At 38.8% G+C, this 114,374-nt stretch overlaps 7 protein-coding genes and 1 pseudogene across 9 annotated transcripts in view; 1 reads left to right on the top strand and 7 right to left on the bottom strand.

Moving 5' to 3' along the window:
• The window catches only part of LOC111340940 (heat shock protein HSP 90-alpha), a 5,859-nt gene extending 1,781 nt beyond the window's left edge, over positions 1 to 4,078 (top strand). Inside the window, exons 3-6 of the mRNA XM_088724898.1 lie at positions 3 to 203; positions 787 to 1,839; positions 1,965 to 2,355; positions 3,244 to 4,078. Of these exons, the coding sequence (XP_088581024.1) occupies positions 3 to 203; positions 787 to 1,839; positions 1,965 to 2,355; positions 3,244 to 3,341 (1,743 nt within the window). The 3' untranslated portion in view covers positions 3,342 to 4,078. The remainder of the gene's footprint in view (positions 1 to 2; positions 204 to 786; positions 1,840 to 1,964; positions 2,356 to 3,243) is intronic.
• A 1,276-nt stretch (positions 4,079 to 5,354) lies between these two features.
• Positions 5,355 to 15,052, bottom strand: LOC111340941 (RNA-binding protein Nova-1-like). Of its 2 annotated transcripts, XM_022947866.2 has the most exons (3): positions 14,810 to 15,052; positions 14,226 to 14,418; positions 5,355 to 10,253 (listed from the first exon to the last, which is right to left on the bottom strand). In XM_022947866.2, the coding sequence occupies exons 2-3, from the start codon at positions 14,359 to 14,361 to the stop codon at positions 9,187 to 9,189; spliced, it is 1,203 nt and encodes a 400-aa protein (XP_022803601.2). In that variant the 5' UTR covers positions 14,362 to 14,418; positions 14,810 to 15,052; the 3' UTR covers positions 5,355 to 9,186. The 2 variants fall into 2 exon arrangements, with proteins under 2 accessions (XP_022803601.2, XP_022803603.2); XM_022947868.2 differs by lacking the exons at positions 14,226 to 14,418; positions 14,810 to 15,052 and adding an exon at positions 12,585 to 12,999.
• Positions 15,053 to 18,234: 3,182 nt separating this feature from the next.
• Positions 18,235 to 36,797, bottom strand: LOC111340947 (poly [ADP-ribose] polymerase 1). Its single transcript, XM_088763227.1, is given in 29 exon segments — positions 18,235 to 18,873; positions 19,647 to 19,764; positions 20,355 to 20,416; positions 20,500 to 20,576; positions 21,186 to 21,199; positions 21,533 to 21,569; positions 21,684 to 21,836; positions 22,236 to 22,334; positions 22,942 to 23,070; positions 23,652 to 23,774; positions 24,307 to 24,390; positions 24,583 to 24,708; positions 24,807 to 24,883; positions 24,978 to 25,038; positions 25,708 to 25,768; positions 27,417 to 27,549; positions 27,967 to 28,032; positions 28,351 to 28,423; positions 29,015 to 29,163; positions 30,122 to 30,209; positions 30,596 to 30,677; positions 31,596 to 31,703; positions 31,846 to 31,968; positions 33,383 to 33,465; positions 33,543 to 33,659; positions 34,382 to 34,708; positions 35,428 to 35,673; positions 36,459 to 36,479; positions 36,652 to 36,797. Coding segments are annotated over 29 exon segments (3,030 nt in total). The 5' UTR covers positions 36,766 to 36,797; the 3' UTR covers positions 18,235 to 18,794.
• A 695-nt stretch (positions 36,798 to 37,492) lies between these two features.
• Positions 37,493 to 40,214, bottom strand: LOC111340943 (uncharacterized). The gene has a single exon (XM_022947870.2). It carries the CDS (start codon positions 40,150 to 40,152, stop codon positions 39,211 to 39,213), a length of 942 nt encoding a protein of 313 aa, XP_022803605.2. The 5' UTR covers positions 40,153 to 40,214; the 3' UTR covers positions 37,493 to 39,210.
• Positions 40,215 to 40,844: 630 nt separating this feature from the next.
• Positions 40,845 to 63,340, bottom strand: LOC111340942 (uncharacterized). Of its 2 annotated transcripts, XM_088763226.1 has the most exons (23): positions 63,039 to 63,340; positions 62,654 to 62,684; positions 56,090 to 56,338; positions 55,780 to 55,995; positions 54,205 to 55,611; positions 53,174 to 53,223; positions 52,773 to 52,949; positions 51,834 to 51,908; positions 51,031 to 51,151; positions 50,037 to 50,150; positions 49,861 to 49,933; positions 47,466 to 47,580; positions 47,302 to 47,348; positions 47,011 to 47,149; positions 46,270 to 46,379; positions 45,679 to 45,802; positions 45,271 to 45,421; positions 44,334 to 44,400; positions 43,849 to 43,909; positions 43,188 to 43,285; positions 42,872 to 42,998; positions 42,308 to 42,349; positions 40,845 to 41,562 (listed from the first exon to the last, which is right to left on the bottom strand). In XM_088763226.1, exons 1-23 carry the CDS (start codon positions 63,090 to 63,092, stop codon positions 41,107 to 41,109), a joined length of 4,104 nt encoding a protein of 1,367 aa, XP_088619352.1. In that variant the 5' UTR covers positions 63,093 to 63,340; the 3' UTR covers positions 40,845 to 41,106. The 2 variants fall into 2 exon arrangements, with proteins under 2 accessions (XP_088619352.1, XP_088619351.1); XM_088763225.1 differs by lacking the exons at positions 62,654 to 62,684; positions 63,039 to 63,340 and adding an exon at positions 57,700 to 57,923.
• Positions 63,341 to 70,704: 7,364 nt separating this feature from the next.
• LOC111340944 (uncharacterized) lies at positions 70,705 to 98,674 on the bottom strand. Its single transcript, XM_088724897.1, has 46 exons — positions 98,589 to 98,674; positions 98,183 to 98,481; positions 97,713 to 97,848; positions 96,692 to 96,979; positions 95,972 to 96,082; positions 95,690 to 95,803; positions 95,220 to 95,324; positions 94,938 to 95,051; positions 94,468 to 94,572; positions 94,155 to 94,299; positions 93,918 to 94,033; positions 93,690 to 93,794; positions 93,408 to 93,521; positions 91,230 to 91,334; positions 90,948 to 91,061; positions 90,478 to 90,582; positions 90,196 to 90,309; positions 89,726 to 89,830; positions 89,443 to 89,556; positions 88,964 to 89,068; positions 88,681 to 88,794; positions 88,275 to 88,573; positions 87,814 to 87,949; positions 86,776 to 87,069; positions 85,666 to 85,779; positions 85,152 to 85,265; positions 84,345 to 84,470; positions 83,676 to 83,824; positions 82,755 to 83,147; positions 82,278 to 82,378; positions 81,881 to 81,979; positions 80,820 to 81,373; positions 79,698 to 79,919; positions 78,942 to 79,274; positions 78,243 to 78,497; positions 77,858 to 78,054; positions 77,314 to 77,650; positions 76,880 to 77,005; positions 76,418 to 76,540; positions 76,042 to 76,161; positions 75,412 to 75,534; positions 74,414 to 74,542; positions 73,848 to 73,963; positions 73,305 to 73,411; positions 72,637 to 73,044; positions 70,705 to 71,742 (listed from the first exon to the last, which is right to left on the bottom strand). The coding sequence occupies exons 1-46, from the start codon at positions 98,620 to 98,622 to the stop codon at positions 71,607 to 71,609; spliced, it is 7,773 nt and encodes a 2,590-aa protein (XP_088581023.1). The 5' UTR covers positions 98,623 to 98,674; the 3' UTR covers positions 70,705 to 71,606.
• LOC148727963 (uncharacterized) lies at positions 89,740 to 94,135 on the bottom strand. Its single transcript, XM_088724464.1, has 8 exons — positions 93,690 to 94,135; positions 92,912 to 93,521; positions 92,630 to 92,743; positions 92,160 to 92,264; positions 91,230 to 91,839; positions 90,948 to 91,061; positions 90,196 to 90,582; positions 89,740 to 89,830 (listed from the first exon to the last, which is right to left on the bottom strand). The coding sequence occupies exons 2-5, from the start codon at positions 93,186 to 93,188 to the stop codon at positions 91,691 to 91,693; spliced, it is 645 nt and encodes a 214-aa protein (XP_088580590.1). The 5' UTR covers positions 93,189 to 93,521; positions 93,690 to 94,135; the 3' UTR covers positions 89,740 to 89,830; positions 90,196 to 90,582; positions 90,948 to 91,061; positions 91,230 to 91,690.
• An 11,218-nt stretch (positions 98,675 to 109,892) lies between the features above and the next one.
• On the bottom strand, positions 109,893 to 112,030 carry LOC148727962 (uncharacterized; annotated as a pseudogene).
• Between the last annotated feature and the right edge of the window lie 2,344 nt (positions 112,031 to 114,374).

The raw sequence follows: 114,374 nt of genomic DNA, 5'->3' as shown, positions 1-114,374 counted from the left end.
ACAATGACGATGAACAGTACATCTGGGAATCTTCTGCTGGTGGTTCCTTCACTGTTCGCCGTGTGTCAGAGGAAGTGCTGCCCCGGGGAACCAGAGTTATTCTTCATCTCAAGGAAGACCAGATGGAATACTTGGAAGAGAAGCGCATCAAGGAGATTGTGAAGAAGCACAGTCAGTTTATTGGATATCCCATTTCTCTGCAGGTAAAATTTTTCTCTTAACTTAAGCCCAGAATTTGAATAAACTGTAATGAAGAAAGGATAAACTTCAGGATTTCCCATTTTACATATAGCAACCAGCACTTGCACCCTAAGATAGACTAGCATTCAATTTCTCCTTACAATGGTACTGTGGGATCGTTCATTAAGATCATGAGAGTGAAGAAATGATTGATAACCCTAGAAACTTTGATTATTCATGAAATTGTCCTTGTCAGTATCAAAGGAAATGTATGGAAAAGTGGGTGGAGAATATGGATGCTTATGTTCTCTAGATTGTGAAGGGTTTACTGGCAAAAAAGTGTCTGCTATCAAATTGAATTTAAAAACAATCTGTGTTTTTGTTAAAATTCACAATTGAAGAACTTTTGAAACCACATCTGCAACATTTGAGTTATCAAGTTGTGTTTGAGTTCAATTTAAATTTGGTGGTTGTACTTTGAAACTAGGAAGAGAGGGCAATGTTCTCTTGGTTGTTTTATGAAAGGAGGCCCTGGCAGTAATAGCCAACACGTGTAGGCTTGAAAGACAAGGGTTTAAAGGCTCCCTTTTATCTCATTTGCCCCAGGTACAAAAAGAGCGAGAGAAAGAGGTCAGCGATGACGAAGATGAGGAGGATGAAGATAAGAAAGAGAATGAAGAAGATGAAAAGAAGGAAGATGGGGAAGATGATAAACCAAAGGTAGAAGACTTGGATGAGGAAGATGAAGAGAAGAAAGGAGAAAAGAAGAAGAAAAAGATCAAGGAGAAGTACACTGAACTTGAGGAACTCAACAAGACCAAGCCATTGTGGATGAGGAACACTGATGAAATTACAGCTGAGGAATATGCGGAGTTCTACAAGAGTTTGACAAATGACTGGGAGGAGCATATGGCGGTCAAACACTTTTCAGTTGAAGGACAATTGGAATTCCGGGCTCTTCTGTTTCTTCCACGGCGGGCACCTTTTGATTTGTTTGAAAACAGGAAAAAGCGTAACAACATCAAGCTTTATGTGCGTCGTGTATTTATTATGGACAATTGCGAGGATATCATCCCAGAGTATCTGAACTTCATTAAGGGTGTTGTGGATTCTGAAGATTTGCCGCTGAACATTTCCCGTGAGATGCTGCAGCAGAACAAGATCTTGAAGGTGATCAGGAAAAATATTGTCAAGAAGTGTTTGGAGCTGTTTGCTGAAGTGACAGAAGACAAAGACAACTACAAGAAGTTCTATGAGCAGTTTGGAAAAAACATTAAGCTTGGTATCCACGAAGACAGCGTCAACCGTACCAAACTGGCAGATCTCCTCAGGTATCACTCCTCCGCTGCCGGAGACGAGATGACATCACTCAAGGATTACGTTACAAGAATGAAGGAGAATCAGAAAGACATCTACTACATAACTGGAGAGAGCAAGGATCAAGTTGCACACTCTGCTTTCGTTGAGAGGGTCAAGAGCCGTGGATTTGAAGTGTTGTACATGACGGAACCAATTGATGAGTATGCTGTGCAGCAGCTGAAGGAATATGATGGGAAGAAACTGGTCAGTGTCACCAAGGAAGGCCTTGAGCTACCAGAGGATGAAGATGACAAGAAGAAATGGGAAGAAAAGAAAGCTAAATTTGAGCCTCTATGCAAGGTATGGTACGGTGATGTAACTTTTGCAAATGGATTTTGCTATGACTAATCTTGCTTTTTTCATTTTAATGTTTGATCATTTACTCTGATGCCATCACTGGGATGTTAAATGTTGTCCTTTTTCAGACTGTCAAAGAAATCTTGGACAAAAAGGTGGAGAAGGTTGTTGTGTCTGGGCGACTGGTGTCATCTCCTTGTTGTATTGTGACAAGCCAGTTTGGCTGGACTGCCAACATGGAGAGAATCATGAAGGCTCAGGCTTTGCGTGATAACAGCACACTGGGATACATGGCAGCCAAGAAACACTTGGAGTTAAACCCTGACCACTCAATCGTTGAAACCCTCAGGCAGAAGGTGGAGACGGACAAAAATGACAAGTCTGTGAAAGATCTTGTTATGCTGCTGTACGAGACCTCTCTTCTGTCCTCTGGCTTCACGCTGGACGACCCTCAGGTTCATGCTGGCCGTATCTACAGGATGATTAGTCTGGGGCTTGGAATTGATGAGGAAATGGATGGTATGTAGGGATGTTGTTTTGTGAAAGTTTTGGGTGTTTTTCTTGGGTCTAGCCAAGGGTTTCTATAAAATCTGGTTACTGGTAGATTACTTTGGTCTACCATAAAAGCCCACGTACAAGCCACACTTTTTTTCCAAACATCGTCGCTAGAAATTGGAGTGCGGCTTATCTGCGAGAACAGTTGAAAAAGGTGTTGCAAATGTCAACGCCAATTTCCATTTTTGCATCTGATCTAATGACTGGTTACTAAGCTTCAAGTATTCTGCTCGCGCTCTTATTGTGATGCAAAAAATCTGTGGAGAAACTGTGTTGATTGAAGAAATTCTCATCAAAAAATACCAGAAAAAGGCCAATGATATGTCAAATTTGGTAGAAATGATGTTCATTGTATCAAAGTGCTAAAATTGTGGGTAAGACTTTGAAGTATTTTCCGTTGCAATATTAATATTGAGTTTACGTTTGATGAACAGTGGATGAAGAAGACTTCTCAAGACTCAACTTTAGTTTTCTTTTTATTTCTCTCAAAATACTTTTTTCCAAAATTTGAGCTGCTAAATTTGGGGTGTGGCTTATCTGCGGGTGCAGCTTACAGTATTTAGCCTGCAAACACACTATTTGTTGCTCAGAATAATGGCAAACATTTGCAAGCTTCTAGATGGGGAAACAGGGGACAGGTTGGTAAACATGAAAACCCAGTTGTGTTCTTTGTCAGTGTATGTCAGAACACAGCTGGGAAGGAGGGGGGAAAAAAGATTTCAGATAAGTCAATTACCGCTGCTTGTGGAGTTCCTCACATTTTGTCAAAATGGATGGTGTTGGCTTTGCTTGGCAGTTGAAAGGGTTACAAGAGGCTTATGAATTAATCAGAATTGTTTAATCATTCCACAGCAGGTGAAGAAGCAGCAGCCGAGGGAAACAGTGAAGATATGCCCCCTCTAGAAGGAGAGGATGGCGATGATCCTTCAAAGATGGAAGAAGTCGATTAAGCTTTGCTGATCCTGGTACAAACCCGCAACATTACTGGACTGGAAATCCTTGGCAGCTGTTGCCACCTGTCTTTCTAAAGTTACATTGTTATCATAGCAAAAATATTGCTGTTTATGCAAGAGTGAAATGATTCCTTAGAAAGCTTACTGGTCAGGTTTTAGAATGTAGGCTCCACTTCATTGGCTCTCAAATAATATAATTTGCTTTAGAGTTTGGGGTGCCAAGATTTGCAGCATCGACTTGTAGAACTTTGGTTTAAGAAATTATAGTGTTTATAGGTTTTGTTTGTGAGCTTTTTCATGCCAAGTATGTTACGTTTAGTAGTTAAGTGGTTATTCACAGTCGCAGGAACACTCTAGGACCTACTTCTTAAGGCTGTTGAGATTTAAAAGACAAAGTAACCATTCTACACTGTAGTGAGGTTTTTTGACATGTGATTGCAGATATGTAGGTTAAAAATCTGATTAAAAAGAGTGCAGTTTGTGATCAGTTAGTTGCTGTTAGCCCTGTCTGACTGAGCAGTGGAGATAAGGCATTTAATCAAGTATCTGGTGGTTCTTCTTTTCTTACCATTTTAAAATGTTTGTTTAGTCCATGAAATGATCTTCATTAGATCTCATGGAAACAGGCACAATAGCACCACTGCAGCAGTTCACTTTGCTAGTGAAAGTTTTGCCTACCCTAACATTGTAACTTAGGAGTGGGTTATGCTTAATAAAAAGGCTGTTCATTCTAAGCATCAATCTTTAGTCTGATTTCAGAATTTTCCATTTTGACCCTAACAGCGACTGTCATTTTTTTTCAAACCACCTGAATCTATTAAAGGCTGATAGTTTCTAAAGAAACTGTTTGGGGCTGCGTCGGTGGGGGTAACAAAATAATTTGGATATATCAACAAAGTTGAAGTGGTAAATTGGCCACCGTAACAATTACAAAAGCTGAAGTTTTGAGTGTTAGCCCTTCGCTCCGACGAAGGGCTAACGCTTGAAACCTCAGCTTTTGTAATCGTTACGGTGGCCAATTTACCATTTCAACTTTGTTGATATATCCAAATTATTCTGAATCTAATAGCTTAGGGTTAAGAAGGAAAGAAAAAGAAGAAAAGAAAATTTTCTTCCCTACCTTTAGTTTCTTGTGCTCCAGATTGACTGACTCCATTCAGGAGTAATGTATTTACAGAGCAAACCTTGTCATGATGGTTGTATGATTGATAGTTTGATATATGCATGCAAATTGACCTTGTTCGCATTGCATTGTTTTCTAACAATTACTACAAAAAACGAAAAGAACGGCAATCGAACTGGCCAGTCAAGATACATAGGATTAGTGGGTCTCATGGAAAGGAAAGAGAAAGAGGTGCAAAATTGCTCGCAAAGAAAACCAGAGTTGTCCAACTTCCTCATTCTGTGGTCTTCCAAGGTATGAAGGAAGGAATTCACTCATTACTCTGAATGGGTTATTATAATAGTATCAAAGTTCTTAAGACTACCACTGGACTGTTGAAAATTAAAGTTCTTCTATATTGCCTCTGACTTCAAATGGACTTTTTTCAGGGGGGGGGGGGGCACTGAGAAAAAACTGAACTACATGATTTGTACAACCTCTTTATTTAGTTCAAAAAGACCAGCAAAAATTCAAAACATCAGAAAAACCTACCTTACAAGGAAATTCAATTTGTGTACACACGTTTCTAACACCCACTCAGACCATGTACAGTACTTTTAAGAAAACCTTTTGAAGAGGAAAATGCAAACCATTAGGAACTTGTTGGTTGTGATGCGAAGAAAATAACAAACAAGAGTGGTAGTGACTCTATGTTGAAGATAAAGGCAGAGAAAGGAGTCAATCACTGAGAAATGAAACTGTCTGGAAGCAGTGATTGTTAAAAGGATTTGGTGATTAACATGTGACTTGTACATCAACAGACAAAACTGCCCCAGACAAGAAACGGTTTAAGGTTGTTTTCAATGAATGCAGAAATGAACATGTCGAGAATGAACTGAGACAAACAATGGATGTATCGGCAGTTTATTAAGTGGAGCGATACAAGCAGTGATGTTAAATGTACCCACAATATGATACAGGGAATTAAATACGCAAGTTGCAGTGTTCAGAAAAGAGACGTGTAATATGTGGAAATGTACCAGCAAGTCTTCAAATCAGTGTTCTCTTGTTAGACAGGGAATCCATGGATACTGATAGACACAATGGGCCAATAAGAGAAAACAGTTAACGAAACCAATAAAAATCAGTGTTCTCTTGTTAGACAGTGAATCCATGGATACTGATAGACACAATTAGCCAATAAGAGACAACAGTTAACTTAACCAATAATTAACTTAATATTAACAATAAATTGTTTGAACCCAAGTGCAAATTTATCATGTTGTCTGATTGTCTGAGTGAGGGTGAAGTTATTGGTGACCAAGACAGAACTTCACCTTACATTATCAACACAATACCTAGCAGACAAATGGTGAGGATAAAGTAAAAATATCAATTAGGGGATCATTAGTCGATCCAATACCAAATCCTCTGACCAGAAGAATTGTACAGCAGACCATGGGGAAAATTACTCATGAGATCTTGGAAGTGAAAGGTGAAGCAGAAATCCTCCTCAGATTTTGCCTGATGATGGATTTCTGCTCAGTTTACCACAATCTGTGAAAATCACCAGCAACTGATTTCAGACTTCTTACACCCAGGCATTCAGACTACATGATCAACTCCATGCTATGCAGAATGAAAAAAGTGCACTAAAAAGTAAAAAAAAAAAAACTATAGACAACTGATTACCAAAATGACTTATGAACACATATAGTCAATTTTGAGCTTCTCATTAAATAAAAGTCAGTTCTCAATAATGACAAGGGCAAAAAATAGAATAAAAGTGGAGTATAAAACTTTGTATAACTACTTGACATGAGAAAAATAGTTATTGAGGTTAGAAAGGATAGGAAAGAACTGGTACAATTGCTTTTGATCACTAGTTTTAGGGAAGTCATTATTCAGCAAAAAAGACATTGCAGAAAAAAAACAAAAAAAAAACCAAGAATGGTTGATGAAGTCTAACCCATAAATTAACTAATACTTGACTATAATAGTTAGAGTAAGAGGTAAAACATCTGACCGCAAGAATGTCATAAGTCAGTTTGAAACATTGGACAATGTCTCAAAATTAAGCGACTAGGTGTAATGGGGTGGTCAATCACATCAAGTTTCATGTCAAGACAACTGCCTCCACAGCAATAGCAGAGACAATTATATTATTAGAGAGAAAATGTATTGTCAGGCAAGGAAAGTTATACATGACATGAGTTAGATGGGGCATTTTACACATTTCTTCACTTGCACAAGAGTGCACAAACTCTCTCTACGAGACTTTCTTCTTCTTGCAGTACAGAGGTTTTAGTTATTGCCTAAAAATACTAGAACCTAATTTTTTATGCCTGCTAGTAGGGATATTGCATTGCATGGGTACTGCAATCTTAAAATTAACAAAACAATAAAGTGTATTTAAAAAATGGTTCCAAGGTGAAACAGATGGATTAAAAAATACCATACCTCTTCTCTAGATTTAATCAATACAGCTACTTAACATACAACAACTTCCACTTTCTTTTGGCTGTGGATGTTAAAATTAAACTAGTAATTTCAAAATTTCTTTAGTGGAGGCCAAGTGAGGGGTGGCCTCGGCTCTCAGCCAAGGGGTCCTTGTCTAAGCTCTAGTTGGGTGCTTGCATGGAGTTTCCAGGCAAGCCTCTTAACTGCCTCTATCTACCAAGTAAATGGGTATGGACAAACTATTTGGGAAAGAGGATGGAAAGCTGAGGGGGTCTAGCCTGTGATGGACTGGGGGAGGGGGGGGGGAGGGGAGAAGCAATACTCCCAGCTTCTTCATGCAACAGAAACTAAGAGAAGCTTGAGCTGTACAAGTCTCTAGGCTCCAGAGCAGAATTAGACTTTAAATTTTTCATTTTCTAGTCATGAATCAATGGCCAAATATCGGCGGTGTTAAGTAGCTGCATTATTAGATGAGTTTTTTTTTTTTTTTTTAACATAAGAGTGTCCTTCAGGTCAACAAAAACTTTCTACACAAAAAACACTGATCCCCAAGCACCATATACTAGTAATCAATGAGTACCTGCCTATTGGCTTGCTATCAATTGATTAATTAAAACTGAAAAGGTTGTGCAGCTCAAAACTGCTGATTAAGCCTCTACTGCAGAGTTTTCTGACAGACCCCAAGGAAAGCTGCATAGAAAAGTAAAGTTGCATGTAATTTTGTACCATGATGCAGCTCTTTTTCATTCATATCAATGATAAATGAATTGTGATGCTTCAGTTTGGATTCTAAAGTACTTAGGATGTCCAGAGTGGCCTCATCATGAAGCTGCAGTGACCAATCATTATCAACTATGACCACATCCACATGCATCTGCCTTTCTTCAAAAGATTTTTCTCCAGATTTTAACTCCAGACTACATTAAAGTAAAAAGCAATTTTCAGTGAATAGATCCTGAAATTGCTGTAATGCGGTGATTACTTGCTTGGAAGGGAAAAAATGCCCTTTTACAAATTGATGTGACACATTTTACAGAGTTTCATATCAAAATATCACTGAATCAGTGACTGGTAAATATCAGCTTTCAACAATATTAATTTTCCTTCACACATTTGCATTTATTTTTGAACACAGCAGTAAATTTTCAATGAAATTTTCAATGAACAATGGACATCAGCAGATGAGGTCTTAGTTTGTGAATTAAGTATCTAAATTCCATAATCAATAATCAATTGTGAATTTGTACCTGCTATACGTAACCAAGCAAGAAATTATCATGATAAAACCTACCATTCCTTTCTAATTTGGTTTAAATACCATTTCCTTTTCTTAATCTCGCCCCACAGGCAGTAAAAGGCACACTATTTCAAAACATCTCTTGCAAGCTAAGATTCAATCTCTACCGACTAGGACATAAATAATTCATTATTTTAATAATACATGTACCTTCAAAAATCACTAATTAGAGATTGACTTCTACCTATTGCAGTATGCGTGCTCCTGGGAACTCAATTTAGGGAATTTTCACTATTTTTTCCATAATCTGACAATAACTAATCTTCCACTTTCACTCTCCTGTGATTATCTACAATCAAACTACTGCAAATAGCATAAATTTGGAAATGTGTAATGAAGACTGTATAAGTTACAGAAAATATTCAATAATGATAACAATTAATAATCAACTCATCTAATTATTAAATAATGATACACTGCCTATCATTATTAATTTCTGTACAGAGTCTAGCCTGACCAGGCCACCGGAACCTTTTTCCAGTGATGGTTAGGCTTCAAATATTCACAACACAAAATGGTGTAGTAAAATGAATGAATGTGAATCGCACCTAAAATGAATTTAAAATGTATTGTACAGTGCATATATAAACAAATAAAGGCAGTTTCCTTGCAAAAAGTGGGTTCATCATACACATAATGACATTCCACAGAGAAAGTTAGGAAACATGTGTTTTAGGTTCCTAAAGTGGATAAATTCTTATGAATTCCACATCAATGAAACATGACAATTGGTTTTCCATGGCAGCGAATGATGTCTTTAATTGTTTCTTCATAGACCAGCTTAAAATTGCATACATGTTCATGTTGCTATTACATTATTATTAAAATGATACTAATTATAATAATAATAAAAAGAAAATTTAAAGATGTCACCAGTACAGACACCATGTCACCATGGGTCCACATTGCTGAACTATTAGTTAAAAACCAATCAGTGTGTGTGAGTGGCTAGAGATACAGAAGGCAAGATGAATTCATGGCGGTTATGAATGCTGTCCTAAAAGCCTCTCTGCTTCTACTTGTTGGAGTCGTTGCGTGATCAGAAAATGAGCAGTCTGTGCACAGTTGAAATCGCCAGTAATAACAACTTTTCTATTGTTAGTACCAGGAACAAACTCTCCTTTTTGTGATACCTGTATCTTGGCCCCACTGTATTGCATGATTTCGTTGATGGTTTTGCCTTGTTTCCCAAGGACTGCGCCAATCAGCTCATCTGGCACAGTCAGCTCCAAGGTCGCAGTTGATTGTATCTGTGAACCAGATGTTGATAGCCCCAAAGGTCCCAGACTTCCCATCGCGTTGAGAAGAGGGTTATTTCCTCCCAGCCCACCCCCACTTAGTAAAGCAGCATGGGCTAATATACTATTAGCTGCAGCATTATTACCTGTACCCGCTGAGTTGGCAAAACCCAGTCCACCCAACCCAGAACCTGAGAGCCCCCCACCACCAAAGGCATTGAAGCCAGTGGCATTTCCATTAGAGAGTTTGTGAGCATTGTTGGGTGAAAGACTAGAGTAGAAAATGTTGTTGTTCAATGCATGTTCTGGGTCTTCTTGTACTTTAGCAGCTATAACAGCGCAAGCCGCCTGCACTTGCTCTAGAGTTCCAGAGACACCGATAACCCTCTCGCCAGGCACCGAGTCGGCATTTTTCTGGCTGACTTGTATCCTAGCACCAGTTTGATCACTTATGTATTTGATAGTGGCACCACTCTTACCAATAATAAGTCCTGCTGTAGAGTTGGGTATCACAATTTTCATCTGTTTGGCACGCTCCTTATCATAAGTCATGGCTGGATTTAGTTTCATTGCTGGTGGCTCTTGCCTGATCTTTTCAATAACAAAATTCAACATTTTGCTAATTGTTTCCACTTCCCCCATTATAAGACCAACTCTCTCTTGTGTCCCAGGGTAGTAATCATTGTTAGGTGACAGTTTGATTCTAGCTCCTGTTTGCTGCTGAACTTCTGCGATGTTGGCACCTCCTTTACCAATAATTGAACCAGCCGCATAGTTAGGAATGAGAATTTTTACAATAGGTGTTTTGGCAGCTGCAAAAAGAGGGAGAAAGAAAGAGAAAAACATTATATTTTAAGGCTCTTTCCATTCTGGTTGCTTCTTGTAATTCCAGTCCAAAAAATACGAAACGAAACCCAAGGATATTTAATGGAAACATGATTGATAACACACACAGAGTGAACAGAGTACTACACAAGAAAAAACTTAAAATAGCAGTCACTGATTGTAGTTCTTCACCTACTGGAAGCCTGATGGCATGTAATGTGTCCTCACACATCATATACATAATCAAACAAGGACAAGAAGAGAATATTGAACAAACTCATTTGAGAGGGCTACCTTCTTGTCAGATGCTAAGTTTGTAAACTAATTCTTAAAAAAATATAATACAACAACAACCAAAAATTCCTTGATGGAATTTGCTTGTTTAAAGTTAAAATAAATTCTTTAAAAAAATAATAATAATAAGAATTTAAATCCTTTGTACAATAAGACAAAAAATATGTACAAGGCATTATATTTTTTAAAAAAGAAAAAATGTGCATTTGGAGAATTCATCAATAACTGGACAAAATACTGTAATTATCATGTTTTAAGTAGGAAGTAAATAGCTAAGGGTAATTCAATTGAGTCAAGAACACAACCTACCATCTACCATAAATTATTTTTAATCATCCTTCAAATTTAACTTGATTTTAAAAGTTACTCAGCTATCAGTCTGAGAAGTCACACCAAGATGTACCATAACAAATTCAACTGAGAGATCTTGAGGGAAAAGTGTACTTGTTAAAATGGATCAAAAGCATAATTTAATTCTAACATTGGACATGCGCGTCGAAGAATGGAAACCCTTATGGCAAAACAGTTGTTTGCTCAGAAATGATAAAGACAAATTTCCAAAAGATGACAATGAAAATTTTCTTTGAAGCTTGTAGTTGGAGAAATTGAATGAATTGACACGTGTTGCCACAGAGCAGATCAAATTCAACCAAAATTGAAAGCAACAATGTTCCCAATTTCCGCAACAAAGGGCAATGATGTCAGATAAGACCCCATGAAGTTTCCAGAACGTTCACTGGTTTGCAGATTGGGAGTACACTGTGCAATTCAAGGTAGAAACCTTTGTTGGCCAACATCACAGACAAACCAAGATTATAAAAATACTCACTGCAAACACTACATTTTAAGTTAAATGTTAGATTCTAGGCATAGGAACACAAATATTATTGACCACAACAATGCACTGTGTTAAGCTAAATATATTTCAAGCATCAAAGGTCATTCAACAAATATTTGAGATCATTGTATCTTAAAAGCACAAACAATTTGTACAAACATTAAAAACAGCAATAATTGCTCAAATCAAGTTTGAATGTATGTATAAGAAAAAACATTGTAACGATGATAGTGATGTACGTTCTTCTTTTCTCCTGCGAAAAAAATGAAATGTTCCCAGCATGTCATTATGCATGCTGGCAGGTCACACTAACAGAGGAAAAAAAATTAGATACTAGGCATTTCAGCCAGAATAGAGTATATACAGCTGCCTTAAAAGCCACAAACAGAGCAGTCATGTTTTCAAGTTTTGGTTCAGTTTAAGTTATCAATCAAAAAATCAGAAGAACAAAGAGGGAAGTTTGAAGTCAGAAGTAAATGTTTTCACTTACACCTCTTTGAAACTTGCACATTATTTAATCAAGGTGTTTTCTGGTGCCGCAATGCTTCGCAGGATCAAAACGAAAACAAAATTAATATCACATGGCTATATAGCCAGGAGTGGAACAATTGTCATTGTCTAAAATACTGTGAATCAATCGCACTGAATAGAGGATGAGGCTGTCTTTCCTAGTAAATAAATTCAAAACTGCAATGGAATTTACCTCGACAAAATTATAATTATGATGATTCAGTGCAAGACTGATGCTAAAATGAAATTACAATTTCTCCAGAAACCACTGACTTAAAGAAGAGGAACACAAAAAAACTACAGTGAATTAACAGTAGTAAGTGTTTGAAATTATTGTACTGATAAATAATTTTTAAAGATGAAGGGACACGACACAGAAAGTTAACTGTCTGACAAAACACTAATGGCACTTATTGTAAATCAAGGCACTCTGTGAGAGCTTACCAAAAGATCTGAACATGATTATGATGAAAAGCAAGGCTTTTGGAAATTAAACCCTCTTGATTTTAAGAACAGGGGATCAACTCAGATCTATTGATCACACAATCCTGTTCATTCCACTCAGTCAGTGGAACGGCAAAACAGTGGGTAAGTACTACAGCATTTTTCAGACTTCAATGAAAAATTAACAATCATCTCGATCAAAAAAATATAAAAATCCGAGAGCAATATTCACCTTTCAAACTCCAGCCCATGTGATACATCGTTGCAGTTAAGGAGATGGGAAATTCATGAAAAAAATGTCAACACACACGACGGTCAGTTGCACGACGAACACCGGGTGATGGCCAAATGAAATGCTTGACCTCGGGTTGAGTACCACACGACTAAACACAAGCAAATGACAGCCGCAGACAAAAAGAGCTTTTTATAATGACCACCTGTGTTTCATGATTAACAGAAGAAGAACATATTCGCTCATTTTACAACAATACCCGAGTTACTGTGCCCTTGTGAATGGTAGCAAACTTGCTTTCTGGCGGAAAAGTCGCGGTTTTTCAGAGGAAATTACGTCCAGACTTTGAAACTTTTTGCATGATCGACTCCGCATTAAAATTCTTAGCAAGTATCAAGTTATTCACTGCATACATTGAATTGTTTCGCTTTTTTTGTTTGATAAAACATTGTTCACTCCATTTCACAGGGATTAAATTACAAAAGAAACGATATTTCATTACCATGAACATTTTCAAGAGACAGCCAGTTTCGAGCGAACGAAAATTATTCGACCCGTTTCCCATCTCAAAGGCAAAACAATCTTATTATTTATACTATTGACAAAAAACACCGGTTATATTTGGTCCTTAATTTAAAATTCGATTGAACAAAAGACTTCGCTTTCAGTGTCTGAAATGAACTCTAGCAGAAATCAAAAATCAAGAAGATTAGGGGGAAAAGATTGTGATCGTAACCAGATGAGGTTGGCTAAGGCCGTATCTGTGCTCCAAAGCGTGAAACGTGTGTGCATACTTGTATATTCTTCAGTTGTTTCGCTTTAATCATATTAGCCGCAGAAAAATTTCATCTCCCAGCATAATTTTGAAGGAACCATGGAAAATGTGTTGCGGTTTTCAAATATGCAAACCGTGAATGCAAATGCGAAATTTTCGCGAAAAAAGAAAAGGAAAAAAAAAAAAAAAACTCGAGTATAGGTTGCGACATGGAACTACTTCCTTCTCTCAAATATCAACATATAAATGTCCACTTAGATATTCTATTATACAACCTGGCACAAAAAATATTTAGCTTTATATTTCGCCGACCGCCTTGGTAAATCAATTATTGATCGCCCGGTGTTATTATAAAGTTATATGTGGAAGAGTCAGTTGCTTACAATTGTGGTCAAATCGTATTAATACAAAGCTGAATTTCTGCGAACATCTGACAACAAAAGCGAACGCGCTGTCTTGAATTTCCGATTCTATGGCCCTTCAGCTTGATATCTGTGAAATGAAAATAGCTGATCGCGCCTTTGAAATAAAATGCATCCAGTTTGGACGATTCAACTCCGATCTAAAAGATTTGTTTACATCTCCCCACCCGTAGCCGCGAGCAAAACAGACCAATTTTACGAGTATAAAATCGCAATCTTTTCTTGATTTCTCAACATTCCTGGCGCTCATTGCATTTTACAAAGTCGCGACTATTTACAAGGCTATTCGCTTTTATTTCCCTGGTTCAAGAAGCTCGCCTGATAAATGACAGATGCTACGGCGCAAACATATGAGCGTTACCACGCACTAAGGCATAACAAAAAAAGCCGCCAAAAAAGTCTGAATCTCCACACACTGCCGAGCAAGGATAAACTGACACTTACCTCCAAGGTTTGACCTTTTAAAAGATGGTCTTCCCTCTCCAGCTCCATCCAGTGGCCTTTTTTTCGAGTCGCTCGTACTTAAATCTACTCCGCCATCGCCTGCGTTGTACTGATCCGCCATGTTGAAAAGTGCCATGTGGAAGAGACTCCCAGGGTACTTAGCGGTCGATATGCGTAAGTCCTCCAGGTTTATCTGATAAAGAAAAATTTTTGCAGCAGGTTTCGCATTGATCGCCAAGCGATTCTGAACACTGAAAAACCTGCACAAGACCAAATTATTCGCGTGGTCAAGCTTAAGTTATCTCTTCCCAAGCCAAGAAATAAATGCCATAAACGATTTTACATCTTTTTCATATGTTCTGACGTCAGAAAGAAAAACATTTATGTACATACCAAGGCTTAATGGAAATGAACATGAAAGAGTGTTTGCCTTTTGTGAACAGCAAAGTAAATATTAATTTCACTCCGTAGCTTAGAATTGTTTTCTTTCCCAAAGCCCTATGCTTGACCAAAGATATCTCAATGACAAAAGTTATTTTAGTGCATAATTGTTCTGCTGAAGTTGTAAAGTGGCAGATACGTACCTGGAATGCTCTTAATCGTGCGATTGAAAAGGCGGTGTGCGTAAATACAAACTCAACGCAAATGTCAAGTAATATCAAAAAGCAAACAAGCACCTCCAAGTTGAAATAAATACTTGGATTCCTAGAAGAATTTGTCACGGCTCTCAAATTCCAAGTCAAGATAGCGAAAAGGCGAGCGCAACCACCTTAAAAACCTGTGGTTGTTGACACTGAAAATGTATAGACAAGCCACATCGACAGTGTCAGAAACAGTGATTTGTGATTAAAAAAGATTGCTTGGGTTTCACTTGTGCGGCCCATAACTAATCCAGTAGACCCCTCCCATTTCCTTCTAGCCACTCTCATTGAATAAATATTTGACGAGTATGAGAAAGTAAATAGTTTTGGTATTGGACTTAGTGAATTTCGAAGCAGAATTTTTTCGGTTATCTGAGAGAACTTGTAACAGGTCAATTCGTTTGCCAATTCGTCTGTCAAGTGTAAGGCAAACACGTGTTGGGCTCAAATGTTTTACGACACGACGAGTAAACAAAGTGTGTTAAGAAAAGATTGCCACCTGAAGTGGCAGATGAATAAGTAAAGAAAAAGAGGCGGAATTGGATACACAGAGAGATCTATTATCTTTGAAGCACTTTATTTATTCATTTTTTCTCGCCACAAATGCAAATAGGACTTAAAGAAATCAGATCTTTCTGAATCACAATGAAAAGCAGGCTTCACATCTGGGGGAGAGATTTTTTTAAAAATCCTTTGAAACGAAGTATTAGCGGTCAGCAACGTAAACAAAATCGCTCGGATGAACATGTAAATAAAAGTCGAAATTTTAAATAAAAAATTATCAAAGTTATTTGTATTAGTGGAGTTTCTTAAAATAGCAAAGTTACGCTCTTAACAGATCTAGATTTCAGAATATATTGTTTAAAAGTTGATATTTTTAAAAGCGAAATTCAAATACTTGATGTCACTCATCTGACTTATACACAGCTGTTAGCTGTATTCAACTTTCCCTCGTTAACCGAAGAAACTGAAAAGAAAATTGATGAATTTAATTACATCGATTCATATCTAACCAATGAAAACCCTTCGACAAGAAATATGGATGTAATTATGATAATTCCTGCAAGGCCACAATTTAAAGATTTCACCTGCTTCCTCATAACCGCTGTTAAATCTCTCGCAGGAGAATCTTTAACGTCATATAACTATGCACAAAGCCTCTCTCCATAAATTAACCGGTGTCAACAAAATGTTTTCCTTCCAAAAAATCAAACTTAAAAAAAAAACAAAACTGTTTTATTCACCCCACTCGACTAAATTATAACAACAACTAATCAGTATATCAGTTTCCAACGCCACTAATAATTTACTTTGGACTGAACGTAAGTATTTGGAGCTCCCGCTGTGTCGGCAACAAATCAGAGAAGCGTTGCCTAAAACAACACTATTCCATCTTTATATATATATATATATATATATATATATATATATATATATTATATATATATATTATATATATATATATATACATATATATATATATCTAAACAATAATTTTTTTAAAAATAGTTTTGTCAATTTGATAAATTCAACGGCTTCAAGAATTGAAGTGCCTAACGATGTAACTGTATAGAGCGATACTCCTTTGGTGAGAAACTTGTATTATCCCGCGATGTCTTTGAAAACTGCAGTTTAAATACTTTTTGCTGCTTCTTACGCGCTGGTTTTTAATTGCTGAAATAAACATACAGCTAGTAGCATGTTCATGAGCGCTTCTTCGTCCAATGACTCAAGTCAAGTCAAATTGGAGCATCGAATATCGAATGAAAACGGATTGAAATTTGATTGCTGTTCTACTGTTACTGTTGCGGGGGAATGGAAACCAATAGTAAACACCATCAATTTTTTTTTTTTCGAATTTTCTCAGACAGGAGACAGACAAGTCAGACGATGCCTCAGGTGACACGTGCGCGACCATTAAAAACAAGGGAAATCGGATCTCAGCTAATGCTTCTCTTTCTGGCAATGTGATGCAAAGCAGAATAGCCGGCTGCCTTTAATTTGCACTTGCTCAAGTCCAAGTTCAAATCTGCAGTTTTTTTTTTTTTTTTTTTTTTTTTCTCTGTGAAACAAAATTAAACAAACCTGCTGAAAATCAGAACCACTAAACATTGAAAGAAAAGAAAGGAAAAAAAAAACAGGAAATTTCCGCCAGCGAAATCCTTTATTTGGTGATCTTACTTATTTTCCTGCTGCCAGATGATATTTCGCCTGTGGAAAATTTTTTTTAATTATGGAATAAATTACAGGCGTTTGTATGAATTAATACGAAGTAAAGGTGCTGTTCACAAACAAACAAAGGTCGGTAAATATAAACAATTTCAAATCGTAATTTTTCTGTACGTACGATTTGCAATGACCTTTAAATAAGTGCTATTAGGACTACGGTGCCTCTTGTCTTGGGGATGTCTCCGAGACACGAGGCGAAAAAAAAAGAAAAACTTTCCAGGAGACTCTTGCACAAACATTAAAAGGGGAAACAAAATTTCGCCTTAAGGGACCTTCACCTTGTAACAGTATCACCGAGAAAAATATTGACTGGCAAATGAATTTTCGCTTCCCTAAACCCTATCAGAAGAGATTAATACCTAATTTCTCCCTACAACATCCAGACGTCGTCCATGCACAGGTGATGAGAATACTTCAACTTATCAGGTAGCTAGAGGTTATCTTCAACTGACACAAAATTCTCGTAACCGATACATTTATTGAGTTTCTCTCGTGAAGAACAAGTTCTTACAAATTTGCAGTTTTGAAGCACTCTTTCAGTTCAAACGTTTATGTTCTATCAGGGCTTGAGATCACGTCACATCAGTGTTCCCGCGCGAAGCACAATGCAGCTATGCTCAATTTTCAATGACAATCCCAGTAGAAGAATGCAGCTAAGGTGAACGTTAGATCATCATACACAGGGTTGTTTAGATGTGCATTCAATAACCAATACTGCAGGAGATAACTTGATCAGTGAGTGTGTTGTTTTGAACTTTATGACGAGAAGGGCTTTGAGTTTTATGGTTTGACAGTTTCGGTCATTTTTTTTTTTTTTGGATCAGTTTTCGCTCTCTCCACAAAACCATTTTTTCAAATGTGGTTTCAACTTCTATTTTCAGTCTTCTCTTTTTAGACATGGCTCAGTCATTGCGGTTTTTTGGTTCAAGTCAATCGTCTGTCTGGCGCCACGAACTCACAATTTTCACTGACCCCGATCTGAATCATTATTCTCCGCGGTTTTTCGGTTTGGAGAGATTTGACTCTGTAGGAAACTTTTGCTAGTTTTCCAGTTTCTGATGCCCTTCACAGATAACCAGAGATAAGGAAAACAGATGTGTTAAAAGAAAACACACAACAACAGCAAACGATAACTGGACGATAGTATTTGTCGTGTTTTATTTTGAGGAATTGTATGCTTCTGAGAAGACGCCAGCTTCCTCTGTCTTAGTCACTCTCCTTGGGGGATTTTATGTAAATACCAGAGACAAAGACATCTCGCGTGAACAAAACACTTAAACTACAACGAGAATCTCATTCCCCTCACATGAAACCTAAGATATGACCACTGATGGCGATTTGCTAACCTTTTCACGCCCAAGATCTGATTGCTAATTCTCCCCTCTAGAGGCTACCCCTTTCCTTATAAATTAGTTCTGATAATTTGATGTTAGAACGAGATAACAACTTCTACCTGATAACTATAGATATCAAAAGGAGAACTTACATATTAATCACTTCGGGAAGATAAAGGTAAGAAACACTTACCTTAACAATAACTAACAACCTTTAGTTTTACAATTGAACAATAACTAAGCTACTCTTATTTCTCCAAATTCATTTAAAACCGGAACAAGTCTAGAGATTTAAAGTCTTTCTTCTTTCTTTTTCCTAAATCTTTTCTCTAGTATTAGGGGCAGGATAAACCAACACACCACATTCACCATCCGTATTTGAACTTGAAGTTTAACTTGAGTAAATATTTGATATTAATTTGACCAACATCGTACACGATATATCTAACCTTAGGTTAAGGATCGTAACACGGACATCGTAATAAAGAATGTGTACCGTCTTTCATCACGAAGAGGCTCGGGACAAGATGAACCACTTAGACTGTAATTGAAATTTTACTTTTCCCAAACTTCTTTTAAAGATGTAAATTTTCCCTGACTCAAAGTGAAATTCCTTGGCATTTCATTTGGATATATCAACAAAGTTGAAACGGTAAATTGGCCACCGTAACGATTACAAAAGCTGACGTTTCGAAAAGCTAACGCTAACGCTCGAAAAGCTAACGCTCGAAACGTCAGCTTTTGTAGTCGTTACGGTGGCCAATTTATCATTTCAACTTTGTTGATATATCCAAATTATTTCGTTACTCCCACCGATGCAGCCCCAAACAGTTTCTTTCGAAACTATCAGCCTTTATCCTTGACATTTCCCTGACCTTAAGAGTCTTACTTTCCCTGACTTTTTCCCGATTTATGGCAACCACGAGCTATTTTTAATCGAGTGTTAAAGGTAAACGTGGATTGCGTTGGTACAGATAACTTGTGCCATACCCTCAACCAATCACATGCAAATGTGAAAACCAAAGGCAACTCTTGGTCACCCACGTTTTCCCGCGCTTTAGGCAGTTTGTGTATTTTTCCGTTGGCTTCTCTTTGCCATGCGCGGCAATGTTTTTCTTTTGTTCTCATTGGCTGTTGTGATTATTTTGGTTTTGGCTTCACGTTACTCACTTCAAACAGCTCTCATTCAAATGCTCACCTTGGAAATAAAAGGATACTCATTATAGAGGAGGCTGGAATTGGTAGCATTTGTGTTACATCCCTGACCAACTGGAACAATCGTGCCATCCTCTAGGGTGACGTCCGCAGAGGGGTCTGGTCCAGTCTTACCGCACCCTGAAATTAAAAAGTTCCTGTATTTAGCAGTTAACAAGAAGCCTGCGTTATTACATTTGGTCGGAAAAAAGAGAAGCTTGAACCAAAATTGCTTCACCGCGTGGGAAGAGCAATGCGAATGTAACTGGTGCAAAGTGCTCGAGCAGTGTCAAACGTGGAATAAGATGCTCGCAATGTTAAGAGCGGGAAAAGAAGCAACCTGTGTCACTTGCGGAAAAGGATGAAAGTTGGGTTAAAGCGCGGGAAAAGACGGAACCGGCGCCAAGCGCGGAAAAGAATGCAGTTCGGGTTAAGCGCGGGAAAAGCCGGCACCGGCACCGGCACCAAGGGCGGGAAAAGATGCAAGTAGTGTCCAGCGCGGGAAAAGACAAAACTGGCGCCAAGGGCGGGAAAAGATGCGAGCAGCTTTTTAAGCGCGGGGAAAGATGCAGAACAGAACAAGTATGAGATTCAACCGTGCAGACACTGCGTTTCAACGAATGTATATGCAGCTAAACGTATTGTAGTCATGCAGTCAGTGGCAGGGAAATGTCCTAGTTGCCTGTCGTAATGCACTGTTAGGGCCAAATGTGTAGGTGGATTTCACGTACCTTTAACGCTGTGCTTCCCTTTGGGAGGTTTTGATATGCAGCTGGCCGCAGTCAATTCGTGCCTGTGAGCAAGAAGACAAAGTTTTATTCCAACAAAATGCTTAGATTCTCTCCTATACCCTTTTTAATACCACTGGAAACTTACATATTTCCTAAAGCGACCTCGCACAGCATCATCAGGCCAACGTTGTTAGAGGGTGTGGTTCGGCAGTAGTTTGCTGACTAGAGAAAGAAAGAAAGTAACAATACCAATATAACGTCAAGCCGGAAACGAGAGTAAAACTCGATAGTATCTTGTTTCAGTCGACCACCTTCTAGTATAACCCATGACTGTTTTATTATGCCACATCCACCTTAATTATATGACTCAATGCGCTTAAATCAAAACATGGTGGGTGTCTTTCACTCTCGAAGAACCGAAAACTGGTTTACCGCTCTGAAACTAGTTTTCCTTTCAAAACTAGACATAATAAAGTATTTTAACGTTACTTACGGGCCTCTACGCCTCTACATCTCTGCCACAAGTGACAGAAGGCCTGGCAATTATTTGATCGACTTCGTTCCAACCGAACGCTTTGAAATAGGACGTGGTATATAGTACCGTTTTTTTCAACAAAGTGGTCATTTGAATTTTTTGTCAATAATCGTCTCTGCAGTTTCCGAAGGAATCCGTATATCCTCGACTATTGCGTGATAAACCGACACGTCCTAGAGACTTACAACGCGAGTTTGAATAATTTATGATCTTGGGAGATCAATTTGGAATAGTCAAAAAGACAAAAAATTAAATGTGTATAGTTACTCAAGATTATTCCTCACAACTGTACTTACCTTAGACACCATATCTGTCAATAAAAAAAGAAACCCGAAAATAATTTGTTACTTTTTGAAACCTAGAAACAGTCGTTTATTAACTGTACTGCGAGCGTACATTAGAAAGAAAGAAAAAAATGAACGTGAACACAAAAAGCAAACTAAAAGGATACAGAAAAAGTTTTGCGGTTTATCCATAAATTTTAAAATTCTGTTTCGTAGTCATAATTGTTTGCTTATTCATCAAGGCCAAAATGTAGAGCATACTTTCCAAGAATCTGTCAAAACAACCAATTAAAACATACCGATGACGCAGATAGCTAAAATTTGCCTAAAACGACCACGATAACAAGTTTGACACATACCAGCAAAGTAAACGCCTTTTCCAAACATATAACCTGTCTAAAAAAGGGAAAATATGACAAATTAATACAAAGGTTTCAGTTGAAAAATCACTCTCAACATTTCTCAAATTTACGCCACCAGATAGGCGTAAGGAGCCTAAGCAAAACTCACCACAGGGGCCTCTGGTGGAGCGATCCTGAGCCCTTGAGATAAAATACCAGCGTAGTTTGTGTTGCGAGACCCGTGCCACAACAAGCGGCGATTGTGAAGTTCCTTGAAAGGCTGGAATCGTTCCTTCTCGCCATGACGATTCACCTTGAAAACCTGACAGAAAAACAAATTGTCTGCTTACATTTCACTTCAAAACAATTCAATGACTTTTTTTTTTTTGGTCCCATACTCGTGACAGACACCTTTTACATTTTTCTTTGAATTCTGAGTTTGAATGAGTTTTAACATGATTTGCATATGTAGAAAAACTCATCCCGTTGAAATTTGTTAGTTGCCATGCGTACACTAGATTATCCTTGCGTCACTTTGGGAAGGAGCGCCGTCTAAATTAAGCTTCTCTTCTCTCTTTCTTTGGTATTTATAGTAAGGGAATTCGTACAATTAAGACCTCTTTGAATGAAAGAAATAACAAACAAAAAGAACTTTATATCTAATCGGTTTTTAACTATTGCGCATGAAAATTGCATTAATACGAAGTGAACATTATCTTACTTCCAGTATTTCAAGCTCGTACTGTTGGTGTGTCTCAGCATGAGTATTTTTGACGTATTGGTCAATCAAAGAAAACTCCTTGCTATCTTTAGATAGAACCTGAAAAAAAAAAAAAAAAAAAAAAAAAATTCGATTTATCCTTTAAAATTAAACGACCCAGGGGAACAGATCTTTTGAATATAGTTTCAATGCCGGCGTAACCTTTCTTAAGTTACGCAACTAAATTGCTGCCCTGTCCAAACTAGCATTAGACACTAGCCTACAAAGTCGGCGGTTTTGAGCACGCTTTGAAGCATTTTTTGAAGGAGCCGCCAGCCGGATTGGAACTGAACATACTGACCTCCGCTGCCCGAGTTTGTGGCTCCGCTAACTACATTGTCTTCGAGCGCCCGAGTTAACCTCCCACACTAACTAACGGTGAATGGTAAAGTGATGAACCATTATTTGTTTATATAAAAAAACAAAGAGCTCAAGCCCTCGTGTTTCAGGGATACGAGCATCATGCTCAAGGCTTTGGTGGGAGTGTTGGTTTGGTGGATGGTCGAGGACCATGACACTCAGGGAAACCTTGCGCAAAAACGAGAAATAACTAAATTAAACCACAAGTTAAATCAGTATCGCGAGGAGAACCCCGGGGTTCACAGCGTTGTATGATTGCTCCCTGTTCCGCAAAATATACTCATGGTATTTTAATTAATTTTTTCACCTCCAAGTCAGTTTGTAATTTTTCGTAATTGACGTCCAAAGGATCCTTGGCCAAGTCACCATCGCCACTCTTTAACAGACTGTAAGCTACCTCAATATCGAGCAAGTTGTCTAACATTCCCACTTTAGCCTTCGGCAAAATTAAGGAAACAACAGTCAGAAGTAAGATGATGGAAAGTGAAAAGAAAGTTTTGCCTGTCGATTGGGAGGAAAAAGACTGCTTACGGGAACAGCTACTGACGTATCGAGCATTTGAACGGAAGTTATTGTTATTTGCCAGAGTCAAGTTAAGAATTGTTTCACAGTCGAATGTTCAAGACTGGTTCGGAGGAGCTGATTGGCCAGTTTTTTTAACGGCGATGGTGTTGGTTAGTTGTGAGTGGCGCCCCAAGCAACACCTTACCAATTCTGAGGAAAATTGTATCCTTTACCAATATCATTAGTGCGAGGTAAAAGCAAAATTTACAGACACCCTTCCCTTTATCAATGCCACCTCACAAGTTACCTCTCCTATTCCTTGCAACAAGGGGCTTTTGAATCAACGGCGAAATGAGATAGCAAGTGTGAGAAAGCTACGGGTTTGGGGATTCTCAAAAGTACGTTAGACTGTTTTTGATAAATGGCGTTTGCTTCATCTTTTCACATAGGCTTACGCATTCCGTCATTCTTCGGAGCGGAAGAAAAATCTCAAACAAGTGTACTAATTTTTACCTGAATTAGTTCCAAGTTGTCCAAGAGAGGGGGTTTCTTCATACCAAAGTCGTGCGGGATCAGGGTGTAAAATCTATTTGATGCATCCAGGAGAGAATTGCTGCTACCTCCATCTGAAATTAACTAACACGAGATAATCAAAAGATTTGTTAGTGCATGAAACCAACTACTCTATTGAAAACAACATGCCATAATTTGCACCGAGTGCAATCTGGAGAACAACCAGCTGAATCGTCAAATGTCGTTCAATCTTTTAAAACATTAAAGATCTCATCCCAGAATTTCTAAGGCAGAATTGAAATAAAGACGTTCTAAGCAACTGTAAGGGAGCCTTGTCAGGTCATAATGATTTGAGTTATGTTGTTGACGCTGAAATTGACTTCAATGGAAGGAAAAACTTGAAAGCCTGAGGGAAGTTATTCTCTAAGGAAGGCAAATTCCCTTGAAGAGAAACTGAACGGAAACTGGGTGACGATGTAAGGGTTGTAGAAGGTTTCAGTGGATTGTACATCGGGTGAACTTGAAGATTTAATTGAAATTTTCAAGTTAATCTAGGCATCTACATGGGCATCTGCATCTGAGCACTATCAGCGGGAATTAGTCAGTCTTTGATAGTATCTACTTTCACAATAACACTCTACAGTATATCACTTACTTTCTGCGCCTCTCCCAGAACAGAATACGCACTTTCAATCTGTCTCCTTGTTAGCTTTCCCAGTGGCATTTTCTTCAAATCGATCTGAATGAAAGATTTAAGATTAAAGAAAACTTAGATGTTACATTTGTTACTCGCTACTTTCCAACCTCCGCTAAGACAAATTGTTTGCTCACCGCATTTTACACACAACAATCGTTTTCATACATCTCAGTGCTTACAGTGGTTCCAAATGAAAAGAAAATAATTCCAAGCACAATTAAAATTCTCACTCACTTCAAACTCTACCAGCGTCTTCTTCATAGATTCAATATCGAATATCATTTTCATAAGCTCTTGGACAGGCATAGGTAACAACGATTTACTTCCGGCGGCAATGGTCGTCTTCAACTCCTCGTCATCCTGTACAAAAATGATAAATAAGTACACAAACTCGTCCCCAGGTCTCTCTCGTGGGCGAGACCGAAAAGAGAGATCTGGGTACAAGTTTACACACATACCTGTCCATAATCAATTTCCAATGGGTAAAACTTTTTTGGGCGTTTGACGAAATTCTTTCTATTTAGCCAACTGTTTCCTGCAGGTTAAACAGAAACAACAAGGCAGGGCAAATTTTCATGTTAATATCTAAATATGTACACATGTGGAGAAAAGTTCAGTGTGAAGTAAACCTGTTTTTTCAGCATAGAGTTCCATGAATTTGTCAATGGCTGATCTTGGCGATCCGCAAGGCTGAAAAACACCAATAATTTCAGTTGTCAGTAGAAGAAAGCACATCAGAAAATTTGGGTGACTCTGCGCGACATCCATTGTCCTGGAGATTGTGAAAGAATTACTCGATTAATTTTACAGCCATTCAGTGAGATTTCTGTGGGATACGGAGAACAATAAAGAAGAATTTATACGTTTGGGATCAAAAAACCGAGAAACAGGGCAGAAAACAAAAAAAAAGTTGTGATGGAAACGTTTAAACATAGTATATTGACTAGATCGCTAATAAGTTCTCCAACTCATTCCGGTGAGCATTACACCGCAAAAATCAGGGATTTTATTCATGGTGGGGAATCGACTTTTACTTAAGAAAGGAAAAAACCTAACTTGAAGGTTAAAGATCGAAGAGCAGCCCGGAAGTGTTCTAGATTTACTCACAAACATGTGAGTTACAGCAAGAAGTTTGCATGACCTACAACATCATTTCAACTGAGACAAACGACGTGTTCTGACTCGTAAGGAAAATTCAAAGAGTCCAGAGGCTTAGTAGCAAATCCTTGAGTTTCCAAGTGCGAACACTTCATGGAAAGGGCAAAACCGTAACCAAAGCCTCGCAGAAGAAAGCCGCATCTTCATTCCAAACTTGTTACAAATGTTACTCCTACTTCTTTCAGGTTTTGCCACAAGTACCTCTAATTTATTTCCTCCGATAGTTGTTCCAACTCTTCCCCATGACCGAAAAAGATGGCAACTGTAACGTTCAAAGAGATGAAAAGAAAAAAAGAAATTCCATTTAACAAACAGTTTGTTTCCATGTTGCTGAGCGCGCGTCTGTCCAGTAAGAGATCACAATTGTCGTCAAAATGTCTTGAGAACAAAAATATGGCACACGATGCGCGTTCGCAGCCGCGTGAGTCACTGATGTTCTAACCACATTGCCATGTCTTCTGTGCTCACCTACTGTTCAGACCCACGGTAAGATAGAGTCTATTTGTGTGATAAATAGCACATTACAACCTAACCAAAGTAAAGCGCGCGCTCTGCCGGATTGGTCAATTCAGCGTCCACCATGGGTGTACGCTGCTGACGTGAGCAAATGCAAAGACTAGTTTTCCGCGCTATGTATCAATGTTATGTTTTAAAACAAATGGTAAATGCCACAGTGTACACTATTGAGTTATGGATGCACTTGGGAGGTTTGCTAAGCACTCTAGAAGCTAGAGCCGCTCTCGGCTATCACCTCGCGCGACACTTACGCTTCTTTCGTGCTTACCAACCTCACGCGTCCATCCATAACTCAATAGTGTACGCTGTGGTGTTTACCATTTGTTAAATGTTGTTGATGGTTGTTCAAAAAGGATTTGTTCAAAGATTATTCGTTTACCCGCCCTTTTGTGGTTTTGCCGCTGGAGACCGCGGGCTTCGGTACTCTCTTTTTCCAGTTGCGGTCATTTTGGTTTTATTATGTTTTGAGCTCGAAATAAATGATTTTATTTGTGACTTCTTCCTGCTTGCTCAACTGTTCTGGTATCAAGAACAATGGTTACCTCATCGATACGTATGTCTTCCAATAGATCGTGAGTAACAACCAATCCAAATGAACGCAAACTTCAGCTCATTAAATATTGCATGACAGAAAATTAATCACTAATCTTCCTAAATTTCGTTAACTTTTAACATGAATCAAAAGGTGTCAAGTTAAGTAGCCGGTGGAATCAAAATTCAGTGGCACGTTATCTGTTCTAAACACATGTTAACGTTTCCTGTGATCTATTTGATCTATTACTAAACACACACACGGCAACATAAAATCTATTTGTTTGAGAGATAGCAAGGACCACTTGTGATAGAACGCTTACACGACTCGGGCAGTCAAAGGGCCAATAACTAAATTCAACCAATCAAAATGCTCTATTGCCGGTCAATATTCTCTAAGTATTGGACCGGGCACTGTCCCCAATGGTCCCGAATGATACCGCACTTGTGTCCCTTTGAACTTCAGTCGTATAATAAATCTCTTATTAACCAAGCTTGCTCGGGACCGTACTGGAAGAATATCGACCCTCGGTCTTTTTTGTACGGACCTCAGTGCGCTCGGTCCGTACTGTCAAGACCTCGGGCCGATCTTCTCCCAGTACGGCTCTCGCGCTTGGTTAATAAGATATATTTATAACAGAGGACTTTATCTTGATATAAAACCAAATTCTCCTGACGTGTTTTCGAGGAAATGTATAACACCTCGTAGGGAAAACTACCAATTAGATCCAGGTATATGTTCATAAAGTTCTTTACAATATCTTTGAAATTACTGTTGAGATGGTAACTTAAATCCCTATATTTTCCTTCCAAAAAATGAAAAGAATTTATTAACCCAAAGAAATCAAAAGAAGTATACTCACGCTTTGCCGTTATCAGCTTGTAGAATTTGCAATTTGTAGTAAGAGTTTGTTCCTCTGACAATGTCCACTAGGCCGAGGGTTGCACTGTAAACATTTCCTTTCTCTTCAAGCACATGGCACGTATCCTCCATTTCTAAAACACAGAAATCAGAACGTTTCCACAATGGATTCCCAACAATTTGAACACGAGATATCTCACATTTCTTGTTATCCTGAACTTGACGTCACCTTATCTGGGGGTGAATTGTCGATGATTCGGAAATTTTTATTGGGTGAGAATTAATTGATCTAACACCAAAATCTCGCAGCTAAAATGATAAGAAATGCGTGGTAAACAGCAAGGAGAATGGATACTGGGATCTCGCAGGGGGGAGGGGGAGGGGATTAAACCAAGTATTGAGAGAGGGATGTCTTAGGTGGCGTGAAGGAAGATAGTCTGAAACGGAGACAAGTGGTGAACTATTTCGCGCAACCCTTGAGGAAAGGACCTGCGAAAGATCAGCTTTAGAGAGACATCAAAGATGCTTTTGATCAGAGGGACGGTGAATACCTGACTCTGGGTCTACTGCTGCTCCACCTTTGACGGCAACCTTCATCTTTTTGGCAGCTCCACCACCTGATAAAATTATTTAAAATAACAAGCAATATGAAAGGGAGCCCAGGTCGAAATCGTACTAATGCTAGACAGGGTATCGTAAAGATGTGGGGAATATGGACACGATGGTGAAACGTCTACGCACGCGCGAACGTTGTAATGACGTTGTAATGTGCTTTCAGAATGCTTTCAAAACCAAGTTGTTTCACACGAGTTACGAACAACTGCACGTCAGCAAGTGACGAATCTTCTAATCTAACCCTACTAAATCACTCCTAGCCTTACAGAGAATCCTTCAAATAATAAAAAAGTCAATAAAAGTCATAAAAGGGTATGTACCTTCTGAAGCACTTTTCTTTAACTTTGATTTGGCTTCTGATGGAGGAAGAGAACCATCCACCATACTGTTACCCTTGAAAACAAATCAAATGAAAAATAAAAAAGATAAGTAAAAAATAATTAAACAAATAAAGAGGATTTTCATCAATGATGCATCAAAGTGGTGACTCCAATAACGGTTCACTGTTCTGGGCTCTAATGGGCCATTTTACAGTTGTGTACTTAGTTGCCAAGCCTTTGATTCAGAGTGAGGCTAAAGATGACCTTGTTGTGATAGAGACCTGTATCTAGTTAGCATGATAACAAAGTGATTTACATTTGAAAGGCAGCAAGGTTTGTATCATAACAAGGTCATCTCTGGCCTCACTCCCATTCAAAGGCTTGGCAACCAAGCACACAACTGTAGAATGGAATTTGGAGTGTTGAGTTTTGTGCAGGAAAGAAAATTTGAGAAACAAAAGAAAATATTAGCAAGGAATAAATGTGAACCAAAATTGGAGAACACATTTGGGCCAAGTGAAATCATAAGCAGAACAAAGACCTTTATACCAGCCAGTGATTTCCTAAACATTCACTAGTTTTTAGGCAGACAGATTTGACAAACTTTTTTAAGAAAAATGCCATTTACGAATTTTATCATATAAATTTCAGACAAACAGCAAACCTTTTTATTTCCCCAAGTTACAATACTGTGTTGAGTAATCATCAGCTTAGCTCCACCCTTTTTGACAGCATCCAAATATCCTTCCCTAACAACTGGCACATCATACTTCTCAGCATCTTTCATCTTTTTACTTTTCTTATCCACCTCAGCTGCAAGAATACAGAAAACATAAATAAACACCTCCAGTAGCCTTTGAGCAAGGCCTCATTGACCCTTCCACTCCCAAGATGTTGTTGGTAATTCTCTTTATTACACGACTCGGGCAGTCAGAGGGCCAATAACTAAAATCAACCAATCAAAATGCTCTATTGCCGGTCAATATTCTCTAAGTATTGGACCGGGCACTGTCCCGAATGGTCCTGAATGATACCGTACTTGTATCCCTTTGAACTTCAGTCGTATAATAAATCTCTTATTAACCAAGCTTGCTCGGGACCGTACTGGAAGAACATTGGCCCTCGGTCTTTTTTGTATGGACCTCACTGCACTCGATCCGTACTGTCAAGACATTGGGCCGATATTTTCCCAGTGCGGCCCTTGCGCTTGGTTAATAAGATATATTTATCGTCTCCAATACAATTCTGATGATGCTACATCAGAGAAGTTGCCATTTGATCAACTTATAATCCTTCAATTGATATTTTTCTTTATTCTCATCACTTGTCTGCTGGATATTGTATTGATATTGTAAGGAGAAGTTCTGTCTTGGTCACTCATGGGAGTTTAAGGGTTAATAGGATTGTGTGAGCCCTTGAGCAAAGTGAGCCAGGTCTGCAAGGGATTTACCACTCACTGGTAGTGCTACACTCCCAGCAAACTTCTCCCCAACTTGTCTTCGAATCTACCTGAGGGCACGGCAGAGGAATATGCCTCCTGCATCGCTAATAACAAGGGCCTTCTCGCTGGCTATGCCATCAATTACTAGAGTTACATGAACATAGTACACTGCACTGTAAAAATTTGCATTCTACAAGCAAGATAGTGCCTTAAGAAATAAATTTCTCTCTAACCTTGAAAATATCTTCTTTGTCTTAACAAAATGATGCAAGTAATTTTGCAAAGTCAAACTTTCAGTTCCAAACAGCACTGTATTTTTTATTGCTTTACCTTGAGTGCTAATACAGCAATCCACAAGGGCATTAACCTTCTCCAATACTGATCCTCCAAGGTCCCCTATTGCCTCGGTGATTTTCTCCTAAAAAGTTACAATTAAAACAAATAATTGTCAGTGCATTGATATTTACCTCTATACCTAATAATAATATCAATAATAACACCTTTCTTTAGACACAATAATGTTTAAAGCTGAACAGCTTGTGGGGTGGTGTGTAAATGCAAATAAACTCTAAATTAAATAAATTCAAATGATGATGGTTTTTGAGGAGAGGGGAAAGCTGGAGTACCCGGAGAGTAGAGAACCAACAAACTCAATCCACTTATGACGCCGGCTCCAGGAATCGAACCCGGGACACATTGGTGGAAAGCGAGCACTCTAACCCCTACGCCAACCTTGCTCCCTACCTACCTCAAGCATGAAACAAGTAATAACAAAAGTCAAACCATTAGACACTTGTCATGTACCTTGCTTTGTTGAAGTCTGCCTATTAAAACAAATTTCATGTTGGAAAGTGGCTTATCAGATGCTGCTGCTGAGGGTGAAGCCCTGTGATATGATAAAATGGCAACACAATATGAACATGAATATAGTTTATATCTGACCACTTGCAGCCCAGAGGCTGAATTACGGGTGCAGTGTAAGGCTGAGAACAGATGTCAGCATATCAGGTGCCTCTGGCAGCCGCTTCAGTCTATCGATCTCACCTTCCCACCCATCCCACCCCAGGGGAGGACATCCATCACACAGTAATCTTGTGTGTGGGAAATTAACGTCTCCTACCCCAACCCTGCAGGAGACGGGACCTTCATTTATTCATCCCTATCTGAGAAGACTAGAATATCTAACCATTTCTTGATGTTGTAGAAAGGTAGCAATTTCTTCTCAATTATTTTAAGACCTTGAGTGTTGGTCTGGCCGGGGCTCGAACCCTCAACCTCCCGCACAACAGTCCAGTGCTCTATCCATTGAGCTAACTGGGAAGTTAGATTTGCTCTTGGAAGCAGTTACCAATACTGAATTAACAGTTTATGCCCTCACATCAGTATGCATATCCTTCAAACTGCTCTTTATGCATTTCCTGGATGCCAACAAGGAGAATTTATTTAAAACTCAAGAGTTTCCTTAGATGGTGATCATTTCCTTTATTCTCCTGACCTTAATGTGTGATTCAGGGGTGATATTGTAAGGAGAAATTACATGCTGGTCAATCCTTAGGGTCAAATGGCTAAGTTACTACGGTAACTGTAGCTAGCTCATAAATGCTGGACGCTTATCCCAAGATGATTCCAGCTTTCCTTTACACCCCTGGATAATTAGCCAGGCTAAATTCATTAAGATGCACAAATTTTGACTCACACTTGGACCCTTTGAGAATTTTTAGGTGCAGCGATACAAGAGCTGAGTGACAAAAAGTTGTGAACACAAAGTAACACTGGAAAGAGTTGCTAAGATGTGGGGACTCACACTGAAGAAGACAACTCTGATTTGATAGCAGCTTTAGATGGTATAACAGCAGGAGCAGTGGGCACTTTTGGAAATACCCTATCTTTCTTTTTGAACTTGAAGTTCTTCCTGCAAAACACTCAAGTGTTAGAATTGACCTCAAGGCTGATAGTCAAATGTAGCATACCTGTGATCCTATAAAAGTTTCACTTAATACTGAAAGACAGGAATTGATTAAAAAAATTATATTAGCAAAAACCATTGCACTCACAAAAAGTCTGATTCTTCCTTCAATTCGTTTGAAATTTTCCACTTTTCTCACTTGGGTTGTTTTGTTACAAAGGTGCAATTGGTCCAACCAGTTAAATTGCCTGTACAACAATATCCTTCAGTCCTAAAACGACAAATAAAGAAAAAATTAAACAAACAAACAAACAAAACAAAAAATGCGAAAAAGACATAAGATGTGTTTTGCAAACTTTGGTAAAATTGAAGAACAGCTCCCCAAAATATCTGTCAGCTGACTGTCAGCGAACGAAACCCAGAAAACACAATGAAAACACAACAGAAACACAACCAAAACATGGGCTCATGCAATTTTGCGAGTCTTTGAAAAAATTTACTCTTATTAACTTATTGCTAAATCTAAGTAACTAAACTCTTCTAATTTCAGCAGAATGAAATGTGTCAGTCAAATACTACACATTAAGTTCATATAAATGAAGATCAATATGGCTAATAATGTCTCACACTCGAAATTTACCTCTGTCACGTGGTGTTCGTCGAAATTCATTTTGAGGTAATTGTGAAAGTTCAAACTTACCAAGATGACAGTCTATTTACTCGTTTCTGAATTTGTTTTCATTATGTCGGCCAACTGTTGGTGAACAGTCGGCCAACAGGTATTTTGGGGAGCTGTTCTTCAATTTTACCCCAATTTTTTTTAATCACAGAAAGTAGTTTATTTGTTACAACTGACATAAACTGTTTTTGCTGTATTACAACATATAAGCCAACCTCCACAAATCTAACAACTGGAAATGTTTCATTTTGGATCACATAAACCACCTAAGTCCCCTAAATTTATTCTTTGACTGCGTTATCCCACCAGCCTCTTTTGATGCTCAAACTACACAACAGAATCAAAAAAAAATTTTTCATTCATCTTAGAGATTTAGCACAACCGGTATGCAAGGAGAAGGGATTTTTTTTCTGTATGCAAGAGACTCCTTGAGAATTACAGATGGATGAAATTACAGTCTCAAAGTAGGCTTTCATGTAAAACAGATAGATAAACATGTGAGCAATAATGGCCATAAAAATACAGTGCATAAAAATCATATTTGAATATTTTTATAATGGTGATTCGCTCCTATGGTTGAAGGGCTACTTATTCTGAAGATTAGCCCACCAGGGATCAATGTTACCAGGTTTTATTTGTACTAGAGTGAGACACGGCTCGTTACATCCGTGGTTACGTCGTAGTCAACTGAAAATCAAATAATTTCGGGATACATTATTATCTACAATATTCTTAGTCGAACTGATAAATGGTTTCGTAACTTACAATTTGTGTTTCTGAGTAGTTGGAACCCTTGATGAGCAAACTCGATGCTTTATCTTGATGCTTGCGTTTACGACCGTTGATGACCAGCTTCGAATGTTGTTACAGCATAAATTGTTCCTTTTAAATTATAAGTCACATGACCTAATTTTCCCGCCGTGCGTAGTCGAGGCGAATTCGTAATTACGATAATTAATTCTAATTCTTTACTACGTGCTCCACTGAACATGCAAATCAAACAGACCTGTACACAAGTTCACCTCCTTTGCACTCCTCACATGGAAGTAGTCTTCCAAATGCCATTCCATCTGCACATCTGTCAAGAAGCTACAAAGGAAAAAAAATCAAACTGTTGAATGTAATGCGAGATAACAATCAGCCATATGTGCATACAGTAAACTTACAGAGCTTTCCCCTCCTTGAGAACCGAGTCCATTGTCTTCCAACATTTCCCTAAGCTCTGGTAAGGAGCAGTTCTTCTGCAAATCATCTCTTATTTTCCAAAGCAATTTGCTTTGTGCCTGGTGAAAGAAAAAGATGGCTTGTAAACAATTCAATTGCTGACAAACTGGAAAAGTTACTGCATCTTCGCCTTCTAAATGCTGATTGCAAAACTGTGACATTAAAGACACTTTCCCAAAATACAAAGTTTGTTGACAAAAACGCGTTCATGGGCAAATCTTGTGTGCCTATACTCTTCAATTTAAAACCTTAAACTCCAACAAGTGATTCATATAAACAGGTATAACTTCTCCGTGTGATTTCAGCATGTAAATAACAAACAGGTGAGAAAAGAGACTGGCTGACAACTGAAGGGGGTAATCCTGATACAACAACAAATTCTCCTATCTCATCGGTAAAACAAATTATTCCACGACTCGGGCAGTCAGAGGGCCAATAACTAAAATCAACCAATCAAAATGCTCTATTGCTGGTCCAATATTCTCTAAGTATTGGACCGGGCACTGTCCCGAATGGTCCCGAATGATACCGCACTTGTGTTCCTTTGAACTTCAGTCGTATAATAAATCTCTTATTAACCAAGCTTGCTCGGGACCGTACCAGTTGGAAGAATATCGGCCCTCGGTCTTTTTTGTACTGACCTCGCTGCACTCGGTCCGTACTGTCAAGACCTCGGGCCGATATTCTCCCAGTACGGCCCTCGCACTTGGTTAATAAGATATATTACATAGTAGTCGGAATCAAAAATTCCTTCAGGGTCAAAGATTCAAGGAGTACTGACCTTCAACTTTTTCTCAAATTCATCTTCCTCTGCCGTCTTTGTTCGTTTAGCATCTGTTTCATCAACTGCTTGTTGTGCTTTTCTCTTGCTCCCTTTTCCAGCCTTCTTTCCTTTCACTGTTCCCAGTTTGCTCTTTAACAAGTCTTTGTCTTCTTTATTCAAGTTAGTGAATCCAGTGAATGACTCAGCTGTTATAGAGGAATTGACCTCCAAAGATTCACGGTTTTCTATAAAGCAGTCAATATGATGCCACCAAGGAATAGCAACACCGGCTGGAGCACTTGATTCAACATCGGGCTCCTTCACTTTGGCTAGACGAACTTCTCCCTAAGTACAAGAGACTGTTTTATTTGAAAAAGCGCTTTCAGGAATGCAAACTCTAAACTACAACAGAAAAGAGATGTTTTCAAGTCAAGCTTTCAATGAGTTACAAGTCTCTTTTTCTGACATGACAAAAGGTAGGAAAGGTTTTCATCGTGGAATTTTTATCATAGCTGTCCAGTGCATACCATTCATGCGTTTGTGATCACATCCTATTTGGCATCAAAAATAATTTCAAAATTTTTGTGACTTGGTGGTCTGTTAGAATATGTGCTCCAATATCATGACCAATGTAACTGCACACTTATCGCAATGTTTATCGCAGTTGATCATGGCTTAGCTACGCATTAGTAGAAAACCGCTTTAGGAAATGCTGCAAAATTGTATAGGTGATACTATGCCAAGTATGTTAACTTAAATCAGAGCGACTTAGATGAATGATTGTATAAAAGTCAGTGAAATACGCAATAAAAATCAATTGTTACTCCTACTTGTGTGATGCGTATGTTCTAGTTACAACATGGCGACATCAGTAAACCTAACATGGTCACGTGATAAAATGCCCATTGACTAAGTTTGGGCAAGTTATAAGAGAAAATAATCAGTTTGAAATCACAATGAATAGAAGAGGCTCAGCTGACAAACAGTTTTCTCGTCTTAATCTCCCACATTCCAATGAATGTGGACATTATAATAAATGTAGCAAAATACAGGTCAAATCTCACCTTATCAATCTGTTCCTTGCAGTTTTTGCATTTACTGCGGCTGGATTTAGCATACTCTACCAAAAGGTCATCTGCAACACCACCAGCTGGTTGAGTTCCCTTATGCCCACCCTCTCCTCCCCCATTCAAATTGCCTCTGATCTTCTCCTGGTCACCCCATCTTAAGGAGTCAAAACCACTTATGTCACTGGAAGCATTTACTTTGATCTTTCTGAAGAAACAACTGTAGTGGAACCAATTGGGTATCTATAATACCAAGGACAATGAAATGTTGTATAAATAATTGCTTTTGTGCGATAACTGGGGTGGATCTTGAAATTTATCATGATGGGGAGGGGGTGTAAACCTAGATTCAAAAAACAAAAAATATTCCATTTTTCTAAGAGCCTAAAAAAGCAAATAAATATTTTAAGACGAGTAAATTCTAAGTACTTCAAGCTGAGAAGTAACATGATACTGTTATTCCAAGAATATTTATCTCAGAAAATTATCACAAAAAATCCAACTAGTCAGATGGGGTGGAGGTGTAGAACCCCTCTGACCCTTCCCCTGGGTCAGCCACTGGTTCAAAACTGCTAAAAATAGTTGTGCAGGTTCTAGATCTTTTGGGGTTCTTGCCAGTTGTTGCGTGTTAGGGTTCTATGTATACTACTATAGTGTAACGCATGCCCAAAACAAGTGCCATACAAAACTGCTTTATTAGAATTTTGATGAACTTAATATACAATGATAGATATATAGATAATCACGCGACTGCGGTTTAGGGTCTGTTAACCAATAGAAACAAGATTATGTAATAGCTCAGGCATGCATTTGTCCAATAGGAACAAACACTACACTTTAAGTTTTAATGCTCATTGATCCAAACGAAATGTGGTTCCAAAATTTCCCTTCCAAAGCGTACTTCTCAGAAAAATGTTCCTACCACAAATTATGTATATTACTTTCACCTAGCTACAAATGTAGGAAGTCTGTCAAACTCATTAAAAAATTCTTATATGACCTTACTTTCAAAAAGTTAAATTTCTCACCTTGCCGTCAAAGTGTGGAGACTGAAAAACAACGAGAAAAGAACGTTTCAGTAAAACCCTTTCAATACAATGGCGCTTAGTAATCACTTTGACTACAACGCACATGCCCATGGCAGAAAATTGCGCATACGTTAGGATGCCTTTTACTTCGTCCAGATCACGCGAAAAAAAGGTTTTTCACATATCTGCTTACCTGGACCATCTTTGCCAGCCTCAGACTCTCTTTTGAGATGTTGCCCTTGCATGCTTTGCATGATGAACGGTTTGACTTCGCGTATTCAGCCTTGTACGGGAAATCATCCGCCATTTTGTTGTGGGTTTAGGACACGGAAGGAGACTGGATCGGTATCATTCTTACTTTTGATTGGTTGAATCTTCGCGCCAATTCTTTCGGCAACACATGATCACAAATGCGAACGAGACGATTCGCGTGTAAAATGGTTAAGGAACCATTTGAAGCTTTCAATTCGTAGTGAACGCGTCGATAAAGATCCTTGGTTGCATGTACTTAGCCCTTGTTAATAGGAGACAAGTGTTTAAACATTTTTGGCTTAATGGTATTTCAAGGACGAGGTAATTCTGGAATCCAGGCTCTGCGCAGCCGAACGATGAGTTCATAAATTTATTCGAATGCGCCGACGAATCTCATCGAAGGTTTTGTTCGAAAATTGACGTTGCTGAATTCTAGGAAGCTCGAAGCATGTACACTGCCAAGGTATTTCATCATTAATTTGTATTAAAGAAAAATGGTTTGTAGACGAAAACGAAATCTATTTAAAAATTAATTCAAGATTGCCCTATTTTGGTGAGGTTGTAAATTTTTGAGCAATAGTGAGAAGGGTCTTCTGATCCGATTCACATATATTTGTTTACTCATGTTTTTAGTTATCTTATGTGACTTGAAAAGCACAACAACGCATAATATTTATTTCAAATATTTCATGTTTTTTTGCCTCAGGTTAAGCATTAAATATCAATTCCACAACACCCAAGTCCCTCAGTTAAAAATCTATGGTTTTGTTAGAGTGGAGAAATTTTCCTCTCTTCAACCCGTTTTTATTAAGAAAATTATAAATATAACAGAAAGGTTTTTGCTCAGGCATAAACAAAAATGCATTTACAAAAAATCTAACTGCTCATCAACCTCAACTTCTTGTGCTTACTGGAAACACAGATTTAACCCTTTTACTGTCAGGAGTGGCCAAGACAGAATTTCTCTTTACAATATCAATCCAGTATCAGGCAGACAAGTTCCCTAGTAGCAGAGGCCTCTTTTGCTTGTATTCATTGTGTAGGAGAATAGGGACATGATAAATACAAGGAAAAGAGACTTCTGCTAGCAAGAAAACAGACATAAGCGATGCAAGTAAGGAAGAATATCCATCAAGGGAGTAATTTTAGTTGATTCAATACCAAATTCTTTAAACTAACATCACAAGAATTGTGTGACAGACAGTAATACTAATGAGATCTAGGAGGTGAAAGGGTCTAGAAAAAAAGGTAGACCAGTCTAGAAAAAAAAGGTACAAAAAGGCATGTAAGACACAGCCATATAATAGACATCTTATTAACTGAGCAAGGTCGGTCTGTATGGGAGAATCTTGACCTTGGTCCCTGGTACAGACCTCATTGCGTTCGGTCTGTACTGGCGACCTCGGTCAAGATTTTCCCATACAGACCTCCCGCTCGGTTAATAAGAACTAAAGGATACCCACATTCCCATAATTAAGCCCCAAAATCTCAAATAATTGTAAATTATTTTTCTATTACACTAAAAATTGTTTCATCTTTAATTATAAATACAACAGGAAAAACAGGGAGTGAGGCACAATAATTGAACCATTTGAGAATCAATAACCAGATTAAAATCATGATCACATTTGTTTGCATCTGAAATCATTTTATCACACACAAAAATAACTGAATAATTGTTCAACTTAGTTTTTACCTTTGGGTGCTAAGAAATGACAAAGTGATCTTCACTGGTATAATGAAGTTGTAGAAATCGCAGAACTAGAAACCTGAAAAAAATCAGGTTTTGATAAGGTTCTAACTTGTGGCCTTCTACCAAGTGAGTTAGGAAGCTACAATGCAGATCAAAACTCCTTGGGATGGTTTTTGAAAATATAACCTATATTTAAATAGAGTGAAAAAGACAGCTTTTGACCAATTCATTCTTTTTGTACAGATCTTCCTCTTCCGACCCTCCCTCTTAACAATGTTGGTAAAACCAAACAATCCCATGACATAGTAAAGTTTACAAAGCACACAAAATTAACACTGTTTGGGGGGAGAGGGTAGGGAAGTGTCCCAAAAATTTTTAGCCTCCGTTATAGATCGACTATTAATATTTATAGGGATTTTAAGCAAACCACGACGGTTACGGCAACGAGAACGTGGAAAAACAATAGATCTAATTGGCAGAACAATAGCCCAGCACGTGCGTTTTAAAACTTTGTAAATTTCTTAGCCGTCCTTTGCAAAACAACAACGTGAAATCACCAAAATTTACGTCGTCTGCCAAGCTAAACCGCGGCGGCTTTTGGAACTCAACGCTACTTTTATGCGTTATGTTGAGTTTGAGGTCTGGCGCCCAGTGAGACGGTAAACACATGCGGCCATTTTCGAAATTCTAACTAAAAGTAGAAACTCATTTTTTAATCGACGTCTTCCGTGGCGTTGTTGTCCTGACTGCTTAAAGTCCCTGATAATTTGCGTGATCAAAGGATTGCATGACTCATATGCATATGAATCATATGCTGGTTGTGTAACGTGCACCATACGCCCCCTTATACTTTTTATCGGCATTTATTAGCATTTCTGTGGATGACGATCGATCAAGAAGCTCTCTCAGTCGTTCATCCCTCGGTCTCCAATTGTCGTTCCGGAAGTGCCCCTTAACCACTCCTCCATATCTAGGGTACAGCCTTTTTAGATATTCTGCCCCTCGACGAACTTGTTCCGAGACATCAGAGTTTTGTTCGTCGTGAATGAAAGTATTTGAGACTTCTTCGATAACTTCAAAAGCCTGAGCCTTCGCGAGGGTTTGTAACCGACCATTCCATAACTTTACCGCCTCCTGCGCTTCAATCTCGTCAAAATCAATTTCGCCTTGAAGTTTTGGGTCGACTTGAGCAAGAATTCTGCTGAGCGTGACACAAACTGTCACTGTCAACACCAATGTTATCAGAGTACACCAAGATATAATCGCCGAAATGCTTTTCGCTTGGGCAAACTTCTCTTGAACCTTTTCTCTTGAGCTTTCACTGGAGGCGTGATCGAGAGCGGGTTTAATAGGTCCAAGAGTTAAGCAAACGTAGAAATCGCCTTCCATGAAAGCGAAGACAAACCATATACACGGCGGGAGAAGCGACAAATACACACTCTTGCTTGATTTCCACCACACCAGTTTTCGCTTGCGCGACTGGAGACGGAAGCAGCCCGTGACAAGGGTCCAGAAAGACTCAGATATCAGCATGGAAAGGCAAAACAAAACGACAGCGGGACCACATATGAACAGGCAGCCATAGAGGATGTGGTAATCGCGTGGACAATTGAAGACAATTTCTTGAAGAAATGCTTTGAAGCCGTACAGAAGTGCCGTGATAACAGTTGTCTTCACAGGCATTTCTGATTTAGCTATGCAGTCTGTATAAGGTTGGAGAATCTCGAACAACGAACAACTCAACGCCATAATGTTAGCCCATAGCCGAATGTGTGCTTGATGGCATGAAGTGACATGTCTCAGGCAGGAGATTACACTTGCGTGATAATCGAGTGAGTGCGTGTTGCATATTTCGTGCGCGTCTTACACGCACGAAGGGCTCAGGGCCCCCGTTTCCCCAAAGTCCTGGTAACTTAACGGGCCTCTAAAGCTGTTCAGTCTTCCTCCAAGATAGGGATCTCAAAAGTTTTGAGAATGATACAATAAAACTATCAGCTAAGGAAACAAGAAGGACTGGTTTGGGTGCCAGAACCTGCTCTCCTATCCTTTAAATTTTGATTTTAAAACATGGTTGCGGGCTCGTTAAGTTACTGAGACTTTCGAGAAACGGGCCCCAGGGAAAAATTTCTCAAAAGCCAGATTTGTTGGGAAGTTTCTCTACGCAAATTTAAATCTCAGAATTAACGAGTGAAATTCAACTCTCTTAGTGTGTTTTACAAAAAATACGAGATCTTTGACTTTTCTAGAGACTGTGACTTCAAACGTGGAGCTCAGCTGATCTAATACATGGAAGTGCATCCAACTGGAACCGCGCAAACGGGTCCACTAGCTTTGTTAACATCCGAACGTGGACCTTCTCATGGCCACAGACTGTCTTAATGGACGTGAGCACTAGCGCGATACTTAAACGCATTCAAAAACCAAACAGACAAGCAAACAGATAAAAACAACAAATAAAAGGTTTATGTCGAAATCTGTCCTGAGAGAGCCTCTCAAGTTGAATTGATCACGTTGATATTGTTTATTAATCAAACATTCATCAAAATTATTCAGCAGCAATCGTCATTTTTTATTCTCTGGTAATCTGCTATTAAACAACTTTCTTGATTAAATAAATCCTCTACACGTACGATTGTTCTAAGACCGAACAATTCAGACTTAATTCAATTTTATTTACATGGCTTCTTAGGATCAAAACGCAGTTTAATCAGAATCACCGCGACCTTTCCAATACGCGTACGTTGGGTTGTCATAAGCTTCTTTCGGCGTAATCGGGTACTCATTGGGAGACACGTTATTAACCAAAGATGTGATTTTCATCGAAGGCTTGCTTACGCTAAAAAGCCTCGAGGCTGGAGCGTCGACGAGCATGTCGGCGTACTTCGGCGGTAACTTCGCAAAGTTCGTGAGCCTCACCGAATTGTCATCGATTTGCTCCTGCCGCGCCGACGCTAACTCCTGCTTTAGATTCACGAGTTTTAACGGAGGGGGTTCCTTGATTTGTCGAGAGTTTGTCCTCACCAGTCGGACAGAAGTCGTCGTAGGTGTGGCTGTTTCAAGTGACACACTGTTGAGTCGATTGTCACTCGGTTTTCTCCTTATATTATATTTCCCTCTTGAGCTAAAACTTGGACTTTTCTGAGTGAGAGCTTCGCGTACCTAGTTATTGTAAAAGAATCAGTAGTCAATATCAATGGCAGATTCAGGAGAAGGTGCAAGCGGTCCGCGTCCCCCTTCCCCCCCCCCCCCCCGCCTCCCCACCCTTTTCATAAGATCTGCTGTTCTTTTAGCACTTGTGCGACACCAACATTCTTGCAAAGATAACCGGATCGCACGTTACTACTCAATATGTAGTTTACGACATTGGCTCGTCTTGAAATATTAGTTAGCCTATTTAGGCTCTGGTGTGTCAAAAGGTTTTCTGAAAATTCCAGGATCCGCTCCTGTCATTGTGTTTGTTGATCTTGTTAGGACACTATAATTTGGATATATCAACAAAGTTGAAATGGTAAATTGGCCACCGTAATGATTACAAAAGCTGACGTTTCGAGCGTTAGCCCTTCGTCGGAGCGAAGGGCACTGTTAGGACACTGACAAGTTTATTTGGGCAATAAGACTGTGCAACATCGATTACACTTCTTCTAATCGAACAATTTACAGTTGACTGTCCTTAGCACAAATCTGGAATTGCATCAGGTTTGTTCCATTGCGCTTTGTAATTGGCTCACAAAACTTGTCTGATCCTTTCAACCAATAGATCTTGTTACGTGCGTTTTCTGGTGCTTGAAGACATTTGTGCACATTCTGTTAAGTTTCATGTGGCTCTTTACGAATGAAATGCGCCTCAGTTTCGAAATTATACTTAGTGCTGTATAATGCTGTGTAGTTTACTCGTAATTCTTACCGTTTCGTTTATCCAGCAGTGCGCAAAGAAAATGAAAAGTCCCTGAAAAAGGGATCATACAGTTAGATATAATGTTATTCATAAGGAAAGTGCGCATGCGTTTTTTAACATTCAGCCCAGTCCTACACTGAATTAACCAACAGTAGATCTTTCATGTACATTGATAGAATAAGCAGACTTCTCTAAAATCGGTACACGGTTAAACCTACTAAATAGGTGGAACAAATGCGACCTTGAAAAGTAATGGCAATAGGACCAAATGGGGTCCAGTTCGGTCTGTAGTCATTCTCAGAACTACACTCACCCGGACGATTAGACTGTACTATCACAGCTCTGCTATTGATGGTTATGATGATAACGATAATGATAACGATAACGAGACCGGAGGAAAGTGACAGTGACAAGACGGTGATATTGATAATGATAATATTAATGGTAATTATAATGAGGATGATGTTGATATACCGCATTGACCCGAAAACACATGCATTATTCGTTAAAACGAGTTACAAGATGAGCACGTTTCTTAATCAAAGAAAGAATTTTGCCGTTTACGTTTTGTACCTGTAAAGAGTTGGCGATCGCAAAGATGTAATGGAAGAAGATCGTGTTCCTGTCAACCGCCATGAAACCAAACACCCAAGTGAGGCCAAGTAGAGGGAGCAACACCACTGTCACCTTGACACTGCGCCTGCGCAAGAAACAAATAGAAGGCAATTAGTTTTGTTCACTTCCGGGACGACGCTACTTTCGGAATTGTCTAAGTTCGAGTATTGTTAACTCCAGTGCGCAAGTGATAATTTGACGCTTTTTTATCCTTAAGAAACTTATGCGTCAATTATAATGACGAAGCCAACTTAACAAGGCGTTTTTTTTTTACCTTATATTTGATTTCTTGGCAGAGTTTTCTTCTCCAGCTTTTACCATAGTCTTCCTCAACAATACGTAGATAACGCTGACAAGGATGAAACAGTTGATCTAAATAAAGTACAAAAAATCAACCACTGTTTTAAATTCGAAAAATATTTGTCACCGGTAGAAACACACACGACAACAATATTCTACTCTGCGTCTATCAAATACCAAATTTTTGATGTCTGTGTGATCTAAGCTTGGTTGCTTGCGTAAGATAAGGTTACAGACTATGCTAAAGAAAATACCAAATTCACGAGAATCGTAACACATTTGACGGTATCACAACCAATTTTCCCACCGCGCGTGCAGTCTTAGGGCCAAAATTTAGCAAGCGGCGCCGAGAAAATTGGACCCTGGTTGGAGTCATTCAAACTGAAGTCCGCGCGCGCGGTGAATATCGCAATAATCATGTTGGCTGCTGTATTTGATATAGCATGTTATAAAGTAGTCATGTAACACTTTCTCGTGTTGTACCATGGATTATGCCGCACGTCACTTTCCATGGTATGGACACACGCGTATTGGCTCATAGTTATACCGGGAAATACAACTCACTCTTGGGATATTTAATGTTACACTTCACGAAAGCGCCGGTTGGTCAACTATCGAAGTGTGTATTTACTTACCGCAATAACAACCAGTACCGGAGCAGCAAAAACCCAAATTAGTTTTCCAGACAACCAACAGCTGAATATAAAAGGAGAAAACAAATATTGTCAAATATTTTGCGAAAGGAATAGAAAGATAATTACTATGAGCTAACAGGCCTTTTGATGAATTAAATGTAAATTCTGTCATGCCCCCAACGAACGCCCTTACTCTGCATATTAACGAGGTATAGCTTGCCTTTTGGTAACGCTGAGATGCACGCTGCAGGACATCTGCAGGTAGTTTCAAGCATTTTTCTGTAAATGATCCAATGAAGTTTTAATTTGTCTTGGCTTAGTTACCACTGGTGTCGTCAGTGCATCAACATCCAGTTCAGGTTTTTTTTACTTATTGTCCAGAAATTTCAAACAAGAGTCTAGTCACAGTTTGTTTTGTTGGTTCACTCTTTCATATGATTTCTTACAACTAGAAACACAAATGAATTAATATGAAAAATAATTACATGTTGTGGGGTCCGTATTCGTGGAAGGAAAGTCCTGTGGAGGCTGATACGAGAAGAATTGGTGCCCCTGAAAAGAGACAATTTACCAAAGCCCAGTTGTATAAAGGGCGGATAACGCTATCCAACGGATAAATCGCTATCCGACGGATAAGTGATAGCAAAACGTTTAGCATTATCTACCGGATAGAGTTTTATCCAATGGATAGCGCTATCCAACCTTAGAAAAACTGGGGCCAGATGCATAAAGAACAAAATGTGAGTTTTTTCTTTCAGATTTTGGGTTTGTTGGTCATGATGACGAAAGATTATGGAAAGAAAACCGTATTTGTATATCATCAGTGGCAAGGATAAAAGTGGTTCTCTTGTACTGCTGAGGAAGATTATAAAAACAGAGGAACTTAGTCGTAGGTATGCACAGTGCTTTTGTCCTCTCATTGAGGGGTGTAAATGAGTACCAGTTGACTGCCAGGGAAGTGGGAGGGAGACTAGCTATAATAGACAAGCCCTCTATTCACTGGCAGAAGTAGGGCTCTTAGTCGCGTTATGCAACGGAAACTAGGATAAAGTAGGATAAACTAGGATAAGCTCGGGTAGCCTGGATTTCTTTGTAAGTCTTAACTGTTACGTTAACTAACTCTCAGATTTTAATTCAACAATGAATGTTTCATGTAAAAGGGTGGGGTTTACATAAGCCTATAGATTTGATGCATACCTGCTGATACTCACGCGCGCGTGATGGTGAAACTTAGACACCCAATTACGTACGTTTAGAATTACACTTGCGCTCTAGAGCCTGGAAGGTGATTTGTGACCTAAAATGAATGACTCCGTTTGTCAAATACAGACGTTCTACGGAGCCTCTGATTGGTCACGCACACGGGAAATATCAACTATAAAAATAAGTTCCTCACGTAACGAGTTCAGTAGAATAACTTACCCCAACCCAGGACGTAGAATACTTTGTTGTACTTTTTGTTGCTAAAGACACGTACAATCTTGTTGTAAATGTGGATTCCCTCGGCCAACATCCAGCAAAACGAGGCACCAAGGAAGTAGTGGGTTGCTATAGAAACTATCCGACAGGCAAGCTGATAGGAAAATAGGAGGAAAACTAGCATTAATACTTTGCATGTGAAATCGAGAAAATACAGCACATCCTTCCAAGAGAAATTCCTCTTGATGCATACACCAGAACCAGAGTTAAAATCAATGATGACGAGTTATCAGACTATATTAGGCCCAATAGTGCACATACATCTGCATACCTTCATAATGGTGCCCATATGCGTGCATGTGTGCATAACTGTTAGTGAAGATACGTGCACATACACGCTATTGTACATACCACATCAACTGAAATAATAATGGTGCCGATGACGAAACACATTTGTGATAGACAGATTGCCAGAACAAGATTGATGTGAAGTCGGTAAGTCTCGCGCCTTGCTTTGGTTTCGCGTGGTTTCCTCCTGAAAGATGTTAAAGAAATAAACTACCTCGAAATCTTTTTTCAATAGAGAAAGGTAATTGAATCAAGCTGTTCAAAGTAAACTTTTCTTTGTTTTGAAAACTCAAATTGTCAATCATTTAGTTATGTTTGGGAAGATGTTTATAAAATCAAACATTGATAATATGTAAAAGAGTTTTTGAAACAGTTTATGACTGAGAAACACTTGTAAGTGTAGCTGTGTAAAACCATGGAACTGGATTTCAAGATATAAACACCAATTTTGGCACATCCGTGGTGCAATTGTTGCATCTACGAATTTTCTTTGAAAACTATCGACGTTACAGTAAAATTATGTTATCTTCGTACAAACAGCACAAATCAAGGTGAGTGTTTAGTGCAGCTTCATTTTAACTAACTACAGCATTGTTTTGAGGTCTAATAGACCTTATCTGAAATACGAAAATCAATCCGTCTCAAATGTCTTACATTGCCAGCGAGAATCCGAATATTGACAAAAGACAAAAGAAAATGGAGACGCAGCAGCCGACTAGTGAGATGTACTTCAGGGTCTCTTTGTGAGCCTCGCTCAGTTCATCCTGAAAATAAACCAAAACAGCATGTTAACAAAACTGAATTATCGCTCACGATGTAAAACCTAACTCGCTTGACGATAGAGGGAGAGTGGCATGATCTATTTATCTGGACAGTTGCTGTCAGGTAAGGCTGAGTTGGTGGTACATGGTAGCAAATTAGGAGCGAAAAACGCTTTCCTCTCGTCTTTTCCGCGATCTTGTTTGGATTGGCTGAACTAATGACCGTTAACTGACAGAAAGACAGACAGACAAATGGACAGACAGACAGTCAAACATAGGATATACGGACCGACTGACAGCTGGTTTGACTTGTCACCCGAAGGGCTGGCTCCCTGATTCACCGACAAGTGGACAGACGAAAGACAGAAAAGAGCACGGCAGACAGAGCGACTGACTGGCTAAGTGAGTGAGTAACTGACTGACCGACTTATTTGCTGGGAGACTGGTGAATAAAGTCTCAAGAATAATTAACCAACTTACTGGTTGGCCTACTGAATTACCGACTGGCAGACAGTTCGTTTAAAATAATCAGTTTCGTTCCTGTTCTAATGTGACTGCACACGTTCTAACAACAGCCGAGAAGCTGAAGAGAGGCTAAAAGTTTTACAAACTTATTTTGGTCTATCTTTCTTACATAAATTCCGTGCACGTCCATGATAAGACCATAGCTGGTGAGATGGTAACAGTGGCAGATAGTAATTTCCTCGGTGGAATAATTCCTGTAGCATCCTACACTAGACCAGTGCTTTGAAGGATCTTTAGGGAAACGGGCTCTGCATAATGCATAAATAAATTAATAAGAGGGTTAATTACTTGTAATTGTGCCGTAAATAAATATCGAGCCATAAAGCCAGGAATTAATGTTGCAAATTCCAACATTGCCTTTTCCTCATCATTCTGGTTTAATGAGCAGAATGGTACTTACATGGCTGTCTCGTTCAGAAAACTGCATTGCTGCTCACGGGAGTCCCTCTGCAATTAAAAAATAATTACAAGAAAATATTAAGTGGTTCTTTTAATTACTGTTGGCAGTGAGCCTGCTTTTTTTGATAGGTGAGGCAAAGTCTGATTTAACCGTTTCGTTTTTACCTTTAAATGTTCGAAGCGTAGTACGACCGGTTCTTTTAGATTGGCGAGATGATCTGGGTTCACATTTGTTACCATGACAATTACAATGATTGAGTTCAGGTCGTTGCTACCTGACCTAAGAAATAAATAACAGCGAGATAGTAATTGATCATTTTATGAGCATCGATCCGAGAAAATGGGAATAGAAGGCAAGAAGATGATAAACAAACACGCCATCCGTTCACGCACGGGGCACAGGGGCTGGGAGAAGGAATGGATCTCCATTTAATTACTGATTTTACAGTTGTGGGCTTGGTGGCCAGGCCTTTGAACAGGAGTGAGGCTTAGAGTGACCTTGTTATGATACAGATGTTGCCGCTTTTCAGATGCAAATTTCTTTGTTATCATGCTAACTAGATACTGGCTCCGGTTGTTCAAAGGGCGGATACTGCTATCCAACGGATAAATTGCGATCCAGCGGATAAGTGTTACCAAAACGTACTGCGCTATCCACCGGATAGAGATTTATCCAGTGTATAGCGTTATCCATCCTTCGAACAACCGGGGGCAGGTCTCTATCACAACAATGTCACCCTCAGCCTCACTTCAAATCAAAGGCTTGGCAACTAAGCACACAACTGTAAAATGGTCTATTGGCTACCCTTCACTTACTTTTACAAAAAGTCCGTTCTTACGTTAATGCACAAAGTGTGTTTTGAAACTTCGTGTCAATCTGTTCGAGAACTTTTCTCTAAAAAGACAACTTCTAGGTCAACTCGCTTTCCTAATCAATTTAATGTCATTAGGTTTAAATCTGATACTGGAAGAAACACTTTACAGAACAGAGGCCCTGTAATCTGGAATTTTTTAAATAGACTAGGTACAGTGTCTGAAAATTTTAATTCCTATAAGCAGATATTAAAGAAACACACCAGGGACATTGCGGAGTATTCTTTTAGCAAGGAGGCGACGTTGATCACCGCAAAAAAGATGATTTTATATACTTTTAAGCATTTTAATTTCTGGTTTTATATTATTATTTCAATTAGGCTCTTGTAAATCTCAGTTTTTTTTATATACTTTTAAGCATTTTAATTTTTGGTATTATATTAATATTTCAATTAGGCTCTTGTAAATCTCAGTTTTTTGCATGTAGATATATTGATTTCTCCCTGTACATAACTTTTATTCTTTTGGTAATATTTTTTGTTTGTCAAATTTTGATTGTGTATCAGTAGGTCCACATCAGCCCTTCGGCTGCCAAACAATCTCAACCTACTTATCAAATAAAGTTTACTTACTTACTTACTACTATTTGTCAAATAAACTAAGTTGTTTTGGCTCTTTAGGGATGATATATTTAGATTCATCCCTAAAATTCATTCTCTAAAAAATTCATCCCTAAAATTCATCCCTTTACTTGAACCGTCGTTAAGTAAAGTCTGTTTACGAGTCTAGTGGCCCATTAGGCCGGTGCTTAACTCCGGTTTCTGTAGCATGAAGCGACTAGGAGTATTTCTACTCCCCCCTGGATGGGATGCTAGTCCATCGCAGGGTTACCCCCAGCATTAAATCGCCGGTACCCATTTATACACCTGGGTGAAGAGAGGCACTGTGAGGGTAAAGTGTCTTGCCCACGAACACAACACAATGTCCCGGCCCAGGCTCGAACCCGGACCACTCGATCCGGAGACGAGCGCTCTAACCATGAGGCCACCGCGCCTCCAATCGCGCCTTTAACCGTCGTTAGTCCCAATTTATTTGTTTCGATAAGAATAGAAAATTGGCTTGACTCAGAGGTACTATGTTGTGGAACAGCCCTTGCATGAACTCCGATCAAAAGTTTCTTTAAGCGAATTTAAACGTAAACTGCATCACTGCAGCTTTGAATGAGACACGGCATCCTTAGAAAGCAGCTTTAGTGATATAACAGGTTCTTATTCTCATAATACCGCATTAATTATTAGTTTGTTTAGCTAGGCAGAATTAGATATTTTATACTCTCAGATTGTGCTGAAGGAATTTTTACCTTGTATGAATAAAGTTATCTATCGGTCTAAAGATTTATTGTACTTACATGAAGAGGAGTGGGGGGAGGGACGAGTGCCGATATCGACACCACGGCAGGGCACTGAATTTTTGGTCGCGGTGACCTAAATGGATACTCCAAAATCAGGTTTTCGATTGACGACTGGAAACTATTATCACTTTTCAGTAAGTAAGGATATAGGTTCCAGTCCTCACTCGGAAACCCGAGTTTAGAGTATCTATTTAAATCACGACCCTATGTTTATAGGGCTTCAACTTGATTCGTATCATGGATTCTTCTGACTGTATCTCATGTTTAATCACTCCTATGTAATACCTCTGTTACTTTACTTTACTCGTATGTAATACCTCTGTTACTTTACTTTACCTTCCATCACTAGAACCGTTGGATAAAACGTTTGCCATTCCTTTCAGGAGGGCGACAGAGATCCCGACAGAATCTGAGAAAGAAAAGCACATCTTTTTTTCCAAGAACAGAACACGAAGAAGCTCACAAAAACGCAAAAAAAAAAAAAAAAATTCGGGATAGAGACGTCGAGTTACCATTGTCGTTTCTATCTTTCACAGTAGCACTTGGTATTTTGACGCTGTGCGGCGAATTGGGAAAAACTGTGGCATTGAAAAAGGTTTGTCTGCTTTTTGCATTCACTTGCAGTTCTGCAAAAATAAAACAACAGCTGATTTTTATGAAAAGGGTTTTTTTCTATGTGAGATTATTCCCCTCAAGTTACTCGATGCATCACTCCGGCCGTTCTTCGTTGTTTCTAAGATGACCTTAAAAGAGGCCTTATTTTCATATGAACATCCACACGAGACAAACATGTCGCTAGGCGCATTAGAAGACAACTTTTCAAAGGCTAGGTGTCAGTGTCACAATTAACAAATGGTAAACACCACAGCGTACACTATTGAGTTATGGATGCACGCGGGAGGTTGCTAAGCACCAAAGAAGCGTAAGAGTCGCTCGAGGCGATAGCCGAGAGCGACTCTAGCTTCTTGAGTGCTTAGCAAACCTCCCAAGTGCATCCATAACTCAATAGTGTACGCTGTGGTGTTTACCATTTGTTTTATAACATAACATTGATACATTGTAGCTAAAGAGTTCCCTTTTATTTAACAAATCTTACGTGACCAGAAAAAACAAGTGCGCGAGAAAAATAGTCTTTGCATTTGTTCACGTCAGCAGCGTACACCCATGGGCAAATGGGGGACGGTAAATTGACCAATCAGAGCGGGCGCTTTACTTTGGTTATGTTATAACTTCGCATAGACTTATTAACCCTCTATGCTCTAACATTAATAACTATATTCTACATACTATTCTCTATACATTTCGTAAGGTACTGACAAGGAAAACTTGTTAAACAATCAAGACGTTCTTTTGCTGGTGATAATTTCCTTCATTCTTGCGACCATAATGTTTGATCCAGGAGTAATATTGTGCCGAGATATTAGATGCTAGTCACCTTTAAAATGATGTAGGAAAGTTTCATGAAAGGCTCACATATTCAGTCTCCCTTAAAAACTGATATGTTACCTAAATTTTCCGTAGATATAAACACATCCAAGCCATATTTTCCTTTCTCATCTACTGATTCGATAATTGCAGGTACCACATTCTCTACAACATTTGAAATGACTGTCGTTGGTTGTGTTCCCTGTGGCAAAAGGTAAGATATTTAAGCAAGTACATCTGTTTTCGTGAACTTCTCGTAGTTTACAGATTTGTTTTCACTCAGTCAAACGCCTTAGGAGGCTGCTTAGCAATTAATTTTAGGAACTGCTTTTTGATGCAAGTGATGTCAGTGAGTAATGATGATGTTTCAGTTTTCAGTGCAATATTGGTTGAAATACGTATGATGCAGGATCCTTCGCAGTAGATAGCGCTATTTATGCAATAGCGAAAATCGGACATGAAAAAAATCAGGCCTGTACGGGATTCGAACCACTGACCTCTGCGATACTAGTGCAGCGCTCCATCAATTGAGCTAACAAGCCATCTGGGAGCAGGCCGTTAAGTTGATTCGTAATAAACCCATTTATTCATTGTATCTGATTTATCATCACGGGTTTATTACGAATCAACTTAACGGCCTGCTCCCAGATGGCTTGTTAGCTCAATTGGTAGAGCGCTGCACTAGTATCGCAGAGGTGAGTGGTTCGAATCCCGTACAGGCCTGATTTTTTTCAGGTCTGATTTTCGCTATTGCATAAATAGCGCTATCTACTGCGAAGGATCGTGCATCATACGTATTTAATACCGCAGTTCAAAATATATCAACTTCATATATTCATTGTATCTGATTGGTTGAAATCTTAACAGAGGAGGCGAAGGGTTACCTTTTTTTGATTGAGCTGTTGCCATGACAATTTGTTGTCATTGTTCATCAATGAACTAACCATTGTGCTAACTCCCTATAACACAAAAGAAATTTCGAAAATAAGTACCTCAACAAACTGTCTGAACGTAAATTTTAAAAGTTTAAGTTTTACTTAAAAATGAGCAATCGATATATACTCTTATAAACCAACCCTTCTTGTGATAAAGAAAATATGAAATTCCCCTGGACGGGAAATTGGTCCATGACGTCATTTTTCTTTGATAGTTCATTTCGATGGTTCTTATTTGTACTCTTTGGTGGAGAGAGATGTTTTAAGAGCTACGTTCTTTTCCCAAGAACACATCACATTGAACCAGAAGGGATCGAAACTCGTGCCTCACAGTCTAGCTCGGTGATTAGCGTTTTTGCACGTTTTGGAGAAGAGCAGGGAATGTTGAAAGTGACAGTTATTCGAGGAGCCGCGATGAAACAAGGGACCTTGTTTCTTTGTGTGTAATGAATTCAGGGAGTGTTAACAAAAAGGAAGGTTGTACAAAAGATTCCAATAGATCAGTGGCGGATCCAGGGGGAGGGTCCGGGGGTCCGGACCCCCCCCCCTCTATCAGGCCTGACGCTTACAACTTTGAGACTGAAATTCTTACATCGACAGGATCGTATATCACTTTTTAACTGGCTGATCTTTTTAATTAATGAATCCAAGCAAACGGTCAGCGGCCAAGGAGTTATAACGTGCAACCGCGACTGGTGGGAGGGGTGTGGGGGGTGTTGGGAAGAAGTAATTTGCCTCAAAAGAGTCTAACAGTCCTTTCTGAACCAAAGTTTGGACCCCCCCAATCAAAACTTCCTGGATCCGCCCCTGTAGATAATACTGCAGAAACGGTGAAGGAAACCTTGCCTCAAACGTAATGAAAGATCTAAAATCATGTCACTTCCATACCATCATCAGCTTTTCGGCTTCTCGTTTACTGGTGTTTAGACTCTTCATCTTACTTTTGACATTTTCCAGTACATCAACCGTCTCTGTCAGTTCTTCACTGCTCATTTTCTTTAAGCCCTTCACTTCATCTGCGATGTGAGATGTTGCTGAAATAACAGCTGCCGCGTCTTCAGCTTGCTGTGGATCATTATCGTCATGAAATAATGAAATGGAATCACGACGTATTTTAAACGAAACTGGATTTTAGTTCAACCTTCTCGCCATCAAAAGTATGGAATCAAACTTTGTTTTTACGACTTCCTATGATACATCTTACGATAACTTGTGCATATTGCTAACAAGTTACGGCTTTAAATTAAGATTTCCTACTCTAAAAATGGTATTAGAAAGACATCTCTTACCGCTATTTTTTGCTTTCCCTCAGCGAGTGTTGCACCCAACGGCTTTCTCTCTGTTAGGTAGCCAAAGAGCATATTTGTCATGATTTAAGCGCAAACAAGAAACGATTAAGAAGGCGCACGGATTAACAAGCTTTGGATGTTAGAGATTACAGTGATATGAGATGTAAGAGCTACTAGAGAATAACGAGGATGATTAGATATTTCTTTCTTCAATCCTTATCCGCAGTTAAGCAGAGTTTAGTTATTGATGACTTAGTCACACTGTTGCGATTCTTGCCAACCAACCATCACCGAGGGCCATTTGTCAGACGGTGTGTATTAGCAGATGAAGACCTATTGAATAGCATTTTGGGATTACGAACGCCTGTATTTTTTGAGCAGGGAGAACAAATTTGTCCGGATTTTAATTTTGGGCTGCTAAGGATTGCAAAGTTTCCATGCTTTAGGTTTTAGTAAGCATAAGAAGAACACTGCACTATCAATTATTACAATAAGGGAATAAGTGAAACCTCTTTAAGAAACCTTTCAACTTTGCTAAACGTTTCCTTTAACGTTCATTTTTGTAAGCAGCGTCAAGAGGGCTTATAGCCCACACTGGGAAGACTTATATCTTATTAACGAAGTGCGAGGGCCGTACTGGGAGAATATCGGCCCGAGGTCTTGACAGTACGGACCGAGCGCGCTCGGTCCGTACAAAAAAGACCGAGGGCCGATATTCTTCCAGTACAGTCCCGAGCAAGCTCGGTTAATAAGAGATTTATTATACGACAGAAGTTCAAAGGGACACAAGTGCGGTATCATTCAGGACCATTCGGGACAGTGCCCGGTCCAATACTGAGAGGATATTTACCGGCAATAGAGCATTTTGATTGGTTGATTTTAGTTATTGGCCCTCTGACTGCCCGAGTCGTGTAATAAATTGATTTATTTCACAAAAGCCATCTTTAAAGAAATTTCGGAATCTTTGGTTGTCTAAAACTGCGTCCCAAGACTGCGCCATAGTTGGCTCTAAATGATTGGCCATATCTCACCTTCACACTTTTTAATTTCGTTGTTGAACGAATACCCAGTCGCACAGGAGCAGTGAAAGCCTCCAAGTGTATTTTTGCAACTGACGCAACCCATAGCAGAGCTCTGCAGACATTCGTCCACATCTTCACAAACCCTCAAATCGCTTGTGAGCCGGTAACCATCACGGCAAGAGCAGCGGTAACTTCCATCTGTATTATGGCACTTGTGCTCGCAAATAGAACTGTTGTCGCACTCATTTATATCTTCACAATTCGTCTCGGAACATTCAGTGCATGAGGCGTTGTTGCTACAACTAAGGCTTTTATTGCAATTCTGTTCGTCGAAAGTTCTTCGGTAGCCTTTCCTACAAAGACAGTTGTAACTCCCAGGGGTATTTACGCAATCCTGGGAACATTCCCCGTTGTCTTGCAAACATTCGTTGACATCCGAGCAATTTTTGTTATCAGAAGAAAGTTGGTAACCTCGAAGGCACGAGCAATCATACCCACCTGGAGAGTTATTACACTGCTGTTGGCAACCGTGCTCGTTCAACTGACACTCATTAATGTCCAAACAAGATCTTTGATCCTTTTGTAGCTCAAAGCCTCCTAAACACGAGCAGTTATAGCTTCCAGGAGTGTTTACACACACTTGCTGACACCCTGAGCGGCCGAGGTTGCATTCGTCTATATCCTCGCACGTCTTTCCATCGTTCGCTATTTGAAAACCGTGTTCACACGAACATTTGAAACTTCCAGGTGTGTTTGTGCAATAGACCTGGCAGCCACCCTTGTTTATTGAACACTCATCGATATCTTGACACTGCGTGCCAGAGCGAGTGTAACCCGAACGACATTCGCAGCGATAGCTTCCCGGAGTGTTCACACATGTATGCTCGCACAAATTGTACCCCTGACACTCGTCATTATCCACGCATTTAAACTTTTTTGCAGACCAGCCCTGGTTACACACGCAGTAAAAGCTACCTATTGTGTTCACACACACATGATCGCAGCCGCCGTTGTTAGTGCTGCATTCCTTGTTGTCCCGGCACGATCTCCCGTCTCCGTTGAGTTGGTAACCGTTCAAACACGAGCATTGGTAGCCTCCATCCGTGTTGATACACGTGTGTTGACAGTCATGTGTGCCCAGTTGACATTCATCAATGTCCTGACATGATTGATTGCTGCTTTTGAACTTGTAGCCAGTGACACAAGTGCATTGGCGACATTGGCAATTGCTTTTGGTGTCATTGCAAGACAAGTTACATGTACCGTGGGTAATGTTGCAGTTGTTCTTGCTATCATTGCTTTGACATGTTGGAAGGTACGGTAACGCCTGGTTACAGGTGCAAGTGTAATCTGTATTTTGGTGAATTTCTTGTGTTTGGCAAAGATGTCTATGTTCCTCGTTGCAAGGACTTAGAGCTAAGGTGAAAAAGAAACAAGTTAAAGCAAAATTAACTTATTTTCTTGAGGGTAGTTAACATAAATTAGCGCAATGCAATCCAGATAAAGTAACCTCAAATGGTATTAAAAGGGACTTTAACCACTTGAGAATGATTACGAGAATTATCTAAATTACATTTCAAATACCTTCACAAGTTGTCTCGTGTCTCAGGTCATCAAAAGCGATGTAACCCCAGTTGCCGGTGCCCATATCCACCAGTTTCACCCTTGCCATGCTACCAACAAATTGTTGAAGATTCACCTTAGTTCTTGTCAGCTGAGGTTGACAACTACCAGTCCTCGATATTACAGTGCTACCATTGACCACAATCTCCATGCGCACTGTTTGAAAATCACAGCCACCTACAGGAGAGATGAATACATAGTTAAAAAAGTATGATGATACGGCATGTTACTAATTACCTGAAAGCCTTATTATACTTTTGTCTGTCCTTACCACCAATCAAAAAAGACAACGACGGGCTTCTGATGAGAAACAGCGGTGACGTCATCGTTCCTTTTGCCTGTTTTCCAAGTGAGGAACTTTGCCGTTGGCAGGGCGTTGTGACATTTCTGTGAGTGTCGATCAACCAGTTGCCTTGGTGATCAGAGTTAGAGGATCCTCCAAAAACTGGCTGATGGATAAACGCAGTACCCTGCTTGGACCAATCATCAGCACCATGCTCAAAATTGAAAATTGGGCAATCTAAAAGAGCAGAAAAAAAATAGGAAGTTTTGGATGTAGTTTTGGGATTGAAATGATTTTCTTATTTCTTGCCCTTGCCTGACTTAAGATGGCTCCTCTTTGAAATTTTTTTTAAAATATGGTTGTAAATTAAGATAAAATTAACCAAAGCTTTTCCCAATCTGCCCCTTAATGGGTTATTTGTGTAACACCTTTTTAACAATTCGCAAGGGCTGACTGGCATATTTCTAGCGAAATCATGGAATAGTCTCTTTTTCAACGACAGTAACCTCAAAGGGTTCTGTTTAAGCTTTTTCATGAAGCGGAAGACCCAAAATTGAGGTTTGATGTAGAAAAAGCAACTTACGATTTGTGCAACGCACGACTCTTGCAATCCATGTCCCAAAAACAAAAAATTCAAATTGCGTAATTAAAAGACGCGGGTGAATCATCAGTATGAACGTTTTAACAAATTCGTGTCAAACAGATAAGAATGTTTAGTTTGGAGAAAGCACCATAGTTAGAAACAAGTACATCCTCGGAGACTCAGGAGCTGTGCCCGTGAGATTCCAAATCAGGGCGAAATACCAACAGATTTGATCTGAAAATTTCCTCTCAAGCGTCATTTTGGAATTTATTTTCGTTTCGCTTTAATCTTCAAACATTGGACCTTTCAGTTGCTTTCGACTCTTTTTTTTTTTTCGGTTTTCTGCCTTCGGTAATTTCTACAATAGTATAAAAAGAACGGAGAAGAATTCTACAAATCGTTGTTGTCTAATCGTTACTTTTGAGGCTTACGATCATATTAAAAAGGAATCTACCAAATTATTTGACTACTACGTAATTTTTAGTGTGTGGGAGAAAATACAGAATGACTTTCCAAGTTATATTCAACAACATAAAAAAGAGATGAAATTTCTGTTCATGTTAACAATAGTTTCTAGCCAGAATACACAATTTAGTGTAAATGTTATCGATTATTTAAGAATATATGACAACTATATCAATTTCTAGTGGAATCCGTTTCTTTTTCAATTGAGCCTTATGGAAAAGATGTAAAATATTTTACAAAATTATTCGCTTTGAACGACACAACTTAATTTAATTTGTTTACTCTTAAAGTTACCAAATCATAATTATGTCCTAAAAGGCCATTAAATCAGTTCGAAAACAATTTGTTTGGAAAAGCGACTTAGTGGCTGAAAAAAACGGCTTAGCGGCTTAGTGGCTGAAAACTTAGCTACAGTGTTGATGTATGGATTCATTTCCTAAGTCATGTAGTCTCCAAGAACATTATTAGATGTAAGACGTGTTGTCAATTGTTCTTCGGTTATTAGAGATCATTCAACGATCACGACAACATACTTCAGTTTTTCACTCACATTTGGCAGATTTGTCGCTACTTTGACTTGCGTCGATCAACGATACAAGACCCTGAAGAACGGCAAAACCGTTTAACATCAAATTTACTAGATACATGGCGCATTCCCGATGGAAACATCGACTGCCGGCGGATAATCTCTAATGAAACTAGAAAAGAGCTTTCTACGCAATAACCGACAAAAAGAAACAAGAGAGAACCTTCCAGATGAATTAACTGTTGATCGTTCCGTGCTGCGTGGTAACCATGAGGACGTCGGTAGGTGATTTTAGAGTATATTGTTTATCTTAAAGTTGAATGCTACCTCACGTTGATTAACCTAATCCGGAAAAACCTCACTCGAATTTTTATTTAAATCTTAAGACTAAGGTTCAATTAATTTCGGCGACACAACCCACGGACCTAATTTATCGTATCATACTTTTGTCATAGCACCCCGGGGAGGGAGATGACATAGATATTTACTTACATGAAACGTCTTGAGAGGCAACCTTCTACATTCTGGAGTCGGGTCTGCCTTTGTCTTAAACGTATTGAGTAGGCGTTGGTTTCTTGTTGCTAGACCAAATTATTGGCGGATGCAGAGTTGTGTAATTTTGATTATTTGACAATTTGTCAAGATAATTTGAGAATGAAGAAAATGGGGATAGATTTTCATCAAAGTCTCCTAGACGTTTGAATACCAAGGATGTTATTAATTTTCCAGCCTCTCTCAGAGAACACAAGAACTGACCGATTCATTATCTTGGATCACGCCGGATTGTAAAGTGTTTGACGCTTTGTTTTATTTTTATGTAAGTCACTTCAATAAATAAGTTGTCAATTTGACGCCTCGCTTTTCCTCAAAATAAAACAAAAAGCAATAAACTTATTCAAAATTTCGATGTATTCGTTTTTTTGTGCTATAACAGTCATCTTTTTCGTAAACTACAGTGTCCATGAAGATGTTGTAACCACTGAATTTCATTTATACCTGAGCTTAAATTAATACTATGCGCGTGATTTGATCTTTTGTCCTGTTATAACCCAAATTTGCAAAATGTTGTGAAAATGTTGCAGATAAAATCGGAAAAGAAATGAAAGGAAGATAACGCTTGAAGATTCTTATTATCTACTAATTTGATAGCTAAGTTTATTCATTAAACCTCTTCCAAGATTAAACCTCTTTTAAGATATCAAACCACGGGTCTCAGGGTGAAAAAGATAAGACACATTTTCTCGAATTGAGTAAACCTCTACAGTAACCATGTCAGTAAAACTGTTCTTAATGGCGGTTTTGTTTTTGATCCATGCAATAGGCTACAAAGATGAAACCATATTCAACCAAATGAAATTCGGGCAAGAGTGCTGCAACGATTGCGTCCATCAATGATTAGATCGATCATTTTCGCGTGGTTATACCATAAAGTTGAATGGCATTCTTAAGCAAACAATTTGATATTTTGAAAGAAGTGCATTTGAATCATAGGCCTTTAAAATTTGTGTCAAAATATTTACAGCGCTTTTGAAGCAAATTTGCAACCAAAACCTGAGGTGCTGCGTAGTTAAAAGGAACTGTACCTGAAAGGCATTCAAAGAGTTGGGTTTTCGTGGTACCGTAATTTTTTTTTATCAAAACGCAAGGGCAAAACAGCTCATTAATTCTAGTTTTTAGTTGGGGCCATGGCGTGCGGCCGACGTCCCGGCCTGTGCAATTTGCGTTTAAGTTAAACATGCCAACATTTCTCTACTGAATAGCACAGCTGAGGCATACCGCTGCGTTAATTTAATAATTTCATTTGTGAGTATGTTCAAAGGAAAGCAAGGTCCTACGAGAAAACATAGTAACATTTTTCTACGGCTCAGGGAATGGAAAATTTTTGCCGTCTCGATAAGTTACCCATGGGACTCGGAAGATGGGAGATAAACTTAACCTAAACAAAAAAGAAAATGACACAACGATAATAAACCTTGAGCCTAGATTACAACCCGGCCTTGATAGCAACTTTTTTAGCCTCGAAGGCGCAATGAGCCAAAGAATCGTTCTAATAAAATTTAACGAGGCCGGTTCACCGGCTAATGAACGCAGAGGGCGTTTAATCGCGAAAGTGCAGTAGTCAATTTTCTTTATTCTGCTTATTCCTTTTTTGTTTTACTCTACAACACGGGTATGTAAAGAGTATTTTTGTCTGATATTTTGGAATTTTACTTTACTTAGGTGAGTTTTGAAGAGGGATTCCATTTCCAAAGAATAACGTAGGTCTTCCAGTACATGTTCTCGAAGCTTGAACTTTCCTAGACCTACATGTGCCCGACATAGCAATACGCTTTACATGGTGATTCGAACAAAATATAAATAGTTAAAGATAAGATTTATGGTGGCTTGAGCGTTATTTGCAAGGATTGTAACTTGGTTGGATTCTGTTCGCAAAAACATCGCTCACGATAAACGTAACGGAAAAGAACCAGGACAGGACGACCGACCGTTCTTTAATATCTATTGAGCACAAATATTAAACAGGAAAGGGTACACATTTGAATGTTTTTGGTGCGAAAATATATCTTCTTATCGAATAAATCATTTTTGTTGCCTGCGTTTCTTAAAACAAGGTCATTTGAGAACTACGTATGGCAGGGTTCAACACAGTTGATTTAGAACTGATTCTGAGCTAAAAATTTTGTGGCAAGGTGCGTTAGGTTAACATCATGTCCCTGAGCCGCGTAATGCCTCTCATCATACAATGTATTTCAAGAAAAGCCGCTTTGTAAGAATATTTTTCAGGTTTTGCAGGTACATGTAACAGCTCTATTCGTATGGGGTCTAGGTCGGGTTTAAGAATGGAAGGCATTTTTACTGGTTTAAATAAGACATCTAAGTCTTAAATTTTGTTTATCTAAAAGGTTCTCTCAGCAGCAGAAGGCGAACAAGTCTTAAAGCTTTATTGCCTGTCTTACCTCGCTCATCGTAAGGCTTGCAAACAAAAAACAGAACTATATTTGTTGTTGTAACGATTGCTTTTAGTAGAGAATTGCCAAATGATCTAGGGTCGCCAAAGACTTGACTCAAGTTAGCCACTCGGACCCAGACCTCTACGGAATACCCAGTAAGGCCCCCTAAACTACTGCAAACGTTATAAAATAGCATCATTTGATGAGGCAGTAGGGCGATAACAAATCTTGGCCAAAATGAAGTACTTGCATGATAAGGCATCTGAACCTACGACAGACATCTTACTATCATACGCGCATGAATGACAGATGTATTTCAACTGATTGCGGCGTTTTCACCCTTTGCAACGATCTGCATTGAGATAGTTTTGATGAACAACTTAACTCTGAAATCTGTCCACGGTATACGCCCGGAAGCTATATTGTTTGAGACTTTTACGCACAAACCAATAGAAAAAAACTATAATGCCGTGTTGAAAAAATTGTTTAACCTGAAATGCAAATTTGCGTGCCTTAGAACTAGGACAGATCATCTTGTCTTAGAAATCATTTAAGTGCTATTTCAGGATACATACATGCGAGATTTCTCCGGCCCTTTTCACAAACTGGCATTTCAGGTTTTTTACGCGGTTACTTTTGAGTCAAAAACTTAAAACATTTTCCAACGAAACGTTGGCGTCATTGTTTCACAAATCATTTTTATACCTCAGATGCCACATTTTTTTTTAACGTCATGTCGAGAAACAATTATGCAATGCCTTGTAAATCCAGAGCTTTTTCAAAATGTTCTGCATTTTCTTCATCACTTAAAGTTGCAATTAATTCAGAGAATAGCTGATAATGTTTGTTCAAGTCTCCACCATGTGTTCGAATACTAATTGGAGTATATTGGTTCCGCCAACAAGAGCCTGTGACTGAGATGTCATTTTGAATGTAGAGACGTAAATAATTTGATAAGATAAAAACACTCTCTAACCGATACGTGAACTTTTTAGTGTTCATCAGCTGCCCAGGTAAGTAGTAATTAGAAGGATCTCGTATTGTGGTACTATAGTAGTCATGAAAGTGATTCCTTTGTTCACGATTAAAACAATACATGTCAATTTGCAATTCCTTGGGCGACTCATGCTCATAGAGTTTGAGCTGTGATAGCCTCTGTGAAGACAAACATCTTTTGAAATGTTTCACAAATTAGTAAAGGACTCTGCTACAACGGAAAACACTGTGTAGAAGACCAATAATTTCCATTATTTTTCAAAATTCTCTAAGATGGGAGTATGACGTACCGTTTTGTAGATGTTGTATAACGCAGCATGTAATTGCGATTGCAATATAGACCGCACTTTAACCATTGTAAGAATTGAATATACACTTGAATAGCGACAAAACATTTAACGCTATAATTAAGTACAAATCAAGTATATTGCCCTTCTCGCCATAGTTTTCCTATGGTGATTTGATCTCGAATTCTCGTTACGAACTCTGCTATCTTTTCTTTTGTCCTGCGTTCGTGAAAAAGTAATCAAACTTGCTCTCAACATGTGTTAGTGTTACAGAGGCTGAAGGTATTAAAATTTTGTCCATGGCACAATGAAAATCTATGGCACAATGAAAATCTAATCACGTTACGTATTGTCCGTATATTGCTCAAACGATGGTACACGAAAACAATTGCCGGATCGAAATGCACCAATCGCAGCAGGCCATCACGATACATCAGGTAATGCTGTGTCGGAACCAGTCGACCCCATCGCCTAAAGAAGACTTGCAGTAAGCAGTCAAAACGTCGCGTTCTACAACTCGTGACTTTGTCTTTTCTCTGTATTTGTATTTACCGACCAAAATGAACAGTTTTAGGTGAATGCTCGAAGTACGCGCTATGTCGTCTTTGTGAATACCGGAGTCCTTACGTCATCATCCCTAACATAAAATGACAAATAAAGCTTCGCATGCAAAGGGGTGTTTTTACGTAGATTTCTCTTCCTGCGAAGTTTGAAATAGTTTACTAAGGATAGTCAAATACATACCTGAATAACACAGTACCAAGGCTTGTTTGAGCTGTAGAAATAAAAGTAGTCATTTCATTTACCACATTTCGTTCTTCTATTATATTAACTCCAGAGTAATGCATTTGGAATAGCTTCATGTTTTAAAGAAATTTAAGGCTAGACATTTTTCCATATAGTTTTGTATTATTCAGATTTCAACTGAAAGCTGAGAAAAAGGTTAGACATTATTTTGTTAAAACTGAATTTTAACTCTCAAGATTCGTGTGTTGGGTGTCCTTAAAAGTAAAATTAGTGGCCCGCAATTTACGTACGGTCGATTGTCATGGAAAACCCTGGGGTAAAAACTGTTTTCGTGCCAAATTTTAGTGAGGTTTGTAGATATGAAGGAGTAATAATGACTTACCGTAATTATGAGTACTCCAAAAAAGTAAAAAACCATGTTGGATGGTGGCATCATCGATGCTGTGAGAGTCTAAACTTTGGACGCCTTCGTGTTGTCAAATAGAGGCAGATTTTCAAGTTTTTTTTAAGCTTATTTGCTTTCAGTAAGGAACAAGTTCAACTTGACTCAGGGAAGAGTCATTGTAATAACATAGAGTTATGCAAATTTTCGATGGAAAGCAATACAAGTTGGCAGGGTTTCTGGCGATGAAGACTATGTTTTAATTGAAGCAATCCGTTTTCTTTTGCCGACGCAACGGATATTTATCTTTAAGAAGGTATCCGTAGTGTGGGGTGCCCTGAAACGCTATTTGAATAATCAAGGCGTATCGCAATTAACATCATTTTAAAGTGTGATTTAATTTTCGTGGATGCGGAAATTTGTTTGTTTCTCTGACATTGAAAAGCAGGTTTTGTGAGTAAGGAGCTCCTCACTAGTCAGTCTTTAAGAAGGTACCCGTAATGTGGGGTTCCCTGAAACGCTATCTGAATGATCAAGGCGTATCACAATTGACATTTTAAACGTAAGATTTTCGTGGATGCGGAAATTGTTTTATTTCTTTGACATTGAAAAGCAAGTTTTGCGAGAAGGGAGCTCCTCAGTGGTTTAAACTTCCATCAAAAAACAAAAAACAGGCAAGAGAAAAATATTTCTAAGCGATTTCTTTCGTTCTAAATTTTAGCCACTTGTTTCTTTGACGAAAACTCCATATAAAACTTAACAAAGGGCGAGGAATCATAATTTTAGTGAAATTGTTACTTCGTTTTTTCTTCTGAGTGCAGAAATGGAAATGGAAAGTGAGACATCTCTTTTTTAATGTGAATAGGCGATGTGGTCAAGACACTGCTCAGATGGAATCAATACTGCTATGGCGCGCATATGGCGTTAGATGAAAAGCTTTTAAACCAAGGGCCAATATTTTAATGGCGTTTCGTGTTTTGATATAAAAATTATCGACAACGATATTGTGATGGCATCTTTAATATTCAAATACACATCACAAATCGTTTCCAAAAGATTTGATTCATTACCTTACGGATACATGATACATGCTTCTCACGAAAATCAAACTTGAAAAACAAAACAAAACAAAACAAAGCAAAGTAAAAAAGGGTTCCTTTCAATCGACATTGTTCGTACCGTGAGATTAATCCATCTTAGTCTACGAATAATTTCAAACGCTGAAGCGTCGAAAGTTCGCGCCATTTTATGTGAGTTTGCATCTGGATCTGGTTGAAACCCCATTGTGCAATAATTTAGAGAAAAGCCTTTGATCATTGTGTTTGTTTTCCTTTGGTCTGCAAAATGAGAAGAAGCTCTTCCTTCTTCACCTACTAAGTCTTTGATTCAATGGAAAAGGTGCTCTATACCTCGAAAAACTAAGATGATTCTATCTAATTGTACATACGGAAGTTTAGGTTCCAATATGGCAACTTCGAACGAAAATAAGTCTCCAACTCTACTTCTTAAACTTAAGAAATATGTCTGTGTTTTCTCAATGACAGGAAGTTTACTTCACACTTAAGTGCAGTACACTTAAAAGAACGGTTTGCAACTATAACCTGATGTTATTATATGGAGATATGCAAAGTAATGTTTCAACATCGAAGTGTAGGAAGCAAGTGAGACGGTATAATGCAAATTCGCGAAATTGGTTATTAAAAATAGAGATTATGATTTGTTTTCCAATCTAATGGAGAAAACAAAAGATTTTTTTTGCGCAATATGGTGTTTTTGGTGTAGAAATTCCGACGTAATAGAATAAGTTATATTGAAATGGCGGCAAACTCTCCATATAAGAAGGTCTGATACAATTTAAAGTGAGTTGGAGGCGTAATGAGGATATTGCAAACAATGGTGTAAGGCGCTCTAAATTGCTTTGATGTGACTTTCAAAATGTAAGTAAAACGAAGCATTTTTCGGGAACACTTTATTACAGAGATGGAAATTTCATATCTAACAGATAGTCTATAAGAACCTTTATCAAAAGTTGTCTATTTTTCCCATTTCAATGACACACACGCATCTGATAATTTTGACAGTAAACAAACGTTTTCCACCATCAAACAAGATCTATATTAACCTCATGATGTGTGGCAATGAGGACAAATATTACGTGGTTGCTGCATTCGAGTTTAGTCTATGAATTTCGTAAGTCATGTTTACAAGGGCCATTAATATACCTCACGTTTACACCTACCTTTAAGTCCAAAAAATATGGCATAATACAAGAGGTTTGAACGCTTACACGAGGCCAAAACAACTTGCGTGGAAAACAACTGCGGAGTTAAAAGATTTAAACAAATTACCACTCTTGAAGCTGTGCAAAAATGACCAGTGCCTATTTCCTTGACTTTAAGGCGCTGATAACTCGATATTCTGAGTTGTCTGTTGCTACTTGGAAGCTTGGAGCGTAATAGTGTTTGAAAGGCAAGGAGTCGTTTGGGGTGACCCTCTCGGTTCTCCCCCATCCTAGCATCAGCACTGCACTGATGAGGCCCAGAAGGCCGGAACAGTACTCTCTGCAGTTAGTTATATATATATATATATATATATATATTGTATGCGAGGGAAACCCTGACCCTGTACACCCCAAGTAATCATACTTAAATAGAATAAATGTTTGAAAAGAAAATTTGCCCTGAGCGTCAAAATCCCTCTCAGGGAAAATTTTCTTTTCAAACACTTATTCTATTTAAGTATGATTACTTGGGGTGTACAGGGTCAGGGTTTCCCTCGCATACAGAATTTGTTTAATTGAAATTAGCCTGTATCCGTAATTGGATCCTCCTTTGTGCTCCGCTAAGTTGACTTCGGTCGTGTATCTTTAATAGATCCTTAGTTGGGTTTCATCTGGGGTTATAGGTTTCCCTTACCCGGTCACCTTGAAAAGTTAAATTTCCCGGGAGACCACGTCTCCGATCACGTAAATCACATCTTTGATTGCCGTGTTGCCAGCATGGTTGTCCTGATAGTGTAGTGATCATCACACCTGACAAGTAAATGGAGGGACGTGGGTGCAAATCCCGCTCAGGGCAAATTTTCTTTTCAAACATTTATTCTTTATATATATATATAAAGAATAAATGTATATATATGTATAGAAAGTTTAAAAAATTGCGATAATGGACAACTTCTGACGTAAAAAATGTAAAAAAATTTTAATAAAAAACGTTTCGGTCAGAGACCTGCTTCTGTTAATTACAACTTTTGAAATAAAAAAAGAGCATTAAATAGGATCAAAGTGCTAATGATTACGTAATTACAGATAACGACTAATTAACTGGTGCTAATAAACAAAAAACCTAATTACAAAGAAGGCGATGGACAAAATGCAAGAAACAAACCCTAAAAAGTAAGAGATAAGACTACTAAATATACATATGATGCACGATCCTCGCAGTAGATAGCGCTATTTATTTATTTATTTATTTATTTATTTATTTATATTTACAAAAGATATGAACTTCATATATTTCATTGTATCTCATTTATCACTTTCACGGGTTTATTACGAATCAACTTAACGGCCTGCTCCCAGTTGGCTTGTTAGCTCAATTGGTAGAGCGCTGCACTAGTATCGCAGAGGTCAGTGGTTCGAATCCCGTACAGGCCTGATTTTTTTTTTCTTTTTCAGGTCTGATTTTCGCTATTGCTTAAATAGCGCTATCTACTGCGAGGATCGTGCATCATATGTATCTCATACCACAGTACAAAATATATGAACTTCATATATTTCATTGTATCTCAACTACTAAATATGTTAATATGAGTGGCGTAATCAATTGCAAAGAAGCAATGCGGCGAACATTAAAAAAGGGAAGGCCCACTTTTTACTACAACTATAAACCGTAACAAAATCCCAAAACAAGGCCTTTGGAGCCCGAAAGGGCAAATTAGCAACAAAATCCGTGGAGGGGCCCTTAAATGATACTAATCATAATAAGATCCCTTGGCAGGGCCTCTGAGTCCAATCCACACCTAATATCCAATCCACACATATATAACTGGATATAAATTTCTAAAATCATAACATTTTAGTGACATTTATTAACATTTTATTTTAACATTTTATATAAACCGCGTGGAGCGGTTTATATAGCGTCATATAAGGAACCGCTCGACCAATCAGATTGCTGGAAACTCTTTGCTCAGCTCTGAAATTATACTAAATATATATATGTTGTAGTTCAATTTTATCCTTGGTTCAAATTTTATTTTCCTCTGTTTCAAACTCATTATCATACATTAGCATGACCGAGAACAAAGGAAGATAAAATTTGAACCAAGTATAAAATTGAACTACAACATATATAAAAACTCGGGCCGTAAAGTTTGGAAATTTACAAGGATTACATCAAACAGACTTTCATTAACTGGCTCTTTTGAAATTTAAGAAACTCCTACACAATCTGACTCAAGATTAACTGTTTTCAAACGAGTGCATTTGTGTCTTAAACTTGGTACAATGCATGGAATGAGACGAGGAGACTGCGGGGGGGGGAGGGGTAGGGGAAGGAGGGAGAGGGTAACTAATGGGTTTTGAACTCATCCTCTGGAGAATAGTCTCGAACGTCTTTCGGCCTTACGTTAGCGACACAACCTCAGCATGTTTTTTCTTTTACAATATTCATTCACATAACGTTTTAGTTTCATTATTATGGTGATATGAATGTTCGTTTGGGAGACTGGATATCTCGAGTCTGAAAATGCTTCAGAGGAATTCATTTTGGCACAACGCATTTCTGAGGCATTCAGTCTCATAGCTATATTTTTTCATGATGCAAGGAAGTAATTTTGCATTGCTGTGCATTTTCAGTTTCATCACTTCCACAGAAAAAAAATCTTTCTTTGGGTTTTTTATTTTTCATATCTTCTACTTTTTATATCATATTCTACGAGAACTGCCCAAAAATTAATTATACGTTGTCTTAAAAGATTTAAACTAAAATTTTTCCTCTCCCCTTCCGTAATTTACCAATTTAGCTCAGTCTTATCTCTTGCAGACTGTTGACCGTTTCCTGTTTCCGAGTAGTGGTAACAGTGACCTTAATTAGTCTGGACGGTGAGGCCGCGGAAAACGTCAATTAAAACGATTCTATAAATACTTTTGGAATTTTCTGTCTCTTACGATGCCAAACCTCAACTTCAGCATAAAGTGTGTCAAATGCTTTGAGTACCAAACGGAGACTTAAGAGGAAATGCAGCCAAGAATCGAACATTTTCAAAATATGGTGGCAACAGCCGAAAAATCGATTCGGCTTATATAAGTTAGGCAGGCCTTAAGGTGAAACTGAAAGCACTGCATACTTCGTTTGGCTGAATATCGATTTATTTTCGAGAAAATCAAAAGCTGAATTTCGTCCAAATGCAACTTTTGAAGCTCAAAATTTTGGACGAAACTCGGGGCGTCACGCCACGAATTTAAAACATTTGGACCGATAAATTGAAAAACAACATCAATACATAATTTGACAGCAATTTTAGCAATTCTTGAGCATTTATTTACACAACGTAATTGAATTTATACGACCTTCTTTTAACAAGATTAAAAATAGGTCAAAAGTAACCCCTTATTTAACTATGTGCTATACAAAATAATCGACTGAAAATCTGGCTTTTGGAAGGTGAAGTGTGGTTCTTTTCGATCTCCAAAGGATTTTTTGGGGAAATGATTCAGTGCGATTTAATCAAATTTTAAAGTTGGATAAAATGAGCTGATTTGACGATGCCGTCAGTTATTTGAAAATGTACACATTCACACGCAAACTCGATTGTTTCGCATTTTACATCCAATCTACAGCTTATTCAATATAATATCATCTTACCGTCCATATTGCTGTACTACAAAAGCGGATTGCAGTTCTGAAATCGTTGCATTGCTCCCATAATAGCGTTATAACTTGGCAGGATATTCAACACCTCCTGATAATGTGGATTGTTTACAAAGCGTATCTCAGGGTTTCTCTCTTTCCATTTCGTTGAAAAGGAGGCTGTAATTACTTCACGTAAGAGATCTTTGTTTAAATATAAGTCTTTAATTAAGCCGCGAACCAAATGTTGGCGAAATGTTGCTGAGTTCAGAAACATGTTTCGCGCGTGCGGAATAACGCTAATTAATTCAAAATTAAGGTCCACAGAAATCGACAACTCCGCAAGAATACAACTTTGGACTGTGAAGCACGTGGCCACAGGAACTAAGGTCGAGTGTTACATAAGGGAAACAGGAGCAAACAATTGTTTAACTTCAATCCTTATTGAGTTCATATTTTTATTTTGTAAATTATTATTTAGGTTGATAAAGCTCATTTTAGGACTAATAATATACATGAAAAAATTTCTCAGTTCTGATTGGTCAAGAAGAATGCAGTTTTCAGTTAATTCAGTGCAGAAGAGAGTTAATTCAGTGCAGAAGAGGGTTAATTCAGTGCAAAGATAGAAGTGTTGGTAATCTGCTGTGTCAGCTGGTGCAATGATTACTCGAAGCGTTTCTTGAGTTCCGAGATACGCAGAAATGGTTTTATTTCCAGATTTGGGCTTTTTTGGATCACTGCCGGTAAAAGGTGGGTGTGAAAACTGCGAACGTCCTACCTGGGTCGTAGTCTTACTACAGGTATGAGTAACTTAAAAAGGCACAGTAGCCTCTGGAGAAGAAGTAGTATAAATATAAAGCTGTTGAACGTTGGCTTTTACAAACATTTCAGCGAAAGTTGTGGTTTTCCAGGTTTGACCCTTGTAAAATTTCCTTCAAATTAACAAATATTCAAACACTACAATTTTCTTTGTTGCACATCTGCAGTGATGTATGATGGGCTATGCCCTTTGCAGATCTTTCGCTCTTTTTTTGTCCTAAAATGAGTTTTATCCCCCGAAGTACCATGAAACATTCAATTATGATACATTAAATCATGATCGGAGTTAGATAATTGTTTGCTCCTGTTTCGTATCTGTAACACACGACCTTAGTTCCTGTAGCCACGTGCTTCATAGTGGAATGTTTTACTTTTGCGTTTTATTTCAGTAGACCTCATTTTGAATTAACTAGCGTTATTCTGCACGCGAGAAACATGTTTCTGAACTAGCAACATTCCGCTTACATTTGGTTCACGGTTCGGTTGTAGAATTATAATTAAACAAAGATCTCTTACGCGAAGTATTTCAGCGAAATGGGAATAGAGAAACCCCGAGATACGCTTTGTAAACAATCATTATCATGATGTGTTGACTATCCTGCCAAGCTCTACTGCTATTGAGGGAGCGATGCAACAATTTTAGGACTGCAATCCCCTTTTGTGATACAGCAATCATCTTTTGTGATACAGCAGTTATTATCGATTTTCTCGAAAATAAATCGATATTCAGCCAAACGAAGTATGCAGTGCTTTGTTTCACCATAAGGCCTACCTAACTTAAGAATATGAGCCGAATCGATTTTTTGGCTGTTGCCACCAAATGTTTGACCGTTGGTAATGTTCGCTCTTAAGTTTTGCCTTCAGAGTTTCCAAGGTCAGACCACGCAAATCTTGGTGATTTAATTTGTCGTTGTTTTTATGCAGAGGACAGCTAAGAAATTATAAATAGAAGATATTACATGGCCGCGCGGGTACGTAATTAAGAGAAGTTAACACATATTTGTTGGGTTTTATTGTTGTATCTAAAGCGTAACTACAGTGTAGTTCTTTGTGTACGGAAATACTTCTTACACAGTGGAATACTACTCGCAAATGGAAATTTTCAATCATGATGTACGTGACCTGCTGAAAAATATGTACAGCTTATAGGGCTTGGGCCTCTTTCGAGAGGCTGCTACTGAAACTGTAAAATACTTTCAAACCGAATTTTGTGATGTTTCTGTCTGACAAATGTATTGAGGGTTAAAGAACTTTATACCAGCTTAAGTTACCGTCCTAAACATAAATCCCGCCTTACAAACTACAGTAATTCAGAATATTCTCTCGTCTTTCAATTTTTCAATGGTCAAAATAGCTTTGTAGCCACTCTCGCAATGGTTAACAGTACTTTATACCGGATAAAATTACGATAGAACATTGTTCAGTTTGTGTTTGACTTAGTTCAGAAATCAGCTTTTATGAGTTATATATATATAAAAAGGTTTTCTGGTTTTTGGTATTTTTACGATTGCGTATCGTTTTTCATGACGATGTTTAACCATCAAATATATGATTTTTCATATATTCTTAGCATTTGATGTTTATCCAATCCGTAACACCAACATACCCAGCTTATCAGCTCAATTAATCAAAATTGAAATTTTAACCCGCCTTTGGACCTCAGAATTCGACTATTTCACGATGAGAAAAACTGTAAATAACCCTCTGAACGACGATTCTGAGAATTAGAAGCAGTTCCGAAGCCTGGATAAACTTTTTAAGTTTTAGATTTTTCCAAATCGACGTCCCACGTGTTTTGTGCTCATTTTTGTAAGTGCTTTTGTAAATCTTTCGATCTTGAAAGTCCAGTGCATTCACCAGGAACACTGTAACAGTTTGTGGGTTCCACTGGTGTGGTTTATACCATTGGCTGCTGTCCATGATAGACTGTCATCTCGTGTCCATGATTGACAGCTCCCTGGTTGTAATCTTCATCTGATGCCCGTAAGGCTTGATGACTACTACTTATTTTTATTGAATTCTTTTGTTTTTTCCTGAAGAGAGAAACAAAGGAGTATGGAAGCATGAGGTGGATTCAATATGAGCTATCATCAGAATTAGGCGTAAGATATCTAGAGTGCAGAGTGTTAACTTAAGAGAAAGCTGCTTACGAGAAAATCATAACCACGAATTTGACTACAAGAAGTCAAACTTACAGTTATGACTTAGTTCTTATTAACCGACTTAGCTCGGTTAATAAGATGTTTATTATATGGCTGTGTTTTATACGCCAATTTTTTATATTCTTTGTACCTTTTTTTTCTAGGCCGGTCTAGATGCCGGTCTAGATGGGAAAATCTAGACCACTTTCAATATTGATTTCAGCCAATCAAATTCGTGAACTCGGTAGTTCCCAGTCCTTGTGAGACACAGCCATATAATAAACAAGAATACTACTTTAAGATAGTTTAAAATATTGAAACAAAGTTCTAAAATTTAGAATTCTCTCTCAATACCGATCACTGGTTCGCCTAGCTTCTCTACAACTTAATCACAAACTTATCGACAATGGAGATGGCCTCCCTTGGTGGTTACCTGGAGATTTTGTATAAATTTACGATGATGTTTTCAGTTTTGTCAAAGTCGTTTTTCTGCATCACATATTATCATTATTATCATAGCAATTACCTACGTTTAGGGGCCTATACACCCAAAACACATGCACTGATGCCTTATTATCGAGAATATGTTGACGAAAACTATTTATGCAATAGACCGCACTTTGTATCGGTTTACCAACGTCATAACCCGCGCGGAATGCTGGGAGAACAAGGGAATATTTTCACCATAGTTATTAAATAACGAAGGCTTTACCAGTGCAATTAATGTTTTTTTTTTAACCAATTAGGGCGCTTGTAGTATCCCAGTTATTTTATAAATGAACTTACACACACAAGACGATGACAACAATAATAACAATGACCGCCACTCCGACACAGACTCCGATAACGATCCACTTCCAGTCGTCACTTGTCTTCTCCGTGGTGGTGATGGTAACTGGCAGAGTCGTTGTGGTTGGAGGTACAGTGGTCACATTGGAAGTGGTAGTGGGTGGACTCGGGGTTGTGGGCATGATTACAAATTTAATTTCAGATATTGGAACTCCAAACACCTGTTCCAGTTCTGATTTAGTGTTGTTTATCACAGTCGCAAGGGCATTCACCGGAATGACGCCAATACTCTTAAGGAATGACGGTAGTACGATGTAGAACGCAATCTTCAAGGAGTTGCCTTCCTCTACCGGGAAGCCTGGTAGCAAGTGAACGTTATCTTTGGTAATGATAGCTATAGATCGCCTGCAAAAAAAAAAAAAATTAGGAGGTTGGTGTAATTATAATTACCCTTCAACACTGTAAAACGGATAGACGGACTTGGGGTTGTACATACATTGGTCACATCCATACGTATCTACATCGGTCACCGGCGGAAAAAGTGCTTGACCTCCTCTTTGGGTATGGACACAATGTGGAACCTAATAACTACTTTGCTACTAAAACATTGATAATTTTGGTGACAAATTATCGCCTATTTTGTCAAACATTTTTAGGGAAAGTACCTTCTCCGTTTGCTTATGATTCCACATGCTGCTTTATCATTCTGGCAGAAAGTATCAGCTGATTTGGCGCATGTTGTTCTGAAATTTTCATCCACGGACGCGTTGTACTGTAAATTATCAAACGTAAAGGAACAATAACGTGAGATCGACACAGCAATGTACACCTGAGGCAGTCTGGGGTGGCGCCTTAACATAATCATAGAGTACTGTGTGCTAAAAATAAAAACGCCGCAAACAAGGGGGAAGATATTCCTACATTGCCATGAAAAATGACTGTAATGTGAAAAGGCAATTCTATACAACCTTTTTGGTGCAGCAAGGAGGGTCTGGAGCATATTTTTAAAAATGACGGAAATTAGCGGGGTAAAATTTCGAGGAAAGTCCTCTGTTTACACCCAAAGGAACGACAAAGACAAAATTGACATTCCATGTGGTAGAAAGCTGTTGTATGATCCTTTCACATTTAGACAGCCCTCTGCAAAGGAGACTGAATACCTCATATGTCTTCTGCCGTTATATGGAGTAGGATGGTAAAATACTTACTTGCTTCCTTGTCATACTTTGTAGCTTTATTTCGAGTGCGTTCTGTTTTTCAGTTTCGGATGCTACCTTTGGCGGTGGAATTGTCGGCTCGGGTGGTTTTTCTCCTGGTTTGAGGGCTGAACCACCAAAGAGAAACATATTGAGCATCGTAATAATATTTCATTTTCGGGGTCGTCAGAGTCTTTGTGGGTGTATTTGCAGTTTCGACTCTTTCATTCTACGCTGTTCGTTATTAAATATTCTTATTAGTATTTTTTTGGGGGCTCGATTAGAATTTATTGTGTTAAACTGCACATTGTTGTCGTAAAAATCGATCCATGCAACTGGAAAATGATGAACCAGTCAAACGATCAAAATTGATAATGATCAACCGGCAAAATCTGCTGGCACGCTCACATAATGGGAATCGATTTACATTGCGTAACATTGATTTTCATCCATTGTTCAAGCGGGAGGTTTCCCTCGAAATCTGATCTATTTCTTACGATAAAAAAGATCTTGAGTTCTCTTCACAAGGGTGAAAAGGCTATTGTTACCACCTACACAATTCTTGTGTAGCGTCTCACCTGTGCACGTGTCGTTTATGTAGTACAGTCCGTTCTGGCACTTGCATGTGTAATTACCCGGGATGTTTTCGCAGACGCGTGATTTTCCAGGACAACTGAATAATGATGAGTTCAAGCATTCATTGATATCTGGAAATAAAAAGATTTAGGGTAATTTTTTTGTTTGTAGCCGAGAAAGCTCCTCCGAATCGAAGTTTTTCGGGAAAAACGCCGAACACGAAAGTCTGCGTTACAGTCAGTAGAATGCTATAAAGTACAAATTGACGTCCAAACGAAACAACGTTTTAAAAACGAATCTTTTAACTATTATGCGATTTTTTCCTCAAGTTTGGCTGCATACTCATGCATACATAAGCGGCTTTAATGTGTATGCATAAACCAGACAACGATTGCTTTAGAAAACGAAATAAAATCTGCATGACGGAAGATGGTAGAGAAAAAATCCCATCATCTGACCATAGAGACCTTACTCCCTAGGGAGTCCTCTTTAGATCACCCTCGGTAATAACAGTGAAAATTGGAATTTAGCAGTTGATATTCCACGAGGTGGTTTTTCTAGTCAACTCTTTCCAAGTCACTTTGAAATTTGGAATGTTGGTTTTTGTGGAGGGAGGAAAACCGGAGGACCCGAGAAAAACCCTCGGAACAAGAACGAGAGCCATAAGATAAACCAACAATAAAGCAACAGCAAGCTCAAGCCGGGAATCCCATCTGAGCCACAGTAGTACATGTACAAGATTAGTGCTCCCACTACTGCGTCATCCCCGCTCCCCAAGAAAGATTTAAAATTAACTAATTCTAAGTCGTGAACTCTGCGCATGGGGATACTCCATACAATGTCTCTTCTTTTTCCCACATTGTCCCTTTGAGACTAGATTACTCGAGTCTGAAATAACTTGAAATGGATTCCGCCTGGGATTGAGGTCTATACAAGTACTTAGTCTCCTGGTCAAGCTCGATATAATTTAGCTTTCTTTGACAAGTTTCAGACTTATTACCAGAGCAGGTGAAGCCATCTGCGTCGAGCTTATATCCCGGATAACACTTGCAATCGTATCCAGGCTCTTTGTTCTCGCATTTCTGAGTGCATTTAACACCTTCGATCTTGCATTCGTCAATATCTACCACAAAATAACAAAGATTAGGTTTTTATTATGGATATCTTGCGAAAAAATTCCTACAAAACAACCTCGCTTCCATGGTTATCTCGGAGGAGCCACGTTGTGGTCGTTGTACATGTTAAAAAAATTAAGATTTTTTTCGTTTGTCCTTTGAAATCATGGTTAATCTTTCACTTCCTTTTCCATGCATTTCCATTTTGGTTGCTTTTCGGCATTTTGGGCATTTTCCATCTGAAAACGCTTATCTTTCATTTTTTCTCAGGCATCATTTTCAAAACAATTCTAGTCGTCAAATGATTCCAATCTAACATATTTGAAAGTGAGTAAGACCTTGCCAAGTGTCCTTTGAATGGGAGTGTTTCTTCAATGACCGTTGGAGATACGAAGACCAATAAGCAATTGTTTTTAAAAAAGTAGCCCCAAATAGAAGTAACCAAAAATAAAAGTTTCCTTTGGTAAATTTGACATGTAAGTGATGCAAGAGATTTTGTTATTTTTTTGTCTTACCTTCACATGTTTTTTTGTCATTAGCTAATTTATATCCCGCATTACAGTCACAGGCTTGTGTATCGTCTTGTCCTTTAAAACAGATTTGGTCGCAGTCGCTGTTATTGCAGGGATTGGATGCTAAAGTAAAAGATACAAAGGACTCAGTTTGTTTCATCTCTAGAAAATGATATTTTCCCGAGCAGCATACAGGATGTTTTCATGCACATCTTTAAGGGAAAACTAACAAGTTTAACAGTTTAACGTTGATGCCGAGAACTTCTCAGGTTTCTCATTGTAATCAACCTTAAAGCAAGCTTTCAATGCAAGTAAAACTGAGTCATTACAGAAAAATCATGCAGATAGGATTTATAAACTGCGTTACAATTCAACTTACGTCTGCAGGCGTTAGGGTTGCTCGGATCAACCTCGAAGAAATCATTGCAGTAGCATTCGTAGCTTCCTTCCGTGTTGTTGCATTTGTGCATGCAATCACTGGTGGGTTCACATTCGTTGATGTCTGAGGAAAGAAATGTTTCATAAGAAATATGTTCAGCAAGAAACCAGACTGAGAAATCGTCGAACATAGATAACAATTCTTCGCCTTGGAATGAATTCTGGAGAAATTCGTAATTAACAACGTAACTTAATACGTTTGTTTATTCATGCAGATTATCTTGAATAAGCGACGTTAGCATGGTTTATTCAGTCAGCTCTTTGAACTTCTTAGAACAAAGTATGCACCATATTTTTGTTCCCAGGAATTGTACGATTTTAGCTTGTACAAATTTGTTCGCTGGTCATGACTACTTTTGACTCATGTTTTACCTCTGGGTCTCACAGTCTCCGTTCAACTTACCATCACAGGCGAATCCGTTGCTGTTCAACTTGAAGCCAGAGTTGCATTTACAACTGTATGAGCCAGGGTTATTGACACACTGCTGTTGGCATTGGTTCGCCGAGTTATTCTTGCATTCATCGATGTCTAAATACGAAAAACATCCGAAAGATCTCTTCTGAATTTTGAACTGATTGGTTCTGAATTGGTTCTCTTTTATAGGAGAATTTGTGGTCTTTAGAAGGGTAATTTTTCCTTAGATATTTTGGAATCGTTTCAGCACAGAATCACATCGAATCTTAGTGAAGTTCATATAAGAACGACTCCATCATGCTACAGTCACTCTATGTTATGGATGGTGTCCAAATCCTTTTGAGTCCAGAAAAAAAATGAGAGAGTAATTAAACATTTGTTAGCTGCGAAAACTCTAAAAAAAAGCCTGAATATTTACTCACCACCACATTTGATGCCATTTCCAGAATACCCTGTTGGACAAGATCCACAGGTAAAACCTGTTAGGTTAGCCGGCGCCGGTTTATCGGTACACGTGACGCCCTTGAAGCAAGGGTGTCCGTTCACTTTACAAGCATCAATATCACTCTCACAGAACCTGCCAGTGAATCCCGGTTTACATGTGCAGCCTTGGATGATGAATTTACTGTCATTGTTTAACTTGTCGCCCTGCGCTGGTTTGACGCACTGGCCATTATTTTCGCAGGAGCACATTTTGATAGTAGGCGTGTGGCTTACGGAGGCGTTAAACTCGTCTGTTGCCGTGAACGAGAATTTGACCTGAAGGATAACGCCACATAAATGTGTTAAGTCCTTTAGCTTCTAAGCAAAATTACAAAGTGCTACAGTTCAAATAGTCGGGATTGAACAATGTTTGACTAAGTAAGTTGTAACCACAACATAACTTGTTATGAGGGCCCATCAGGACAAAGGAAGATACGACGAGGCGCTACTCATAATTAGAATTAGAAATAAGAATAGGTCTACCTTTTCTTTAGAAGTTACATTCCAAGTAAAGTTGAGAAGATTCTGGCCCACTGTAGTAAACGTGGCTCCTTGTGGCTTTTTAATGACGTTGAAGGTAAAAGAGTTGTTATCTTTAGCAGTGACGTTGACCCACAGGACTTCCCCAACTGTGGCTTCGATGACTGATGGAACGTAAGTAAATCTGGGGGGGAAGTTCGCTGTAGAATGATAACATATAAGTTAAAATTGAGACCATAATTTGTCATTCTATTCAACTCATGCCGTTGCAGATATGGATGGGAGTTATCGTAGTAAAAAGGTATCTGTGATATTTACCGGCAAGATAAATCTTAAGGGTATAAAGTAGCAAATCCAGCCAGTTATACTGAACGATGCCATAACTTACCAAGTTTTTCGTTCTCCTTTACCAACTTCACGTTTACATCTTTGCTGTTGGTTCCTATGGAAACATCATTCGTAGAAGCAGCATCAAAGAGACACACTGCGTCATCCCCACAAGCTTTCTCTGCTGCCTGCTGAGTGGCATTGTCCGCCCACTTTATTTCCTCGACAAACATGGGTTTGAAGCTTGCATTGGCGAATGTGTGAACGCTTTCATTAGGGCCGTAAGTGAACAAGGATTCATCGGCTGTTATTTGCCCTAAGTAAGAGTAAGTAGGTAGAATATGTCAATGATGAATGACTGATAAATTAATAAAACTATGACTAAATAGGACTAAACAGCGTCAACGGGGAGAAAGCAAACATTTATGGTGATTAGAAGACTTGTTTCCATGGTGCTCTAACTCATTTCTTCCCTGCTTTTTAATTCCGAGAAGAAACGTTTCGAAGCTTTTAAAAGCCCCAGCAGGTGGGAGGTAGACCAGTTGGTTATATACAAAGCGCGATCAAGGGCTTTAACTCGGGACAACGGAGAACAAGTCCAGTGTGTTGCAGGGTGGGACCCATAGAGTACAATCTCAGTGCCCTAATACCTCCCCACGCGTTGTTGTTTCAAACTTCGATTCAAGACTCACAGAACACCCTTTTCAGTTATCTCTTCTTGAAACGAACTTGTCTGATTCTTAAATTTTGCAATACTTACACTTCAAACCGAAATCATAATGAATAGTCGAGGAATTGCTATTTGGATCCAAAACATTCCCATTCGGCAGAGTGAAGTCGTCATCTGGATTGTTATTGTAAGTTCCCAGAAGCCCTTTTGTGTTGTTGAGGAACTCGTTACCCAAGGTCACCACAAATGACATCATGCCCTTGGCATCACAGAATTCAACACCTGATCCACTCTTGAAGGTCACCTCAACGCAGCCAGGATTCTTTTTGGCCGCCCTCAGGTTTCCTCCGATGTCCTTGCTAACAGATGTCAGATTATCGAGGCCAGCATACAGTGCACCATTGATATACATTTGCACTCCACCTGCACGTTGAGAGCAAAACATATACAAATGGTTAAGTCTTAAATCAGCTTACACGTCCACAAGCACCTTTCAGGGATGCAATGCCAGTCCTTAACCGGTTAACCCCTCAGCATTTCGTCAAAATTTTACCGAAAGCTAGCGGTAACCGTTTAGACTCCTGGCTAGAGATAGTCACCTTAAGAACAAGTGGGCCTTCTAAAGACTACCCGTTGTGGAGTAGGGTACAGTTTGGTATAAATAATCTGTCAGTTAGGCAAAATTTTAGGTTATCCCTTTTTCGGATTGAACATTTTTCGTTCCTCGAGCGTAAAAAAAATAATACTGCGATTGCATAAAGCTGTATTGCCTGTCATGCAGGTTCTTGAGAAAGATTGCGTAATACAATTTAATGAGTTAATTGATATGACCTGCAAAACTCTTACCTCCACTTTTGACTCTAACTTCGACTTTGCTGCTTCCATTTTCTTGAGCAGCACCAGCAGAGAACACCGTAGCTATGCTGAGATTTCCGGGAGCCAATACAGTTCTTGCTTGAAGCTTAAACTTGCCGTCTTTACCATCAACCACTGTGTATTCCCCAACACCGTTAAACGTGTAGTTTTTATCGTCTAGTGTTTTAAAGTGTGGATCTCCCCAAAACCAACCTAGAATGAGAGGGTAGCTTTTTAAACATGAGGAAAAAAAACTCTACATTATGAACTTTTCGAAATACAGCTCAACTCTCGTAAATGGACTGAAAAAATGCGTCTGTAGCCATCTCCGATAATGTGACATTTAATGCTTGCCTTGAAAAACCAGGAAACTTAACTCTTCACACTCTAACATCGTTACACTTATTCCCTAAAGCATTTCCTAAGGTTTTTTCAAGGGGAATTTGTTTTAGAATCAAGAGCCTCCCGAGTGCCGGAGTAGTCATCATCATCATCATTATCATCATCATCATCATCATCATCATCATTATCATCATCATCATCAGGGGTAAATTCACTCCCGGCGAAGGAACCTCTCCCTGGAATGATCTCACAGGTATCTGATTTTAGCCAATCTCGACCATGCAGGTCCCAGCTGTACGTCTGGTGAGATCATCCCACCATCGTGTTTTTGGACGACCCTGTTTTCTGGTCCAATCTCTTGGGGTCCACACTCCGTTGCTCTAATGGTCCATCTATTATCTGACAGCCGTGCTATGTGACCTGCCCATCTGTGCTTTGCCATCCTGATAGGATTGACGGAGTAGTCATTGCATGTCTTCTCATAACCTTTATGTTTGATTCAGTAGTGATAATGTAGAGATAAATGAGATGCTGCTCACTCATAGGGGTCAAATGATTAAGAGCTGCTTCCTGCTTTGATATCAGTAGCAGGGACCATTCGTCGCTATGCGTTCCAAGAAGACGCCTGGAGTGCAATTCTAATGCAGGTCATTGTTTTCAAATTTTCATATCAGGTTATGGTGCTTATTTAAAATTTTTTGAAGGATCCTACATTTACACAATACATCTCTTCTCGTCCGTGAATACTTCTTTAGAAAACTAGTAACTTACTTCTCGTCGGAATAAAGAAACTTCTACAATCATCTTTTGGGCGCAGATCGTCGTACAACTGGCAGCTGAAAGAGTCGACGCAGCATGCCTGTTTTGCTTCTGCATCATCAAGTAAATCTTCCGGCTTATTTCTGTAGAGAACTTCTAAACTTCCGGCATCATTGATGTCCGTAAGAAGTGCACCAAAGTCTTCAAAGAAAGTCGAATAGCAACACTTTCGAAAAATAAATCCGTTTGCGGAACTGCTGTCAACAACCTTGTTGAACAGGAGATCGGAAATGCTTTCGAAACAAATGCTGAATGACGCAGGGAAGAAAGTTCGAAAATAGGAGGTAGAAAAAAACGCTTGGTCAAATATACAGGGACAACTTGGGATAAAGTTATCAGCGATCGAAATCTCGGGTTTTAGATTTGTTTCTTGCCAGTCAGACCACTTCCTGCATTTTGTTTCAGGGTCGTCGCCTGTTCTGCGTTCAAGTCTAAAGAAATACTCTCCGTCTTTGTCTGCATTTTCTTTCCCCAGGTCGAGGCTCGTTATCCCTGGAGAAGCCGACCTACAAGAGAAACAATCAGAATTGAAGTTGTGAAGAGCGTACTGCGATTGCGGGCACAGATTGATCAAATACGAGCCTAACCCAAAGGGATACCGCCGATATTTGGCAATTGAAGTTACAACAAAAGTAAGAAAGTAGAAATCTAATTACAAAAACACACCTAGCTGTTCAATTCAAGCTGCAGTAGGCCATGGCGTACGCTCATCATGATAAGACTAGCCGTATTCACGAGAATGTGCGTTTGAAATGAAATTTTTCTTTAGAAATAATTTAGAATGGTTTGTAGATTTGCATCTCATCGTTGTTGAAATGGTTGTTGAGAGAGTGGCGTAAGTTTCCTGGTACAAGCTCAGGGGGAAAAAACAATCCAAGTTTTGTTTTGTGTTGTTTTGTTTTTTTTTGTTGACAAGACTGGATTTCATAAAAAAGCTCCATCTGTGATGGTATTTTGGTCAATCGCAGTCAAACCTCTTATGTTTAGGGACCATATTTGGTGAAGAAACTTACCCTTCGAGGCTAAAGAATCGCTCCGTATCTTCCAGATTTCCATCACCAGCGTTTATGCCTGCTACAGGATAGCTGGAAAACTCGGTCGGAAATAATTCACTGAGGAGAAAATGATTTCCTTAGTAAAATGTTAAACAGTATTTGCGAACTACACGTGTCACTAAAATGCAACGAAAAACGTGCAAACCCTCATGATACGAAGTTTAGACGCTCGACATACACCGCGGCAGGGTGTTGGTCTGCGCATCGAAACTTTGGAACCACAGCTCTTTCCAAAGTCACTGTGTTGTGTTCTTAAGCTAGATACTGCCTCAATTTGCACCCATCCTTTACTAGTTACAAAGAATCACCTTCCCTCTGCATGACTTTTAGAAATGTTTCCTTGTTTTATACTTACTAAGATTTCGGCGATGCCCACTGAAGGGTGTTGCAAGGGTAATGGTACTTTAGAAATGTGTAGGTTCCATCAGTGATGAGCACCGCTTGAAATGTATTAGTCTGAAATCCATAAGAAACGCATTACTTGTTAGCCTTTTGTTACTGGTTTTGTGTCAAAATATGATTCTTTAAAGGATTAAAGTACTTTTTCCGAAGTGATGTCGGCAGTAGACCTTCACTTAAGTTTAACAATTTGTTTCAGCAATATAACAACTGTACTAACGTTCTATATTAATTTCCGTTTAAAATGACAATTCCAATATTAGTAACTTAAATTCTCTATCGACGGTATCGCAACATGTCATGTGATGCGAAGTCAATGGGGATACGACCGAAAAGCGTTCGCATTGACAACCTGTTGGAAAGAGGGAATAGAGGATAGCTGAAAGAATTATTCCAGTTTAAAGAACCGTATAGGTATCCCTAAAAGACTTACAACCCCTTCTTCGGCATCTCCCTCTAATTCCTCTTCCGGACGAAGGCGCAACCATGTCACCACGAGTACCCACGAAGCTGTGAAGGAATCGAACTTCGGGTCGTCCGAGTTTTCTCTGACGTCCTTACTAGCTTTGTATAGAATATGAGATGCATTCATTACACCTTTATCTTCCATGTAAACTTTGTAGAATACAGCGGAACGGTTTTCGTGATCTATGTTTCCCGAAAGGCAGTCTTGCTCACTCGAACAAAATGAGTCGAAGAGGTCAATTTTTGACCAGAAGGGGAACAACATTGGGACTCTGAACGGGAATTCTTCGGTGTCAAAGGTTGGAACTGGGAAGTGCCTCGCGTAGCCTACATCAAAGCGAATCATTCCATTGGCACAAATCTAAAAAAAAAAAAAAAATGTAAAAATATAATTAGTTTTGGATTCATATAAAGAAAGGTGGAAATTATTTTTTGGCTATTAGTGTTAAAAACCCCCAAAAGGCTGATGAAAATGGTTCTATAAGGTTTGTAAAACTGCTGGATGTTTTAAAAAAGCAAGTAAAAAGTTACTATTTTCAAAAGGCTTCTATTTCTGTCTTCTCCTCTGATAAGTGATGCCCCGGTCCACAGGAAGGAAAGATTACCTTGTTCCCTGAGTAAAAGTTCCATCATATCCTTTGGTGCACCTTGCAAAATTTAACTTAGGATTTATGGTTTGTGATTTCCTGTCCGTTTTTCTTGTCTGCTTTCTAATTTGTGATTTCTGATCTAGCTGAAAGCGATTTTCAAAATCTCGTTTACGCTAGCTTTTATAGGCGCCAAAAAAAAAAAAAAAATCTCATTCGTAGCGACGAGGCTCTCTGAACTGTTGATTTTAAATTACGACTGCACCTCTTTAGCATAGGCTGGAATAAGTCATGCTACTTACATATAAGACGTAGTGCTTCTCATCAAAGAACCAGATACCATAGTCGTAAATTATTTCCGTACACAGCTCTTCGCGGATCAATCTCACATCCATCTCCGTGTCGTTCTGTTCTTTTCCGTAAGGATACATTTTATTCCAGAAACAGTCAACTGTGTGAAAAATGTTTCAGTTTAGTTAAGGGGATAAAATCCTCGGAGACTGAAGTGGCAAACACTGTAGCCTGAGGATAACTTACATTTCGCTTAAAGGGGCATATCGCTAATTCCTCGGGGACGGTGTCGCCTTCTTACCACGTTTCCCTCAGGCACTTAGCAACTTTCCACGAAGAAGAGTTTTATCGTAACGGTCTAATCTTCAGAGAGGAGATGGGTGCCAAAGAACACAACGCAACATTTCCTCCGATCGAGACTTAGATCCTTCACATGTAGTGCTCGGCGCGTTGGCAATAAGGCCCCTTCATCTCCCGCCAGGAGATCATGAGATGTGGCCTAATGTAATGCGTCATTTAAGCAGTTACATGCTTAGATCATTGAAATATTGTCTTAAAGTCGTAATAACACGTGTTGCTTTCCTTTTTTTGGTTGAGGGCCTTGAGCAAAGCTCGATATCGACAGCGAGAAACACGACGAATGGAAAAGATGATGAGAGGAAAGAACTCTCATATCTTACCTGGTTTACTGCAATTTCTTCCTTCGTAGGCTTTAGGAATTGGACAGACACAGAAGAACTGGTGGTTATCATCCACAAAACACTGCCCGTCGTTTTCACATGGATTGGTATTATAGCAAGGATCAACTATTAGATAATAAAGAATCGCAGTGAGATAGTTTAGTAGATTTATACCGCCCATTCTACATTTTTATTTCATCCATCTTCTCAGCGTTTTAAACATAGTATCATAGAGAAGACAGAGAGTATCATAGAGAGAACGGGAAAAGGCATGAAGGTAAGCATGGTGGAAAGGCTAAATAGTTCCTTAACGTCTGTTTCATTATCATCATTTCCTACAGATTACAGCACATAACATTCCTTATGTACTGAGGGATGTTTATTCTGAAATGGTACTTCACTTTCATTAGAAATAAGAGATATAGGGATCATAAAATAATTTTTTCCGTCCAGGAATAGCATCTTTTAATGGAAGTAAATAATGTAAAGGGTCTATGGCCATTTGTTCTGCTATCATCAAAGTTAACTTCGTTAGATTGGACGTGTCTCCTTTTTTTGATAACTTCTGTCGCGCTAACAGAAGTTTCTGAAAGGGGGTGTGTCCAGAGTATGCCGCCTCATCTGGTATTTTAAAAAATACAGTAGGAATACTTGAGCGATTTCGTTCCGGTGTCTTTAAAGTCGTGGGTTAAAAACTAACTATTGCCCATATTTTTGTATTAGAAGTCTATGCAACAAAGTCGGGTGACAAGTGAATGCGTTCTTTATTGATCCACAATGCAATAAATTGAAAAGAATCTGTCATACCGATGGAGCAGTTTTTCCCAATAAATCCGACTGTACAGTTACAGGTATAGTCATTTATAAGATCTGTACAGGTCCCGTTGTTTTGGCAGGGGCTGGAGGCGCATTCATTCACATCTGAAAAAATATTCACAACGCAAAATAAAGTCTATGCATTGGATCTTTGACCTATCCTAAAAAATTTATAGCATTATGACATAACACTATGAACCCATCTAGCTTCTCGTAGGCGTTTACGATATCCCTAAATAGATGTCACTGGTACGCTTTTTAATCTTACTTCTGTCATTTACTTATAGTCTTATGGTGTTTCCATCTGTAACTTTTCATTCGAGACCTAAGCTTAAGGATCAGAGTTCTGTTTGTCGTAGTACAGTTGCCGAAGATTGCACATACCGTTGCACATACCGTTGCACATACAGTTGCACATACCAGGAGCCAAAAGTTATTCTTATCGAAAGTATCTACATGTAACTTTGCCAAGTTAGTAAGAATTTTATGGACAAAATTCTCATACTGTTTTCGCAGTCTTTTCCATTGTAACCAGGCACACAGGTACAGTTGTAATCATTTATTTCATCTGTACAGGTTCCTCCATTTTCGCATGGATTAGGGTCACAGTCATCGATATCTGAAAAATATCGTCACAATTTCTTATTGACTATGAGGACTATGAATTGCTAAAATTTTAAGACTATTATTGACTATGAATTGCTAAAATTCGTCATTTGAATCTGAGACATTCTTGCTTTCGTTTACGCCTCATTCTTTGGTTTAAGACGACTTTAAAAAGAGAACCAATCGAGCTTTCTCAGGCACTTGCTTCCGTTTGAAAAATTTTGTTTTTGAAAAAGAGAATCGTCTCACTCATCTTCAGAGAAGGCTCTAATACATTTACTTGGTTGCCAGTCTTAAATTTTTGGATGCGAATGTATTATTAGGAAGGCTTTCAAATATACGTTAAAAAATTTTCTTGTTACACAGGATTATTTATAAAAAAAATATAAGAAATTCCCCTAGTGTCAAACCGCCGACTTCTAATGTGCGTCTAGCATCACGCGCAAAATGTGTTTCTCGAATCTTCTATGATGTACAACTGAGCATATTTTAATTCTTCAAACGGCGTAATCAGTCAACTTCTTTCGATATTTGCATAGCCTTTGAAAAAATCACCAATAAGCTACAGCTAAGTGGATTTTTAGGAAATTACATCTGTCATACTTTCTGAACAGTTCTTGCCCCCGTAGCCAGCCATACAGGTACAAGTGTAATCATTTATTCCGGCGACACAAGTAGCACCGTTTTCGCAAGGACAGACCTTATTCGGGTTCTTGTTACTTCTGAACTTCCCGTGAAATAAATTGACTTAATGCAGGTGTATCTGAGTGCGTTTGTTTTCATTGCCTACAACTTTACAGTATACCCGGCGATGTCCCTGGCTATTACGTTTTTATTCGTGGCTAGATCTGCCGATCTTCCAACCAATGAGAGCCATTACTACGGCCTAACAAGGAACACTTCGCAATTTTTGTCGATCAGCCTCCAAAAAGCCTTATTTATTACCGATTTATGATAACCTACTCAATAATCTTTAAGGATTAACTAAATTTCAGATTAATTCACTTACTTGAATAAGTGCAAATGATGTTGAATTCTGCAATGTCCGGTTCTGCTTTAATATCCAAGACAACGTTGTGGTAAAATATAAATTTATCATCGTTTGAGATAGTAAGTGCCGTTAGGCATCTCCCAAGAGTAATGTTAAAGTCATAAGTAACTGAACCATCAGAGGCTGAACAGTTTCTGTTTTTGAGAGTAAGGTTATTCGCTGCAAAAGCAGCATCAACATCAGTATCAATAAATAATGATTTTTGAACTGCTACCAAGATGTTGGACGCCTGGCAAGTGACAGTAACATTCTCTAAGATAAAAGGAAGTAACAAAACCATTAGAATGAACGTCATCATCTTTGGTAATTGGCGAGGGACGGAGAATCATTTGATATTAAAGGGTCATGATTTCTGCCTTTTTTTCCCTTCGGCCCAATGATTTTGGATCCATTAGCAATTTTGTTTCGATATTTATGATTAATTTTTAACTATATCTTGTTATTAACGATTTTCAAGTACTAGACTGGAAACTTAATGACTCCCGGTCTGACAGGGCCGCCATACTTCAGTTGATGTTTCAGTGATTCCCTTTTAACTCCCCTCCCCTCCCCTCTTTCCTCAGCGCCACTTTGCTGTAGTTGGGTTCATACAGTCATTTTCAATTGGACATTTCCAAATTCTTTTTGGTCTCTTTTTCAAAACGACTCTTGGTGCCCAACCATTCTTCTGAAAAGGAGTTTAATTTCCATGTGAGTTAAAACTTATCATAATTTTAAAGGATGAGCACCATGATTCGCCTCAAAAAAAGGTTAAAGGTAATTTCGAAAGGGCATATTGAGTGTCAAGATTAATGTTGGATTTCGTTGACTTTGTTATATTACACTCTGTGATCAGTGTTGAGAACGCGCACCACATGCATTTTTTCGGTCAATCAGAAGCAAAATTACAATCACTCGTTTGATCACTGGCGCTTCAGGCTGTTTCCGTTTCTATTTTATCGCCCCCCCGTTATGTAAAATACATTATGATCGAGATCATCATGTTTTGCAACATACCTGGAAAAGCGTATATCTCTACTCTTAGGCATATGTCGTTGGAAACTGGCTTAAACCGCAGATGTGTCGCAGTTACGGATGTGTTCAGAGTATGAAATGTAGTGACGTCACCACCAGCTGAGGAGGCGTAAAAGATCTGGAGAGATATCCAAAGTTTTAATATTTCAAAATTCATTAAAAAGAAACAGGATTAAGGGAAAGTCAAGCTAATGCTTATCTTCTAAGTCTTTTGCTTAAATGGAAACCCTTTCAGTACCGAATACTCATTAGTAACAATCTATTCTAAATATACGCCCAATAGAAGGACGCACGAGAATTCAAGTTTGTAGACTTCTAAGACAAAGGTAAATAATACCAACAATATCTTCGAGGCTTTCAAAAATTGCAATGAAAAAGATCAGGGACGTTAAGCAGTTCAGGACGGCAACACCAATTATTTAATTGTTTATTCGATTATTCACCTGCCCTAAGTCAACATCGGTAAAGTTTGTTCCGTTTGTTGAAGACTGGAGGGTAAAGTTTGTAGACTCTGAAGCGCCAGGTTTTCCTTGAACCTCGACGCCGCATATTACGTGACTTTGTGCCAGGTATATCGTAAGATATGGATTAGGATCACTGCCATTCGGACACCAGGCACCCGTTCCAGCCAGGCGACCATCTGAGGCTGGAAAACTAGCGAGGCTGGAGCTTGCAGACATGTTACCATTAGGAATCACTTTCAGTTCATCACGAACACCAACGGGAGTGTCAAAACACGCACCTGAACGATTTCAATCAAATAGATGCACTCAATTTTTCGAGAATTTGACCTGGACAAATGTGAAATACGTGCTTACGTTACAAGACAGCAGAAATAACCTATCATACTTTGCGAACAGTTCTTGCCATAGTAGCCAGCCATACAGGTACAGGTATAGTCATTTATTGCATCGGTACAAGCTGCATCGTTGTAGCAGGGATTAGGATAACAATGATCGATATCTGAAAAATAAAAAATAATGGTGCACAGCCAAAATTTGTTTAAAAGGCATTGCAATGAAACATAGGAAATGCAGCTATACCAAGATTGGAATTCAAGAGATTTACTTAACATGTTACTACTGCCCTTTACGCTTTAGTCAGCAAAAACTCTATTGAGAAACCACCTTACTTGTGCAGTTTGTACCACTGAAGCCAGCGGCACAGGCACAGCTATAGGTATCTCCATTCAATGAACAGGTTCCGCCGTTCTGGCAAGGGTTAGGATCACAATAACCTGTAAAAAATGCAACGATGAACAACTGTAAATGATAATGTTGAGTAGCTAATTTTTTTAAAATTCGTTGAGCTGGCCACAATTCTAGACTTTCGTGGATCAGTAATGAGCGTAAGAAATTACGGAATATATAGAGAATGATGCCTTTTATTTGTATGACATCATTTGACATTTTTGTTAGATAACGCCGAATAGGATGCTGATAACATTGAAAGTCGAAAATCTGCATTGTTAAGGCTGTGAATTAAAAGGAAGGGAGGGGAAAATCATCCATTTTCCGTTTATGGATCAACCCAACACATATTATTCGGACTCTACTTTTGTTGTAGCCTATCATTTCTACGTTAACAGATAGCAGAAACAATCTATCATACTTTGGGAACAGTTCTTGCCATAGTAGCCAGCCACACAGGTACAGTTATAGTCATGTACTGCACCAGTACAAGTTGAACTATTTTGGCAAGGATTAGGATAACAATGATCGATATCTGAAAAATAAAAAATAATGTTGCACAACTGAGATTTGTTTAAAAGGCATTGCAAAGAAATGTAGGAAATGCAGCTATACATGGATAGGAATTCAGGAGATTTATATAAGATGTTATTACTGCCTTTTACGCTTTAGTCAGCTACAACTCTATTCAGAAAACGCCTTACTTGTGCAATTTTTACCACTGAAGCCAGCTGCACATGCACAGCTATAAGTATCTCCATCCAGTGAACAGGTTCCGCCGTTCTGGCAAGGGTTAGGATCACAATAACCTGTAAATAATGCAACGATTAACAACTTTAAGTGATAATGCTGAATAGCTATTTTTTCTAGATTCTTTGAGCTGGGCCATAATTCTAGTCTTCCGTGGATCAGTAATGAGCGGAAGAAATTACGAAATATAAAGAGAATGATGTCTTTTATCTAACATTTTTGTTAGATAACGCCGAATAGGATGCTGATAACATTGAAAGTCGAAAAATCTGCGTTGTTAAGGCTGTGAATGAAAAGGGAGGAGCATAAAAATCATGCATTTTCCGTTTATGGATCAACCCAACACATGCTTTTCGGACCGACTCTAGTTTTGTTTTAGCGTATTGCTTCTACTTTAAGAGATAGCAGAAACAATCTATCATACTTTGGGAACAGTTCTTGCCATAGTAGCCAGCCACACAGGTACAGTTATAGTCATTTCCTGCATCAGTACAAGTTGAACCGTTTTGGCAAGGATTAGGATAACAATGATCGATATCTAAAAAATAGAAAAAAATGGTCCACAGCTGAGATTTGTCTAAAAGGCATTGCAAAGAAATGTAGGAAATGCAGCTATACCAGGATCGGAATTCACGAGATTTATGGAAGATGTTATTACTCCCTTTACGCTTTAATCAGCCACAACTCTATTAAGAAACCGCCTTACTTGTGCAGTTTGTGTCACTGAAGCCAGTGGCACATGTGCAGCTATAGGTATCTCCATCCAGTGAACAGGTTCCGCCGTTCTGGCAAGGGTTAGGATCACAATAACCTGTAAATAATGCAACGATTAACAACTTTAAGTGATAATGCTGAATAGCTAATTTTTCTAGATTCTTTGAGCTGGGCCATAATTCTAGTCTTCCGTGGATCAGTAATGAGCGGAAGAAATTACGAAATATAAAGAGAATGATGTCTTTTATCTAACATTTTTGTTAGATAACGCCGAATAGGATGCTGATAATATTGAAAGTCGAAAAATCTGCGTTGTTAAGGCTGTGAATGAAAAGGGAGGAGCATAAAAATCATCCATTTTCCGTTTATGGATCAACCCAACACATGCTTTTCGGACCGACTCTAGTTTTGTTTTAGCGTATTGCTTCTTCTTTAAGAGATAGCAGAAACAATCTATCATACTTTGGGAACAGTTCTTGCCATAGTAGCCAGCCACACAGGTACAGTTATAGTCATTTCCTGCATCAGTACAAGTTGAACCGTTTTGGCAAGGATTAGGATAACAATGATCGATATCTAAAAAATAGAAAAAAATGGTGCACAGCTGAGATTTGTCTAAAAGGCATTGCAAAGAAATGTAGGAAATGCAGCTATACCAGGATCGGAATTCACGAGATTTATTGAAGATGTTATTACTCCCTTTACGCTTTAATCAGCCACAACTCTATTGAGAAACCGCCTTACTTGTGCAGTTTGTGCCACTGAAGCCAGTGGCACATGTGCAGCTATAGGTATCTCCATCCAGTGAACAGGTTCCGCCGTTCTGGCAAGGGTTAGGATCACAATAACCTGTAAATAATGCAACGATTAACAACTTTAAGGGATAATGTTGAGTAGCTACTTTTTGTAAATTCTTTGAGCTGGGCCATAATTCTAGTCTTCCGTGGATCAGTAATGAGCGTAAGAAATTACAGAATACACAGGGAATGATGCCTTTTATTTGTATGACATCATTTGACATTTTTGTTAGATAACGCCGAATAGGATACTGATAACAGTGAAAGTCAAATATCTGCGTTGTTAAGGCTCTGAATTAAATGGGAGGGGCAGGAAAATTATCCATTTTCCGTTTATGGATCAACCCAACACATATTATTCGGACTCTACTTTTGTTGTAGCCTATCATTTGTTTTAGCGTATTGCTTCTACTTTAAGAGATAGCAGAAACAATCTATCATACTTTGGGAACAGTTCTTGCCATAGTAGCCAGCCGCACAGGTACAGTTATAGTCATTTACTGCATCAGTACAAGTTGAACCGTTTTGGCAAGGATTAGGATAACAATCATTGATATCTGAAAAATAGAAAAAAATGGTGCACAGCTGAGATTTGTTTAAAAGGCATTGCAAAGAAATGTAGGAAATGCAGCTATACCAGGATCGGAATTCAAGAGATTTATGTAAGATGTTATTACTGGCTTTTACGCTTTAGTCAACCACAACTCTATCTAAAAATAGAAAAAAATGGTGCACAGCTGAGATTTGTCTAAAAGGCATTGCAAAGAAATGTAGGAAATGCAGCTATACCAGGATCGGAATTCACGAGATTTATGGAAGATGTTATTACTCCCTTTACGCTTTAATCAGCCACAACTCTATTAAGAAACCGCCTTACTTGTGCAGTTTGTGCCACTGAAGCCAGTGGCACATGTGCAGCTATAGGTATCTCCATCCAGTGAACAGGTTCCGCCGTTCTGGCAAGGGTTAGGATCACAATAACCTGTAAATAATGCAACGATTAACAACTTTAAGTGATAATGCTAAATAGCTAATTTTTCTAGATTCTTTGAGCTGGGCCATAATTGTAGTCTTCCGTGGATCAGTAATGAGCGGAAGAAATTACGAAATATAAAGAGAATGATATCTTTTATCTAACATTTTTGTTAGATAACGCCGAATAGGATGCCGATAATATTGAAAGTCGAAAAATCTGCGTTGTTAAGGCTGTGAATGAAAAGGGAGGAGCATAAAAATCATCCATTTTCCGTTTATGGATCAACCCAACACATGCTTTTCGGACCGACTCTAGTTTTGTTTTAGCGTATTGCTTCTACTTTAAGAGATAGCAGAAACAATCTATCATACTTTGGGAACAGTTCTTGCCATAGTAGCCAGCCACACAGGTACAGTTATAGTCATTTCCTGCATCAGTACAAGTTGAACCGTTTTGGCAAGGATTAGGATAACAATGATCGATATCTAAAAAATAGAAAAAAATGGTGCACAGCTGAGATTTGTCTAAAAGGCATTGCAAAGAAATGTAGGAAATGCAGCTATACCAGGATCGGAATTCACGAGATTTATGGAAGATGTTATTACTCCCTTTGCGCTTTAATCAGCCACAACTCTATTGAGAAACCGCCTTACTTGTGCAGTTTGTGCCACTGAAGCCAGTGGCACATGTGCAGCTATAGGTATCTCCATCCAGTGAACAGGTTCCGCCGTTCTGGCAAGGGTTAGGATCACAATAACCTGTAAATAATGCAACGATTAACAACTTTAAGGGATAATGTTGAGTAGCTACTTTTTGTAAATTCTTTGAGCTGGGCCATAATTCTAGTCTTCCGTGGATCAGTAATGAGCGTAAGAAATTACAGAATACACAGGGAATGATGCCTTTTATTTGTATGACATCATTTGACATTTTTGTTAGATAACGCCGAATAGGATACTGATAACAGTGAAAGTCAAATATCTGCGTTGTTAAGGCTCTGAATTAAATGGGAGGGGCAGGAAAATTATCCATTTTCCGTTTATGGATCAACCCAACACATATTATTCGGACTCTACTTTTGTTGTAGCCTATCATTTGTTTTAGCGTATTGCTTCTACTTTAAGAGATAGCAGAAACAATCTATCATACTTTGGGAACAGTTCTTGCCATAGTAGCCAGCCGCACAGGTACAGTTATAGTCATTTACTGCATCAGTACAAGTTGAACCGTTTTGGCAAGGATTAGGATAACAATGATCGATATCTAAAAAATAGAAAAAAATGGTGCACAGCTGAGATTTGTCTAAAAGGCATTGCAAAGAAATGTAGGAAATGCAGCTATACCAGGATCGGAATTCACGAGATTTATGGAAGATGTTATTACTCCCTTTGCGCTTTAATCAGCCACAACTCTATTGAGAAACCGCCTTACTTGTGCAGTTTGTGCCACTGAAGCCAGTGGCACATGTGCAGCTATAGGTATCTCCATCCAGTGAACAGGTTCCGCCGTTCTGGCAAGGGTTAGGATCACAATAACCTGTAAATAATGCAACGATTAACAACTTTAAGGGATAATGTTGAGTAGCTACTTTTTGTAAATTCTTTGAGCTGGGCCATAATTCTAGTCTTCCGTGGATCAGTAATGAGCGTAAGAAATTACAGAATACACAGGGAATGATGCCTTTTATTTGTATGACATCATTTGACATTTTTGTTAGATAACGCCGAATAGGATACTGATAACAGTGAAAGTCAAATATCTGCGTTGTTAAGGCTCTGAATTAAATGGGAGGGGCAGGAAAATTATCCATTTTCCGTTTATGGATCAACCCAACACATATTATTCGGACTCTACTTTTGTTGTAGCCTATCATTTGTTTTAGCGTATTGCTTCTACTTTAAGAGATAGCAGAAACAATCTATCATACTTTGGGAACAGTTCTTGCCATAGTAGCCAGCCGCACAGGTACAGTTATAGTCATTTACTGCATCAGTACAAGTTGAACCGTTTTGGCAAGGATTAGGATAACAATGATCGATATCTAAAAAATAGAAAAAAATGGTGCACAGCTGAGATTTGTCTAAAAGGCATTGCAAAGAAATGTAGGAAATGCAGCTATACCAGGATCGGAATTCACGAGATTTATGGAAGATGTTATTACTCCCTTTACGCTTTAATCAGCTACAACTCTATTGAGAAACCGCCTTACTTGTGCAGTTTGTGCCACTGAAGCCAGTGGCACATGTGCAGCTATAGGTATCTCCATCCAGTGAACAGGTTCCGCCGTTCTGGCAAGGGTTAGGATCACAATAACCTGTAAATAATGCAACGATTAACAACTTTAAGTGATAATGCTGAATAGCTAATTTTTCTAGATTCTTTGAGCTGGGCCATAATTCTAGTCTTCCGTGGATCAGTAATGAGCGGAAGAAATTACGAAATATAAAGAGAATGATGTCTTTTATCGAACATTTTTGTTAGATAACGCCGAATAGGATGCTGATAATATTGAAAGTCGAAAAATCTGCGTTGTTAAGGCTGTGAATGAAAAGGGAGGAGCATAAAAATCATGCATTTTCCGTTTATGGATCAACCCAACACATGCTTTTCGGACCGACTCTAGTTTTGTTTTAGCGTATTGCTTCTACTTTAAGAAATAGCAGAAACAATCTATCATACTTTGGGAACAGTTCTTGCCATAGTAGCCAGCCACACAGGTACAGTTATAGTCATTTCCTGCATCAGTACAAGTTGAACCGTTTTGGCAAGGATTAGGATAACAATGATCGATATCTAAAAAATAGAAAAAAATGGTGCACAGCTGAGATTTGTCTAAAAGGCATTGCAAAGAAATGTAGGAAATGCAGCTATACCAGGATCGGAATTCACGAGATTTATGGAAGATGTTATTACTCCCTTTACGCTTTAATCAGCTACAACTCTATTGAGAAACCGCCTTACTTGTGCAGTTTGTGCCACTGAAGCCAGTGGCACATGTGCAGCTATAGGTATCTCCATCCAGTGAACAGGTTCCGCCGTTCTGGCAAGGGTTAGGATCACAATAACCTGTAAATAATGCAACGATTAACAACTTTAAGTGATAATGCTGAATAGCTAATTTTTCTAGATTCTTTGAGCTGGGCCATAATTCTAGTCTTCCGTGGATCAGTAATGAGCGGAAGAAATTACGAAATATAAAGAGAATGATGTCTTTTATCGAACATTTTTGTTAGATAACGCCGAATAGGATGCTGATAATATTGAAAGTCGAAAAATCTGCGTTGTTAAGGCTGTGAATGAAAAGGGAGGAGCATAAAAATCATCCATTTTCCATTTATGGATCAACCCAACACATGCTTTTCGGACCGACTCTAGTTTTGTTTTAGCGTATTGCTTCTACTTTAAGAGATAGCAGAAACAATCTATCATACTTTGGGAACAGTTCTTGCCATAGTAGCCAGCCACACAGGTACAGTTATAGTCATTTCCTGCATCAGTACAAGTTGAACCGTTTTGGCAAGGATTAGGATAACAATGATCGATATCTAAAAAATAGAAAAAAATGGTCCACAGCTGAGATTTGTCTAAAAGGCATTGCAAAGAAATGTAGGAAATGCAGCTATACCAGGATCGGAATTCACGAGATTTATGGAAGATGTTATTACTCCCTTTGCGCTTTAATCAGCCACAACTCTATTGAGAAACCGCCTTACTTGTGCAGTTTGTGCCACTGAAGCCAGTGGCACAGGCACAGCTATAGGAATAGTTATCTCCATCCAGTGAACAGGTTCCGCCGTTCTGGCAAGGGTTAGGATCACAATTACCTGTAAATAATGCAACGATAAACAACTGTAAGTGATAATGTTGAGTAGCTATTTTTTTTTTAAATTTGTTGAGCTGGGCCATTATTTTATGTCTCCTGTGGATCAGCAATGAGCGTAAGAAATTACGGAATAGACAGGGAATGATGCCTTTTAGTTTTATGACATTATCTAACATCCTTGTTAGATAACGCCGAATAGTATGCTAATAACAGTGAAAGTCGAAATTATGCGTTAAGGCTGTAAATTAAAAGGGCGGGGCATGGAATTCATCCATTTTTCGTTTGTGGATCCACTTAACAGACCTTATTTGGATTCTTGTTACTTCTAAACTTCCCGTGACATAAATTGACTGAATGGAGGTGTATCTGAGTGTTTCATTTTCTACAGTTTTAGAGTATACTGATGTCCCTGTCTATAATTTTTTTTTTCGTGGCTAGATCTGCCGATCTTCCAACTAATGAAACCCTTCACTACCTTTACACGACCAAACAAGGCACACTTTGCATTTTTCGCCGATCGGTCTCAAAAAATTCGCATGTGTTACCGATTTATGATAACCTACTTGTTAATCTATATGGACCAACTAAATAGCAGTTTAATTTTACTTACTTGAATAAGTGCAAATGATGTTGAATTCTGCTCTGTCCGGTTCTGCTTTAGTATCGAAGACAACGTTGTGGTAAAATTCTAATTTATCATCGTTTGAGATATTATGTGCCGTCAGGCATGTCCCAAGAGTGATGTTAAAGTCATAAGTAACTGAACCATCAGAGGCTGAACAGTTTCTGTTTTTGAGAGTAAGATTATTCGCGGCAAAAGCAGCATCAGTATCAATAAATAAGGATTTTTGAATAGCTACCAAGATGTTGGACGCCTGGCAAGTGACAGTAACATTCTCTAAGATAAAAGGAAGTAACAAAACCATTAGAATGAACGTCATCATCTTTGGTAATTGGCGAGGGACGGAGAATCATTTGATATTAAAGGGTCATGATTTCTGCCTTTTTTTCCCTTCGGCCCAATGATTTTTGATCCATTAGCAATTTTGTTTCGATATTTATGATTAATTTTTAACTATATCTTGTTATTAACGATTCTCAAGTACTAGACTGGAAACTTAATGACTCCCGGTCTGACAGGGCCGCCATACTTCAGTTGATGTTTCAGTGATTCCCTTTTAACTCCCCTCCCATCTTTCCTCACTTTGCTTTAGTTGGGTTCATAAAGTCATTTTCAATTGGCCATTTCCAAATTCCTTTTGGTCTGCTTTTCAAAACGACTCTTGGTGCCCAACCATTCTTCTGAAAATGAGTTTACTTTACATGTTAGTTAAAACTTATCATAATTTTAAAGGATGAGTACCATGATTCGCCTCAAAAAAAGGTTAAAGGTAATTTCGAAAGGGCATATTGAGTGTCAAGATTAATGTTGGATTTCGTTGACTTTGTTATATTACACTCTGTGATCAGTGTTGAGAACGCGCACCACATGCATTTTTTCGGTCAATCAGAAGCAAAATTACAATCACTCGTTTGATCACTCGCGCTTCAGGCTGTTTTCGTTTCTATTTTATCGCCCACTCGTTATGTAAAATACATTATGATCGAGATCATCATGTTTTGCAACATACCTGGAAAAGCGTATATCTCTACTCTTAGGCATATGTCGTTGGAAACTGGCTTAAACCGCAGATGTGTCGCAGTTACGGATGTGTTCAGAGTATGAAATGTAGTGACGTCACCACCAGCTGAGGAGGCGTAAAAGATCTGGAGAGATATCCAAAATGTTAATATTTCAAAATTCATAAAAAAGAAACAGGATTAAGGGAAAGTCAAACTAATGCTTCTCTTTAACGTCTTTTACTTAAATGGAAACCCTTTCAGTACCGAATACTCATTAGTAACAATCTATTCTAAATATACGCCCAATAGCAGGACACACGAGAATTCAAGTTTGTAGGCTGCTAAGACAATGGTGACAAAGGTAAATAATATCAACAGTAGCTTCGAGGCTTTCAAAAATAGCAATGAAAAAGATCAGGGACGTTAAGCAGTTCAGGACGGCAACACCAATTATTTAATTGTTTATTCGATTATTTACCTGCCCTAAGTCAACATCGGTAAAGTTTGTTCCGTTTGTTGAAGACTGGAGCGTAAAGTTTGTAGACTCTGAAGTGCCAGGTTTTCCTTGAACCTCAACGCCGCATATTACGTGACTTTGTGCCAGGTATATCGTAAGATATGGATTAGGATCACTGCCATTCGGACACCAGGCACCAGATCCAGCCAGGCGACCATCTGAGGCTGGAAAACTAGCGAGGCTGGAGCTTGCAGACATGTTACCATTAGGAATCACTTTCAGTTCATCGCGAACACCAACGGGAGTGTCAAAACACGCACCTGAACGATTTCAATCAAATAGATGCACTCAATTTTTCGAGAATTTGACCTGGACAAAAGTGAAATACGTGCTTACGTTACAAGACAGCAGAAATAACCTATCATACTTTGCGAACAGTTCTTGCCATAGTAGCCAGCCATACAGGTACAAGTATAGTCATTTACTGCATCAGTACAGGCTGCACCATTTTGGCAAGGATTAGGATAACAATCTTCGATATCTAAAATATAAAAAATTATGGTGCACAGCTAAGATTTGTTTAAAAGTAATTGCAACGAAAAGCAGGAAACGCAGTTATACTAGGATCGAATTCAAGAGATTTATGTAAGATATTATTACTGTCTTTTACGCTTTAATCAGCCACAACTCTATTGAGAAACTGCCTTACTTGTTGAGCAGTTTGTACCATTGTAGCCAGTGGTGCAGGCACAGGTATAGGTATAGTTATCTCCATTCAGTGAACAGGCCCCGCCGTTCTGGCAAGGGTTGAAATCACAAATATCTGTAAAAAATTGCAACAATTAAACAACTGCAGTCATAAGATTGAGTAATCAAATTATTTTGTTTAAGTTTTAAATTCATCAATAATGCCAATGGCAGTTTAAAAATACGCCCTTGAATGATTGCAATAAAAAAACGCGCTTAATTTTTTTGAGAATTTGACATGGACAAATGTCAAATACACATGCGCAAGTTAGCAGTTAAATATACCTCCCGGTATTGTTAAAGCCATGGAATATGAAGTCAAAGTTTAACAATTATTCGCCGAGGACGAAGTGAATATTGTTGAATAATTCCCGAGACGAAGTCGAAGAGATTATTCAACAATCTTCACTTAGCCTTAAGGGAGAATTATTTTTAGTATAAATGCAAAGATGGTTTCGAATTCTTTTTTGATCAAATTTTTTGATCAAATTTCTGCGGCTTCTAATAGATGCAGTGTGGCCTAGTGGTTAGAGTGTCGGACTCGTAATCCGCCGCTCCCGGGTTTGAGTCCCACCTTGACCACTGGATTTGTTTCACGGTAGCCCCGAGTTCAGATCCTTGGCCACGCTTGTAAATATCCGACTGGTTTGCCTCCGGCCAGTTGGGGTTCTTAATGATGTTCTTAATGATGTTATTTTCAATTTAGACCATTTATTTCATTTGTTTGCAAGGACCACAATGGAAACTACTGGTTCACCAGTAATTGTGTCATCCTATAAAATTTTTTATTTTTTATTTTTTTATTTAGATACCAACGCCCCCCTCATTATAGTCATTTACTCCATCAGTACATGTAGAAGTTTCACCGTTTTCCCAAGGATTAGGATAACAATCTTCGATATCTGAAAATTTCACAATTATTCGCCGAAGGCGAAGTGAATATTGTTGGATAATTTGCGAGACGAAGTCGAAGGGACTATTCAACAATCTTCACTTAGCATTAGGGAATATTATTTTTTAGGGGAATTGTGGGTTGTGTGTGCTTTTCAAGGCGGAAAAAGGAGCTACGTGATTGGTGGGAACATGGCAACGATAAAAACACGAATAAATTAGTGGAATGAAAGGCGTTCGTTGATACCTGTGGGATTTAAGTAAGTGATAATGTTGAGTAGCTAATTTTTGTAAATTTGTTGAGCTGGGTCATAATTCTAGTCTTCCGTGGATCAGTAATGAGCGTAAGAAATTACGGAATACACAGGGAATGATGCCTTTTATCGTTATGACATCATTTGACACTTTTGTTAGATAACGTCGAATAGTATGTTGATAACAGTGAAAGTCGAAACTCTGCGTTGTTAAGGGTGTAAATTAAAAGGGAGGGGCATGAAAATCATCCATTTTCCGTTTGTAGATCCACCTAACACATGCTATTCGGACTCTAGTTTTGTTTTAGTCTATCGTTTCTACGTTAGGAGATAACAGAAACAATCTATCATACTTTGGGAACAGTTCTTGCCATAGTGGCCAGCCACACAGGTACAGTTATAGTCATTTACTGCATCAGTACAAGTTGCACCGTTTTGGCAAGGATTAGGGTCACAATCATCGATATCTGAACAATGAAAAATAACGGTGCACAGCTAAGATTTGTTTTAAAGGCATTGCAAAGAAATGCAGGTAATGCAGCTATAGCAGGATCGAATTCAAAAGACTTATGCAAGATATTATTGCTGCCTTTTACGCTTTAGTCAACCACAACTCTATTGAGAAAACGCCTTACTTGTTGTGCAGTTTGTACCATTGTAGCCAGTGGCACAGGCACAGGTATAGGTATAGTTATCTCCATGCAGTGAACAGGTTCCGCCGTTCTGGCAAGGGTTAGGATTACAGTCACCTGTAAAAGGTCGCAACGATTTAGCAACTCCATTTGATAAGATCGAGTAATGAAATTATTTTGTTTAAACTTTCAGTTCATCATAAACGCCAACGGGAATGTCAAAACACGCACATGAAAGATTACAATCAAACAAACGCACCTAATATTTCGAGAATTGGACATGGATTAATGTCAATTACACATGCATAAATTATCAGTTAAATATACCTCCCAGAATTGTTAAAGCCATAGAATATTATTTAAACATTTTAGAATTATTCGCCGAAGGCGAAGTGAATAATATTGAATAATAATTCCCGAGACGAAGTCGAAGGGTTATTCAACATTATTACACGACTCGGGCAGTGAGAGGGCCAATAACTAAAATCAACCAATCAAAATGCTCTATTGCCGGTCAATATTCTCTTAGTATTGGACCGGGCACTGTCCCGAATGGTCCCGAATGATACCGCACTTGCGTCCCTTTGAACTTCAGTTGTATAATAAATCTCTTATTAACCAATGAAGAATTTTAACGCAGAACGGCTTAAATCTACACTCAAAGAAATCCCATGGGACTCAGTGTTTATTTTTGACGATATCGATGATTTGCTCTCTTCGTAGGAATTGTTGTTTCATACGGCATTGGACTCGAATTGTCCTTGGCAGGTCAAAAGAGTAGCGAAAGCCAAGAAACCACCTTGGCTGAATAGTTCCGGTTACCAAGCAGCTGAGGGAGCGGGACAGGCTTTTTAAAGATTGCTAAAAGATCGCAAAATCCTGCCGACTGGGAAAGATATAAAGGAGCTCGGAATAAAGCAGTTTCAGTATTGAGAAGAGCTAACTCCCAATTCTTCAAAACCGCCCTTGAACATAATAAGAACAATCCTAAGGGAATTTGGAGGACCATCAAGTTGCTCATCGGTGTTAACAAACAACAATCAATTTATCGTTTGAGAACCGATGGGCATAAATGATAAATATAATAAATAAATGGCTGAAGCATTTAATATTCACTTCTCAACAATTGCAGGCAAGCTGAGGAATTTGTTACCTGACACGCCGTTTGACACCACTAAGCTGAGTAATTATGTAAGATCGCGGAAGGACGAAAGCGTTATCTTCTCAATTCCATCAATAACAGAAAGAGATGTTGTTAGTTACCTCTTGAAAATCGATTCTAATAAATCTACTGACATTGACAATATCAGTTCTCGAATGCTCAAATTAGCTGCTCCATTTGTTGCACCCTCAATTGCAAAGTTGATCAACCTTTCATTTTCTTTAAACGTGTTTCCCAGTCGCTGGAAAACTGCCAAGGTGACACCGATTTTCTAGAGCGGAGACCCTACTGACGTTACAAACTATCGTCCAATATCTGTTTTGCCCATACTATCTAAGATTGCTGAGAGACATGTTCACAACGCACTTTACAGCTTCCTGTCCGAAAAAGACTTAATTTGTACTAGACAATCAGGCTTTCGCCCAAGACATAGTACAGAAACTGCCTTAATCAAGGTCATCGACGATCTCCTATTCAACCTCGATAATGACTGTGCTAGTGGGATGGTCCTGATTGATTATCGTAAAGCGTTCGACATGATAAATCATACCCTGTTGTTAAAGAAACTTGAAGTTTATGGGCTTAGTACGGAAACCCTCCAATGGCTTACCTCTTATCTGAGAAATAGACGCCAACTTGTCAAATTGGGGGATAAACAGTCTAATGTTGCCAAAGTTCCACATGGCATTCCCCAGGGGTCAATACTCGGCCCCTTGTTATTTATCGTCTTCATCAACGACTTACCCTTTCATGTTACTTCATCTACGATTGATTTGTACGCTGACGATACAACGTTGACTTCCTGTGCGAATTACAGCTCAATTGTTAGACTAGAGCAGAACCTGAATTCCTCAGTTGCTGAAATTGCCGAATGGGCAGCTTCCGACAAAATAGCGATCAACGAAAGCAAGACCAAAGCTATACTCATTACTGGTAAGCGTCTCGCCTCAAAGATCAATTTCGAGAAGGCTTTAACTATTAATGGAACTGAACTTGAACTTGTCCCCAGTGTTAAACTGCTGGGTCTTGAAATTGACTCTGAACTAGCATTTTAAAATTCCTATGTTGAGAAGCTATGTAAAAAGCTGTCCCAGCGAATCGGAATATTGAATAAGATACGATCTTGCCTGCCCATGACACAAAGATTACCGGCTGTATTATAACTTTATGATTAGATCGGTCCTGCTTTATGTCAGCTCAACCTGGACTAGCTGTAACAAGGAGAGTCTAGGTCGTGTTTTAAAGTTGCAGAAACGACCAGCTAGGGTAATATCTGATGCTGACAACCAAGTGTCTAGTGCCAAGCTGTTCAATAGACTTCAGTGTCTCCCTTTTTATGAGGAATCCAAAATAGCTAAATGCTGCGTTGCGTACAAACGCATCAAGCGTGAAGTACCGTACCTTTTTTACTCTGATAATGGCTTAATTAAGTCGCCAAAGTATTGCACAACCTCGCCTTTAATATTTTAAAATTATTTCTCTGTCTTTCTGGTTGCATTTTTCTTTGTTCACCACTTTCATGAAGTGGCTATTATATTCCACTGCCTGCTGTGTTATACAGTTTTCCCTTCTGATACGATGAATATATGAAGTTCATATATTTTGAACTGCGGTTATAGATACGTATGATGCACGATCCTCGCATCATAAGTATTTAATACCGCAGTTCAAAATATATGAACTTCATATATTCATTGTATCTGATTTATCATCACGGGTTTATTACGAATCAACTTAACGGCCTGCTCCCAGTTGGCTTGTTAGCTCAATTAATAGAGCGCTGCACTAGTATCGCAGAGGTCAGTGGTTCAAATCCCGTACAGGCCTGATTTTTTTCAGGTCTGATTTTCGCTATTGCATAAATAGCGCTCTCTACTGCGAGGATCGTGCATCATACATAAGTTTTCCCTTCTGTTTTTGCAGAAATTGGACATTCCATGTCGAAACGTACTTTCAAGCGCAGCTTAGGTCACTGATTGTTACCTGCTTCCCTAAAAGGTCCTAAGCGTTGTTTTGTGAAAATATGTTATGCGAACACGCGGTAGTCGACGCCGGCGGGAAGTTGAGATCAGAAACGAAATAATGAAATACGTCTTTATGCGATTGAATAGGCTGCCTGGTTTCTGTACCTAAGTTTCACTTATTCTCGCCTATAATGAATTATTAATCCTATTAGGTGAATGATTACCTATTTCCCCAAGCAATATTTTCAATATTCATCGCTTAGCAAGAAAAGTTGCTTAAGGGTTATTCATCGCGTGGTCGCACGAAACAAAGAATTTGACCGCGAAAAAACAATTGGAAAAAAGAATTATTTGCAGTCACTCAAGTGTATCTTGCCTTTGGCACTTTTTTTTCTTAGAGGATTAGTTTTGAGTTGTTTAGTTTCATGTTTTTCAGAATGGCAGATGTTGTATTCCGTGGATTTATTTTCGTGTTGTAACAAACATGTCGCCGAGCAACCTCGGTATCCTGTTGTGTTCCTCAAAGAAAAATTTCAAATAGCATGCTCATTTGTAACGGCTTGAAACCGTTCTTAACACAAAAATTTAGAAAATTTTCTTATTACACAGGATTATTTATAAGAAAATATAAGAAATTCTACGAGTGTCAAACCGCCGACTTCTAATATGCGTCTAGCATCACGCGCAAAATGTGTTTTTCGAATCTTCTATGATGAACAACTGAGCATATTTTAATTCTTAAAACGGCGTAATCGGTCAACTTCTTTTGATATATGCATAGCCTTTGAAAAGTATTTTTGGAGTAGACAATACCGAAAAAAAAAATTGGGAAACGCTTTTTTGTATACATATAAAGATATATTTATTTTCCTCCTGAAGATATCCCAGTGAGATTGACAAGAACCGCAGCTCAAAATCACAAACTGATTTAAATCTTGAATTTGTTTTACAAGCCATTGCAAATTATATTTCTTGTATTTATCTATAAGGAGAGCACGCTTGAACTATTATCTCCCACTCAGTTTTTGTGATTAGAATTCAATAGGGAAGCTCAAGAGAACTGTCTCTTAAGATCATATAAAGTTTCATATTATATTGCTTTGGAATTCTTGTTTGCTTCTTAAGGAGGGAGCACAATCATGCCTCTAAATGAAACTTCCTCGCCTGGAAAATTCGGGGAATGAAATCTAAGGGATATTACTTGTTTGTGTGGGAAAATAATCAGTTATTCAAACCAACCCTGTCCGTGACCAGCAATAACGTAATTCGAATAAGTGAACCGTCGCTAGAGCTGTCGCAGTTTTGTGAATTAGTTTTGAACTGATGGCCTGCATCGAAGACCACTTCAAAGAAAAACAACGAAAAAAATTGGAGTTTTCTAACAGTTGGTGGTAAAGGCGTATGCGTGAAATACCTTGTTATATTCGATCGGGTTTCCTTGCGTGCAGGAAAATAGGTTTTAAATTCTTGATAACGCTGAACAGAATACAAGCGCCTCGGGTGGAGTACAAACATTACTTTCATGATACTCCTAATGAAGAAAGTTTTGCGTCTTTGAATATTTTTACGACTAAGAAGAGGAAACAGAAAACGTTACCTTCGCAAAGATTTAGAGATCCCAAGCACATCAGCGCCAAGAAAAAAATGGCAAAATCAGGGAATCTTGGTTTCTTGGCCATTTCGGGTGTGATGAGCACTCGATGAGTGACTTGCTTTTAGCCGAGAAAATGTGGTGTGAGTTTTCTCCTGCGATGCTACTTCTCGTTCAATTGAAACACGGTGTAATCTTGGGTAAACGAACAAACGAATACAGGAAGTGAGGATATTACAAACGTGTAATATTGCCTAATTCTCCACCAGCGATAGAATTTTGGGTGACAATGTTTAAGTTTGTGCGCAAAACTTGTGAACTTTTGTTAGGACAACTCTGGGTTTGTCACTAAGGTATTATCCACTCAAAGTGGTTGGCGAGCTCATAAAGAACGTTGGCAATTTGACCCTCTTGGAAAAGGGCGGTTGGAGGTTGGCGTGGCTCGCTACTATTCGCTGTTTTAATCTGCCTCGTTTGCATTTCCCTCTCTTGAAACTGATTGTAGATGGTCTAGACGGTTTTTATTTGAGATTACACCGACGATGTTTCGTTGTTCTGTTACTTGGGATGCATAAACATCGGGGAAAACATTTTCCTACTTCCTTTCGCTCAAATACATCGAAGGGATCGCGTCATATATTAAGCTACGGATCACGCTACAGGTTCGTCTTCAAAATGACAGCTTAAGTGTAGATCAGTATAATTATACTCTCGATAGAATTTTATAACGGCCTGTAAATAGACATCCTTTGTTTGGTATTCTGCAAATTGTATCCAGCACGGCGAAGTTTCAGCAACGAAAGCCCAATTTTGAACGAGGAAAAAAAAATGAGTGAGTTTCAGACCATATAAATGCGGCCACAGAATAAACGCCAGCCTTGTTTAGAACAAGGTATAATTAATTCGAGGATTGTGCGAAAAAAATTTTAAGTGCAACAAAACTTGGTAATCTACTCCATCCTTTGAAATTTATGCCAAAAGAGCGAGAACTTTGTACGTTGATCTTGTTTTTTGAAAGCCCAAAGAATTGTGCTGTAAAATCTCGCGTTAAGTATTTTAGAGTATCCAAGAAAGTGTTTTTGGTGGAAACTTTAAGGCTAGTCTCAGCCCTCCCCCAGAATGCTGAGAGAATCTTCTAGGATGTAAAATAAATATCGGAAGGGAAAGAGGCTAACGTCCAAACCACCCCTAAACTGGAAAAAAAAAATTAAGCAAAACAAGACAAAACAAAAATTAGCTTTTCAAAATTGTTATGATAACTTTAGCATTTGACATTAAGCGGCGAGACAGATACCTGTTAGAGTGACTAGAGGTTTTGTGATTTTCCCTGTGTTTTATGTAAGTGAATAGTTGGCAATAGGGACCTTAAGTAACCACGACGGCGACGGCAACGAGGACGTGGAAAAACAAGACATCTAATTGGCAGAACAATAGCTCAGCACGTGCATTTTGAAACTTTACACATTTCTTAGCCGTCCTATGCAAAACAACAACGTGAAATCGCCAAAATTTGCGTCGTCTGCGAACCGAAACCGCGACGGCAAATTATTTTAATTTCCATTTGGAACTCAACGCTACTTTTATACGTCATGCTAAAGTTGAGCTGTGGCGCCTTATGAGACAGTAAGCTCCTGCAGCCATTTTTGAAATTCTAACTAAGAGTAGAAATTCAGTTTTTAACCGAAGTCTTCCTTGGCGATGCCGTCCTGACTGCTTAAGGTCCCTAATATCAACTTGTAACGGACCTGCTTATTCGACAAATGAATGCAGATGATATCCCAGCCAGATTTCATTGTGGTTTATCCAATACATCATTACTATTATTGCGACGAAGAAAATTGCAAAACTAAAAACCGCTTTTTTCCAAAGAACAGAGGATATTCATACAAACCAAGTCACCGTTTGTACGGAAAGACTAGGGACTTTAAGCAGTCAGGACGGCAACGTCACGGAAGATGTCGATTAAAAAGCGAGTTTCTACTTTTAGTCAAAATTTCGAAAATGGCTGCACGTGTTTACCGTCTCATAGGGCGCCAGACCTCAAACTCAACATAACGCATAAAAGTAGCGTTGAGTTCCAAATGTAAATTAAAATAATTTGCCGTCGCAGTTTCGCTTGGCAGACGACGCAAATTTTGGTGATTTCACGTTGTTGTTTTGCAAAGGACGGCTAAGAAATGTACAAAGTTTTAAAACACACGTGCTGGGCTATTGTTCAGCCAATTAGATCTATTGTTTTTCTACGTTCTCGTTGCCGTAGCCGTCGTGGTTTGCTTAAAGTCCCTACTCTTTTTTTAAGAACTAAATGACAATTTTACCTATTTTTCTCCGAAAAAACTTATCAACCTATATAAGCCTCGATCTCAGTCTTGTTGGCACTGGTTCAGGTTTCATGCGACAAAAGAGGTCTCTTTCTCGTCTTAAGACTTTGCTTAACCTGCACAGCTGCTGTAGAAACTATATTACTGAGTTCTTTCCACTCCCACGCCCATCTCATTTCACGACAAATAAACGTTGTGTCCCTTAAAGATTCAAATATCGAGACCTTCTTTCATTCATTTGAAACACCTTTTAAAAGTAAGGAAAGGTGAAATACAGTGTAGCCGCAGTTTAAAATGAGTCACAAGCCTACGATGCTCATTTTTTTTGCCGTACTGCCCTTTTCTCAAATCGTTATCGAGGTGAGAATTTTCTAAATAAAGCTGAGATTTTTAGGACAGGATTGCCATAATTTAACCATAATTATTCAATTCAATTGACTTCTTCACAAAAGCACGAGATATGCACGCCTCTAAGTGCGTGCCGATATTTAAGATGACCAAGCAGAACTTACGTAACCGACAACTTCGAGCAGACAAGTCAAAATGCCAGCTCCAGGGCAAATTCAAAGTAAACAGGTAAGTTTCAAATACAACATAATAAAAAAAAACTGTTTCTAGTTGATTCATAGGGTAAGACTGAAGGAACAAAAGTATTTCGTTTGAAAAAGTCGTAACAGCACTAAGCGGCCAAATATGCAAGTATCAAAATCGCTTTGTTGAAACGTGCTTGGGCATAAGAGAAAAATGTGAAGAATATTTTGTCCGGTAAACAGTGGCTCCCGAAATTCTCAACTGCTTCTTTGAAATTATTGTTGTTTTAAAACTCCGTTTCTCGTCGGAAGTATTTTGTTTGCGGTGTTGTGGTTTCTTGTTGATCCTTTGTAAGATCATTTGCAGATTAAAATGTTTCGAATAATTCTAGATTTGTTTATTTCCAACCCAATTGTTTAAGATTTTTTTCTCATTAAACAGACGAAAGGACCGAAAGGGATGGAAATTTGAGCGGCAAAAAAGTTTGCTTTGTGTTTGTCTTCTCTGAAATTTAGTGATTTTTTTCATGTCTCCGTAAATTTCTTCTGATTTCGATTTTTTTTAGAAATGTTTTGCGCCTTCACGAAGTTTATTTTCATGGCACTGCAGCAAACACCTGCGGAGTTTTGGTTGGGTCGATTTTATCTTAATAGTTGTGGTTAAACTAGACCTTTTGCCCACGGGAAAGTGAGACCTTATCCACGGGAAGGCTGTGTTTTGTGTGTGACCTGACTATTCCCACAGTGAATCTACCCATGGGAAATCGCTATGGATACACCAAAAAGAACAAAATAATTACCCATGACGTTTCCCGAACCAAGTCGTAGGGTTTAGCGGTGGTTTATCTGACCACAAGAGTAGCTCAACCAGTCGGATGGAAGAAAATAGTAGATCCGGAAACCGCAGCACATGCTGGGCATTTTTGTAGTGTTGCACTGAAATCGTGGCAAAAATCCGCGCAAGTTCCAAATTTAAGACACGCTGCATCAAACATGGCCAACGGCTTGCGAGGTTCACATTAAGTATATTTTACTCGTCTTCGTTCTGAATACTCCAATAAAAACCATAAGTTTCGCGGTTTTCGATCTCCATGATGAATTATTGATGAATTAATTTCCCGCCAAACACTGCTAGGTCAAAAGTTGACTTCGGGTAATTATTTGCAATGTAACCGTAGGATTAACCCTGACCGGAAACCGAAACCCATCCCAACGAGTTTGACTAATAGTCGTGGGTCGTGGATACAAGTCGTGGGTCATGGGTGTGGGTTTGGGTGTGGGTAAAAGTCGTGGGTGTGGTTAATACTTAATAATAAAAATAATCATTTAAAATATTAATTATAATAATACATAAATTTTATACAACCCCCGTCATTTATGAATTTAACTGTTCTTTAAAATCCTCTACAATACAATATATTAACAGCGTAAAAAACGATCCAAAATAACTCACTTTCGGCTCACATTTACTTCTTTTTTTTTTTGGTCAAAGCATCTGGAAAACTATAAATGACGGAGTCAAATCTGAACAGATTCAAAGTCTAATAATCTGATAAGTAAAAGCATATCTAAAACTATACAGAAAAGAGAAAGGTGAATAGCAAATTTAAAACCCTATATACAAAGCTGCTAAAAATCATTAAACAATGTCAATGGCTCCCTCGGCAGCTGCGATTTTAACGTCACAATTATTATAGTCGTACGCAGCGCGGCGCTTCACCCGCGATCCTCGAAGGCAAACTAAGGCCGACCGAAGGAGGGCAAAGGATGTCTTTGCTCGGATCCAGGAAATTGTTTGCGAGTATCGTTCCCCTTTCTTGGCGGCTATCAGCTCGGCCAATCGGCTGTGGTATCTCATGCATTCCATCCCCATCCCTCCCGTAGTTGTAAATACAAGCAGCGTAAACGAGCCATGCTCAACATCCAACACTCTCCTTGAGTACAGCCGCTTCTTGTCGTTTTCATGGATGCGATAAATCTGCTGCGGTTCCCGGTCCTTGTAAGACTCGGCATTAGGGTGGCAAACCCTCACATCGAAGAATACCGAGCTCTGGGGATCCCAGAAGCCACGCGCCCAACGTCCAATCTTGCATCTTGTGCTCTATTAGACCCTCTGCTGAGTTGTTCTTCAGTGAAGTCTTGGAGAACTGGCTCGACCTCGACATCGGTACACACTATACTCAATGGTCGGCCTCGAGGTCTCTCAATTCATTATGCCGTTGGATAACAAAGCCCCCTCGTTTGCAAATCATTGCGTGGTCTACTGTAAAGTTTTCCCCACACTGATGGAATGTCTTCGAACGGCCAATCATAGCGTAATTTAACAGCATCGCGAAACTCTCTCTTGCTGAGGTCGAAACCATGTTCTTGAAGGGGAAGAACTGTGAGCCATACAGAGGAGACTTTTTCTTGCGCTAGCTCTAGAGCTCGCTTGTTCTTCCGTGAAACAATTTGTTTTAGATTATCTGCAATCTCTGAAAGTTTTTCAGCTTTTCCATGTTTGACAGCCTGACGCCCTGACGCGATGAGGAACTCGTCGGGTAGTTGATGAGTTTGAGCCATGATATGTTCGACAAGAGAAGATGTCACCTGAATAGATGAGGCATGTTCGCGTGTCGCCTCGTGACATGGGTTGCTCAAGCTCAGGCCGCCTAGGCGCACGGGTAGTGCAAGAACGTCTCTATCCAGTTTGCTACACTTGCGCCATACGATTGCTGGTATAAGGACCTGGGAAATAGCCTCTTCAAGTGGCTCTAGAAGATCTTGGACATCAGGGAGAGTTCTTAGAAAGTACGTCCAACGATGCTTTAAACCAAACGTGTATGCGGCATAGCTGGCCTGCGGTTGAATGTGTGCAAATTCAGCCAGCTGAACAACTTCATTGACCCAGCTAGTTACTTTCTCGTTGACATAGTCCTGCAGATAATCTCTTGAGCCTATCACAGCTCCAAGATGCTTCTGCCCTTCTACTGTCACGTTAATGGCTGTATCTTTAAAGGCCCGCTTCTCTAACAAGTGCCTCCTTTTCTGGCTTTGCAATAATCCAGCACTTTTTTCCGTTTGGAAAGTAGCCAATGTCTGGACCGAATGTATCAAGACCATCCCACCATTCCTTGATGTCTGAGATAGTGCCAGCTCCACAAGCATCATCTGCGAACCAGCATTGCTTTGCATCTGACATGACCTGTAGACTTGTTATCAAGGGCTGGATGCTGAGGGCATATATTGCCATAGCAAGTGGGTCGCCTTGAGTTGTTCCCTCGACTGATGTTATCTCTTTACCACCAGTGATAAATAAATGGGCTGAATGGCGATAGATGTTTGTGGCGTAGACTGCAATTACAGGACAAAGAACGCGGATATTGTGTAGAGCCCCTGCCCTATTAAGGGCATTAAATGCATTAGACGCATCTATCAGCAGGACCGCGTCGGTATCATCTGCTTCGAAGATTCTTTGCATAGCGTGTATTGCAGCCTAGCTCCCTGATTTCTGCCCCGCGCACAATTGTAACGAGCCACTTGCCTCAACAACGTCCCTCTTGGCTATGTTCATGACGCATTTCCCGCATATTCTCCTGATCACTTCTCCAACTCCTATTGGCCTCACAGCACCCTCTCCCTTATCTAGAGGGATGAGGCGACTCGCTAAAATGGCTCTATGGTCGAAGGATCTATGTAATGAGTACATAGAGTCTTTGCCATTGTAGCTATCGCCTCACACAGCTTCTTCGATGACTGTTTGAACGATTTACAAGCCAGCATTCGTCTGAAGCCGTTTGCGTCAACACCACAGGGACCCCAGAACCTTTTGTTCTTAAAGAAGCTTGTCTGACCGTTTCACCGTTGATCCCAGAGTAAACTGATTCAGGAAACTCGTCATCAATCGGCCCAAAACAGGAGTGAGCCCAATTTGGCTGGTTGAGGATTGGGGTGTTTTTGCTGTAGTTGCGCCATAACTTCATTTAACTGTTCTTACTTCTAGTTATTTTATTTTGTTAATTCAATTTACCCCACTTTACGTCTATTTTTATCTGCTATCTAACTGTCAATGAAATTAGTTTTACACATTTCCGCTATTATATCATGTGGCTATTTAAAAACCACTTTCTATATGCACCAAAAAGCGAAGAAACTCTATTGTTTGCGAAACAGATACAATCTTTGTTTCCGCTTTTCCATTGTGCAAACACAATAGTGTTTCTGCATAGGGTAAAATATGGACTGGACCATTTTATGGGCTATTTTTTTGGACCGTTTTTTGGACCATTATTTGGACCATTATTTAGACCATTTATAAGGGGGGAGGCACACCTTTAGTACTCAGGGAGGGGTGGGTGCAGTCTACAAATACTGAGGGAGGGGTGGGGGAAGAGTGTTATCACTCAGGCATGGGTGGTAGGTAGTTGTAATTGTAAACACTGCTGGTTAAAGGCGCTTTTACTCGATCGTACTATTACTCGAGCGTTATCGCAATTTTAACGTTTCTTATTCTCATGAAAAAGAACTAAAGAAATGCTACGGCCCAGACTCAAAACTTTTACGTTGTTACAAAATTTTCCAGGAAATGCCAAACCAAATTTTTCGGTGTAGTGCGAAATTCCGTTATCTCGTCTGATAAGATCTCTGAGAAAAGGAACATAGTGTATGCATAGAGGAAAACGCGAAGCAACTCATCGTGCACACATAATTCGACTCAAAAACGCAGTATTTTAAATATAAATGAAAGTCCAGTGTTTACGTTGCAGTTTCGCTTTCGCATTCCGAGATCTCGTTTGATAACAAAGGGAAGAGAGATAAATCTTGTAATTACACACTGTGTACACGTTTTTCGAGGTGTGCGGTTTGCGGTCTGCGTTTTCGAGGTCTGTGTTAACGAGACACCTGAGAGAATATTGCTTTGTACGATTGTACCAAACATGATTTCATATAGTGGAAGTACTATAACGTTAAAATTGCGATAGCGCTCGTGAATTCTATATTTGCAGCTAAAGTCAAGGGCCAAGGGACAGAAATTCCGAGATCTCGTCTGATAACATCAATGACAAAAGAAAGACAGGTAAATCTGGTAATTACACACTGTATACACAAAGGAAAACTGATTGTGCACAAGTCGACTGACTCAAAAGGCACACACAAAACCTCTGCCAGACTGGTAACTCGACAGTGGAGGATCGTAAACACGATATTTTTAATAAGAATTATAAGTCCAGTATTTACGTTGCAGTTTCGCTTTCATATGACTAAAATGCGCAAAAATGTTGATGAAGGAGAGGTCAGTCGAAAAACGGATTAAAATAATTAGTACCATCGAGTAAAAGCGCCTTTAACCAGCAGTGTTTACAATCACAAACACCTACCACCCATGCCTGAGTGATAACACTCTTCCCCCACCCCTCCCTCAGTATTTGTAGACTGCACCCACCCCTCCCTGAATACCAAAGATGTACCTCCCCCTTATAAATGGTCCAAATAATGGTCCAAAAAGTAGTCCAAAAAATGGTCCAGTCAATATTTTACCCTATGCAAAAACACTATTGTATTTGCTCTATGGAAAAGCGCAAACAAAGATTGCATCTGATTTGCAAACAAAAGAGTTTTAATTTTCGCTTTTTGGTGTATATAGAAAGTGGTTTTTAAATAGCTGTACGATATAATGGCGGAAATATGGAAAACTAATTTCATTGACAGCGAGATAGCAGATAAAAATAGACGTAAAGTGGGGTAAATTGAATAAACAAAATAAAATAAGTATGTATGATGCACGATCTTTCGCAGTAGATAGCGCTATTTATGCAATAGCGAAAATCAGACCTGAAAAAAATCAGGCCTGTACGGGATTCGAACCACTGATCTCTGCGATACTAGTGCAGCGCTCTACCAATTGAGCTAACAAGCCAACTGGGAGCAGGCCGTTAAGTTGATTCGTAATAAACCCGTGATGATAAATCAGATACAATGAATATATGAAGTTCATATATTTTGAACTGCGGTATTAAATACGTATGATGCATATATGAACTTCATTTATTCATTGTAACCAAAATAAAATAACTTGAAGTAAGAACAGTTAAATTAATGAATGACGGGGTTGTATAAAAATTTATGTATTATTATAATTAAT

This window comes from Stylophora pistillata, chromosome 6, assembly GCF_964205215.1.
Source record: "Stylophora pistillata chromosome 6, jaStyPist1.2, whole genome shotgun sequence".
Lineage (NCBI taxonomy): Eukaryota > Metazoa > Cnidaria > Anthozoa > Scleractinia > Pocilloporidae > Stylophora > Stylophora pistillata.
Note: the sequence above shows the minus strand (reverse complement) of the source record. Positions and strands in the feature narration are given on the sequence as shown.

What these genes read in the sequence shown, in the direction of transcription:
- LOC111340943 (XM_022947870.2), bottom strand. Translation starts at nt 40,152, where the DNA reads ATGGCGTTGAGTTGTTCGTTGTTCGAGATTCTCCAACCTTATACAGAC.
- LOC111340944 (XM_088724897.1), bottom strand. Translation starts at nt 98,622, where the DNA reads ATGGCTGGCTACTATGGCAAGAACTGTTCGCAAA. An exon ending in CCGATGTTGACTTAGGGCAG is followed by an intron (nt 87,950 to 88,274) that starts GTGAATAATCGA and finishes ATATCTCTCCAG; the next exon opens with ATCTTTTACGCCTCCTCAGC. An exon ending in TGACAAAAAAACATGTGAAG is followed by an intron (nt 75,535 to 76,041) that starts GTAAGACAAAAA and finishes ATTTTGTGGTAG; the next exon opens with ATATTGACGAATGCAAGATC.
- LOC111340942 (XM_088763225.1), bottom strand. Translation starts at nt 57,796, where the DNA reads ATGTATCTAGTAAATTTGATGTTAAACGGTTTTGCCGTTCTTCAGGGT. An exon ending in ACACGAGACAACTTGTGAAG is followed by an intron (nt 55,612 to 55,779) that starts GTATTTGAAATG and finishes TTTTCACCTTAG; the next exon opens with CTCTAAGTCCTTGCAACGAG. An exon ending in AGGGAAAGCAAAAAATAGCG is followed by an intron (nt 52,950 to 53,173) that starts GTAAGAGATGTC and finishes AATGATCCACAG; the next exon opens with CAAGCTGAAGACGCGGCAGC.
- LOC111340941 (XM_022947866.2), bottom strand. Translation starts at nt 14,361, where the DNA reads ATGGCACTTTTCAACATGGCGGATCAGTACAACGCAGGCGATGGCGGA. An exon ending in TAAAAGGTCAAACCTTGGAG is followed by an intron (nt 10,254 to 14,225) that starts GTAAGTGTCAGT and finishes CTCTTTTTGCAG; the next exon opens with CTGCCAAAACACCTATTGTA.
- LOC148727963 (XM_088724464.1), bottom strand. Translation starts at nt 93,188, where the DNA reads ATGTCAAATGATGTCATACAAATAAAAGGCATCATTCCCTGTGTATTC. An exon ending in TGGCAAGAACTGTTCCCAAA is followed by an intron (nt 92,265 to 92,629) that starts GTATGATAGATT and finishes CATTATTTACAG; the next exon opens with GTTATTGTGATCCTAACCCT. An exon ending in CAGTGGCACAAACTGCACAA is followed by an intron (nt 91,840 to 92,159) that starts GTAAGGCGGTTT and finishes TCTATTTTTCAG; the next exon opens with ATATCAATGATTGTTATCCT.